Raw genomic sequence first — 144,179 nt, forward strand, 5'->3', positions numbered from 1 at the left:
TACCAGAAATAAGGGTGGCATTTTTCAGGTGAATTTTTTATTAAGACAGAAAGAGGAGACAAAAGCAAGGAGACTCGGATGCTTAGAACTGGACAGGATTCTTCGTTCTTTGACAATGATTCTCAAAGTGGGCTTCCAAGGTCAGGGAACTCATTAGAATTGCCAGTTCTCAGGCCCCATCCTCAACTTTTGAATCAGACACTCTGGGAATAAGACCCAGCCCTCTGTCGTTTAACAAGTCCCTCAGGTAATTCTAGTACAGGCTCAAGCTTGAGAACCACTGTTCTAAGGAAACTGCAACCTAGTCCTAGGCAGCCTTGACTAGGCTTCTCTTTCTTTCCTTGTGTCAACTATGTTTGGTTCTGTTTGCCTACAGCCTCCTTACGAGCAGCTGACTCTACTTTTGGGCCAGTGGACTTCATGTGGTGGGCTAGCACATGTACTAAGTATTACTACCACTCATCATTCCAGAAGATTCCAGATTTTTTTGCTTGTTTCTCGTGTGCTCTGCACTATACAAAGCACAGTATACTCAGTGTTTCACTTAATCCTCACAATATCTCCTTAAGGGAAGAATCTGAATCTTCCAAATGAGGAAATGTAGACTCAGAGAGGGTGACCTGCTGCAGGGATGCCAGGTAAAGTGAGGCAGGGCCAAGGTTTCATACCTATGTGTCTATGACTCCAAAGCCCATATGTACAACCTTGATTTCATACTGCCTCCGCACAGCTATGTGGCTCCTGTACCAGGCACCACAGTCTGGGCAGCTTCTGTCATCACAAATCAATTCACTGTCTTGGCTAGCTGGCTCCTCTCCTTCCGCACTAGCCTTTTCATAAATTATACCAGGACAAGTTACTTCACCTCACTGAGCTTCAGTTTCCTTGTCTGTAGGCTGGAGAGATAACCCTTACCTCAGAGAGTGGCTTTGAGAACCAAACAGGTAAATGTGTGTGAGAGTGTTGTCAAAGGTAATAGAAATGAAGGGTATTATTAGCTCCATTCTACAGATGAGGAAATGTAAGGTCACTGTGGTTACCTGATTTAGATAAAAACTGTTGGCTTTCCACCAGATATTTGAGGGTGTGAGGTGGCCTCTGCTCCCAAAATATCTCTACTTGCAACTCCAAGTAGAGAGACAGCCACATTTCATAAATATTCTTTTTAAGATGAATAAGATGAAAATATTCTCAGGTCAGGATATCAAACAGGCAGATATCAAACAGATATTAAGCAGGTCAGGGTATCAAACAGATACATTTTGACCAAGAGAGATGAGAATGGCCTAGAACTGAGGCATTGTGAGGAAGTACTGGCTTAGCCACTAGCTGTTGAAATAAGCTTTGGGCAGCCAGAGGACACAGGGTCAGAGTGAGGGGAATGAAGAGAGCATAAAGTCTCTGCTATGAGAAGTAGGACAGCTTGAAGGATTGGGCAGGTTCGCCATTTTGCTGATGGCACAATTATCCATTTTACTATTTAGATCCACATTTAGCAATGAGCCTGCAATTAAAAATAAATAATTTTTTTTAAAGAAGGAAAACAAATTTTGAAGAGATTTTTAATTTTTATTATTTTCGTTGTTGGCCGCACTGCACTTGTGCAATATCAGTCCCCTGACCAGGGAGTGAACCTGGGTCACAATGCTGAAAGCCCAGAATCCTAACCACAAGGCTACCAAGAAAGTCCCTAAACAAGTTTTCATTGTTGTATAATATACTTCAGAACAATCTTCTCTCTTCATTTGTCCCTTTCCCCTTCCTCTGTATGTCAGCTTTCCAAGTTTTTTCATTTTTATCTTTTCATACTTCCTTCCGACAGATAAGGTTAGTTCTCTGTAACTAGACATTCATACTCCAAGACTTTCTACTCTCTTTCTTTTTCATGGTGTGGGTAGAGCACGTACAATGTTTCAAAAAGGTAGAGGTCAGCAAGCCAAGGGAGGAAGTTGGTGCATTCTGTGGAATCCAGCAGTGTTATACCAACAAGACCCAAGAAGCCCTCAGCAATACTAGATGGTCTGTGCTTGAGTTCCATAAAGATTCATCTGACAGAGAAGATATCATGTAAGTTTTCATGTGATGGTTTTTACACAGGAGTATTATTTTAAGCTATGTCTTTTTCCTTGTATGAAATTTATTTTCTTTCTTTCTTTATTATGAAATAACCCCAAATAAATACTGACTAGAGGCTGGATATTAAAGCAAACCCCCTCTACCTGCTCTCTGTGTGGCAATTCACTCTTCTGCAAGTAATGTTTGGAAAAAGATCCATTTCTACAGGGCTAAGCTTTGCTTAAAATAGGATTCTGTGTATCAATGAAGACATTCAAGTATAGCATAAATTACAACCATCTTGAAATGCCCACAGGGAATTCATGTACCATTCCCTACTTATGTCATAATTAAAAGGAAAAGCCACACTTGGCCAAATTTCTGGCCCATCCAGCCCAGAATTTGTACAGGGGGACTCAGAGACATTTTGGCAGTAGGAGTGGAAAGGGTGTGGTGGTCCTCATTAATGACAGCCTCAAAGATTACGGATATTTCACAGGATTCTCTTCACAAGCTATTTTGGTTTTATAGTCTACCAATATAGTCTAAATCCTTCTTGGAATCTCTTTTCAGCTCAACATGTACTTTTGCTTGGGGTGGTGAGCTCCCTAGGTTTTTCTGCCTACTGTGTAAAGTCTCACTTCCTTTTGTTTGCCTTGGATTTGACTCTTTTGACTTTTTTTTTTTTCTTTTTTTAAAGATTTTTTTATTTTTTATTTATTATTATTATTTTTTACTTTACAATATTGCATTAGATTTGCTATACATCAACATGCATCCACCATGGGTGTACATGTGTTCCCCATCCTGAACCGCCCTCCCACCTCCCTCCCCATACCATCCCTCTGGGTCATCCCAGTGCACCAGCCCCAAGCTTCCTGAATCCTGCATCGAACTTGGACTGGCGATTTGTTTCTTATATGATATTATACATGTTTTAATGCCATTCTCCCAAATTATTCCCCCCTCCCTCTCCCACAGAGTCCAAAAGACTGTTCTATACATCTGTGTCTCTTTTGCTGTCTCGCATACGGTTATCGTTATCATCTTTTAAACTCCATATATATGCGTTAGTATACTGTATTGGTGTTTTTCTTTCTGGCTTACTTCACTCTGTATAATAGGCTCCAGTTTCATCCACCTCATTAGAACTGATTCACATGTATTCTTTTTAATGGCTGAGTAATATTCCATTGTGTATATGTACCACAGCTTTCTTATCCATTCATCTGCTGATGGACATCTAGGTTGCTTCCATGTCCTGGCTATTGTAAACAGTGCTGTGATGAACATTTGGGTACACGTGTCTCTTTCAATTCTGGTTTCCTCGGTGTGTATGCCCAGCAGTGGGATTGCTGGGTCATATGGCAGTTCTATTCCCAGTTTTTTAAGGAATCTCCACACTGTTCTCCATAGTGGCTGTACTAGTTTGCATTCCCACCAACGACTCTTTTGACTTTTAAGGTCTATTCCGAGCTCCGGCCAGTGAATAGTTCCGATTACTATTTACTCTGTACATACCCTATATGATGCTTTCATAAAGAGGATACGAGTGGGACCTACCTTATAGGGATAATAGGTATTGAAAGATTCAATACACATCAAGTGTTTACACCAGGCACGGAGTGAGTACTAAATTAGCACTGTTAGTGAACTTTGGCCATTGCCTCTATCTTCATCTTCCTGGGTTAAAGAATCCTAACACTTTGAGGCTGTCTCAGAATAGCACCTTCTCACTCCATTCTTGAGGTACATTTTCCCTTTCTTAAATTAAAACCCCCAGAATTAAATATTCTGTTCCAGACAAGGCTGTACGAGGTTTAATTGTTTTTTCAAAAATAGGATAGTATGGTATTGTTTCTAGTCTGTTTTCTATTGACACACAGCATCTTGTTGACCTCACCAGCCAAAATGGCACAGTCAGCTGAAATTGTTCTAGAAATATCTACAACTCCTAGGTCTCTTTCCAGAGCCATAAGTAACAACAGATCTTATTATAGGTATTGTATAGTTAGGATTTTTTAAATAAATGTTTTACCTTGCTGAGGTAATGTATTGTACCTTTTCCCTACTCCCTCAATTTTGAGAGGTTTGCTTGCAATTTATCCTGTGCCAGGTTACCACTTCACTACTGAGAAGAGCTTAGTGCCAGCTACAATCACAGAAACACCACTGTGTATATCCTACTTTACACGACTCATAACATTTAAGTAAGGCAGGGACCATGTGAATCTTAATGCTGACACCTCTCCATCCAGAGAAGCACCCACTTTTTCCAATCCTCCATTTCATTATGTAAGTTAGCTCACCTTTCATGGCAAAATGTTTCCCCAAGTCCCGTAACAACTCATTTAAGAGCAACAAAAATGTCAACCGTATGGAAGCTTGTCAAAAGCTTTTTTAAAAGTCTATGTAAACTCTATCTCCTGGTTTCTCTTTGTCAATATGTTATTTACTAATAGATTAGTCAGACATGATTTTTCTCTTACAGAAACCCTGCTGTCTTTCTTCTGAAAGGTCATGTTTGTCTGTGACTCTAGATTTATTATTTGGCTATAAAACAATGACTCAGAGATTTCCAGATTTTGCTTTTTAAGAAAATTTTTTAATATAATCATTAAATGTCAGTGCTGGAAGGAACCTTAGAGATGGACCAAGTCTCTCCATTTTACAACGAGGAAATTGAGGCCTGAAAAGGCTCCTGCCAAACTCATTTTTCATTTATCAGTCTTTTAACAATTTGAATAAAATGCTTATTCTAGATTGTGTTAAAATATTTGGGCATATGTTTTCTCTGATGTCTCAAATGGAATGTATTTTCTTACCAGGGAATATACAATAAATATAATTTATAGAAACAAAATGTTCTCAAGAACTCTAACATTTTTAAGAGAAGCTTAATATCCCTGGTGGCTCAGAGGTTAAAGCATCTGCCTGCAATGCGAGAGACCTGTGTTCCGATCCCTGGGTCAGGAAGATCCCTTGGAGAAGGAAATGGCAACCCACTCCAGTATTCTTGCCTGGAGAATCCAATGGACGGAGAAGCCTGGTAGGCTACAGTCCACGGGGTCGCAAAGAGTCAGACACAACTGAGCGACTTCACTTTCACTTTCAATATCTCATATTTAACTGTTGGCACTTCCTTTAGCTCACAGATTTGCTTTCGATTGCGTTATTCCTATTAAGAATTCTACTCCCCAAACATACCTTCTTTCTTGTTATGGTTAAAATCACTTTGGAAAGCTTATATTGTGTTACTGTGTGCCAGGGCTTCCTTCCCAGGTGGTGTTAGTGGTAAAGAATTCACCTGCCAATGTAGCAGACATAAGAGACGTGGGTTCGATCCCTGGGTCAGGAAGATCCCCTGGAGAAAGAAATGGCAACCCACTCCCATATTCTTGCCTGGAAAACCCCATGGACAGACAGCCTGGTGGGCTACAGTCCATGGGGTCGCAAGAGTTGAACACGACTGAAAGTGACTAAGCACCAGCACTAGGCACTGTTCTAAGCATATCACATAGGTCTTCATTTAAAGTTCAAAGGTAGACAATAGGAATCCACAATGTTTGAAGACAAGAAGTGGATACGTTTGGGCTGAAGGAGGTAATGACTCGATGAGGGCATCAAGAAGACTTCTGGGGTGCAAGCAGTGTTCTGTTTCTTGATCGGGGTGACATACAGGAATGTGCTAATCTTGTGAAATTCACTGAGCTGTTTGGCACATGATCTGTGTAACTTTCTGTATGTATGGCATACTTCAATAAAATTTAAAGGAAAAAATAACACACATTATGGACCTTAAGTCAACTCAATTAGATAGGTATTATTATTATTACCCACATTTGACAGATGAGGAAACTGAAATACAGAGAATGAAAGAACTTCCTGACGATCACGGAGCTAGTGTGTAAACAAGACCGGAATTTGAACTTAAGTAGTCTGACTCCACAGTCCATGTTCTTACTTAGTACACTATATAGCACTTGCCTGGATTGATTTTTTTTTTCAATAGCAAAGTGATTTGCTTTCTAATATTATAATGACTTTGTATTTGATCATAACTGTATTTTATTTTATTATAGTAACTTTTGTGTTTTCCCTCATCATATATCACCACCTCTTGCTTCAACAACATACATGCACGTGCACACACATATACACAGGAAAATGCTTTAATGACATAATTTCCCTGCTCTTACCGTTTCTTTTTGTGCCTTTCTGTGTCCCTCAGAAATATCCATGGTGACTTTCCCCATGAAACTGAAGTATATAAACCCCTACTTGAAATTCTAAGAACATTCTCAATGTAGGGGGAACAAAACACCTCCCAAATCCTCACAACTAATCTCTAAGAGCAGAAATCACACTGTAGTTTTCTGTTTTAACCTAAACATTTTAGAGATTCCCCCAAAAAAATCACAAAAGAAAGAAAAACATCTTAAGCACTCTGGATTCCAACTGACTCTACCTCTGATTGCTATGTAACCTCTGGACAAGTCAAAAAGCTTTCATAAATAAGCGGAAGATTTTCAAAGATTCACGAGGGTTGCTGAAGAGTACTGGAGGTCCGGGGAAGGGGCAAATGTACAGGAGGAAGGAACTACCGCTGTTTGTGCAAGTGTCAGTTCTGTATTGGATCACATTAGAGAAGTTTATGTTCATCAGCTCAGTTAATCTTCATCATCACCATTTGGAAAAGGCATTCATAATCGCCATTTTGTAGATGAGGAAAACGAGGCTCAGACCAGTTCACACAACTAATAAGCTCTGCCTGGCTCCAAAGCTCATGTTATTTCCATTACATTGCATTACCTTTCAAAAAGCTGATGTCCCTTTGCCTGTTGTCAAGTAAAACTATCAAAGAAAGAGAGGAGAAAATGGTGTGAGTAAATATACGACATATTTTTCTTTTAAAAAGCACTTACTGAGAGAATGCTCTTACTCTTTATACACAACACAAAAGCTGCTTTTTGAAGGACGAGAAAGGTGTTTGGAACAATAATACTGATCAGTTAATTCCACTCATCACATTGAATCACACTTTTTCTTTAGTCTCTTTCCTTAGAGAGCACTGAAGAAAGAAATTAGTTCAAAAATGTTATGGGTCTTATCAGTTTCAAAACAAAAATTCTCACTATAAATACTGTGTCCAAACAATAGTACAAATTAGAGTAAATTAAATAAATTCAAATTTATAAATCTATGATCCTGTCCATGAGGTATTCACGAGTCATATTTTTCAATATTCCATATATAGGTAATAAAGCACTCTACCCTTCATTCCTTATAATCAGTAAAAGCAGAGTGGTTACAAGCATGAATTCTTTTTTATATCTTTTTATTTATTTTTTAATTGGAGGAAAATTACAGTGTTGTGTTGGTTTCTGCTATACAACAATGCAAATCAGCCATAATTACACATATATCAGCTCCCTCTTGAGCCTCCCTCCCCTCAACCCATCCCACCCCTCAAGGTCATCACAGAGCACCAGGCTGGACTCCTTGTGTGACATAGCAACTTCTCACCAGCTATCTATTTTACATATGATAGTGTACATATGTCAATACAGGCATGAATTCTCATGTCACACTCCCTGGGTTCATTCTGGCTCCACTTCTAAATAACTATATGACCTTTGCTTGTAGGGTTGTCAGATTTAGCAAATAAAAATGCCGGACAGTCAGTCGAATCTGAATTTCAGAAAATAATATTTTAAAAGTATATGTCTCATCCAGAATTATTCATTGCTTATTGAAATTTAAATTCAATTGGGCATCCTGTAATTTATCTGGCAACCCTACCTTGGATGAGATACTTAGTCTCTCTGTGCCTCAGTTTCATCAACCGTAAAATGGGAACGATATTATGATAGTAGTACCTAGCTCATGGATTGTGGTGAGGATAAATAATTGCAACCATGCCTGACACAGAGTAAGCACTATATAAATAATAGCTTTGATTCCTCTATTTACATTAATACAAGTTTGACTTGAGCTTCTTGCTTTAAAAAGGACAATGAAAGAACTACTTTATACATAATTTACTATGTGCAGAACCAAAGTAGAAGAGTGATCCTGAAGTGTATTGTTATGCATACTCACACTGAATACCTTACTCTTTTCTTAACTAGGAAACATATTCAATAAATAGCCCAGCATTTTACAACCCAGACACAGTTTCTTCTGTTATTGTTCATACTAATGACCTTTCCATACAGCATGAACCTTTTATGTTTTGAGAGTCTGGTAAAAAAAGAAAAAAATAATCTCTTTTTAGCATATGTTTCATGAAGTAAATCCATCCTTCACAACATACTAAGCACTCATTTCTCTGTATTTGCATAGAAGGATTCTGTATACTGTTGATGCAAAAGTTACTTTAAAATTTAAGAGCTGGTATATTTCAGTTTCTTGTAACACCTGAGAAAAACCCAAACACATAATAAAATGCATTGTACAAAATATTTAAAATGCAATCTATTTGTATCTGCTTTCATGATCTCAGATTGTAAATGTCTACCACTATTTTCACAATTTATACGAAAAGCATGATTTATCTGTGTTAATTTCAAGTTGGCATTTGGCCACTTGAATGCTTACCTTCACATATGGTAAACTATAGGGATGTGTGAAGTTTCATAAAAGGTCAATAGCTCAGAAAAAATGGAAGAACCAGAATGGTATGAATGATTCTGAAAAATTGAAGAAATATTAACTAAAGTTGCTGTGCACTTTCACAGCAGGCAAACATCATGATTTTGCCAGTAATCTGTGCTTTAGATTGCAATAAATTGTTCCTGTTTTTCTTTTCATTGTAGAAGACACTAACTTGGCTCCATGAAACCAGGCATGCATGTCATCTCCCACCTCATTTTCTTTTGAGTGTAGGAGGGGAAATATAATACAAACTGTTCTGGCGCACAATAATCTATTTTACAGTTGCATGCGAGAAAACCATCCCAGAAAACTTGGCAACATAGCATTCAGATCTCTTCACATCATTTCTGTCCTTTGCTCATTCCTTTCTTTATTGTCACTATCATGCATTCAAAGGGTAATCTATGTATGCAGGGACACAGCAGAAGTATTTAGTAATATCATCTTATGGACATGAGATTAACTATCATTACTTTGAAGAAAAATGTATAGTTTTTGCAGATAGATATTATGTCTGTAGGCATGACAGCATTTGACTGGACCAAAACATAGAATAATTATTCAAGAAGTGATTTTCTATATAGGAAGTGAACGGTCCCAACTTGATTTCTATTTTTTATGCCCTGTATTGACTTCTTGCCATGAGGTTACAAAGCATTTCTCTTTGCAATTCTCAGATGTGTATTTGCAATCTGACCTCTTGTTATTTTCAACTGCCTTCTAAACATCTCCACTTAGACATCATACAGGCACCTTAAATTCAGTGTCCCCAAACTAAACTCCTTATCTTTCCTTCAAACCTGGTCTTCCTGCTGGATGCCCTGGCTCAGTTCCAGGCATCAACATTTACCCATTTCCCTAAGCTTGATGTCTCTGGCATTTTAAAATTCTCCCTCTGGTCTTGTCTACATCCAATCAACCAAATGCTGTTGGTGTCACCTCCAAATTGCTTCTGGAATCTATCCCCTCCTCTTCACTCTCACAGCCATTAATTTAGTTTAATCCTTCTCCTGTATTTTTACAATGGCTTCCTAATAGACTAATAGGTCCCTCTGCTTCCAGTGTCTCCTATATCCAATTCATCCTATATATACTAAATAAAGCGTGGTTATTTTTTTTCTTGAAAATACAAATCTGGAGCAAATTCCCCTCTTCCTTGAAACCACTCAGTGCTCCTAGGAGCCTACGGGATCAAGTCTAAAGTTTTGGGCATGGCAGACGAGGCTCACAGTCTGCCCCTCACTCTTCTTCCAACCTCACTGCTGGGCTGTCTCATTTAACAGGCCTCTGCTTGTTAAACCAAACTACCAGATCATCCTCAAAGAGAGCTTGTCATTCCTTTGAGCTAGTGGTTTATAACCAAGAGGACATATCATAATCTTACCTGGGGAGTATTTTTTTTTAATAAAATACAAATACCCTTTGTTCATCCCAGACCTACAAAGTCAGAATCTATACAAATGGAGCACAGTATCTGTAATGTAACTAGGTCACCAGGTGAAGGGAACACACACCTCGCTCTGGCATTTGCTCACGCTGTTCCTTCTATCTGGAATGCTCTTTGTTCTCCACTCCCTTTCCCCATTTCTCTACCTAGCTACCTCCTATCCATTTTTCAAGGCAAAGTGCAAATATCACCTTTTTTGAGAAGCCTTCCAGGATCCACACAAATAAAATGAATTGCCCTCTGGTGCCTGTTGCTGTAACCTTTTTGAAATTACTTGCTACTATCATTCTGTATCACTCTGAGTGCTCCTTGTTTTTTTTTAATTTTATTTTTAAAGTACTTTTCACATTTTTTAAAGGTTACTGAGTGTTCCTTGTCTTTTGTGTGTGCGTGTGTGGTATGTCTTGAAAGAAAGCAAACTCTGCATTTCTTTCTAGTCCAAGCACTTAGCACAGTTACTGGCACTGTGCTCAGGAAGTATGTGAGAAAGCAAAGAAGGGAAGAGAAGAGAGGAGAAAGGGAAAGGTGGTGTAGCCTAGACTGGCTCTAGGGCCCAAGTGAAAGTATATAAAAAACAATTTCCATCTCCTATTTCTCAGTGAAAATCCCCTGTTGCACTCTATAGTTGCACTCTTGTAATGTGCCTCATGGTGGAACATACTAAATTCTAACTAATCTTAAAATATCGATTTGGTACAGAAAAACAAATGAGTAGAGTGGGAGCTTTGCTTGTCTACAATGCTGAGTTTCTGCCCCAGAAATTACTGGTAGTCCCTGATAACGGTCCTGTAAAGACTGCCTGCTATGCTCCAGTTCTGTTCATGTTCTCTGAGTACAGAAGCAATAAAACCATGGCAGCTTCTACCGCAGGGTGACAGAACCTCAGTGAGCAAGTTGAAGGGTAATTTTTACACAGCTGCCTTTCTTAGAGGTCCTGGCGACAACTTCCTTTTCCTCAGCGTGAGCTGATGGCATAGTCACTTCCTATTCGGTCTCAACTGCCAGTTTTTTTTTCCTGTTTTTAACTGCCACCTTTGACTAGAACTGTTTTCTCAAGAAGCCTACAAATTAAAGAACAAGTGGTCAATTCATTTCAAAAAAAGTTAATTCCAAGGGGGAAGGTATCACCCAATTGGTTGTCTAGCATCGTTTCATGGTAACCCATGAATGGTTCCCCTGTGGCTAAAATATGCACTCTGGAGAGTACAAAGAAGCTACCTGACTTCATTACAAAGAGCCTAGTCTCCCAAAGAATCTCTTCTAAGAAAGTCCCTAGTCTCCTCTTGTACCCTATAGCCATACAAAACACAATTTTAGGATGAGTGGTACAGCAAGCAGCGGTCTGTCGTCATTGAGGAGACCGTGAGTGAAGGCTGGCAAACTTCTGAGGCCTTTCACCTTGGATCCAAGGCCTCTGATGATCAACAGTGAGACCGTGTGAGTTTAGGCAGGCAGCCAAACTGGAACCAGGAAGTTATTTCTTATCCTTCTATCTTTCGACTTCTATCTCTACATGTGAATAAAATGTTCAGGCCAGGTCTACCTCTCAGTTTTGGAACCAATTGGTAAAGGCAAGAAGTAATGAGCTCAATTCTTTTCATATCTAAATGCAAATATTTCGAAGCGTATATGTAAAGAAATGTTCTAAGCAGGAAACCGCTTAAACAGCAATCTGCTTCCACCCACCTCCTCTGTTGCTCTACTCCCCTCAGCAGCATCAGGAAGTAAAGCTAGCAAGAAAAGTCAGCTGTGCTAGTACTATGGCAGAGTACTGTGTGAGCCCCCAAAAGTGCAAGGTTATTCAGGAGAATTAAGCAATTACACAGGTTTAATTCTCCTTGACCAAGAATTGATTCAATATGTTTTTCATTGGGATGCTTTGCTGGAACAATAGCTAGGCTGCAACATCTGCAAGAACTATTATTATTTTGTGGTTTCCAATTTGATACCCACAGAGAGTAAAGAGAGTTACAGTGTCACGTACACAAAAAGAAAAAGAAAAAGAACCGGTGAATGGTATATTTCCAAATATTAATAAAGTCTAGTAGCTTACATCAAAATATTCCTATCACTGGATGGCGAGGTTCTAGAATTACCCGGATAATTTCCTGTAGTTTCAAATACTCAGATAATTGAAAGAAATTCAGATACTTGTATCAACTTCTCTTCACTTCAGACACATACGAACTTTATCCATTTTAATGTAGTCATTAGTCTCAAAATGTGATAGTCCACAATATGAAACCCTACCTTTAAATTTGATAAAGTGGTATAAGAGGTCAAATTTATCTCAATGAGGTAATATATTTGAAGGCTCCCAGGTAATGCCTTGTACATTAGAACATACCCATGATAAAATTCTTAAAACACAAATCATTAAATTTTTCCTAAAGTTATCTTCTGTTCAATAGTAGTTTTCATTAAGTAGTAGTCACTCGTTGGTGGCAGATGATCTATAGTTTATACAAAGGTAGCTTAAAAATACTGCTTTGTTTCCAGTACTCCCTTGATGTGGCCCAGTATCCCATGGGATTGTTTGTTTGTTTTAACCCCACCCACCACACTGAACTGAAATATTTAGGAAACAGGGATTCTTAGGTCTGTTACCTGGTTAGTAACCCCTAATGCAAAGAGTATAGAGCATGGTGTTTCAAACGCAGGCACCACTGACATTTGCTGCTGCTGCTGCTGCTGCTAAGTCACTTCAGTCGTGTCAGACTCTGTGCGACCCCATGGACGGCAGCCCACCAGGCTCTGCCGTCCCTGAGATTCTCCAGGCAAGAACACTGGAGTGGGTTGCCATTTCCTTCTCCAGTGCATAAAAGTGAAAAGTGAAAGTGAAGTGGCTCAGTCGTGTCTGACTCTTAGCGACCCCATGGACTGCAGCCCACCAGGCTCCTCCATCCATGGGATCCTCCAGGCAAGAGTACTGGAGTGGGTTGCCATTGCCTTCTCCACCACTGACGTTTAGGGCTGGCTAATCCTGAGTTGTAAGGGCAGCCCTGTGCATCAGACTGGGCTTCCCTTGTAGCTCAGTCAGTAAAGAATCTGCCTGCAGTGCAGGAGACCTGGGTTTGATCCCTGGGTTGGAAAGATCCACTAGAGAAGGAAATGGCAGCCCATTCCAGTATCCTTGCCTGGAAAATCTCATGGACAGAGGAGCCTGGTGGGCTGCAGTCCATGGCGTCGCAATGAGTCGGGCACGACTGTCTCTGACCTCTACCTGCTACCAGTAGCGTCCTTGCCACCCCCTAATTTCTGACAACCAAAAATGTCTCCAGGAAGCAAATCTTCCCCTGGTTGAGAACCATGGTCCTAATGCATGACCCCATTATTGCCTACATTACAGTTTGGCCACTTTTGTCTATCTGCACTTTAGCTATGGGCCCAATCCACTCAGTAAATATTTATAAACATAGGAAAAGTCAAATATTTAATATTGGGGGCATGACAAATGTCAAGAAACTGAGGCCACAGATTGTTAATTTTAATTATTAACTTCTGTTGGGCTCAAGGACACAGTGTAACTTGGAATTCACTGACTTTGCTTAATATATAATTAAGCATATAATTAGTATATAATTTTACTTTATTTATATGGCTATTAAGTATTCATAGCCACTCAGGTCACATCAATCAAGCAAGTACCAAATCTGATCTCAGACACTATGTCACACCCTCTGGGGCTACTCAGAACATAAGATATGGTATCTCCCTTCAAGCTGTGGGAACACATTGTAATATATTATCAGACTCTAGGCTGACATTTTGGAGTAAAAATATTCAAGTGCCCTTTTGTGTGGGGGATAACAAAAGCATCCTTGAGTTTCTTGTCATTTTGTTTAAATTAAGAAATAGACACATGAAAAAGCATAAGCAAATTACAAGTTCAGTTCAGTCACTCAGTCGTGTCCGACTCTTTGCGACCCCATGAATCGCAGCACGCCAGGCCTCCCTGTCCATCACCAACTCCCGGAGTTCACTCAGACTCACGTCCATCGAGTCAGTGATGCCATCCAGCCATCTCATCCTCTGTCACCCCCTTCTCCTCCTGCCCCCAATCTCTCCCAGCATCAGGGTCTTTTCCAATGAGTCAACTCTTCGCATGAGGTGGCCAAAGTAATTACAAGTAACTCCATGTAAAAACCCAAGAGATCTCTATCAATAATAATAACAGCACATAGTTTATTTAATAGCACAAAAGCTAGAGAAAGGTAGAAAGTTCAGCAAGATCTCAAACGCAGTGTTTTTAAGGAAATGCCTCGATAGTTCAGGTCTCAAAAGGTAGCATTCAGTCTTCCACATGTTTACATAACTCTAGCACAAAATCGTGTCAGGAAAAGTCACTTCTTAGATATGTTTACCTTATTTATTAAAATTATACAACTTGCCCTTTTAAGTAGTTGTGAAATTAAAGTAACAGAAAAGAATTTAGGAGACAGAAAAATGAAAGAGTTGAACCAGGCTATCAATAAAACCCTATACCAACTAGCACTATACCAAACTCAGTGAAGAACTGAAAGGAAATCCATCCATTCATTCATTCAATAAATATCTACTGAGGGTTTCCTGTGTGCCATACATTGTTCTAGGCTCTGAGGATACAGCAGTGAACATAACCAACAAAAATCTTGCCCTCAAAAAGCTGACATTCTATCCAAAGAATTCTTATGTAAGAGAAGCAAATGAAATGCATAAGAGAAAAGAACTACAATGTGAGTGCTGCTCCCACCAACATGCAATAGGAAGAGTCTGAAGGAAGGCTTGCAGCAATGCGGAAGAATCAGTGGGGATGGGACAGGAGATGAGCCTTAAATGATGGAGCTTGATTCAAACCCTTGCTACTCAAGATGTGCTCTAAGAATCAGCATTATCGTACCACCCAGGGACCGGTTAGCAATGCAGAATCTTGGACGCACTACAAGCTTGCTAAATCAAAATCTGCACTTTAAAAAGAATCCCAGGGAACTGCTATGGACACTGAAGTTTACATGGCACTGTGGGTTTCTGGTCAGGCTGGCATTAAGTGTGAACCGGGCTGGTGGGAAATCCAGACTGGATTGAGGCCTATCATCAGGTTGGAAGTACTGAGGGCCTGGAATTGAGGATATCCTTTATCATCTGAATGGATAAAGACAGTGTGCTGTATATACATGCAAAGGAATATTATTTGGCTACAAAAGGAAATTCTGCCATTTGTGACAGTGTGGATGGACTTTGAGGGAGTTATGCTAAGTGAAATGTCAGACAGAGAAAGACAACTACGGTATGAGCTCACTTATACAGGGAATCTAAAAAAATACCAAACTTACAAAAACAGAGGGTAGATTGGTGGTTGCCAGGGGAGGGTGATGTGGGAAACAGGTGAAGGTGGTCAAAGGGATTAAATTTCCAGTTAAAAGATTGTTACATTCTGGGGATGTGATGTATGGCATTGTGACTTATAGTTAACGATACTGTTTTGTATACTTGACAGTTGTTAAGAGAGCAGATCTTAAAAGTCAAAAGGACCTGAGTGTGAATTCCCAGCCCTCCCACTTCTTAATTATGTGATATTTGGGTCAAATTATTCAAACTCACTGAGCCTTTTTTTGCATTTCAGTAAAATGGAAGAAAGGTAATATGACCTCAGAGGGCCCTTGTAAAGATTCAGTAAGGTAAGACACACACACACACACACACACACACATATATATATATAGCACTTAGCGGTCCCTGACAGAAAGAAAATGGAATTCATTAATGATAGCTAAATATATTGATAACAATGATATGCTATCTTTTGAGACAGATTCAAAAGGAACAAGACAAACATTTCTCGTCTGCCAGAGCCCCAACACCATGGTGGGTACAGCCCTACAATAACCTGCAAGTTAGGGAACTCCATCCTCATTTTAAACTGGCACTTGTGGTTTCCCAAAGGTGCCTTCCTAATGAGATGACTGCAATTGTTATTATTATTATTATTATTTTCAATCTCGTTACTGTTAGGTTACTCTCCGAAGAGTCTGCCTCCCTGCTGGAGTGGAACTTCAAATGGGGTGGAGGCAGGGACTTGCCCAAACCACTGCTCTGTATGCTGAATTCAATAATATGTCCTGCGAATGACCCAATCTCATTTCCCAGGCCTCTATTTCCTCATTCATTTTTCTGCCGAGGTGCCATCTGTTTTCCAACTTCCGTCTCTTACACGTGCTTGTGATGAGGAGAAGCCCCAGTCTGGTCGCCCTCCCCCACAACCGCCCAACCGGTAGCCCAAGAGGTAGGGGTAACCCCAGTTCTAAAGCACCTGAAGCCTGACGGGGGGCGGGGAATCCGGAAAGAGGAGAGCGGCCACCGACCCCGCCCAGCGGCGCGGCCCCAGCTGGGGACACCGGACCGCGGGAGACAGCAGGGGTCCGCCGACTCGGACTCGGCGGCTGTCTGTGCCCCCGCCCTCGACCACGTCGAGGACTCGAGAAGAAATTCCGACACCCGCCAAGTTTCAACTCAACACTTCTCCGAGGCTGCGCCGCCCGTGCCCTCGCAAGCCTGCCTGCAACGTGGCCGCGTCCGGGACGCTCTCGGACCCCGCGGGTCACCCGAACTCATCCCTTCTCTCTCTCCAGGCCGAGGCGTGCTCCACGCCCCCCAGTCCCCGAGCTCTCCTCTCAGTGGGCCAAGAAAGCCTCCCTCTTCTCGGGCTCCAGGAGCCCCAGCCGAGCCCCTTCCCAGCGCAGTCCTAGCTCTCCTGACACCGCCCGGCGGCGGGGCGGGGGCAGGGCCAGCGGCGGAACCGCCCCCAACCGCCTCCCGGGCCCGGCGAGCGGGCGGGTGGCTGGGGCGCCTCCACCTCCTCTTCCTAAAGCGGCGAGGCGCAGACGAGCGGCATCACTGGAGCCCAGGTCCCGGCCACTGCCACACACGGCGTCCGGCCCTCAGGAGCAACAGCAGCGGCAGCGGAGGCGGCGGCCAGAGCGGCGGGCGGGCGCCAGAAAGGTAGACTGAGTCCCGGGGAGCCTCGCGGCGGACCGCCCACCTCCCGGCCCCGGGCCGCGCGCGCCCCCCGCCCCGTCACCCAACTCGTGTGTGTCCTTCCAGGCCCGGGTCGAAAAGCCTGAGAGGGCCGCCGACCTACCCCCGGAGGAGGAGCCAGTCGGAGCCCGAGGCGCCGCCGCCGCCGAAGCCGCGCGGAGCCGCTTTCGCCTTCATGGCCCACTCACCGGTGGCGGTCCAAGTGCCCGGGATGCAGGTGAGGACGCCCGGGCCGCCCCCGCCGTCCACGTGACTGCCGGGGAGCTCGGGGCGCGCTCCGCGCTGGGCGCCGGCGACGAGAAGCGGCCCGGGGCTTCCCCGACCGAAGCCGGGCCAGGCGCTCCGGCCAGGTGACCCGGACAGAGAGCTCTCGGTGTTTCCCGGCGTGTAAGCTAGGCGGTGCAGTGCGCCGGCCGGGCGAGGAGGGACTGGGGCGCGCGGCTCGTTGGGGATGCCGGGGGCTGAGGGGGGGCGTTAAAATAGGCAGGGGCGGGACACCTGCGCCGGCTGAGCTGGTGCGCTTGTGGGGGTGGGAATGGAAGCACTTCACTTGGGAGAGATGGAGGTGTCTCGGAATTCGTGGGGTAAAACGCAAGTGGTGCTTACACACACACACACACACACACACACACACACACACACACACGACACAAGTTGGGGCAGAGCAAGGCAAGGGGGTGTCGGTGGTGGCGGCTTTGAATTGGGCTCTTCCTGTGTGCGTAGAGCAAAGAGCGAGGTGACTTTTTTCCCCTTTTGGGGCTGCTGCTTTGGGGCCAAGTTATGTCTCGCTCCCCACACTGGGCCCAGCCCGTAGTGGGGTGTGAGAAACGCAGGGTCCTAAGTTAGAGCAGCCGAGGTGATGACTCTCCCGCCCCCGCCCCCTGCCTTTCCCACCGGAGGGCTATGGCAGTGTGGTCGTTGCAAAGCTTTTTGTCCGGGACGACAAGATATTACGGCCTGGGACCTAACTGTTTATCTTTTACATCTTACCAGCCCTCCCCCCTTACATTTTCATTTTACTAAAGAAGAAACAAGCTATGTCCACAAACTTTCTGCATTGTTGGGTTTTTAAATCGGTGCATTTCAAGCTATCTACTAAATGTTATCCAAGTTGAGTAGCTTTTAAGCAGTCACGTTTTATTTTTTTTCCTTTGCTAGACAGCCTAAACACCCCCACTTATGAATAGGTAAAAGACTAGAAACACTTAAGCCTCATTATCTTCTAAAAATGTGAAAGCAAACGTTTTCTAAGTTTAGAAAAAATGTTTAGTAAATAGCTTATGTTGCTAGTAGAAATCAAAGCTCCATGGATTGGGGCCTCAATTTACTAAATAATGCATGGAATTCATCTTTTAAAAAAAACAGTTGGTCATATTTGATGCATGATCACACGAAAAAAGTGATTTTTAAAATGCTTTCCCCCAAAAGGACTGTTTGTATCGGACATATATCTAACCTAGGACTCCTGTGTGTCCTAAGTACCAGGCCTTTCAGCTAAATATAGGACAAGTCTGGGTTGAGTCCCAGGAAATCGATGTGTAGTTAATTTAAAAAAAAGAAAAGAAAAGGAAGCAAAAGGGAAATGCGAGACATTAGGGCCTTTTAAAAGGTTAATCCATTCAAGCTTTACAAAATGCCTCAAACTTCCTTCTTCTCACGCCACCCTCTCCTTCCCTCTCTCCTTCTCCCCAGCCACTGCCCCTCACCCCATTCATTCAGTTCTGCCTTCTATTATATCCAGAGAATTAGTAGTTTGCCTTATCAACTACAGTTTTGCTCTGTCTGATGTGGAAGAAAGTGGGAAAACTTTCCCACCGTGCTCTCCTTTCCTTCGGGGAGTGGAACAGTCCGCATGTGAAGTTCGTCTCTGTCTCAGTACTGCTCGCTCGCTCCATTGTGTGCACGCGCTGCCTGCGTGCGTGCGTCAGCAGAGTGAGCACCTCCCGATCAAGTTTGGTTCTGGGGAACCCTGCGTGCTGCGGAGAAAATGGTTTCTGGTCTTTATTGCATTTGTCTTGACTTTATTTGATTTATATGGTTTCTGGTCCTTATTTGATTTGTCTTTATTTGATTTACATGGTTTAGGGTTTAGGAACTCCTTACTGTTCAGTATTTTTTATGGCTCCTTGCTTTGTTTCATTATCTGATTTCCCTATCTTTTGAATTTTTAAATTTTTAAAATTCTTCATTAAGGTGGGTTAGAATGTGAGTCTCATATTTTAAATGATAAATTCTGCCTTTCATTTTATTCCTACCCAAAGTTGTGATGGCTTTGGGAAGGGCAGTGATCTCAACATTTGCAAAGAAGAAAGGAATACTTGTCACTGTCTCTGTCTGAATGAAATGGTAAATTCTTACCTTCTTATTTCCATGCTCTCTGTAGATGTGGTTCTTAGGCATTTGGTGCAACAAAAAAGTTTTCCACAGTTAAAATGGTGGGGTATCCTAAAAACAAATTTGATGATTTGCAGTGTGACTCTTGTGCCTAGACTACTGTGACTATTCTTTTGTTTAAAAGTAGTGAAGATGAGATGCAGGAATATATCACGAGCTTGTAAAATTTTCCTTGAGTTTTCTGCAAGAGTTAGGAGCAACTTTTAGATCTTCACAGTAGTGAGAAAACTTGAGTTAGCCATGTGTTCCTGAAATTAATGTATAGTCTTTCCACAAATCAGGGTGAAGTGGTCGACCGGCCAGTAACTTTTTAACAGTTTATTTTAGGGAATTATGAAGATTGATGGAAAAATGATTTTTCCAGAAATAAAAACAAAATTACTTTATCCGCAGTGTTTTTCTCCCCCTGAGGAGAGACGTGAAGTCGAGCTACCTGTTCTATCACTTAAGACTTCCAGCATTCCTTACGTTCAAACAAAGAAATTTCTGTTGCCTCTAGTTTAAAATAGAAAAGAAACTTGGAGTGACGAAAGAAAACCCAGGATTTGGTCCAGTTAAAACCCTTCCTTATGAATTAGTTATTCAGACTCATATTGTTAATATTTCTTAATATTGTGGAAATGAAATGTTTGCCATATTACACCAATGTGAAGGATATGAATTTTTTGATGCTTAATTTGTGCTTGCTTTTGTAGTATATCGCTAAAGGAATTTTCCATACCAGGAGCTGAACTCTTGAAAAATATTTAAAGCACAACTTAAACAAAATAACCAACAAACCTGTTTCTTTCCACTCAAATATTTACTCTCTAATGATTTAAAACATGTTTTTTCTTTGAAGTTCACAGTTGTAAATCATACTTAAGTTTAAGATATTTCCCCTTAGAAACTGCATGAGTATTTATGAACACAGTGTTCTAAATTGGGTGTTAAATCTTTCATAAAGTGTGGGTGAGAGAATGAAGTTAAATGTTGAATTAGAGTACTGTTATTATGTTATGCCTCTTGTGAAAGAATTTTTTTAAACTTCCTGCTAAAGAATTTAAACATTAGCTTCCATATATCTTTAAATATGATCAAGGTGGTACAGTTTTTAAACGTTTGTTATTTGAGATGTGAGATGGAAATGAAGGTTAAGGCTTAATGAACACATTATTGAAGACTTTTATCTAAGAGGTGGAAAATCTTTCCTTGCATTGGTGAACCTAGTTACTGGGTTCTGGGAAGGATACAGAAGTATACTACATAATGTCTGCCCTTAAAGATCTTAAAATGTTGTTGGGGAATTAAATCTAGTACATGAAACATGAAATAATGCAAAATCTAGGATACTTACTCTGTAATAGAGGGTTTTGACTGGAACAGTTGAAGTCTTGCCCCCAAAAGATTGTTAGGGTCCATATTGGAAGGGTATTTCCAAGCAGGGAAATAGCCTGAGCAAGTGTGTGTATGCACACAGTCTTGGTCATGGGATAAAAATCACTTGGACTATGATGAAGAATTGCAATAGAGAAATAGTAGGAGGTAAGATTAGAAGACTTGATTGGGTCCAGATTGTGGCAGTTCTTGAATGCTGGGGAAGGGTTTGGCCTTCGGACTAGCCGCTATTGTTAAGTAAGGAAGGCTTAATGAACAAAGTTATATATAGGAAGAGAAATCTTAAGATTGGATGAATAGATGACGTGGAGGATTGAGAGACTTCAGGTAGTTTGATCAACTGAGGCTACGTCAATGAGGCAGTCATATCTGTACAGATGCAACGGACCTTACATTGATTGCCTTCCATATGCCTTGTACTATGAGGTAGAAAATATAATTACTAGACTTAAAATTAGCCAGTTACAGAAGAAAGCATCGAAGCCATTGTGATGTCGAATATGGGGAACTGGGACAATTATGGTACATCCAAAAAAAGCTGGAAAGTCAGGGAGAGGAGCCAGATCTGGTAGAATATTAATGATTTCTGTTGTAGGCTTGTGAAGTTTGAGGTAACAGCAGGATGACAAAAATGTAGAGCTGTATGTCTGTTACCTTGACTGTGGAGATGGTTTCAAAGGTGCATGTATATGTGCAAACCCATCAAATTGTATACATTAAATAGGTACAGTTTTTTGTATATCAACATGCCTCAGTAAAGCCAGTTTTAAAAATGTCCAGCGAATGCTTGTAGATATAGATCTGGAGCCTTAGTCATTCATCAGACATTTACTGAGCATTTACTTTTGGCTGGTTTCTTTAATTGAAGCAGAAGGATGGGGGCCACGAAGGAGGGAGAGGTCATAATGTCAGAGAGCATGTTGAAGTAAGGGCCCTCATGAGGCAGGAAGCTAAGGTGGAGGATTGTAAGAAAAGGAATGGTGACTTAAGATGCATTCGGGGATGAGAAAATGCATCAGGATCAGGAAGGAGTTAACTGGGGGTGGGGGAGGAATTCTTTATTTTACTCTTATCATGAAACCTAAATTGGAGAAGGAATTCAGCTTGGTGTCAGAATCTAGTATGCAGGTTTCTTACCTTCCTTCCACCTTCTGAAGGGACTAATCAGCTTTGTAATTTGAGATAGAAAGCAGTGCTTGCACTAATACATAAACCCAAACCATTGTCTTGGTTGGTAGGTGATTGATACAGAGATGTTGAATATGTTGCTGATGATGGGAGAAGACCAGCTGAATCAGAATGATCAAAGACAGTTCTTAGCTGGGAAAGTTGGAGGCAGTTGCAAAGTATGGGGTAAGCAGGCTGGGGCTGAACAGAGAGTAAACAGGAATTGCTCATGGTAGGATATGTGCCTTGAACACTAAGGAGGGTCTAAAAAGGGCACCAGAGGACAAAGGTCCATCATGTACCTCCATTGCCTGAGTCATAGCAAATAAGAGAATATAATTTAGCTGGTACCTAGGAACCGTTGAATATTGTGATACTGTGGGTTTTTTTATTCTGCCTTTCATTTATTCAGTGACCTTGAGCACATCATCTACAAAATGGGGAATAATAAAAGCTGTGTTTCCTTTGCCTCAATGAGATGTTATTAGGATGAATTAACTACCATCTGTGGAGTATATTTTGAACTCCTTCATCAAGGGTGTTATGATGTATATATGGGCAGTTCATTCTGCAAAACAGTGCTAGGCTAATCACATGAAAACACTGTCATTATCTCTTCTCACTCCTGCTTGGTAACCTACAGTTTTCCTATTGAAATCCAGCCTCCCACCCCCACCCCAAAACACCCACACAGATACCACCACCACCAGACCTGAAGTCTTCTGCTCAGCTTTCCAGACTTCCTATCATCTGGCTCCTCTCTACAGATCTATACTTAGTTATTTCTACTCCCCAACAAGAAAGCTGTTTTGTTCTACCATGCCAGTTACAATCCAGTAATCACTAAATGGCCAGACCCTACCTGATTTTCAAGGTCTCCATCTTACTTTCTCCATGAACTTTCTCTGAACATTCCAGACTACAGTAATCACTCCTATTTCCCAGCATCTATTATATCCCTTGTCAGTAGCAGACAGTCCAGTCCTTGGTTTATATCCTGCCTTAGATTTTTCCTAATTATATATGTTATACTTGTCTCTCAAACTAGGTTGTAAATTTCTTATAGGCAGGGACCATCTATTTTACTTCTCTTTTCCATTAGGTATGAATTATGTGTAAAAGTGTAGGTGAGTACAGTACATATAGACTAGAAGTTTCTGACTTTTCCATTCTTGTTTTTGTAAATATATTGTGTTCTGCATGAATTCTTGTAGATCGTGAAGGCTAATTTATGTGTGCACACTGAAGACATTTTCTACTTACTAAAAATGCATTATATGTGATAGGTCTAACAAAATATACTGGTAACTAATCAGCTGTCCACACACTGAAACTCTTATTCTCGTCTTCCAGGACCTTTGAGAGAAAGAGGAGCCCTCATTGCTCTCCTAGTAACTAGGGCTGATTTCAGACAAATTTATGTCTTTGAGAAAAATAACCTTTTGTCCCTTGCCTGTGTCCTCCCCCCCAAAAAAAAATACAAACAAGTAAATAAAACCTCTTTACTTCTCTGTCTCAGCCGTCATATTAGAAAGAATCTGATAAATTTCACGGATATTGAGGTGTCTTTGATTAATGGCTCACTATGTGACCTCTCCCATGGGTGTTGTCCCTCCCCCAAATCCATATAACTCAAGCAGGTCTTCTGAAATGCACATTCAGAGAAACCAGGAGACCTAGTGCCAAGCAGATCCCATCCTTCTCCTCTGTTCCTGCTTGCCTCTCCCCATCACCTCTCACCGAGAATAGAACTTACTCCCTGTCAGCTTCTTCTGGACTTGTTGCAGCATACCTCTGACAGCAACCCACTGAGCTTTCTTTTCCCTTCATTTATCATATGGTCATGGATTAGAATGACCCGCATCCTAAAATACCAGATTAGCCATTGGTACAACAGCTTTGGATATTCTAGCAAAATGTGAACAAAACCATGGTTCACCCTTCCTGGGGACTAGAGTAAACAAGATTGTAGACAGCTTAGGTCTACAAGTTAAAAATATTCTAATTATCTTTTTTTAAATGTCCACTCTCCTCCTCTGTGATCAAGTAATTTCATGAATGCACTGCTGAGGAAATCCAAGGCAGTGTGTGTTTATCTTTTTCTCAGGAAAACATTTACAGAAAAAACCTTTTCAATGTTTCGTTAAGATCCTTGTAACAAGAGATAGTGTTCTTAGTGGTATTTTTTTAAGTGAGGAAAAAATCTGTAAAACCCTATCAATTTAAAATGCGAAGGATGAAAAAAGTAGGGTTTAAATCACCCATCATTGAATTTTTCAATTTATTTATTACAGAACAATAGTGTGTCTAGCTGAAGAATAACAGTTGCTTTGAATCATAGAAATTGCTTCCCAGTATCAATTTAATGAAGTTTTACTGGATTTGAAATCCATACCACAGTAGATATGTTAGGGAATTTCTAAGCACACTAGTGAATTACTCTACCAGATTTCAGTAGAGCCTGGTAACACAATCCAAGGAGTGAATTTTTGGCAGGTGGAGGAAAGACTTCAAGGACATGTAGATGCATCCAGATTTTTCTTTGAAAATGCATTTTTGCGTAGCTCTGTGAGTGCCTTTTTATCCCCCTCCCCCAGCTTTCCTTTAAACCACTGGCTTTGGGACATATCACTTTACAGTATGTTATATTAAGCTAGGATTTAACTGCTTGCTGCACTATAGTATAAATAACACAGCAGTGGGTGGTGGGGAAGGGATGGGCAACATAGATAATCAGGTGGGGCATAAGTTGGTTTTAATGCAAGAAAAGTTGGGGTAGCTGAGCCAGTAGAAACTAAGAGGTCAGAATTTCTTCCCAGAACCTAGGTTCATCATTATTGTTGCCCCCTAGAACTGGAAACGGAGAAGGCAATGGCACCCCACTGTAGTACTCTTGCCTGGAAAATCCCATGGATGGAGGAGCCTGGAAGGCTGCAGTCCATGGGGTCGCTGAGGGTCGCACACGACTGAGCGACTTCACTTTCACTTTTCAGTTTCATGCATTGGAGAAGGAAATGGCAACCCACTCCAGTGTTCTTGCCTGGAGAATCCCAAGGACGGGGGAACCTAGTGGTCTGTCATCTATGGGGTCGCACAGAGTCGGACATGACTGAAGCAACTTAGCAACAGCAGCAGCAGCAGCAGAGCAGGAAAAGTTTCTGGACCCCTGGTCACAATTTCCTGCTGCCTGTCTTAACTTTAAGTAGAAGCATAAAAGAAACCAATCAGCAAAGCATGCACACATGCTACGAAGTATACGGATAGAAAATAGAACTTTGACCTCTTGTGGTTAAGGAGGCTATAGTCAGTGTGTCTAGCAGCCTCAGGGAAAGAAACAGACTTCAACTGTGTGCTTTTTAAGTGCTTCTGACATTATGAGAAGAACAGTTAGCGAGTTCATTGTTGAGGGTCCTGTTTGCTTCTGTAGTTTTATTTCAGATCCTCTGTCTGAACTTTGCTCTGAGCCTTACGACGTGCTCCTTCTGTCAGTTAATGGTAATATAGTAGACTTCCCAAGTTGGATACTGGTGATCCAGGTTTAATGTTCTTACACTTTTAGTCTTCCGCACATCTAACAATGCAGAGCAATAGTCCATCATATAGTCATAGTGTTAGTCCCTCGGTCATGTCCAACTCTTTGCAACCCCATGCCAGGCTTCTCTGTCCTTAGAATTCTCCAGGCAATAGTAATGAATCCCAAATGAGATAGAAATGGACATAGTAGCATTCCAAGGCGGAGAAGGCAGTGGTACCCCACTCCAGTACTCTTGCCTAGAAAATCCCATGGACGGAGGAGCCTGGTGGGCTGCAGTCCATGGGGTTGCTAAGAGTCAGACATGACTGAGCAACTTCACTTTCACTTTTCACTTTCATGCGTTGGAGAAGGAAATGGCAACCCACTCCAGTTCTTGCCTGGAGACTCCCAGGGACGGGGGAGCCTGGTGGGCTGCCGTCTATGGGGTCGCACAGAGTCTGACACGACTGAAGCGACTTAGCAGCAGCAGCAGCATTCCAAGGAAGATCAAATTAAGGAAGGGAACTATCATTTATACAACACCTTTATGCTAGACACATGTGTTTTTGCCACTGCCCTACATTGCTTCTAGGCAAAGCAGCCCTGAACAGACCCTTAAAGCAGAGTGGGAGACTGGCAGGAGAACAGGCATAAAGGGGCACATACAAAGTTCCTTCTATAACAGAGGTTGCCATGAACTATGTCAAGATCAAATTATGAAAGGCTTTGAATGCCAGAGGGCTTCCCTGGTGACTCAACTGGTAAAGAATCCACCTGCAGTGTAGGAGACCTGGGTTCGATCCCTGGGCTGGGAAGATACCCTGGAGAAGGGAAGGGCTACCCACTCCAATATTCTGGCCTGGAGAATTCCATGGACTGTATAGTACATGGGGTTGCAAAGAATTGGACACGACTGAGCAATTTTCACTTTCTTTGAATGCCTGACTGAGCCAGTTATTTTTAACTCAATCTACAACAAGATGTGTTCTTTTTTTAAACAAAAATCAAGAAAGTGAACTGATCAAAGCAGTGGTTTATGGTTTGGTTTTGGAAGATTAGGCTTGTAACCTAACAGGCTGGATTGGAGAAAGGCTAGATATAGTAAGTGGATATTGTAATAGCCCAGGCTTTAGTTGTTAAGGGTGTGATCTAGGGCAGTGATGGTCAAGCTTGAGCATGTATCAGAACTACCTGGAGGCTTTTGAAAACACAGATTGCCAGGCCCCAGCTCCAGTGTTTCTGATTCAAGTAGGTCTGCAGTGGCCATGAGCTTGCATTTCTAATGAGTTCCCAACTGCTCTGCTGGTCTGGGGACCACTCTGAGTACCACTCAAGGAAGACTGCGAGACCTTGATGATTGATTGGACATGGGAAGGGGAAAAACATGACAGTAAAGACTCAGAGATATGGCTGAGTTTGGGAGAAAATGGTTTTGTTTTTTTTTTAAACTGTTGAATTTGTAGCACTGGCCACACAACCAAGCAGAAGCAAGTAGTAACAGGTTAGTTCAGGAATGAAGAGGATGATGGGAAGTGCTACCTGGAGAGAAAGAGAGAGTAGACGAAATTGTGACAGATCAAAATAACATGATTTTCAGTCATCCTTCCAAGAAAGTGGACTCAATTTTGTATTAATTTTTATAGCTTCCAAAATCTCGCTGTCAACCATCACTTCTGTGTCCCTTGATCCAGGTAGGTTTGACAGTTCAGTAAATGCTCTTACCTTCAAATGTAAACACTTCTCTTAAGTTCATGAAATCTGTTTATGTTTATACTTGTGAAAATGCAAATTGGCTAAAGAGAAATAAAATGCCACTTTCCTAAATGCCAGTAAGTGGCACTATTTACCCCAAAGATAGACATTTTAAAAACTTTTTCCAATTTTTATACAGCTCATCATTTTTTTTGTACAGAACTCCTTTCCCTCACTCTGTATTATCCAACCCCCACCCCCCCCAAAAAAAACCTAGAAGTATTAACTCTGAGCTGCTATTATGTCAAAAATACCCATTCGGTCATCACATTCCAAAGCCAACTTGTGTTTACATATGGAAATTCTTGGAGGGGAGAGGAAGTTGCTTCAGAATCATTAAGGAAATATCAAACCACTTCCTAAATGGCCTTTCTGACTCCATCTTCTGCCCTCTAAAATATTCTCTATACCTGTCAGATTAATCTATTACCATCTGCCAACAGGTATCCTGTAGGAAAGCCTAGAGTTCAGTTTAAACAAAGGATTAAGTAAGTAAGTAAGTATTAGTAGCTCAGTCGTGCCAGACTCTTTGTAACTCTTTGTGACCTGGTGGACTGCAGCCCATCAGACTCCTCTGTCCATGAGATTTTCCAGGCAAGGATACTGGAGTAGGTTGCCATTTCCTTCTCTAGGGGATCTTCCCAACCCAGGGATTGAACCCTGGTCTCCTGCACTGCAGGCAGATTTTTTACTGACTGAGCTACAAACAAAGGATTAGAACTGAAAATAAGAGAAGCAAATGAGCCTATTTAATGAGTTTGCCAACACCAAACAATGTGAGCAAACTTGATCCCCCACTTCATTCACCAGCTTTGGACCTAAGTCACTTTTCAATATCAAAATGAACACACAACCAACCAAACCAAAATTATCCTTAAGAATCAAAGATTTGCCACCAATGAGGATGTTCAAAAACGTGTAGAAATGAGCCTTTAAACAAACGCATTTCAGGTGATGTTTAGTTACCATTAAAATAAGTTTCTTGAGGGCTTTCTCCCCCTTTAGGGAATATAATTTGAGTTTAAAATTCTAAGTTTACCTTATTCGTCACATCTCTTACAGGGTAGCTGTCTCTTTTCCAGGATACTTAATTACTTTTGTGATCCATTTTTCATTACTCTGTATGGTAAATTATATTTTTATGGGGAAAACTTCGTGGGGGCCATGTGTATATGCACATGGAATGTATATCATACGTGGAGTATATTTTGTGTTTGAAAAACCTTCAAAATCTGTTCAAGAAAATAAGGTTCAACTTTGGCCAGTATTTAGTCATCTGTACCAATTTTAGACATAACTATTTAAAATAGAAAAGTGCATTGTCAAAATAAAAATGAGTAAAAGATAGGATGGTCACTAAGTTCAAGAAGCAGAAAATTATGACTTGGCAATGTCATACAAGACGGTCTGCATATAAAAGAATTTCAGTAAAATTGATGTAAAAAGTATGTACTTAGTAGAAATTACAGTATCCATGGATTTGCTGAGTATTTTTATTATATAGAAAATATATAGAATTCTTTATCACCTTTAAAAAGATTTATAAAAATCCTTAAATATGTATTTATGAAAGATAAATACATATGTCTTTATGTACCTATGTCTACACACTTTACAGGGTTACCAGGATTTTACACATGTTGCAGTTTTATCATGACTAGTTCTTTTTGCTGTATTTAATATTTAAACTATTACTGTTCTTAAAGAAAATGGACTCACAGCGGTCAGTTCCATACAGGAAACAAATCATGGTAAACAACTTTTAATGAAGTTTAGTACCAATGTTCATCTATTTTAGTGAATTAGAATTGAATTGAACATTACGTAGAATGGTATTATCAAGATTCTCAATTCTCTGCTTGATTTCTCCCATAGAATAGTCTTACAAAGAATCATTGCATCAAAGGAACTGCTTTTGATAAGTATAAATCTGTTTGCCTATTAGCAAAATCAGAGGCATGTGAGGAGTATACAAATGACTTCTGGTTAACAGGAACTTGTGATCATTGTCTAAGCTTTTATTTTGAAGTTATAGTTGTTATAGGTACTTTACACTAGACTTTAGGGTGATAGGGAATGGAGGGGATAGGGCATTGGATTCTGTTTCAATGACAAAATCTTGTATAGGAGAGCTGCTTTTTCAAAAAAAAATGTATCTCTTCATGAAAAATGGTGACTGTCACTGAAAGATCTTTTTTTGGGGGGGTTCTCTGTCACAGGCTTTCCAAAGGGCACATAAAATGAAAACGTAGGATTTAACTAGTTAAATAATGAATCAAATTTGAGGTTTTAGCATAGGTGACACCTCTATCGTCGTCTTTTTGGACTGTGATTTCTGGTAATAGCAAGTGAAAAAAACTATTACCGCTGTTGCTATGGATCTTCTATCTGCTGAGGTTCAGGCATCGTTTGGGAGGCTGCAGTGTAAACCCTGCTTAGGGAAGGTAGAATTTCATAATACCAGAGGATTACTGCTGCCTCATGAGCAAACAGAAAATGTAGGTGAGGGAAAAGGTGTTGGATTCTGGAAGAAGAGAAACAGTATTTCCCAGAAAGGGAAAAAGTAGTCTTTTGCTTTAAAGATTGAGAATTCTCTATATATTTTTTTTAGAATGGGAAATTTGTATACTTTCTGCAGAGAGGAGAAAAAGCTAACAGAAAAGGAAATTGGGGAGGTAATAGTAATTCATTTCTTTCTTGTTGCTTATGAGTTCTGTGATAAAAGTTACATTTACATAATTGATTTGTTATGGCAAGAAATGTAAAGAGTCTTTTGGTTGGGAGAAAGCTTGTGAAAGATCAGGGGAAAGAGCTGACATCATAGGGATGGTGGTTTCAGCTGCTTTTCTGTTTAAGATGTGCAATTTTGGTGACGTGCATACTGGGCCAATAAATTGTTTCTAGACACTTGGAGTCATTTGGGGTGGCCTTTTCCCGCTTCTGAAGGCAAAATGAATATTTTTCATTAACAAGGAAAAGTGCTAGATTATCATTGGATTCTATTTGACTAATTTGGGCTGTTATTTGGGGGAGGGGAGGCTGAAGAGAAGAAACCTTTCTTTCCAATGACTGGAATTGATGTTATTGTTACTTCTCCAGTGGGTTCTGACCTTAAAAATCTCCCTTAGGGAATGATTAAAACAGTTTTTTTGGGAGCATTTCAAGGCTGTGTAGCATCTCAGATTTACTTTAAAATAAGTTTGCCTAATAACTTTTTAGCACCAGTTGATTTATGTCTTGACTGAGAGAAGACTTCTAGAGAAGCATGTAGTCCATTACTTTTTTCTAAGAAGGCCTATGGGTACCAAATACTGCATCATTGTTGCTTTTTAACTCTCCAGTAATTTAAAAGGTATAAATGTCTTCATATTAAACAACAACAACAAAAATTCTATTCTGCCCAGGGATTGCAGGCCCCTCCCCACGTTCAGGTTAGAGACAGCTTTCTCTTGTTGGCCATCCATGTGCCTAGGTGTTTTGGGAGAATCCATCTGTATGACCAGAAGCATTTTGATATGATTACTTTTAGGTGTTATTTTTAAATAGTGCATTGTACCGTCATAGTGTAGGTACGATCCTGATTGAAAGAGCAAGCACAGTTGTAGATGATTTTTTTAAAACCCCTTTAGCTCAAAAGATGATCCATATATTGTGAAAGGATATTCTTATTTAATATGGCCACGTGATTCCAGAGCTTGAGAATTTAATTCCTTTTTTTCCTAGTAGGACACTAAATTGTTTTCTCCTAACTACTAGAATGAAGAGTATGGTATGTTCTGTTCCTTTAATGCATGAAACAATGCCTGTGTGCATCTCCTCAAATGTAAAACTGAGCCTTGGGGATTCTGCTCAGGAGTCTGGACTAGGTTATTATTTATAAAAGATATGCGATCATATATTCATTCCAAGCAAATTCTGAATTGGATGTAATTAATTTTCTACTGAGGCAATTAATGTGTAGTTACTTTTGTACTATGTGTAATTAAATTTCTAAGAGATAGCGAGCAGGGCTATAATGTTTGACTTCTGTTTTGTACAAAATGAAGTTTCCTTGAAATTGTGGATTTTTCATTCTCCCTTGTAAATATTTTTGAATGCCTGTATTTTTTAAACAATAATAATGATCACCTTCTTCCAGTCGTGTTTTCAGAGTTTTTTTTAATCTAATGCAACCTTTCTCCATTGGGACTGTCATTCTGAACCATAAAACAGAGACAATGATATGAGTGAATGTTTTCTCAATTCTGCCCAAAAGGACACAACTAAAACCATCCTAGACGCACTAGAGAGGAGTTTATTTATTACACACAGTAGATTTGGTGGAGCAACAGTTGCAAGCTACAGCCAAGGGCCAAATCCCAAGTGCAGTCTGTTTGTGTATAGGCTAAAAGCTAAAAAAAAATTCTTTTTTTTTTTTTTTTTTTTTTTACAATTTTAAAGAGTTCTTTAAAAAGAATATGTGACAGAGATCACAGATTGTACCTAGCCCACAAAACCTTAAGATATTTACGACATGGTCCTTCATAGAAAAAGTTTGCCAAACGCTGTCTTAGGGCATGGAACCTCATTGAGAATTGCTGGAAGGAAGCAATTTATAGTACTTTCTCTGGGATTAGGGATACAGTAAGATATTAGGAAAGTTTCTCTTCGTTAAGGTAACTGACTTGTGTATTGGTCCCATTATTATAATGCTTAATTCAAGCAAAGACTCCAGATCATAGTAAATAGGGAGATGTGTTCTTGTTTTCTAGACAAAAACTATATTTAATAGTTGAATGATGTGGAAAGTTGTGTTGGAAACAATAATGAATAACAAATTATGTATATGTATATACAAATATATTTTAGTGTTTTTCTTAGTTTCTACAACAAGAAATATAAGTAAATTTTAAAGGACTATAAGGGAAGGCATTGATTGCTTTTATCACTATTTTAAGTTAAGGGCCTATATCTATTAGAGAAGGAAAGTGAATACAGAGTGTTAAGTGTCAGATATAATCACATTTGTTTCCTCCTTGTACTGAAAAAGTGTCTTCACCCTACAATTAACATCTCAGGTACCTTGTCAGCAGTAAGAAGAATAGTACTTAATCAAAAATGCATTCAAATTATTAGATCATAGCATATGAAATAATCAGGCTGCACCAAATGCTACTTAACTACTTGATTTAGTGGGGGAGGTGCCATCAGCCATAAAACATATATTGGTAAATCACAAAATTACCAAGGGAGAAAAAGACCAGCAGGCATTCTTTGTAATTTGCTGCTAATTTCCTTTATCCCCATATTCAGTTAATCGTGAAGTTCTAAGCAGTGTTTTTTTTCTTGGAAAATGTCAGACATCATCCCTTCTTTTATCAAGCCATTCTGGCCTCTTGCCACTAAGTACACTTGAGGCAATGTGCAGACATAATGTAACTACCTGAAACAGACTTTTTTACTCATTTGCTGAATGCGTTCGATAGCTCACTGCTAACCTGCTCAGAAATTTCTAGGATGGGTGAGTCAAATGAGGCTGCTGGGATGGTCAGGAACGGCTTCACTGGCTGGCTGAGCTTGCTTTAAGACTGGATGGCAAGAAGGGAAAGAAAGGAAGGAAATGAAATTAGACAAGACAAGAAAAGACAAAGGAACTTGTAAGGTTGTGTTTTTCAAAATCTTTTATGGGTCCTTTTGGGGTGGGCGGTGAAGATTTGTTTGATGAATGGTACTTTATCTCTGGTTAAGGTTGTAAAATGATAGGGTACAAGTCAGCTCAAGTTGTAGATCACAGATCTTTTCGGGTAGTGTACTGTTCAAAGCATTTTAATTACTTTGAATTGCTCATCAAGCTTATTTTGGCTATGGCAGTTCAAAAACTAATTAAGGAACGTTGCCATTTGTCTCCATCCTGAGGTTACTTGTTTGTCATTGCCCTCCGCACCCCATCCCCAGCTAGAAAACTCTCATTATAAAATAAAAAAGACAAGTATTTTATAAAGATCACTTTCAGTTCTAAAATCCTGTGATCCTCTAAAGTTCCTAAAAAGATCACATAGTGTATTTTTTTGGAGGAAAAAAAAATCTGATTTTGTTCATGTATGCAGATTTCATACTGGATGTTGATTATCTTTGTTGGAGAATTACAGTTTTGTTGATTGCAAAATGAACAGGACTATATGTTTCAACTAATAAAATATATTATCCTAGCCGTAGTGGTATGGAGAATATGTAAACAGCCTTATGTTTATAGTAGTATTTCTTAAAAGTTAAAAAATTCAACTCATATTAGTAGATATCTCATAATTTCAGTAGCATTTACCCCTTTATTTGAAAATTATTTTTTCTAATATTATGCTCTGGTAACATGAATAGATTTCAGTAATGTCAACACAGATCAATGGGGATTAAAAGCTGGTGAATGTGCACCTTTAGGGGTAGGGACTAGAACATTCACAAATGCTGTTGACAGTGGGGCAGGATGGAGGTTGGTTTGAGAAACCTTCGTTCAGGGAAAGCTGATGAACTTTGAGAAGACGCTAATTTATAACAAAAAGAAGATGAGTTCTCTAAGCTGAAATTCTTTGGGTAAATGGAAATATGGCAATATGTAGGGCTTTATTTTTTGTTTTTTTCCAAATGAGCTGGTACTTCCTGTACAGAGGAAAGGGAATAATGATAATAAAATCATCATCAGTGAGGATGTTGAAATCCAGCCCCTGTTTTGTTAACGTAACAAATTTGGTGATGCAAGCTCATTTTTTATATATGTTAAGTGTATCTTGGTGCGAGGCACAGGGCTCACTTTTATGCTCATTTATGGTAGTTTGGGCTTCTCTGGTGGCTCAGATGGTAAAGAATCTGCCTGCAATGCAAGAGAAAGTGAAAGTGTTAGTCACTCAGTCATGTCTGACTCTTTGCAATCCCATGGACTGTAGCCCACCAGGCTCTTCTGTCCCTGAAATTCTCCAGGCAAGAACACTGGAGTGGGTTGCCATGCGTTCCACCAGGGGATCTTCCTGACCCAGGGAGCGGATCTGTATCTCCTGCATTGCACGCAAATTCTTTACCCTCTGAGCCCCCAGGGAGCAATGCAGGATACCCAGGTTCAGTCCCTGGATTGGGATGATCTCCTGGAGAAGGGAATGGCTACATACTCCAGTATTCTTGCATGGAGCATTTCCACGGACAGAAGGGCTTGGCAGGCTAACAGTCCATGGATCGCAAAGAGTCAGACATGACTGAGTGAATGTCACTTTTTTCTTAGCTTAGATTTTCAGGTATAACTGTTACACCCACACATTCACATTTACTTGGTTTCTGAGTGTATTCCTATTTATTAATACACTGCTACAATTATTTTAAAGAAGTAGATGGGACATTAAAAACAATAAACATTATTCTTTTAGCCATGCACCCACCCCACACACACATAAACACACACCGTGATATTTTTCACTTTGGGGAAATGAAAAGTGGGAAATGAATTGTTGAAAAACTGGAGACCATTCTTTTAGAGTATTCTATAATATCCTCTCTGGTCCATTCATAGGGTTTGACAAGATTAAGATTGCTATTGACACCAGCATGCCATTGGTATCATTTTCTTGGGATCAAAGAATATTAAAGCCAGTAGGACCCAAGAGATAAATTTCCTTACCCCTAAGATTCCACTGGGTAACTCCTTGCAAATACTATTTGATTAAATTCATTCAAAGTATAGATTTGATTAAAGAGAGAAATGTTGGAGGGAAATTATACTGCAGCCACTTTCTCATTAAGAATGAAAAGGTAAGTCTATGTAAAATTACACTTTTTCAATCAGTGTTAATTTTCTAAAAGAACTCATGGTATTAATAATTTAGTGCTGTGCTTACAAGATTCAAACCTATTGATTTTAATTGGAGTTCTGCATCAAGAAGGAAGATAGACAGTGAGCAAATCAATTTTATTTTAATCCAATGCATTTTAATAAGTGTGTTGAAGATTCACCATAACATTATCCATGATAGTTCGATATTTGCTCTAAGGGGCCTCTACCTTAGATTCTATCCCAAAGTGTTTATTTCTGAAAGTGCTAGAATGACATTCTTTAATTTTGCCTCCAGTATGGATAGCATAAAATGAGGCTGTCAGTGTTCATCATGTTGAAGTGCCCTGAGCGGATTTGATTAAATAATTCCCTGTTTTATCATTTATATATTAGCAGAATCTTTGTCTTCTTTTCACTGTATGGCCTTGTCCCCCTTTCCAAATGAATATTTTATAGTTAAAGTTTGTTATCAATCCAGAGCATATTTATGTAACATACTGTCTATTCAGTAATAATCTCTTTAGTTTTAATCTTAATGCTTATGGTTAAACCTGATCCTTGATTGAATTGCACATTTCTTTCTATATGTGTTCAGCCCAACTAAATTAAAAGCAATGTTCAGCAGAATGAGACACAGACTGTGGCTCTTTGAGGCCTCTAATCTTTACATTAGTGTATGATATCATGCGAGACTGTCCAGGACAGACAGTAGTCCTGTGACTCTGTTTGATAGTGATTATAGATGTGCTTCCAGAATCAGATTTGCATATGCCACTGGTATGCATGCTTTTGTGTATGGTTCCTGACAACTTTCCTTTGAGTACAGCTCCATATTATTTTAAGAACTGCTTTTTTGCTACTCAAAGAGCTCCCCAGTAGAAAGGAAAAATTCTGAATTTCCTATTGGAACAATGGGATAGTATGTACTTTTCACTTGAGTATACAACTGAATTCTGAAATTCTGAAAATTCTGAATTTCCTATTGGAGCAATGGGATAGTATGTACTTTTCGCTTGAGTATACAACTGTAGAATTGACCATGTGGCCAGTGCCAGTTTATCCCTTACTTTAGTGATTGCTTCAAAAGTAGAGTTGGGAGACTTGCCTGGTGTTCCAGTGGTAAAGAACCTGCCTGCTAGTACAGGGGACATAGGTTTGATCCCTTGTCGGGGAACTAAAATTCCACATGCCAGGGGGCAACTAAGCCTGTATGCCACACCTACAGATCCCACACTCTAGAGCCCACGTGCCGCAACTGCTGAAGCCCACGTGCCCAGAGCCCATGCTCCATAACGAGAGAGGATACTGCAGTGAGAAGCCCAGGCACCACAACTAGGGAGTATCCCCTGCTGTCTGCAACTAGAGAAAGCCTTCATACAGCAACGAAGACCCAGCACAGCCGAGAATAACATAGTAAATAAATACAATTAAAATTTATTTTAAAAAATTAGAATTGGGAACTGCTAGTGATAGAAGAGGGGAACAAAGGGATCTGGCTTCTAGAATATCACTAATTCAGTGTCAGAACAATAGGGACTTAACCAATCACTGGGCCCACCTCTCTCTCTCATTATACAGATGGTGAAGCTGACATTTAATTGTTGATTTCTTGTAATTTCTGGGGTAAGCACAATTATGCCAATTTTGCCTGACCTCTCTGCTCTTTACCTCTGTAATACTTCTAAGAAACTAGATCATTTTTCCCTTAGAATGGCTGTAACGTCAGAGAGAAATGAGCTAAATGATGCAGTGGAATCTGCAGCCAGCATTTGTTATGAGGACAGCCTTGACTTTTGGTTATTGAAAGAAGAATGTGATTGTTTGCAGGATGTTTCCTTCCCTTTACCTATGAATACAGTTAAAGATTTAGGGAACTTCCCCTCCCACAGAGTTAGTAAAGAAAGACAAGATTATTTCCTTTAATTTAAGAGGTCTTAGATCCAAAGATGATTTACCTGGCTGAACAAAACAATCTGACATTTCCACTCTCAATTAAAATAATAAGAATGTAAAGGTCTGGGAAATGGAGCTAATAAATGTGCTGCTTGTCATGACTTTGTTTCTTACTTGAGAATTTCTAAGATGGGGGAAATTGAATTTCTTCTCATCCTTTCTGTAGTTCAGTTTTCTTAAGAAAAATGTGGCATGTGGTAAAGTGACAATAGAATCAAAGAAATGTCTCATTCTCCTTTACTCAGTATAAATTGAACTGTCTTACAAACAGATGTAAAGAACTGCATTCTTCAAATCCCAGAATGTGTCCCGCTTCCTTCGTTGTTCTTTTCCTCTGATCTGAGCTTGGGTGAAAAGAAGAATGCAAGTTAGGAGGCAGAGGAAGCTCTTCTTATCCTCTCCTGAGTAGGAGGAATTCAGATGAAGAATATTATCAATTATGCTTTTGTTCTTAAAGATGAAGTAGACTCAAAATTATTAATCAGAAGAAACTCCTCAAACTGCTATGTTATTCATACAGTTGTGTCAAAATCTTTTGTAATAGTTTTAACTAAGTTATCCTTTACTAAAATATTTGCATTCCAAGTATTTTCACTAATGAGGTACACTTAAAAGTAAGAATAATAAAGGGCAGATGAAAAAGTACTTATAAATTTATTTCTGCCTTATGAATATATTTTTCTTGTTGCTGTACACAGTATGGCTGAAAGTTTATAAATTGTTGCCTTAGAAGTACAAAATAATACTGTGTGAGACTTTTGACTTTTTGCTTTGCTATTAAGACCAGGACTGCCTTATTGCTACCTCATCCATCTCAAAACTGCCTTTTAAGTGGGTGAGTAAAGACGGGAACTCAACTGTGAGTTTATAAAATGTGGTCTAATGACCACAAGGAAGCCCAGGGTTGTTTTAACTATATCTCTAACTACATTTCAATTGTCATTGTATATACATAAAATTGAACAATTTGACTTCTAGTTTATGTTGCAAAAGCAGGTTATAATTACCTTTGAGAGATGTGAGTATTCCATAAAAATAGGTAAACTAAAAACATTCTCTTTTATGCACTTACATATTTTGAGCTCTCACAAATATGGAAATGCAAACTCAAATGACTGACCACCTCAAGAGGTTTGACTTCAAGCCCAGTTCTTCACGTTCAATTTGAAACACATACAGACATACTTAATTTTTTATCTTAGTTCTTATTCCATTATATGCAAAATGTAGTAAGCTAAATATTTTACTTCAGAAATATAAATCACAGAGGTCTCAAGAATTCCATAAAATTTATCAGGTACTTGTAATATGAACCTGAGATAAGATAGAAAAGTACTCTGCTAACATCACATTCTTCAGAAATTAAGAAAAATTTATGAGGAGCTTGTTTTATCCTTCTCATTATTAAAATAATCTGAGTACTCACATGGTCATTTAAACAATTCTATGCCTGTATAAAACCTAGCACAAAAGTATTGTCTTTATTCTTAGATAATTTAACCAATTTGAGGGTCTCACACACTGAACAGAGCTGAAAACTGTAGTGTTAATGGTTACTGAAGTCTACAATAAATCACTGATAAAGCTGGAATTTGAGCTGTTGGCTTCCAGACATTGGGTCCTCTGGGAATCATGGTATGGAATACCATCGCTACCTTGCCTCCCACACTTTAAAGGCTAGTTACTGACTTGGAAAAAAATGAGCCAGAAAGTAAAGATTACATATGAGACACATCTCTGTAAGATTGTAATATGAACTGTTTGGTAATTGTGCATATATAGAGAGATCAATCAGTTGCACAATGGTTCAAAAATTTTAAGAAATCATGTCTCAAAGAATAGGAAAGTCCTATTTTAAGATTTTCAAATTCTTTTAAGTTTAAAATGTTGGTTTTTTCCAAATTCTTTGAATGTAGGGAAATTACTACGCAGATATTGGATAGTTGTGTGATCTGTGCATGATGGAAAAACAATTTGGTTTTATAGCCAAAGAATATAGTTTAGGTTACAAATTAATCCAAGCTGTAGTGAAAGAACCTTATACTTAAGAATCAGGGGACTTGACTTCAAGTTTGAGCTTTGCCACTAGTTAATTGCCTTATGTCATTGAACAATATATAACCTCTCTAGACTACAGTTTTTCTCCCTGTAAAAATACATTTTGGATCACTCTAAATTCCTTTTATCTTGCTAAATTCTTTCCTTGCCAAATTCCTGTTCATCCCAGAGACTCTATAATTCTTTTAATTCCAGGATTTGCTTCCTTTTTTAACCTCTCCCTAGGTCTACCATCGTGAGTTCCCAGGTGCTGCTAGTGGTAAGGAACCCGTCTGCCAGTGCAGGAGACGTAAGAGACGCGGGTTCAATCCCTGTGTCGGGAAGATCCCCTGGAGAAGGAATGGCAACCCACTCCAGTATTCTTGCCTGGAATCCTATGGACAGACAGAGCCTGGTGGGCTACAGTCCGTGGGGTTACAAAGAGTCAGACAGACCGAAAGCGACTTAACACAGCACGTGTCTACCATCATTTTGACATAAATGGCCTTAAATTTCACATCTTGTGTTTGGTGGTATTAACCTAGGACACAGAAGGCATACAATAAATGCTTGTTGCTGATAGTGGTGATAAGGAGTTGCATTAAATGACCATTTCCTTCCAGCTCTAAAAGCCTGTGACTGTTTCAGTTCTATCCAAAGAGAAGTCTATTGCGCTTAGATCATTATAGCACTTAAAACAAATAATGTCCTGTGGTATTGAACTCAAGCAGTGCTAAGGGGTAGATGGCTGTGGACTTTTAATCTTTATTTTTTTTCCTTCTGGCAATATCTTTTTTATTAAAACATTTTTTAATAGACGTATCATTGATTAACAATTTTGTGCCAATTTCTGCTGTACAGCAAAGTAACCCAGTCATACATATACATACATTCTTTATTTGTATTCTTTTCCATTATAATTTATCACAAAATATTGAATATATTGAATAGTTCCCTGTTCTATACATTAGGAATTTATTGTTTATCCATTTTAAATATAACAGTGACAATTTTTATTTTTTTAATTTTATTTTATTTTTAAACTTTACAATATTGTATTAGTTTTGCCAAATATCGAAATGAATCCGCCACAGGTATACCTGTGTTCCCCATCCTGAACCCTCCTCCCTCCTCCCTCTCCATACCCTCCCTAAATGTGGTCAAAATAAACAAATTCTTGGTTAGGAAGCATACGACAAACTTTTGAAGCAGTGTTCGTAGGGCAGTTGAAAAATCTTAACATAATCATAATAAAACAAATTGAATTTGAGGCTTTTGGAACCACTTGAGAAAGATTTCTGTGCATTTTATATTGTTAAACGATATGTAGTAGTATAGACGTGAAAGTAATCTTGAAAAATATTTCCTCTTTAGCTTAGGAGAACTAATCTGAGTAATTTAAAGAGTGTTATCTCCAGTTTTTAGTACATTGTTAATGTTTTTAGTTACTCTCTGTGGTTCATTGCCCATTCCTTCTGGTGGTTAACACTTGAGAAGTTGAAGAGAGTAAGAGATACTCGTTTCTAAGCCTGGATAGCATTAGCACATTCTTTGCTCATAATTTCCTGTGTACTCCTCCTCATTAGTGAGTCACTGATAGGCCTACACACAGATCTTACTTTGTAAAGTGCAAGAAGTATCTTATAGCCAACAATACTCATAGTATGGATTTTACTAAGGTTGGGAGGCAAGTGCAAAACGTAGTTTGAAGTCAGCCTTGCTTACTTCTTGGTTTCTGAAGGTTCGTTCACCTTAACTCAACCCTTCCTGGTCAAAACTTCGGAGAAATGTGTCTTCATCTTCCTAAATCTATTGTTTTCACTTTCAGTTCCAGACTAGAGGGCTCACGTAGATACATCAGATTTAAAGAAACTAGATTCTTCAGCGTTGGTTCTTTCCCACCTTTGGCTTTCCAGATCTTCATACTGCTAGAACTCCAAGACAAATTTTAATTCTGCCTGAAATTTTCTTGTTTCTTCTAATCACCTAATGTCCCTGATGGCGTTCAGGGCACAGTAACCTTAACATATAGCACCTTGACATGTTGAATATTTTAACTTGAAGGAGTTGGATAAAGACTCACCCCTCCCCTGCTGCCTTAAAGTAGGTCATTAAACTGTCATGTGAGAGGTCCTCTCCCTATACCCAGATGGAAGGGGCATCTTTATCTCCAGAGACAATGGGATGCCAAAAATCATTGGAACAAACAGGTGTTGCTAAGTTTCCCACAGTGTGTTGTGTTCGGCACATACCCTTTGCCCAGTCACTCTTTCCATGATGTTCCACTCTGCGCTCTTCATCAAACTTAGTATAAAAACACACAGTTTTAGCCATTTCTTTCAATCTTTGTTTCCTCATGGAGGTTAAAACTTTTATAAAATTACATTCATTTCTTCTGTTCATCTGTCTTAGTTTAATTTTCAAACCTAGCCAGAGAGCCTAACAGGATTGAGAGAAAATGTTGTTTTTTTTTGTTGGTGGTTTTTTTTTTTGCCCCTGCATCCCACTGCACAGTTTGTACCCATTTTCTATAAGCGCCGAGAACTAAACTTTTACTCTTTGTCAGTGATGACTGTTGATTCAAAACGGTCATCAATTAAATCTTAACTTATTATGTATCCTGCTATTATATAGACTGTACTGGGTACAAATTGTTCAAGAATACACACATAAGGAATGTGGGATATGTTGCATGTGTTTTGCTGAATATTACATTTATAGTCTTATTTGAAGTGTCCTTCCTTAGAAGTATAACAGACTCAATTTTTTAAATATAGGTATGTATATATAAATACTAAAGATCTCGTGGTTTTATTTTAATCTCCAAGTTGTCCACTTTGAGTGTGCAGAGTTAGAAGAGTGCTATATGCTTGCCTGGGAAAAATAGGGGACATGAGTTCCCTATAATGAAGGATACCATTTTCAGATCTGTTTGCTCAGTGGTTCCTGAATGCTCATTTTAAGATTGGTGGCAAAATAACTACATACGTAATAGTTTGGAATGGTTTTTTTTAAAATACTGATTCCTGGGCCCCTGTCTCAGAGATTCTGAATCAGTAATTTTGGGATGAGGCCTGTGTATCTGCTTTTTAAAAGTTGTACTCGTGATTCTAATGTGTAGCGAGGACTGGAGATCACTTAGAAAAGACTTTAAGAGAGTTCTTCCAGCCCTCTTAATTCTGTGATTTAAGTATGTAAGAAACCTTTCATCTGCCCCTGACTTGCCTTTTTTACTTCACTTAAATTATAGTTGATTACAATAGTATATTAGTTTCAGATATACAACATGGTGACCCAATATTTTTATAGACTATGCTCCATTTAAAGTTAATACAAAATAATGGCTATAATTCCCTGCACTATACTGTATATCTTGTTGCTTAAGCATAGTAGTTTGTACTTATTAATCCCCTACCCTTATCTTGCCCGTCCCAAGCCCGTCTCCTCACTGTTTGTTCTCTATATCTTTGAGTCTGTTTCTGTTTTGTTATATATGTTGATTTGTTTTATATTTTAGATTCCACATATAAGTGATAACTTTAATACACTATTTATCTTTCTCTGACTTATTTCACTAAGCATTATACCTTCCCGGTTCATCCATGTTGCTGCAAATGGAAAAGCTTCACTCTTTTTGATGGCTGAGTAATATTCCATTGTATACATATACCACTTCTTCTTTATCTATTGATGGACACGGGTTGTTTCCATATTTTGGCTATTTTAAATAAAGCTGCTGTGAACTATGGGGTACACATATCTTTTTTCAGTTGATGTTTTCATTATCTTTGGATATATACTCAAGAGTGGGATTGCTGGATCATATGGTAGTTCTAGTTTTAGTTTTTTGAAGAACCTCCATACTGTTTACACAATGGCTACACCAGTTTACATTCCCATCACCATTGTACAGGGGTTCCATTTTCTCAACATCCTGCCCAACATTTGTTATTTGTGGGTTTTTTGATGGTAGCCATTCTGACAGGTGTGAGGTAATATCTCATTGTGGTTTTGATTTGCATTTCTCAGATGATTAGTGATGCTGAGCATCTTTTCATGTACCTGTTGGCCATCTGTATGTCTTCTTTGGAAAAATGTATATTCAGATCCTCTCCCCATTTTTAAATTAAATTGTTTGCTTCTTTTATATCGAGTTGATGAGCTGTTGATATATTTTGGATACCAACCCCTTATCAGGTATATCATTTACAGATATTTTCTCCCACTTAGTAGATCGCCTTTTTGTTTTGTCAGTGGTTTCCCTTGCTGTGCTAAAGCTTTAAATTTAATTATGTCCTGTTTGTTTATTTTTTTGCTTTTATTGTCTTTGCCTGAGGAGACAGATCTAAAAACAACTATTGCTACATTTGTGTGAAAGAGTTATCTGCTATATTTTCTTCTGCAAGTTTTATAGTTTCCAGTCTTATATTTAGGTACTTAATACATTTTGAGGTTTTTTTTGTGTGTGGTATGAGAAAATGTTCTAATTTCATTCTTTTTTTTAAATTTATTTATTTATTAAGAGAAAGATAATTGCTTTACAGAATTTTGTTGTTTTCTGTCAAACCTCAACATCAATCAGCCATAGGTATACATATATTCCTTCCCTTTTGAACCTCCTTCCCATCTCCCTCCCCACCCCACCCCTATAGGTTAATACAGAACCCCTATTTGAGTTTCCTGAGACATACAACAAATTCCCATTGGCTATCTATTTTACATATGGTAATATAATTTCCATGTTACTCTCTCCGTGCATCTCACCCTCTCCTCCCCTCTCCCCATGTCCATAAAGTCTATTTTCTATGTCTGTTTCTACATTGCTGCCCTGCAAATAAATTCTTCAGTACCATTTTTCTGGGCTTCCCTAATAGCTCAGTTGGTAAAGAATCCACCTGCAGGAGACCCTGGTTCAATTCCTGGGTTGGGAAGATCCACTGGAGAAGGGATAGGCTACCACCCACTCTATTATTCTTGGGCTTCCCTTGTGGCTCAGCTGGTAAAGAATCCACCTGCAATGCAGGAGACCTGGGTTTGATCCCTGGGTTGGGAAGATCCCCAGAGAAGGGAAAAGCTACCCACTCCAGTATTCTGGCCTGGAGAATTCCATGGACTGTAAAGTCCATGGGGTCGCAAAGAGTCAGACATGACTAAGTGACTTTCACTTTCACTTTCATCGTTTTTCTAGATTCCATATATATACGTTGCTGCTACTGCTAAGTCACTTCAATCGTGTCCGACTCTGTGCGACCCCATAGACGGACTCCCACCAGGCTCCCCCGTCCCTGGGATTCTCCAGGCAAGAACACTGGAGTGGGTTGCCATTTCCTTCACCAATGCGTGAAAGTGAAGTCACTCAGTCGTGTCCGACTCTTAGCGACCTTATGGACGGCAGCCTACCAGGCTCCTCCGGTCCATGGGATTTTCCAGGCAAGAGTACTGGAGTGGGGTACCATTGCCTTCTCCAATATATGTGTTAGTATATGATATTTATCTTTCTCTCTCTGACTGACTTCATTCTGTGTAATAGGCTCTAGGTTCATCCACCTCAATAGAACTGACTTAAATGCGTTCCTTTTTATGGCTGAGTAATATTCCATTGTGTATATGTACCACAACTTCTTTATCCATTCATCTGTAAATGGGCATCTAGGTTGCTTCCATGTTCTGCTGCTGCTGCTGCTAAGTCGCTTCAGTCATGTCCGACTCTGTGCGACCCCATAGACGGCAGCCCACCAGGCTCCTCTGTCCCTGGGATTCTCCAGGCAAGAACGCTGGAGTGGGTTGACTATGCCTTCTCCAGCTTCCATGTTCTAGCTATTGTAAATAGTGCTGCAGTTAACAATGGGGTACATGTATCTTCTTCAATTTTGGTTTCCTCAGGGTATATGCCTAGGAGTGGGATTGCTGGGTCATATGGTGGGTTTTGTGGTCATGTATGGGTGTGAGAGTTGGACTGTGAAGAAGGCTGAGCGCTGAAGAATTGATGCTTTTGAACTGTGGTGTTGGAGAAGACTCTTGAGAGTCCTTGGACTGAAAGGAGATCCAACCAGTCCATTCTGAAGGAGATCAGCCCTGGGATTTCTTTGGAAGAATGATGCTAAAGCTGAAACTCCAGTACTTTGGCCACCTCATGTGAAGAGTTGACTCATTGGAAAAGACTCTGATGCTGGGAGGGATTGGGGGCAGGAGGAGAAGGGGATGACAGAGGATGAGATGGCTGGATGGCATCACTGACTCGATGGACATGAGTCTGAGTGAACTCCGGGAATTGGTGATGGACAGGGAGGCCTGGCGTGCTGCGATTCATGGGGTCGCAAAGAGTCAGACACGACTGAGCGACTGAACTGAACTGAACTGATGGTGGGTTTCCTCCTAGTTTTTTAAGGAATCTCCCTACATACCATCTTCTATAGTGGCTGTATCAATTTACATTCCCACCAACAGTGTAAGAGCGTTCCCTTTTCACCACACCCTCTCTAGCATTTATTGTTTGTAGACTTTTTAATGATGCCCATTCTAACTGGTGTGAGATGATATCTCACTGTAGTTTTGATTTGCATTTCTCTAATAATGAGCGATGTGAGCATCTTTTCATATGTTTGTTAGCCATCTGTATGTCTTCTTTGGAGAAATGTCTGTTTAGGTCTTTTTCCCACTTTTTGATTGGGTTGTTTGTTTTTCTGGTATTGAGTTGTATGAGCTGCTTGTATATTTTGGAAATTAATCCTTTGTAAGTTGTTTCATTTGCTATTATTTTCTCCCATTCTGAGGGTTTTCTTTTCACCTTGCTTATAGTTTCCTTTGCTGTGTAAAAGCTTTCAAGTTTAATTGGGTCCCACTTGTTTACTTTTGTTTTTATTTCCATTACACTAGGAGATGGGTCATAGAGGATTTGATTTATGTCATCAAGTGCTCAGCCTATGTTTTCCTCTAATGAGCATTTTATAGTTTCTGTTCTTACATTTAGGTCTTTAATCCATTTTGAGTTTATCTTTGTGTATGGTGTTAGGAAGTGTTTTAATTTCATTCTTTTACATGTAGCTGTTCAATTTTCCCAGCACCATTTATTGAAGAGGCTGTCTTTGCCCATTGTATATTCTTACCTCCTTTGTCAAAAATAAGGTACGTGTAGGTGCATGGGTTTATTTCTGGGCTTTCTATCTTGTTCCATTGGTCTGTATTTCTGTTTTTGTGCCAGTACCATACTGTCTTGATGACTGTAGCTTTGCAGTATAATCTGAAGTCAGGAAGGTTGATTCCTCCAGCTCCATTCTTCTTTTTCAAGACTGCTTTGGCTATTCAGTGTCTTTTGTGTTTCCATATGAATTGTGAAATTTTTTCTTCTAGTTCTGTGAAAAGTGCCATTGGTAATTTGATGGGGATCACATTAAGTCTGTAGATTTCATTTGGTAGTATAGTTATTTTCACAGTATTGATTCTTCCTACCCAGGAACATGGAATCTCTCTCCATCTGTTTATGTCATCTTTGATTTCTTTCATTAGTGTCTTATAATTTTCTGTGTACAGATCTTTCATCTCCTTAGGTAAGTTTATTCCTAGATATTTAATTCTTTTTGTTCCAGTGGTGAATGGGATTAATTCCTTAATTTCTCTTTCTGATTTTTCATTGTTAGTATATAGAAATGCAAGTGATTTCTGTGTGTTGATTTTGTATCCTGCAACTTTGCTAAATTCACTGATTAGCTCTAGTAATTTTCTGATAGTTATCTTTAGGGTTTTCTATGTACAATATCATGTCATCTGCAAACAGTGAGAGCTTTACTTCTTCTTCTCCAAACTGGAGTCCTTTAATTTATTTTTCTTCTCTTATTGCTGTAGCTAGGACTTCCAAAACTATGTTGAGTAATAGTAGTGAAAATGGACACCCTTGTCTTGTTCCTGATCTTAGGGGAAATGCTTTCTGTTTTTCACCATTGAGAATAATGTTTGCTGTAGGCTTATCATATGTGGGTTTTACTATGTTGAGGTAGGTTCCTTCTATGCCCATTTTCTGAAGAGTTTTAATCATAAATGGGTGCTGAATTTTGTCAAAGACTTTTTTTTTTACATCTATTGAGATTATCATATGTTTTTATCTCAATTTGTTAATATAGTGTATCACATTGATTCATTTCCATATATTGAAGAATCCTTGCATTCCTGGGATAAACCCAACTTGATCATGGTGTATGAGCTTTTTAATGTGTTGTTGAATTCTGTTTGCTAAAATTTTGTTGAAGATTTTTGCATCTGTGTTTATCAGTGATATTGGCTTGTAGTTCTATTTTTTTGTGTTGTCTTTGTATGGTTTTGGTATCAGGATCATGGTGGCCTCATAGAATGACTCTGGAAGTGTTCCTTCCTCTGCAATTTTGGAAAGAGTTTTAGAAAGATAGGCATTAGCTCTTCTCTAAATGTTTGATAGAATTCTCCTGTGAAGCCATCTAGTCCTGGGCTTTTGTTTTTTGGGAGATTTTTGATCACAGCTTCAATTTCAGTGCTTGTAATTGGGTCGTTCATAATTTCTATTTCTTCCTGGTTCAGTCTTGGAAGATTGAACTAAGAATCTGTTCATTTCTTCCAGGTTATCCATTTTATGGCCATATAGTTGTTCATAATAGTCTTATATAATCCTTTGTATTTCTGCATTGTCTGTTGTAACCTCTCCTTTTTCATTTCTAATTTTGTTGCTTTGATTATTCTCTTTTTTTCTTGATGAATCTGGCTAAAGGCTTGTCAATTTTGTTTATTGTCTCAAAGAACCAGCTTTTAGTTTTATTAATCTTTACTATTGTTTCTTTCATTTCTTTTTCATTTATTTCTGCTTGGATCTTTATGATTTCTTTCCATCCACTAATTTTGTTTTTTTTGTTTTGTTTTGTTTTTCTTTTTCCAGTTGTTTTAGGTGTAAAGTTAGTTTATTTGATGTTTCTCTTGTTTCTTGAGGTAGGATTGTATTGCTATAAACTTCCCTCTTACAACTGCTTTTACTGCATCCCATAGGTTTTGGGTTGTCATGTTTTCATTGTCATTTGTTTATAAAATTTTTTTATTTCCCTTTTGATTTTTCAGTAACCTGTTGGTTATTTAGAAATGTATTATTTAATCTACATGTGCTTGTGTTTCTTACAGTTTTTTTTTTTTTTCTTGTAATTGATATCTAGTCTCATAGTGTTATGGTCGAAGAAGATGCTTGATATAATTTCAATTTTCTTAAATTTACTGAAGTTTGATTTGTGACCCAAGATGTGGTCTAGCCTGAAGAATGTTCCATGTGCACTTGAGAAGATGTATTCTTCTGCATTTGGATGGAATGTCCTGAAGATATCAGTGAAATCCTTCTCATGTACCATTTAAGACTTGTGTTTCCGTATTAATTTTCTGTTTTGATGATCTGTCCATTGGTGTGAGTGGGGTGTTAAAATCTCATACTATTATTTTATTACTGTCAGTTTGTCCTTTTATGTCTGATAGTGTTTGTCTTATGTATTGAGGTGCTCCTATGTTGGATGCATATATATCTATAATTGTTATGTCTTCCTCTTGGATTGATCCCTTGATCATTATGTAGTGTCCTTCCTTATCTATTGTAATATTCTTTATTTTAAGGTCTATTTTGTCTGATATGAGGATCGATACTCCAGGTTTCTTTTGCTTCCCATTTGCATGGAATATATTTTTCCATGCTCTCACTTTCAGTCTGTATGTGTCTTGGGGTCCTGAAGTGGGTTTCTTGTAGACAGCATATATATGGGTCTTGTTTTTGTATCCATTCAGCCAGTTTGTGTCTTTTGGCACATTTAATCCATTTACATTTAAAGTAATTATTGGTATATATGTTCCTATTGCCATTTTCTTAATTGTTTGGGGTTTGATTTTGTAGATCTTTTTCTTCGGTTGTATTTCTTGACTATATAAGTCTTGATAACATTTATTGTAAAGCTGGTTTGGTGGTACTGAATTCTCTTAACTTTGGCTTGTCTGAAAAGCTTTTGATTTCTCTATCAATTTTGAATGAGATCCTTGCTGGGTATAGTAATCTTTGTTGTAGATTTTCCCCTTTCATTACTTTAAATATATCCTGCTCTTCCCTTCTGGCCTGTAGAGTTTCTGCTGAAAGATCAGCTATTAGCTATTAAACGTATGGTCTTTCCCTTGTATGTTACTTGTTGCTTTTTCCTTGCTACTTTTAATATTTTTTCTTTGTGTTTAATCTTTGTTAGTTTGAATAGTATGTGTCTTGGTGTGTTTCTCCTTTGGTTTATCCTATATAGGACTCTTTTCACTTCTTGGACTTGATTGACTATTTCCTTTTCCATGTTGGGGAAATTTGCAACTATAATCTCTTCAAAAATTTTCTCATACCCTTTCTTTTTCTCCTCTTCTTCTGGGACCCCTATAATTCGAATGTTGGTGTGTTTGATATGGTCCCAGAGGTCTCTGAGACTATCCTCAGTTCTTTTAATTCTTTTTACTTTATTCTGCTCTTCAGAAATTATTTCCACCATTTTATCTTCCAGCTCACTGATTTGTTCTTCTGCTTCAGATATTCTGCTATTGATTCCTTCTAGAGTATTTTTAATTTCAGTAATTGTGTTGTTTTTCTCTGTATGTTTATTCTTTAATTCTTTTAGGTCTTTGTTAATTGATTCTTGCATTTTCTCCATTCTGTTTTCAAGGTTTTTGATCATCTTTACTATCATTATTCTGAATTCTTTTTCAGGTAGTTTGCCTATTTCCTCTTCATTTATTTGGACTTCTGTGTTTCTAGTTTGTTCCTTCATTTGTGCAGTATTTCTCTGCTTTTTCATTATTTATTTTTAAACTTCTTGTGTTTGAGGTCTCCTTTTTCCAGGCTTCAAGGCTGAATTCTTTCATTTTGGTTTCTGCCCTCCTAAGACTGGTGCAGTGGTTTGTGTAAGCTTCATATAGGGTGAGATTTGTGCTGAGTTTTCTTTTGCTTTTTCCTCTAATGGGCAAGCCTGAGTGAGGTGGTAATCCTGTCTTCTGATGATTTGGTTTGTATTTTTGTTTTGTTTTTGTTTGGATGAGGCATCCTGCTACTGGTGCTACTGGTGGTGCTACTGGTGGCGAGGTCTTGTATTCAGGTGGTTTCCTTAGTGTGAGTTCTCACTATTTGATACTCCCTAGGGTTAGTTCTATGGTAGTATAGGGTCTTGGAGTCAGTGCTCCCACTCCAAAGGCTTGATCTCTGGTCAAAAACAAAGGTTCCACAAGTGGTTTGTTATGGAATTAAGTGAGATTAAAACCAATACCCAAAAATGAACAACCAAAGACAAACCCCAAACAAATGGCAGTTACAAAATCAGGCAAATAATAATTAAAATAATGGAGTATACACATATACACCAATGAGCAAAGTCAAAACAGTCCAACAAAAATAAAGTAAAATAGATTGACCTGGTGAACAAAGGAAACCAAAAATTATATCTGCCAGTTAAGAACAAAAGTAACTACAGCACAAACTGAAAAACAAAACTAAAGCAAGATGCCCAGTAGGGAATAAAGCAATGAAAGCAAAACTAACAAATATGTTGAGAGGAAAGGAAAGAAAGGAAGAATAGATATTCAAAGTTAAATAGAGGTGGGTAAAGAAGATTTATATACACTAAAGATTAACTGGAAGGGGAAAAGAACAATAGGAAAAGCAAACAAAGGAATAAATATAAAAATAATAATAGGTTTAAAAAAATTAAAATTAAAAAAAGAAAAGAGGCAGAGGTTTGTAACAACAATAAAAAGTGTGATTAAAAAAAACTCAAAAGCTTAATTAGATTTCATAGTGCCAATAAAATCAACAACTACAACAGAGGGAGGAAAAAAGAAAAAATATCCAAAAGAAACTAGAGAACAGGTAAAAAAACATAAGAATAATAAATATTTTTCTTGAGTCACTGCTGTCAGGGTCCTTTCCCTCACTGGGAGTCACAGTCCACCTCACCTCCCTAGAATGCCCTCCAACACTGTGCTGGTCTCTGGACTTGCTGTGGGGGCAGCTCAGATTCTAGTCTGGTCCAACTCCTGTGTGTTCGTGCCTCCAATGTCCACAGCTATCAGCACTAATGCATTTTCTTTTGGGGGAGCTCTGTGTCTTTTTATATATTCTGTAGACACAGAGTCTGCCTAGTTGATCGTGTGGATTTAATCTGCAGCTTGTACAGCTGGTGGGAAGGTTTTGGGTCTTCTTCCTTAGCCACACTGCCCCTGGGTTTCAATTGTGGTTTTATTTCCTCCTGTGCATGTGAGTCATCCACTGGGGTTTGCTCCTGAGGCTGCCCTGGAGGACTTCGGTCTGCCCCAATGAGGGCCAGTTGCAGAGGTGGTGCAGCTGCTTGGGTCTCAGGAATCTGGCAGCACTGGGTACTCAGGGGAGTTGGCAGCTAGGGCAGCAGGAAATCTAGTGCTCTAGAAGAGTATGGCAACCAGTATTGGCCGGTACACTCCAGTCTTCTTGCCTGGAGAACCCCCCTGACAGAGAAGCCTGGCAGGCCACAGTCCACAGGGTCACAAAAAGCTGGACACGACAAAAGTGACCCTGCGTGCATAGATGCAAGACTTTTTTTCCCTGTGGCAGCTCTTCCCCAGTGAAGGTTGAGTGTGAATGTGGCTCAGCTGCTTGGGTTGTGGGGACCCTGGTGGCACCAAGTGTGCAGGGACACAGACTGCCTCAGCCACAGGAGTTATGGCCCTATTAGAGTCTTTTTTGAGCTTCTGATAGCTGGTGTTCAGAAGGCCTCTTTGGCTAGTCTTTCTCTGTAGCTCTGCCGCTTCAGGCATTTAGAGGGCTCCCTTGCCTGGGGTCCTTCTCTGTTGTTTGGCCTGTCAGGCACATAGAGGGGCCCCCCTGGCTGGGGCCCGACTCTGTAGATCAGTGCATCAGGCACTTAAAGGGGCACCCTGGGTGGGGTCCTACTCTGTACTTGCGCGCATCAGTCACTTAAAGGGGCACTCTGCGTGGGGTCCTACTCTGTAGTTCTGTGTATCAGATGCTTGATGGGCCAGCCTCTCTATTGTTAAGCCGCCGATGCTGGCATGTGGGGAAAGAGAGGCTATGGTGATGGCTCCACCCCCTACATGTGACTCAGCAGTATCACCTTGTTTCCATGGCTGCCTGGCTTTCCTCCATAGGCATTTCCCACCACAGTCTCCTCCCTCATATCCCATCAGTCCGTCTCTCCACAGTCAGCAGGAGCCCTCACCCTGGGATTGTTCCACAGTCCCTAAGCTCCAGCTCCCAGCCGCTGCGGCTTCTAGGAGACCTGCATCCCTGTCCAGGGTGCAGGGTACGTGTGGCTGCAGCAAGGACTGTCTAATTCTCATTCCATTTAGGCTGACAAAGATCAGCTGTTTCACTCTCAGCCTTAAGTGTTTCTCCTCTGACTCAGACAATTTCCCTGATGTGGGGATTGGACTTCTGCTGCAGTTCCTACACCCGCCAAGGGTAGGTCCAGTCTTACTAACACTCCTGTTTCCCCCCCTAGTTCCTTCATCCTACAGAGTTTTGCGTGGTTCTATATATTCTTTTCCACTGGTCAGGTACTCCTGTCTGCTCTCAGCTGGTGTTCTGCATGCACTTCGGTGTCTGAAGATATATTCCTGATGTATCAGTGGAGAGACATGTACTCCACATCCACCTACTTCTCTGCCATCTTGTCCTCCTAATTTCATTGTTTTACATGTAACTGTCCAATTTCCCCAGCACCACTTATTGAAGGGACTGTCTTTTCTCCATTGTATATTTTTGCCTCTTTTGGCATAGATTAATTGACCATAAATGTGGAAGCCTATTTCTGAGCCCTCTATTCTGTTCCATTGGTCTGTGTGTCTGATTTTGTGCCAGGACCAAACTGGTTTGATTACTATAGACTTGTAGTAGTTTGAAGTCAGGTAGCATACCTCCAGCTTTGTTATTTTTTCTCAAGATTGCCTTGGCTATTCAGGGTCTTTCATGGTTCCAAGTAAAGTTTACAATATTTGTTTTAGTTCTATAAAAAAAAGTCATGGATATTTTGATAGGGATTGTATTAAATCTGTAGATTGCTTTTGGTACTATAGACATTTTTAATAATATCAATTCTTCCATCACACAAACATGAAAGATAACTTTCCATTTGTTTGTATCATCTTCAGTTTCCTTTGTCAGTGTTCTATAGTTTTAAGAGTATAGAAGTTTCACCTCCTTGGTTAAATTTATTCTGGGATATTTTATTCTTTTGCTGCAACTGTAAATGGTATTTTAAAATTTCTTTTTTGATAGTTCATCAGTAGTGTAATATAATTATGACAGATTTACATTGTTGTACAGCAGAAACCAAGACAATATTGTAAAGCAATTTTCCACCAATTAAAAAATATAATCAGTTAAAAAATGAAAACAACAGTCTCTGGAAAAAAAGAAAAAAATGAAATCAACAGATTTCTGTATATAATCTTGTATCCTGTAACTTTACTGTGTTATTCTCTTTTTTTTGGTGGAGACTTTAGCGTTTTCTATATAAAGTATCATGTCATTTGCAAATAGTAACAGTTTTACTTCTTTCCTTCCAGTTTAGATGTCTTTTATTTCTTTTTCTTATTTGATTGCTGTGGCTAGGATGTCCAATATGATGTTAGATAGAAGTGGTGAGAGTGAATATCCTAGCTAGTTGGATGGCATCACTGACTTGATGGACATGAGTTTGAGCAAGCTCTAGGAGTTGCTGATGGACAGGGAAGCCTGGCGTGCTGCAGTCTATGGGGGTTGCAAAGAATAGGACACGACTGAGCAACTGAACTGAATTGATTGCTGATTCTGGAGGAAAAATTTTGAACCTTTTATCATTGAGTATGATTTTAGCCATGAGCTTGTCATAAATAACCCTTATTATGTTGATATATGTTCCCTCTGTACCACCTTTGATGAGAGTTTTTATCGTGAATGGATGTTGAACTTTGTCAAAAGCTTTCTCTGCATCTGTTGAGATGATCATGTGATTTTTATCATTCCTACTGTTAATGTGGTATATTAAGTGATGGATTTGTGACTGTTGAACCAATCTTGCATCACTGGAATAAATCCTACTTGATCGTGGTGTATGAAATTTGCTAATATTTTGTTGAGGATTTTTAAATCTATATTCATCAAAGATATTGGCCTGAAATTTTATTTTCTTACAGTGTATTTGTCTGATTTTGGTATTACAATAGTGGTGACCTTACAGAATGAATTTAGGGGTGTTCCATTCTCTTCAGATTTTTGGAATAGTTTGAGGACAGGCATTAGCTCTTCTTTATGTTTGGTTGAATTCCCCTGTGAAGCCATCCAGTCCTGGATTTTTGTTTGCTGGGAGTTTTTATTATTATTACAAATTCAGTTTCACTAGTGGTAATCAGTCTATTATCTATTTCTTCTTAATTCAGTCTTTGCAGGTTTCGTATTTCTAGAAATTTGTCCATTTCTTCTAGGTATCCAATTTATTGGCATATAATTGTTTGTAGTACTCTCTTCAAGATTTTTTTGTACCTTTGTGATATTGATTGTAATTTCTCCTCTTTCATTTCTTATTTGTTCTTTTGGATCCTCTTTCTTCTTGGTGAGCCAGTTTAGAGGTTTTCAGTTTTGTTTATGCTTTCAAAAAACAAGTCCTGGTTTCATTGATTTTTTTTCTATTGTTCTTTAGTCTCTATTTATTTCTTCTCTGATCTTTATTATTTCCTTCCTTCTAGTGACTCTTGGCTTTATTCTTTTTCTGTTTCTTTAGACAGTAGGTTAGTCTGTTTGAGATTTTTTTCTTGAGGGAGGCCTGTATCACTGTAAACTTCCCTCTTAGATCTGCATTTGCTGCTTCCCATAGATTTTTGAAAGTTGCGTTTCCATTTTCATTTATCTTGAAGTATTTTCTGATTTCCTTTTTGATTTCTTCATTGATCCATTGGTCTTTTAATAGTTTATTGTTTAGTCTCCACCTGTTTGTGCTTTCCCCATTTTTCTTTTGTAGGTCATTCCTAGTTTTATACCACTGTAATTGGGAAAAAATGCTTGATGTAATTTCTCTTAAATTTGTTGAGAGACTTGCTTGTGGCCTTGTGAGCTATCCTGGAGAATGTTTCCTGTACACTTGAAAAGAATGTGTTTTCTGCTGTTTGAGGATGGAATGTCCTATAAGTCTCAATACCTATTAAATCCAGCTTGTCTATTGTGTCATTTAAGAGCATTGTTGCCTTATTGATTTTTTGTCTGGGTGATATGTTCATTGATGTAAGTGTGGTGTCAGAAGTTCCCTACTATTGTTGTATTATTGTCAGTTTCTCCTTTTAAGTCTTAATATTTGCTTTATATTATTTAAGTTCCCCTGTATTGGTTACATATATCTAAATGAATATAATATCTTCTTGTATTGATCTATTTATCATTATGTAATGCCCTTCTTTGTCTTTTGTTATAGGCTTTGTTTTAAAGTTGATTTTTCTGATATGAGTATTGCTATCCTTCCTTTCTTGTCATTTCCGTTTGCATGAAATATCTTTTTCTACTCTCTCACTTTCAATCTGTGTGTGTCTTTAGCTCTGAGGTGAGTCTCTTGTATAGCATATATATGGGTCTCATTATCTTATCCAGTCAGCTACTCTGTGTCTTTTTGTTTTTACTGGCGTATGGTTGATTTACAGTGTTGTATTAGTTTCTGCTGTACAGCAAAGTGAATTAGTTATATATAAATATATACCCACTCTAGATTTTTTCCTATATAGGTCATTACAGAGTATTGAGAAGAGTTCCCTGTGCTATACAGTAGGCACCCTATGTGATTGGAGCATTTATTCCATTGGCATTTAAAGTAATTATTTATAGGTATGTCGTTATTGCCATTTTATTACTTCTTTTCCAGTTGTTTTTGTAGTTATCTGTTCATTTCTTCTGTTTCTTCCCTTGTTGATTGATGATGTTCTTTAGTGGTATGGTCCTTTCTTTTTAGTTTTTTTTTTTTTTTTTTAATCTGTGGCAGATTTTTGATAGGCGGTTACCATCAGGTTCCTATATGTTGACCTATAATGTACTTGTTTTAAACTGGTAGTCATATAAGTTCAACCACATTTTAAAAATCTACATTTTAAAATCCTATTCCCCTAACATCTCTGTCTCTATAAAGTTGCTTCTGTGAGAGCATCCCTATGCAGTCTACGTGTACCCAGTGGCTTTGGTGGGAGAGATGAATCTGACGTGAGCGGGAGTCACACCTTCGCCCAGGGTGTGCTGGCAGCTATCACCATGGTAGAAGGTGGGGCTAGAGATGGAATGGCTAGAGCCAGGGCTTCTCCTGTGCTCAATGGCCATCACCACCCCATTGGGGGCAGTTGGTGCCCAAGGTACTGGAGCAGAAGCCCTGAGGATCAGGTCCTAGCTGGTTCCATTTCAAGTGTGTGCATCCCCCCGGGCAGTGGCACCTCTGCCCTAGTGGAGAGCAGCGCTGAACAACAGGGACTAGCAGAGGACTGCGGGACAGGCCAGGGTAAGTGCTGAGACCGTCCTAGCAAGTTAGTCAGAGCCCCAGGCAATCTTCAGGCTGTTTCCTCGTGTGCATGCTGGTAATAGCTTCCTTCTCCCTGTTCAGAGGCAGGGATGTGTCCAAGGCAGCTTCCTTTTCTCTAAGAGTGAACACTCTTCTTGGCGGTGGCAGCCTTTGCAGCAGTGCACTGCACTGGAGCAAGAGAAGCTGGAGTGGGAACCCGGCCAGTCTGGGGAACAGGCTGTGGCAGTTGCGGGAAACCAGTCAGAACCCCAGGTAGTTTTCAGTCTGTTTCCTCTGCCTGGTTCCATGAGAGTAAGCAAGTGTGTGCATGTGCTTCATGAGCAGAGTGTTGGTTTGGTTTCTTACAGCCCTCTGCTAAGTCCCAGTGGTTTTCAAACCAGCTAAGGGGGCTGTCTTCCCAGAGTCATGCCCAACAGGTATCTTTAACCCATCATTCCCCAGGGAGGATCCCTGAGACTGTGAAATCCCCCTCCTCTTGTGTGTCCCGTACTAGAGGCACTTGTCCTGGCCAGATTGCATTTCCTCCCTTCCTACCCAACTCTGTGCATTCTTTGTTTGTAACCTTGGTTATAGAAGAGCCGTAAAGGTTCCAGATTGTTTTCAGCACGAGTTGTTTCACGTGTAGATATCTTTCGATGTGTTGGTGGAAGAAGGTGAACTCAGAATCCTCATACTCTGCCATCTTGATCTCCCACCCATCTGCCCCTGACTTTCCATGAGAGACAAGATGATGATCCTCCATTTTTTCCCTTTGGACTTTCTAAGAATATTTCCATAGTAAAAGGCTGTTGTTATCATTGTTGTTTTAGTGGTGATCATACCCTCTAAGACTTTAGTTTGCAAAAATGTACCTATAGCTGAAGAGTTCAAATCCAAGCAAAGGACGGGTGATAAAGGTCAGGAATAACGAGAATGTCCTGAGGCGGATCTCTGAGGTTTTCATTTTCACAGACCCATTTTTGTGCAGCATGTATAAATCATCTAACATTAGTTGTTGAGTAAATGTGACATAAATTTAGCCATTCATCCTTTTTGCTGTTGCAGAACTTAGAGCTTCTTCCTGGGCTATGGCTTTGAGAAGCCAATGCAAACACAGATATTTCAATAATTCATTTGCAATAGAGATAGATTTAAACATTTTAATATTCTTAAAAGAATATTTGATTTGGGTTGAGAGGGAGCTGACTTGATTTTCTTAGAAGAGTGATGTGAATGATTGGGCAAACCAGCGTCTTTATAAGGTGGTTTTTAAATTACATTGCTTGGAGTGTTTACTATTTATTTACTTGACTTTTGCCCTTGCATGAAAAGCCGGAAGGAAATATGTCTTAATAAAGACTTAGTATACTTTGGTTTAAGAACCTGGTGACGTGGTGAATGGGGAATTAGGACTTAGGTATTTTCTATCCCAGATTTAGGAAGTCAGGGAGGTGAGGTTATAACTAGTGAAAACTTGTTTTCAAGATTCCCTTCACTCTGAAAGTTGGGGTTTTGCATGAGAAAACCCCCAAACAATAATATTTTAGTCCCCCAATGAAAGATTGGGAAATGCAAATGTTGTATGAATGATAGATCTTTCTATTTTTCCAATTTTGTATTTCTTGATTTAAAATCTTAAATTACACTGATGAGTTAGGATTCACTTCAGAGCATGTTTAAAATTCAAAATGTGACTTGATTTTTAAGTCTTTGATTTACATACTTTCAGGAACCCATTTATTATAGAAAGCAAGAACAGCTGTGTTCTCCCTCGGGGTGGTTGTTTCAGTCAAATCCTTTTAAAACATGAATTAGGAAGATTAGGATTTAATCTTTGTTTCTTCCAACAACAAAAAAAATCTTATTATACAGTTAATATACCTCCTAGTCCAGAATGTGTTATCAGAAAGTACATATTGTCTACTTTTTCATCAACGGTATATTTATAACTTTTAGAGTATTTTGTAGTTACATCAGGAAACCTGAAAGATTTGCTCTATTTATTTTTCCAAATTCACTGAATTTAGGAAACTGTAAGGTGATGAACCTATCACTGAGCTATTTGATGAGTATTTTTGCCACAAGCTACTAGAAAGAAAAGAACCATTACCAAAAGTAGGAAGAAGTAACTTGTGGGTTAGCTATTATGTGATAGTAATCACAATGTCTTGGTAAGAAATTAAGCACCAAGTTAATCAATAATGATGGTACTCAAGTTTTGTAGAAGGTATTATAACAAAATGTTGGCATTAAAGAAACACTTGCAATTTACGGAAGTCTAAACTATTTTTTAAGGCCCGTATGGGCAGCTGAAGAGGTATTTGTCCCACGTGCGTACTGGAGGTGGGTGGAGATAACAAGTAGCTTGCCATACCAGAGAGACTATGGCATACATGGAAAGTTGTCTTTTAAAAATGGAAAAAGTCCAATCAAGGAGAATGGGGAAGCTTGTAAATTAAGCAGGTCATGTGTAAACTGTCTTTTAGGCAGGTCGAAAAGAGAAAAATTGGTGAAATTCTTTAAAATCAGTCATAAGTTTTTCAGTTACTCAAAAGCGGGCAGTTTACTGGGTCTATTTGGTGATGATGGTACAATGAACTTGAGAGGAAAATAATGTTAATGATCTGTTTGTCTAATAAAAAAGATATTAGGGGATGATGCTAATAACTCTATAATTTGCCTTCTGAAATTGATGACCAGGTTAAATTGTAATAAATGAACAAATAATCTAGGTGCAATTAACAAATTAAATATAGACAAGTTAGAACTATATAACATTCTTCTATATTTTGAAGGAATTCAAAGTAAAGTTTTAGATGTAGACTAATAAGGCAGTTAAGTATAAATTAGATTGACATGTACACACTACTATTATATTTAAAATAAAATGCCCTTCCATGAAAAAGTAAAATTAATTAATAACATGCCCTTTGGTTTGGAAATAAGGTTTGGAAATCCTTATTTCTACTTGATCAGCAGTATATATTCAGCAATATGAATTTAAGTAAGGTTAAGGGTTACCCATTGGAAAAGACTCTGATGCTGGGAGGGATTGGGGGCAGGAGGAAAAGGGGACGACAGAGGATGAGATGGTTGGATGGCATCACAGACTCGATGGACGTGAGTCTGAGTGAACTCCAGGAGTTGGTGATGGACAGGGAGGCCTGGCGTGCTGCGATTCATGGGATCGCAAAGAGTTGGACACGACTGAGCGACTGAACTGAACTGAACTGACTGAAGGGTTATCCTGTGGGAGTCAAATTTGAAATAAAAATTGTGCACTATTAGATGTCGGATATTTCTGAGTCAGGGAAGGACAGTGAAGTTATAAAATCTAAGTCTTGCCAATATATTTGTTAACCTGAAGACTTATGCTTAATTCAGATTTTGCTGTAGAAAAATATTGACTTATTCTGGAATTTTATTTTCAGCCATTGATGAGAGCATTACATACAGATGAAAGTTGAAAGTGTTAGTTGCTCGGTCATATAGCCTACTCTGTATGACCCCATGGACCATAGCCCACCAGGCTTCTCTGTCCATGGGATGCTCCAGGCAAGAACGCTGAAGTAGGTAGCCATTCCCTTCTCCAGGGGATCTTCCCGAACCAGGAATTAAACCCAGGTCTCCTGTGTTGCAGGCAGATTCTTTACCAGCTGAGCCACACATATAGATAGGATCCCAAATGAAGAAGAAGGAGGAAAAAAAAGACTTGTAGATTCTTGGGTCTTTTGTGTTCTGTGTTGTTTACATGGTGGTTTTCAAGTACAGGTGCTGTGATTGGGTTGTCCAAGTCGGAGAGTTTAAAGGTAATATTTTGCTGGTGGAATGTAAGAATTTTAATGACGCCCCTACCTACAGTAGGTTAGGTATTCTCTCACTATCACTACCATTGCACTAATGTGCAAATTGTATATAGTCAGCTGCTTTATTCTAAAAAGAGTCTGGCCCTTTGGCATGCGCCAGAGACAACATTTGCTGTATGAGATTGTTTCTGATAGCAGGATCAGCTAAGCCCATTTAATGTGGGTGATCCAATAGAATACGGACTACCCGTTTGGGTTACAGTTGTTCTAACAAAGCACATGTGGAGAGTCAAGGGAATTTGTATGCTTTCTTTTAGATAAATGTGGTACTATCTTACATGATTTATTTTCCTTCATTTAAAACTTTGATACTAAATGTTTGTGTTCTTCCCTTTCTTTTCTCCCTGCCCCGTCAGAATAATATAGCCGATCCAGAAGAGCTCTTCACAAAATTAGAACGCATTGGAAAAGGCTCCTTTGGAGAAGTTTTCAAAGGAATTGATAACCGTAGCCAGCAAGTGGTTGCTATTAAAATCATAGACCTCGAGGAAGCCGAGGATGAAATTGAAGACATTCAGCAAGAAATAACGGTTTTGAGTCAGTGTGACAGCTCATATGTAACGAAATACTATGGATCATATTTAAAGGTAATGTGTGCACTGGATCATTTAGGTCATGAGGTACTTTGATTATGAGTCTTTCTTTTTTTAATTCTGTTTTTTGAAAGGCAGTGTCTTAAATTAGGATTTGGCAGCCTTCGGCCTTCAGGCAGAATCCAGCTCCATTTGTAGGGCCAAAATAGATTTAGATTTAGCAGCTGTGTCCTGAATGCATCCAGTATTCAGCTGCACCATTTTTCCACACCTGAACTTTTGGGTTGATGGGGGAGCAGAAAGGCAGCTGAGCCTTGACACATAACCTTTGTCAGGAAAGAGCTTTCTTCCTGGACTTTCACACATTATTCTCAATGGCCCAGTCTGTCTCAACCTCAGAATTGATGGCATATGTACTGTAAGTATGTCACTTGTTCCACTGAGTTATGGTGGTTATTTACACATCCTCCCTGTAGACTATGAGCTTCTTAATGTCAGGCAGTTTAGTTCAACCTGTTATGTTTTCACATCACATAGCACAGGGCATGGCACATCTTAAGCACATGATAAATACTTGTTGAAATATAATTAAATAGAATAATATCTAACCCCACCACCAAAAAAGTTGGATTTTTAGTTTCCAGGATTATAGAATTAACAGACACCTAAAGTTCCAGCAGATGGAGGTATTTCTGCATCACAGAAAACTCTTTGATGAGTTCTTGGGTTCCAGAGTTAGAGTCAAGATTTGTATCTATTGAAATATAAACAATAAATAATTAGAAAAATCTAGCTTAGATTAGAGTTTAAATTATTTTAAAATTTAAAACTATATCCCCATTTTGATATTTTTCAAAGGAAGGCAGTATTAGTTAGATCTTTGATTTTCAGGGCTTATAAGAGGGAAGGGTTTTTTGTTTATTTGCTTGTCTATCTCTAGGCCAGAAGGGTGTGTTTATAACCTATTAGGCTCTTGGCCTGCAGAAAAGTTAATGCTGTCTTTTTATCCTTTTATATTCTGCTGATCAAATATACCCTGGGATAAACTGTATTAGTTAATACTCATATAGATATTCATTATCAATTTCCCTGGCTTTTTTTTTCTTTTTTTTTTTTCTTTTTTGACTTTACAACATTGTATTGGTTTTGCCATATATCAACACGAATCTGCCACAGGTATACACGTGTTCCCCATCCTGAACCCTCCTCCTTCCTCCCTCCCCATAGAGCCTAATTTTTTTTTGTTTTTGGCCAAGCTGTGTGGCTTACAGGATTGCACCCCAGCCCCTGTCAGTAGGAGTGCAGAGTCCTAACCACTGAACCGCCAGGGAATTCCCAACAGAGGCTAATGTAGTCTAAGAGTATGTGAATTAGGTGACTGTGGAATTAACGCGTAGTAGAATAAATCATTAAATAACCAGTCACTGTGTGTCACACTGTACTAGATTATGGAGATGTAAAAGGGAACAGCTCCTGCCTTTGAAGAGCTTACAATCCCATTTTCCACTACAGTGGTGTAGATTTTGTGATTGAATGCATACAAGGTACAAGGTACCATTTGCATAAATAAGCAAATGGTCACTTCTATCATTTTTTCCCATTATGGTATGAAGGAAAGACTCACAGGAGGAAGTAATACTGCTAGTAACTCATATCCAATATACTTTGGAGTGTTAGCCATTACTCTGTTTTACTGTATACATAATTACTTGATTCTTTGTGGTATATTTTGCTTTCATATTCTTTCCTAAAAAGCTTATTTAGCAGGTCAGATTCCCTTTTTCAGTATCCTATTGGCCTCCAGTCTCAGTAGTTTTAGGTCCCCCTTCTAATTCCCGTGGTTGTAGGCAGCCCGGGAAATTTGGTGGTGGTAGTGGTGATGGTGGTGTGTGTGTGTGCATGCGCATGCTCATTCTGGTTTACTCTTTCTGGATTGAATCCTTATAATTTCAGATCCACTCTGGAGCAAATCTGAACACTTGGTATTTTTAGGCGTCTGTACCAGATAAGCTACTTTTGGTAACTGACTCAAAATATTAAGTAAGCCCTATTTAAAATGTGTACTGATATGGTATTGACTTTTACTGGTTGCTTTTGCTGTGCTGTGCTTAGTCACTCAGTCGTGTCTGACTCTTTGTTTCCTCATGGATTGATTATAGCACATCAGACTCCTCTGCCCATGGGATTTTCCAGGCAAGAATACTGGAGTGAGTTGCCATGCCCTTCTCCAGGGGATCTTTCCAACCCAGAAATCGAACCAGGGTCTCCTGCATTGCAGGCGGATTTATTACAAGCTGAGCTACCAGGGAAGCCCCACTGGTTGCTTACAACCTTTATTTGTATTCAATACTACCATGGAAAATGAATTGTAACTCTGTTTGCACTATTTATTCCTAATATTTCACATTTTAAAAAATTTCCCTCATAGTATACACGTACCAGTCATCCCCCAGATACTTAATCTTTTAACAAATATAACTGATAGTCTGTTTTCTCCAAATCTTGATTGCAGAATATTTTTAGGCCAGTAAAGGATACAGAACTCTTATCCAAGATGTCTTCTTAAATAATTAAACTGCATTATTTTTATCTCTTTAACCGATCATTAAAGTACATTATAAGAAAGACTACTTTGAAGAACGTGTTACTTCATGATAAAATTGTAGAAATTCAGATGGCTGATATTGATTATTTGTATCTAGATTATTTGTACACATACACACATATTGTCTCATTATGGGTATACGTATATACACAGAGAGAAAAAGAATTATAATTTTATAACTCTTTAATACTGTTTATTTAAATTACTTTCTTAAATCAACCCCTTGTTTATTTTCCATTTATATTAAGACGTAGTGTGACTTTTCAGGCTTGCTTTTTTAAACTAAAATCACATCAAATATAACAGGGTTTGGCTTGGTGCAGTCAGTGTAACTCAAGGCTGCATCCTCTAAGTACCATCAGAGAACTGCATCATCAATTGACTTCTGTTCTTATTGTGGCCCATCCTTGGATTTCAGATAACATGGGGGATTTTGTGAGTCAAGCTAATTGAGTAAAATAGGATACTGAGTTCTTCTCAGGTTGTCCTAATACAGGATATAACCAGGACCTCACTGTAAGCTGGAGGAAAAGTTATTACATTTGAGAGAAAATTATATGCTCTCTGAAACTGTATATAGTTGTAGTGCTTTTCTTGAGACTTGCAAAAATGTACTGGGTATTCATTTTGACTGAGCTCACTGTATAACTTTGTTTTTAAAAACAAGAGTAAAAACCAGATAAACACATCAGTATGACCACAGTATTTTCCTTTAATTTTAGTTCAGTGCAGATTTTCTTGACAGACAAAGTTAGTCTTTATGAAGAGTGCTAAAATAAGCAAACCCTTCCCTTCTGATCTCATAATATTGGAAGAATCTTTTATAATCTTTAAATATTTTTCTAGTTCGATGTAAATCTTAAAATGAAGGTCACTCAGGCATTGAATAGAATTTGAATCATGCCTTTATGTGCTGCTGAAAATTGCTTTTAGATTTCTGTTTATGTTGAGGATATATGCCCCCCTCCATATACCACAACTCCTGATATTTATTTTTTAAAAAAGAATTGAGTGATTGAAGTAAAATATTCCAGAACAGGATATGTACACAGCTTTCTCATTATTTTTCCTGAGACTTTTGTGTGTGCTTATTCCCAATGTATGGTGAATGTTTCTGGAATATTTCTGGAATTTTCTTTAAATAAAAAAATTTAGTTTTCTTGTGCAACTTGAAGGAAATTGAGAGGGAAATATTTCCTCCTTTTTCAGTGTTTTTTTTTTTTTTTTTCCACTCAAAATCAGAATCACTTTAAATTTCCTATAATACACCTATAAGAAGCCTCATATTAGACTCAATGCAGCAGATATTTATTAATTGGGTACCTCCTCTGTGTCTTCCTCTCACTCTGCATGTTCACCCTCATCTTTCTCATCTACTTTATTCTGACAGTTTTTAAATTCCTGTCTCTGGTTTCAGCTTCTCTCCTTAGCTCCAGATAGGTGGATCTAACTTCCCTCATATCTCCCACTTATCTGTGAGTAGGTTTGTCAAGTACACTAACCCCCAGACTGGGGAGTAGCATTTAAAATGGGTCTTGAATATGATTTTGATAGGGGTTGGGATATCAGAATATAATCAATCTGATTTCGGTATTGACCATCTGGTGATGTCCATGTGTAGAGTCCTCTCTTGTGTTGTTGGAAGAGGGTGTTTGCTATGATCAGTGCGTTCTCTTGGTAAAACTCTATTAGCCTTTGCCCTGCTACATTCTGTACTCCAAGGCCAAATTTCCTGTTACTCCAGGTATTTCTTGATTTGCTACATTTGCATTCCAGTCCCCTATAATGAAAAGGACATCTTTTTTGGGTGTTAGTTCTAGAAGGTTTTGTAGGTCTTCAGAGAACCGTCCAACTTCTTCAGCGTTACTGGTCGGGGCATAGACTTGGATTACTGTGATAGTGAATGGTTTGCCTTGGAAATGAACAGAGATCATTCTGTCCTTTTTGAGATTGCATCCAAGTGCTTCATTCCGGACTCTTTTTGTTGACTATGATGGCTACTCCATTTCTTCTAAGGGATTCTTGCCCACAGTAGTAGATGTAATAGTCATCTGAGTTAAATTCACCCATTCCAGTCCATTTTAGTTCACTGATTCCTAAAATGTTGACATTCACTCTTACCATCTCCTGTTTGACCACTTCCAATTTACCTTGATTCATGGACCTAACATTGCAGGTTCCTATGCAATATTGCTCTTTACAGCATTGGACTTTACTTCCATCACCAGTCACATCTACAACTCGGCCTTGTTTTTGCTTTGGCTCCGTCTCTTCATTCTTTCTGGAGTTATTTCTCCACTGATCTCCAGTAGCATATTGGGCACCTACTGACCTGGGGAGTTCATCTTTCATTGTCCTGTGTTTTCGCCATTTCATACTGTTCATGGGGTTCTCAAGGCAAGAATACTGAAGTGATTTGCCATTCCCATCTCACACGCTAGTGAAGTAATACTCAAAATTCTCTAAGCCAGGCTTCAACAGTATGTGAACCATGAACTTCCAGATGTTCAAGCTGGATTTAGAAAAGGCAGAGGAACCAGAGATCAAATTGCCAACATCTGTTGGATCATCAAAGAAGTGAGAGAGTTCCAGAAAAACATCTACTTCTGCTTTATTAACTATGCCAAAGCCTTTGACTATGTGGATCACAATAAACTGTGGAAAATTCTGAAAGAGATGGGAATACCAGACCACCTGACCTGCTTCCTGAGAAATCTGTATGCAGAAGCAACACTTAGAACTGGACATGGAACAACAGACTGGTGCCAGATTGGAAAAGGAGTATGTCAAGGCTGTATATTGTCACCCTGCTTATTTAACTTATATGCAGAGTACATCATGAGAAATGCTGGGCTGGAGGAAGCACAAGCTGAAATCAAGATTGCTGGGAGAAATATCAATAACCTCAGATATGCAGATGACACCACACTTATGGCAGAAAGTGAAGAGGAACTAAAAAGCCTCTTAATGAAAGTGAAAGAGGAGAGTGAAAAAGTTGGCTTAAAACTCAGCATGCAGAAAACTTAAGATCATGGCATCCGGTCCCATCACTTCATGGCAAATAGATGAGGAAACAGTGGAAACAGTGACAGACTTTATTTTTTGGGCTCCAAAATCACTGCAGATGGTGATTGCAGCCATGAAATTAGAAGATGCTTGCTCCTTGGAAGAAAAGTTATGATCAACCTAGACAGCATTTTAAAAAGCAGAGACATTACTTTTCCAACAAAGGTCCATCTAGTCAAAGCTTTGGTTTGTCCACTATCACGTATGGATGTGAGAGTTGGAGTAGAAAGAAAGCTGAGCATCAAAGAATTGATGCTTTTGAACTGTGGTGTTGGAGAAGACTCTTGAGAGTCCCTTGGACTGCAAGGAGATCCCACCAGTCTATCCTAAAGGGAATTAGTCCTGATTATTTATTGGAAGGACTGATGCTGAAGCTGAAACTCCAGTACTTTGGCCACCTGATGCAAAGAACTGACTCATTGGGAAAGACCCCGATGCTGGGAAAGATAGAAGGCGGGAGGAGAAGGGGACAGCAGAAGATGAGATGGTTGGATGGCATCACTGACTCAAAGGACATGAGTTTTAGTGGGCTCTAAGAGTTGGTGATGTACAGGGAAGCCTGGTGTGCTGCAGTCCATGGGGTTGCAAAGAGTCGGACATGACTGAGCAACTGAACTGAAGTGAACTGAGATGTGAGACTGGGGTATAGACAAGGCATTCTTGACTGGAAAAAAAAATCTCAGGTAGTAAAGTTCTGGCAAGGTGATCTCTACTATTCCTTGCGGTTCTGTAAAATTTTACATTCTGTCTATTTTTTTTTTTTTTTTACTGTAGTGGAATATGCATCACAAAAGTTATCATTTTAACCCTTTTAAATGTACAGTTCTGTGTCATTTCATACACTCCAGTGACTGTGTGGCCATCTCTACCATTCATCTCCAGAATGCTTTCACCTTCCTCAACCGAAACTCTGTACCCATTAATCTATAACTCCCCATTCTCCCCTCACCATAGTCCTTGGTAACCAGCATTCTAATTTCTGTCTTTAGTTTCCCTACCCTAGACTCCTCAGATCAGTGGGATCATATAACATTTGCCCAGTGGTGACTTGTTTGTCTTACTTGCATATGCTGGTTTATGTGGTCAGTGTTATATTTGGCTATTTGCTTCATAGACCGACCTGCTTAATTCAACATATACTTGATCTATGTTCATGTATATGAACTTGATCTATGATCTGTTATCTTGAAAATACATATCATGGGTATTTTACATGTTCTTTTCTTTTAAATGTTTGTTTTTCTGTGAACAAATGAATCCCAAGGTCCACAGTAGCGTTTCTGCCCACTTTGGCCAAATGTCTGCTTTAGTGGCACACAGTGGCATTCAAAGGCCCCATGGGGTTGATGGAGTTGATACTCCAGACACCAGTGATTTGTTAAAACTAGACTCCAACTTCTCCCTGGTAAACAGTATAACTCTGAAATACTTACTCTTTAGGTTTTCTGCATTTTGGAACAGAGAGCCATTTCCTGACCCCTAACTTACCACCCCGGAGAAGGCAATGGCACCCCACTCCAGTACTCTTGCCTGGAAAATCCCATGGATGGAGGAGCCTGGTAGGCTGCAGTCCATGGGGTCGCTAAGAGTCGGACACGGCTGAGCAACTTCACTTTCACTTTTCACTTTCCTGCATTGGAGAAGGAAATGGCAACCCACTCCAGTGTTCTTGCCTGGAGAATCCCAGGGATGGGGGAGCCTGGTGGCTGCCGTCTATGGGGTCACACAGAGTTGGACACGACTGAAGTGACTTAGCAGCAGCAGCAGCAGCAGCAGCAACTTACCACCCATGTTGATGCAGGACTTTACACTTACTCTTTCCAACCCATTGCTAAAACGTGTGGGTCGTTTTATAATTGGAAAAGTGGCATTTTCCCTGCAGGGACTTCTATGCTTAAATGTGCCGGATATATGGTTATGGTTTAGAGCAACTTGGCTCTTTTAGATTTGTAAACCACTATGTAGATATCATCTTAGGTTTTTAAATTATTTAAGAATAAACCAAATATTTGCATTCTCAAACGCAAACATCTTTTACCAGAAATCAAAGGTAATAGTTGTAGTTCCCCAAAAGAATACAAACACAGGATCTGGGAGTTTTGGTCAGGTTTGGTTTGTGATTGGTGTTTTCATTAAGACCCACTGTGGACAAGGAACGAGTTAAGAGCCTGTGTGGATTAAGCATCCGTGAGTAGGCAGGAGCTCCACCAGCTTGCCATTCCTGCCTGTGCCCAGTCGCACTTTGCTTCAGTTCCTCTGCCTGCCTCACAGTCATCTGAATGTCCAGACATATAACCATCCTCCAGCAACACTTGTCTGCAGAAGTGACGGTCAGAAGGAAGCACCCAGAAAACCTATCAGACAGCTCTGGTTCCCTGCCTGTTTCGAAAGAGTCCTAGTTCCACTGAATAGCTCGCTTGCAAAGAGGAAGCATTTTCAGACCTGGAAGTTGCTTAGTCATAAGGTTAATGACATTTTTAAGCTTTCTATGAATACTTTTTAGTGACGAACAGACAGTTGGTAAGTCTCTGTTTTCAATTGGTACCAAAAAAAAAAAAAAAAAAGCCACACATTGTTTTTAACTTGGAAAACAGGTGCTCTCATTCACACAGAACTGCAAAACAGATAAACATGTTTTGTAAGATCTTTCCATTTTTCTCTGAAATGTCACGTGCATGGGAAGCATTCTGAATTCATGAGGTAGAATGTAGTACTTATTAGAAACAAACAGTGGCAAAAGACAAGCTTCTCCGGCTATATGGCATTGTGAGGAACAGTTCACAGGTATCATGTTCTGAGTGTCTAATTTCTATACTTAAAACAAGTTGCATGAACCCCTCCTGGAACTCTTCTGCCCTCTCACTGTTATGGGGATTCATTTTGTCTCGTTCCTACTATAGATGCTATTCTCTCTCCTAAGCTCAAGCGAGCTTGTTGTGACAGGAGAGAGCGGGTGTCAAGATGGGTGGAGGGCATTGTTCCTCTCTCTCTTAGACATCCTACATAGTGTCAACATCTTAATTTAACTGAACCTTCCCTCCCCAGTCCCTAACTCTCGGCCACAGACTGTTCCCCCCACTACAGTGTCCCCTAAACACCCATCATCATTTTTCTGGAGTCCATTCTCTGCCATCATAAAGCCCTAGCCTCACAGAGACACTTGGAAATTTTGAATGGAACTCCTATTTCCCAAGGATTTTAGAGTTTCAGAACTACCAGCAATAGCTTGAGAATCTTTATCTTGCAGCTGGGACTGTAAAGGTGAGAAATGTGTTCCCGGAATCCCAACATGAAGCAAGACACTGAATCCACTTTTCCCCTAGAAACATTGTTATGGTATAAACAGTTTCTCTGGTGTTCTTTCAGGTATACTATGGATACCTTTGTGTTAAATTGTCTTTTGGAGGGGACTTCTCCAGGAACCTATGCATTATTTTTATGGCAAAATGCTTGCTTTCCAAATCCCAAACATCTTTCTTTAAAAAAGTGGACTTTTGGAATACAATCCATTCACAGCTTGGCTATTTGCCAGTATAATAAAACCAACCATTCTGCTTCCAGTCAGTTCTGTGGTCCTAAAAAAATTCAGAGAATACCACTCATGAAGTGTTATGGAGAGAGAGAGAGATGTCTCCAGTATTTCAAACTGTAGCTGAAAGAAAATTTAATGATTTCCAAATTTTGTCTGATACAGCTGAATAGTGTGTGTACACACACCTGTTTTGTAATTCAAATGTGTGTTCCCTCTATGGAGCTCCATTTCCTATTGTACAACTGACAGTGAAGTTAATTTTACCTGGATTAATCATCATGCTCTTCAAGCTACACATTTCCTTTCTCTTATCCATTTACCTTGGGGGAGAGGGGGCTATAGTGTTCTTACTAGTTTCTACATTTGTACAAAAAAATGCCCATTAATCATGGCTGATAAAAGTTGTAAAATAGATTAAAACAAAAACTAAAATAAGGTAGAGTACCCAGTGTCCTCAGACTCTCAGATCACATGGGAAGTACTCAGAAGCCCCATTCAAAATTTCTAACGTCTCCATTTACTTCCTCATTCATTTCCTTTCAGTATCATCATTCAAAATAATAATTTAAAGCTATGGTTTTTTCCTAACTTTTATTAAAGTTGCTAATAGTTTGACAATAAGCAACAATAATGTGTCATCTATAATATTTAGCTATATCATACATTCAGTAGGTTTCAGGGAGAGTCAAGACTTAGGACTTGACTCTCATTTGTAATATTCTATGGAAATATATATTGAGTTCCAAACAACTAATTTTAAACCTATATTTTAAAGCCAGTACATTAGTATGTCAGATTGAACATTTATGCTAGTATGTTGTTTGGCTCCAGTTTATAATTATTAAGCTATTTCATGGTTTTCACAGGGTTCAAAATTATGGATAATAATGGAATACCTGGGTGGCGGTTCAGCACTGGATCTTGTAAGTATTTTTAAACTATTACACACACACATCCATACTTTCACTTTTTCTTTTAATTGGAGTAAGCATTGGCTTTTGGGCAAGCTAAGTGGTTGCTTTAGTTAATATGTTCACTCTGCCTTCAGGACTGCTACTCTTAACATATATTCAGCTGTATTGCAGGTTCTGCACATTGCTGGCATTCTTAAAGTATATAAGAAATGCAAACAGCTTAATAAAATTCCCTCCAAATTAGGAATGAGTGTGTGAGAGTTGCCATCAGTTTCATGTTTTACTTTACATGCTTATCCCTGAGAAGACTGAGTGTTCTTAGATTTTTGAAGAGATCTCATCCAGATAACTGTTTCTAAATGTGGTTCTTGGGTTTTGACCAAGAAGCCCTACAGACCCAGCTCTCTGCAGAGTTCTCTCTGCCTTTCTGTAGGTGATGTGGAAATGTGATGGCATTTTTGTCACAATGACTTGGAAATGCCACAGCCATTTTAGCAGACCAGGCTGCTAAAATCCTGCAGTGTGAGGGAAAAGTTCTAATAAATGAAGATGTGTTGTGCACAGAATATTATTGAGAAACACTGGTTGTTTTCCCCCAAGTGGTGTCATTCTATCAGTGTTGTCCCTCCCCCTTTAAAATTGTTATTAATATGACATTGTATTTAAAATGCAATATGAATGACTAGAGACAACTTTGTGTGATAGAATGACTACTGGGCTGGCCTATGCGAGTTTGAGTTTCTAGGGCTGCCTCTGTTTATAACTAAGTCTGTGACTGTGAGCCAGACACATAAATTCCTTGGGCTTGACGTCCTATAAAACGAAGTTGCACTAAGTTGTCTTCCATCTTTAATATTACACAACTTTTATATAATATGCTCTGCCTTTGAAATTGGAGTCTGCTGTTTCTAAAAGTAAAGTGTTTTGATGATTAAGATCACCGAGTAATGTTTTAATTCTTATTTTTTTTAAGTAGAGATGAATTTCTCTGACTGAAAGTGATCAAATATTTCTTAAAGGCTTTAATATTGACTCCCAGTACCTCCAAAGTTTCAAATAATCCTATGAACAGAAATGACCATAAGCGATTTTTCCTTCCTTTAGACAGAACCATATTTAAACCATTCAAAAGAAATGGTAATTAAACTTGATGGAGAGCCTCATCTTCTAGGAATTCATCTCAGTTTAATCAGTTGCTGAGTTAGGCCATCCTTCCTTGTTTCTAATCTAATTCTTACATCCTAAAGCTCCATTTCATTTTTTTTTTCTTTCTCGCTCCTGTCTAGTGAGAGAACATAACTGGTATTTCTTTAGCTAATAGTCCTTCATGCATATGGAGTCAGGTCTCATTCTCACCATTAAATGATCTCAGCTCTATTTGTCTTGTCATGTAGTTTGATTAAACAATAGTTTATTCATTAGCTCCACAAGAAGCCTCACAATTGCTCTAGGAGCCTCCTCCTACTTTTTAAATATTAAGAATCCTTTCCAAATTTATCACAGTTACCTTAACTGGCCCCCCAAAATGTTTACCATGTCACTTCCCTGTTTTGTAGGCATTGGCAAGACAAAGTGCACTGCTTTCATCAGGATCTCTGATAGCAACGGGAAGCACTGGACGGTGCCCCAGCCCTAACTAATACAATCTGTATCCCCCAAGAGTAGTTGGGGCAGTTTTATGAAACCTCTGAATGAAATGATTGTGAGATCTTAATCTCATTCTGAGCTCTGCCTAAGTCCAAAAATAACAATTAGCATAAATTCAATGAACTTAAACTGTTTTTAGCTGTGTAGTGGCTAAAAATCAAGACACCTAGATCCTGTCCCCAGTTCTGCCATTGACTAGCTGGCTAATATTGGGCAGACTATTTAACCTGTGACTCAGATGTTCAAATAAGAAATTAGATGAGTAATCTCTCTAGTTTTCTTTTTCTAGCTTTAATACTTAATACTATTATGATTTAATTATAAACCTCATTGACTCGACTTTGTAGGGAGAACAAATGCTGAGAACATACTATTCTTCATTTAGGAGAATGCTGTCGTTTGGAGGAATCTAAGAAAGGATCAGGGTTAGAGGAGGGCACTGCTACCAGGGACAAGAGAAATTAAAAGGAATGCTGGGCAAAAGTGTTCATCCCGTTAAACTGGTGCCTGACTATTGTAATATGATTATGACCAGTAATTAAGTTCAACACTATATAGTATATGGACCTTCCCCAAAGGCTCAGCTGGTAAAGAACCAGCCTGCCAATGTAGAAGATACAAGAGATGTGGGTTCAGTCCCTGGGTTGGGAAGATCCCCTGGCGAATGAAATGGCAACCTACTCCAATATTCTTCCCTGGAGAATCCCATGGACAGAGGAGTCTGGCGGGCTGCAGTCCATGGGGTTGCAAAGAATAAGACACACCTTAGCAACTGAAAACAACAACTATATACCTCAAGATTTCCTCCCATTCTTACAAAAAAAATCAGTTGTGTGTGAACAGACTTTGAGCATACTGTACATTATTTTATTGAATTGATTATACCTCACTTGTTTCCAATAAAAATTGCAGTGGCTTACAACAAAAACACATATAATAAGGTTAAGATGATAAAACATGAGCACCAGGGGAAAAAGTTGGAAACAATATGCTAACCATAAGAGAAAGCATAGCAAAACATGCTGCATTAGGGACTGGCTGGAAGTCAAAGCAGTGTGGGAGAACACCCCCAAGCCTGCAAATGTCCCTCTCTTGAATATCCTCAGTTGACAACAAAGGCAAATCATACAAAGCCAGCACCCTGCCCTGGGGTAGACGTGTTAGCTATTAGAGACATGGTAAAATCTTCAGTCTTTGGAGAGAAGCTCCATTGTGCGCTCCAAGGACAGTGGACCAGGATCTTGGCATCATCTCTCCCAAGATTGCATTGGAAATTTTTAAAAAGCAACCTCTATTCCATCTATTTACTTTCCTTCTCTTTCCAGCTCCTTTTTTTCTCCTTTTCTGATCATTATCATCATGCCTAAGGAAACATTTTAACCACAAGGTTTGGGATAGTTTTCTGTCTGACATGAACAAGAAAAACCCAACTCTGCCACCACCCCACTCCCATTTCCCTGCCACGGAAGTGCCCTTCCCATCCTCCTCCAGTACCCAGTTAAGTGAGATTGCGTTGAATTTTAAACTGGACCTGAGTATACCAGATAAGCTAATGTGTCTTTAGGACCACTTTTCTGTTGGTTTTTACTAAAGTATATTTTTAAAATGCTGTATTATTCAGACCACTTTTAGAAATCCTTCAGAATGATAGCTAGTACCTTTTATATGGACCTTGCCCAATTTTCTGAGTGACTGAGAATATACCTCCTCTGGCCCTGTCAACATTTTATAATCAATGATACTAAAGTACTAGTCTTAAGTAGTATTACTTGACATTTATCTTTAAGTTGCTTGGTAGTACCTCAGAATTTCATTACCAGCAATCAATAAAATAATATACCATTTTCACCTTTTAGATGACTTTAATCACTGGTGTTTAAATAGATACTTTGGGGTGGAAGTTGATACATTTGAAAGTAAATAGATACTGTTACCTAGGAAAGGCACCTACTGAACTATAAACATCCCTGAAGTATACTATATATCCAGAGCATAGTTAATATTAAATAGTGAGACCGAAGTATGGGTTCTATTTTAAGCTGTTAAATTTCAACATGAAAGTGCCCTTTATTCAGAATAAATATGGCATTCATGAAAGATGAAATACAGAAGGTGCCAAAGAGCTGTGAATCCCTCCCAGTGTGAGGCAGAGTGGGCAATATTTGATTTTCACCACCTCTTCCCTCCTTCCAGCAAACAGAACTCTACCTCAGCTCTGACTTTAGATTCCCACCCTTTCCTGTAATAATATTATACAGTCCACTGTTTGTGCTTTATGAGGTACCAGAATTTTTAAATAACCATTTATTTTAAAGAGAGATTTTCAGATATTCCATTACAAATTCTCCTGAAACTTAATCATTGCTTTCCTTGTATTGCAGTTGAAACCACTGGCTTTAGTACAGGGATGGGGAAAGAAAGGGAAATGTGTTATGTTTATTTGAAAAACTGCATCGCTCCATGATTTGAATTTCTTTTTACAATGAAAGTTTGAATAGTTTAATTATTATATTCCTAGCTAAAACTTAAATCTGAGTCTCCAAAAAGTCTCTATGCTTTATAATGTTTTTGAAATACGTAAATGTTAAGAACGGTGCTACAGCAGACCCATATGATCAGATTGGGTTGCTGCAGAAATCTTATGGACCATCTGATCTAAAAATCAGTTCAGTGTAAATATTTAATGTTTTAAACAGCAAATGCCAAAATTTAAGTAGTTGATATATTTTTTCCTATCTGTCATGACTTAAGCATGTTCCTTAGATCTTTAATGTAAATATTTAAGAACCTCAAGATTTGAAGCTAATATATAGTTATATTATCTTTCAAGATTAAATCTAATCATTAAAATCTAATCATTGAAAACCCTTTTAGCCCTTTGACTTAACTCTCTTCACCCTTAAGAATTTTCTCATTTGTTTAAATACTGGCTCAATAAACAGAACTGCTTCATTATATATAAGCAATTCCCTTATTTCAAAGATAATGTTAAGTTTGAACTTTATTGTTCCAAACTTTTACATGTATATGTGTGTCTTTCCCCCTAAGCTGCGAGCTGGTCCATTTGATGAGTTCCAGATCGCTACCATGCTAAAGGAAATTTTGAAAGGTCTGGACTACCTGCATTCTGAAAAGAAAATTCACCGAGACATAAAAGGTATACAGAAGTCTAATATGAACCTGAGAAAAATAGATGCATTCTGAGGAAGCTGAGTTTTTTTTTCATTTCCTTTTCCCTCCTAGCTGCCAACGTCTTGCTCTCAGAGCAAGGAGATGTGAAACTCGCTGACTTTGGAGTGGCTGGCCAGCTGACGGATACACAAATTAAAAGAAATACCTTTGTGGGAACACCATTTTGGATGGCTCCTGAAGTTATCCAGCAGTCAGCTTATGACTCAAAAGTGAAGTGTTACCTATAAACTATTTTGTTTTTAATATTGTTTTACATAGCATCCTATCCTATTTAATAAACTGCCTTAATTCTCCTTCCTCTTAGAGTATTTCTAAAACTAGAGTCATGTCAAATTTTGCCGCTAAATCATAAGTTCCCTAGATGCTGGTAATACTGAATATTTGGATCTTCTTCCCTTCAGTGGCCTTCCATCCTACTTGGAATAAATCCAAAGTCCTTACTATCACATACATGGCTCTCTACTGTCTGGCCCTTGTCCACCTCTGCCTCATCTCCCACCACTCTCCTCCATTTTCTACCCATTTCAGCCACAGTGGCCTCTTTACTGGTCCATAAACACAGCAAGTCCCCTCCAGCCTCAGGACCTTTGCACTTGCCTCTCCCTCTTACTGGAATAACTTTCCTCTCAATCAGATCTCTGCTTAAACATTACTGACACAGAATAGTCTTCCCTAGCCATCCCATGTAAATTTGCAGCCCTTTTACCTTATCATTCATTACTCCATTATCCTGATTTTGTATTTTCTTCACAGAACTTAATACCATCTGACATCCTATTGTTTATTCATTTATCTTTCTCTTCTACTAGAACATCAGCCTCTTGAGAGCAGGAATTTTTGTCTGGTTTAGTCACCACCCGAATTCTTTGTGTTTGGAATGCAGTGCCTGGCACAAAGTAGGGAATTTGATACTTTTCTAAAAAAATGAATTGTATCAAAAAGTTATTAACACCACATTTCTTGAGACATTTTAATATTGTATGACCATTAGACTCCACAGGTTATTTTGTGGCAGAATGTTAGAATGGAATTTCAAGGTAATTGTTCTTTGCTCCTTACCTTAGGCTGACATTTGGTCACTGGGAATCACTGCTATTGAACTAGCCAAGGGAGAGCCACCTAACTCCGATATGCATCCAATGAGAGTTCTGTTTCTTATTCCAAAAAACAATCCTCCAACTCTTGTCGGAGACTTCACTAAATCCTTTAAGGAGTTTATTGATGCTTGCCTGAACAAAGATCCATCATTTGTGAGTATATGTGCTATGACCGTTGTTTTCTGTGGTCAGATATACATAGAGCCAATGTGGTTTGTTCAACAGTAAGGAATACAGTGCCTGTGGAAACTGTCTACAGACCATCCAGGAACCTGACTGTCCCGTCTGTGTTGCTAATTTTGTTCGGTTGTTGACAAGATCCGTAGTTCTTCTCTCCTTCCCCTGCATCTTCTTTTTTTGCTATGTTCCCTAGCACCTTCCTCATTCTGTTGATCGTTTCCTATTTCAAGGGGAAATAAAGTTCATTTTCTAGGATGTCATTAAGAAAGTATAACTATGCACAATGATTTTTATTCAGCTGTTTTCATTTTTCATGAAAAGTTGTTGGTGTTTCATGATTTTTTATTTAATGTTCAGAAATTCCAACATGAAGTTGTATACTTTTCCTGAGTCTAGTGAGCTCCGTTCATTTAGTTGGCAAATTTGATTACAGTTGTTTTTTTGTTTTTAAAATAAAGTTGCCTAAAATATACAAGAACTATCTAAATTGGATGTAACTATCATAGGTTGCTAATGAATATTCTGATATTAATAAAATATTAGGGAGGAAATATCCCCCACAGCACATGGTGTTTTTATTTAGATGCAATATGAATTAATGTGTGATGGAGAAGGGATTACTGTGGGGGTCATATGATGTGTGCAGATAATAAGAAAGTTATAGCCTTGCTAGTTCTCATGCTTTTTTCCCAATTTACAGTAAATATAATAAAAGTATTTTCATGTACAATCTTGTTTTAAAATTTTTACTTAATTATTGAAGTCCTGTCATGTGTTTCTCTGCTTTGAAGAAAGCCCTGCCTGCCTGTTTGCTGCTACATAGGCCACCTTTTGCCACTGGATTTTAGCAAGTTGATACCAAAGTAGTGAATTTAATTTGGTTGCCTTGAGCCACTTCGGAAATAGAATTAGCTATTGTCTTATGGCATTTTAGTTATCCTCATATTTATAGACAAACTTTTATACCTTTCAGCTTAATAATTGATAATGATTTCATATCACTCTTTGCAATCATAAAAAGCCTAGAAATACTGGTATCCTTCCTTTTTTGTTCCTTAGCGTCCTACAGCTAAAGAACTTCTGAAACATAAATTCATTGTAAAAAATTCAAAGAAGACTTCTTATCTGACTGAACTGATAGATCGATTTAAGAGATGGAAGGCAGAAGGACACAGCGATGATGAATCTGATTCTGACGGGTCTGATTCGTACGTACCAATTGTTTACTTTTTATGTAGATAGCCCATTTCAGTATTTCATATCTTTTACTGTGAGCTGATACGCTTTCTCTAGCATAAAATATAAACCTTATTCTAAAGTGTGACTTTAGAAATTGTGAAAATCTTTTAAAATTGTGGTCTGTGAAGTACAATGAATTTGGAAACACTTTTTTTTTTTTTTTTTTTCTTCTTAGAAGTGAATTTCTTTAGTTTCAAATGGTCTCAGTCTAACCCCTAGTGGATACTTGAGTATATTACAAAATTTTGGAACAAGATTGCATTTAAGGTGTTTTATTAGCTTGCCCAAAGTGATAAAGAGCAATGTCTTCTCATACTTTCCTGGCAACCTGCAAAACCTCTCTGGAGAACTAACGTTTCTCACCTCTTGGCCATGTACCAAACTGTGATCAGACCGGTACATTGAAGTATTCATTTATATCTGATTTGTACCCCCTAAAAAGTTGCATTATTTTTTAACTACAGCATTTATACTAACATTTGAGCCTCTAACTCCTTAACTTAATTTAGACTACAGAGTCTGTAGGCTACACCAGAATTAGCTCCTCTGCTAGTTGAATTGACACAAAGGCAACACCAAATCTCTTCAGGTAATATCTGCATTTATGAGAAATTGTCCAACTTTTGAAAGGTCTAAAAAGTACCAAGGTAGTTGTCTTTACTCTGTTCTAATGGTTGTTGGCCTTTGCTGCCCATTAGTCAGTCATGGAGCCTTTAAAAATGTAAATTAACTATACTCCAATATAAAATAAGATTAAAAAAAAAAACACAAGCCACACTACAGGAGATCTTGATCTAGTCATTGAAGGGATTGGGCCAGGACATTATATATAGTAAGAGACCTTCACATGTGATTCTGATATACACTTAGAGCTGGGTACCATTGCTACTCTTTGGCAGAAAGCAGTGTGTATTTGAAACTGAGATCAAATGATTTTTTTTATACATTGGGACAGTTATCCATTCAGAATCTGTCTGCACTGATTTGATATTTTCCCCAAGCTGTGTCATTTGGGAACTTATAGAAATATCTTTGGCAATCTCTTTAGGGAGTCCACCAGCAGGGAAAATAATACTCATCCTGAATGGAGCTTTACCACTGTGCGAAAGAAGCCTGATCCTAAGAAACTACAGAATGGGGCAGTATGTATACAGAGATGATCACTTCCTTTTGGTAGACTTTTTCGAACTATAAAATGAGACAGTGTGATGGCCAGAAATTGTTAGAATTTAATACCCCTAAATGCTTGTCTACCTCACTGTGGTCCACAGTATGTTTCATTTGCCATTCATTTCAAACTAATTAAGAAAAGGTCATAGAAGTCATTTAAGTGGCCATTGGTATGTTTTAAAACAGAATTGTGCATATTAATTGTAATCCTAGAAGTTAGAGGCCTCTGGACAATGGATGGGAATGAGTGATGTGAAGAAAGTATGGAGACTTGCCTTGTATTGGGTCTTTTTTGAGGAGGACGCCAATGAATGCACGAGTGATTATTTTAATTTCATGTGTATAATCTATAATATTTGTTCAAAGGAGCAAGATCTTGTACAAACCCTGAGCTGTTTGTCTATGATAATCACACCTGCATTTGCTGAAGTAAGTACAGACTCATAAGCTTTGGCTATCTATTTTAAGAAGTTTAGTAATTTTAAATGTTATAGCTATTGATCTTTCTCAGCTTAAACAGCAGGATGAGAATAATGCAAGCAGGAATCAGGCAATCGAAGAACTGGAGAAAAGTATTGCCGTGGCCGAAGCTGCCTGTCCTGGCATTACAGATAAAATGGTGAAGAAATTAATTGAAAAATTTCAAAAGTAAGCTTGAAATGTCATTTTTAAAAAACTATTTTGACATTTTCTGTTGGATGTTCATTTATGATGTGATAATATGATTACCTACTTATTTTGGTTATTCCTACAAAGTCAATTCTTAATAGTCATATAATTGAAAACTGTTTTGTGTGCCGCCCATCTGAAATATTAGCTTTTGGAATTATCTGCACACATTACAAGGTAGTTTTCCACTGAATGAAATGGCCTGGTTGTTTTTCTCTCTTTTTTTTTTTTTGTTAGTAGGAGTATAGACAAAAGGCCAGGGGGCATATTCTTATTTGGACCCTTGTAAATACCATTTAGGAATGCTTTCATTCTTGCTGCTGTTCTTATCACAGTGCTATTCACAGTTTCAGTGCTATAGTTCATTAAGTTTAACCCCCATAGGAAAAGTTAAGGAAAGGATTTTAGGTAGAGAAACTCAAATGAAGATTCTGAAAAGTTCTTTTGGTTGATTTCAGTTTCTATACTGTCTCTTGAACTGTTGCTTTAACTTTGTTCACACTCAGTAAAGTTCTTACATTTAATTGTTAAATTCCCTTTTAAAATGCATATACAAACACAACTTCTTAGCTCAAGCAAGTTATAAAGCAATACTAATCTTAGCCTTAATCTCATTAGATGGCTTCTCAGTGTATCTTTATATTTCTTTGTATTTGTAATGCCGCTGGGATCAAGTTGGAACAAACTATACAGCTGTAAAACATACTCTGCTAGATCTTTTTAGCTGATAAAGCCTATTTATATTCATCAGCTAAAACCCCTCTTAAAATCCCTTAGTTTTTCTTAAATTAATTTATTTATTTTAATTGGAGGCTAATTAAAATCCCTTAATTTTTAATGAAAACCTCTCTTCTCTTTTCCAATTTGCAAACAAATCAATTGGAAGTTGTAAAGTCAGACACAGAAGGGATTTTTTTTAACTTCCTTATATTTTAGCATCCGTATGATGAGACCCAATACAGTTGTGTCTGCTGAATCACTTCCTTCACTGGAGAGTTTATACAGATATAAGATAGACACACGCATACTTATACATCATTTAAATTTTTCCTAATTTTATAGGTGTTCGACAGATGAATCCCCCTAAGAAACTTCTCGTTATTGGCTTCTATTTCATATGGACCCAGAGAAACCCACCAAAGTTACTTCAAGCTTACCAATGCTTAACTCATGAGCTCCATGTGCCTTTTGGATCTTTGTGACATTGAAGATTTGGAAGAAGCTATTCAACTATTTTGTGATGGTGTTTATCATTTTCTATTTTAAAGAGATTATTTTGTAAGGAGTAACTTTTAATACTATAGTTTCACCTGTATTCTAGTAAATGTTGAGACAGTTTTGCTTTTAGGTATCATTATTGCTTAAGTTACTAGGATGAATACTTTTCATGTTTTGATCTTAACTGTACACTTATGAAACATACAGGTTGTTCAAAGTCATCGTAAATATTCAACTTTTATAATCATCAAACTTCAAAAAGCTTTTTTTAAACACAGCATATTCTAAAAATGACTATTGGTGGGGAAGCAGAAACAAGTCACACATTCTTAAGATAGAAGTTTTTGATACGCTCTTAGAAATGAAACCTGGAAAAGTATTGATGTTTCTACGAAGTGGGTATGATATTCCAGGCAGCTCAATAATGATTACATTTGAGAGCCCTGCGTCTGTAGTGTTTAGAGGCAACATGTAGCAACAGAAGTACCTCTTGTGTGCAGTATTTACTTTCTCTTATGGAAGAGATGGTTGATCCTTATTTAACATGGTTGGGAAGTTAAAGCAATACCAATTAGCCAAGGATGAATTTTCAGTAATACTGGAAGAATAAGGATTCGTTTTAAAAACCAACTCAAATCGCATATTATATGAGTGGATTTGGGGAGCTTAAAAGAAGGTGATTATCATGTGATTATAAATACCTGGTCAACAGGTATGAATATAATTTAAACCAGCATATTTTTGTCATGGTCTTAAAATGTCCTATAAACTATTTATACATTTTTGTTCTTCATAACTATCCAATACATAAGCATCATTTGTTCATTTTTGAGAGGGTATTTAAATAAGCATTTTCTAATTCATATGAAAATAACCATAGTACTGGATGATTTCTGTCCGTACAAAGGTAAGTTAGACTGTACAGTTAATTTTCAGTTATATTTATGGTACTGTTACATGGGTAATACCCTTTTCTTTTAAACCCAGTATACATATTATGCCTGCCTAAGTTCTGAAGTGGGGCTGTATTTCAGTAGTTGTAGAATTATTGATATTAATTAGTTTTGATAGTTTGTTTTATTGTTTGGATCTGCACAATTTGGGTTTTGCACAAAAGTCATTTTAATAAAGCTCAATAATTGCCAAATATTAGAAGATGTTCTTCAAGTGAAGAATAAGTTTTTAGTCAAAGTGGCCATTACCTCCTCCTCTTTTGTAATAATACAGACACTTGAATAAGTTGTTGTTGTGTCATATGCCAAGAAAATGTTTTCATTGGTGCCTATACTGTAATAATTACTTTTAACACATTTTATTTTGAAGTAATAGTTGAGTGAAAATTTTCACCTGCTAACTAACTGAAACTCCATCACAGTTTATAATTTGTAGAGGCCTGGTAATAATTTTGCAACTCATGTATTAAATGAATATTTTTATAAAAGTAAAAGCAACAAATTTTTAAATTGATTATTTGAAACTTTCAGCACAGCTGCATTATGAATAGAAAATTGTATTGCTTATTCATTTTAGTTATTAGTCCTGTAAACTGTTTCTGGGTAAGCATACTTCAATGTTTTGGGGGGATTTAAAAATAAATATTTAAATTTCATGGTCCTTAATGTTTGTTTTCTTGAGGGGTATGGTATTTTACTTATTTCAAATTATTTCTCCTTTCCCCTTTCATTTATTGTTGGAACTTTAACATCAGAGTTTCCATTGGAAACTAGAAGATATTCTTCACAATTTTATTATGCATTGATTATAGCTCCAATGGACTATAATTTGAATATCTGATTTCTGTCCTGCTTGAATATCTGTCATGATTTCTGCCTCCTGTCCCGACAAAATTATTAACAGAGTCCTCTTTCACTCAAAAATGTCCTTATTAGGTTAGACAGTAAATTATATGGTCACCCTAATATAGTTTTATAGAAAATCTTATACAGATTTGAACCCTGTATTTCTCTTGGAGAAACAAATTTTGCAAAGATTTCTGGAAATTGAGATGAGAAACAGCATATAATCATAAAGGAGTTTGGGTTTTTCCTATAGAAAAGGTCAGAGATTAACTTAATGTAGCTTTGAGTATCTATATGATTAATACATAAGTGATTGGGCTTCATATATTCTTATTATGAAATAGCTATTGTAGACTTGTGAGTTATTGGATTTGGTTCCAGGAGCAGGAAGGAAAGTGCTGGAATTTTAAAAAGCAGTAGAGTGAGGTTTATTAAAAGGGATTTTTCTGGTGTAAGGACTAGGAGAGTAAGAAAACTATTCCATCTATCTTTTATCCATTCAGTCATATATAAAAATAACTTGCTTATATAATTGCATCATTTCTTTGATGTAATTACCTAACATTATCTTGTAAATATGTTGTACTTACAATTAAAATAAAAAAAGAAGATAAAGTTCTCAAATAGAATGCTATATACCTTTCAAGGGGGAATAATAGAGAAATCCTGAAAGGGTCAAGAATAGAATTTTGGTTCATTAACTCAGTGTGGAGTATTATCCTTTTTCTTTTCAGCTACCCCATTTCTGCCACTTCTCCATCCCTGACTATACATTTTCACCTGCTTCCCTCCTTTTCCTTGTTCTCTAACTATGCCTTCCCTTAATTATAGGCTAGAGACAATCACTTCTGAAATTGATTAAAACAAAAGGAAGTTCATACTTACAACTTGTTTTTTAAGTAAATGGGTTTCCATCACTCTTTATTAAAATGCTATTCATCTCATTTCCTTGCCTACATGCATGCAACAAGATATGGCAAAAAATTAATTCTTGCAGAAGAAATTAGATAAACAGACCAACATGTTAAGTTTTATCTTTCACTACATATTATAGCTAGTTAAGAATAGAGAATAAGTCAAACATCATATTGTCCTCATCAGCAGATGTCTGATTTTAGAAACTGACCAGTTCATGAATTTCCAAGGTTTAGCATTCTGCCACGTCCTAGATTAATTATAAACTTGTATTCTGTTGAAAGGATCTATGTTCCTTCTGTTCCTGAAGTACAAGAGGGCCATGCTCCCCCTAATATATGTTATAAAAATTGAAGTATTTTAACATAAAACAGGACCATTTTTACTGGGCCCCACACAAATAATGAGGACTGAAACCTTTAGTTGCAGTGTTGTTAAAATGACCAACACAGTCACAGTCTCTTATCACTAAATGATATCAGAAGCCAGTTTTGTATGCCAGTCCATACTGTCACTGTTCTTACTGTTCTTCAGTGTTGAGGAGCCTGGCCTTCATTTATAATGTCTCTATGGGGAAATGTATAATAGAGATGACAAATACCCACCTCACTCTGCCTCAGTGCTGGTGAGGAAAGGGCATGTTCCAGAATGATTCAGAGGGAATAGAAGAGAGGCTTGAGGAATGAGGCAGTAGCTGGATCTTTCATAAGCTAGATGCCCAAGCTTAGAAGAGTCCCTTAATACTAGTGAATAGTAACAGAAAATGGTTTTTGCAGAAAGTGCCTTATGTTTCACCTAAGTGAGTAACATGGAATTGGTCTCGACATGTTCATAGGGTTCACATTTTAGGCTAAAAAGTAATTACATGGTTTTTGCAAAGTCCTATCTTCAGCAGTTGATGTATTGAAAGAAACATCTTCATCTTCTTCATCTAGCTGTAGACTACCAGAAGACAAGCGGATTCTGGCCATGGGCGACCTTATTCCTTTGTCATACAAAGAGTAGTAGTCTGGTTTAAGAATCTCTGACTCAGAATCACTGGATTCACTAGGTACATACCTTTCTGTAGCTCCCTGATCCATTAAAACTGTTGGAAACTCCTGCTCTGCAAACATATATGTTAACAGGTCAGCTTTACGACTGAGAGCAGGACAAGGCCCTAAAGGTCTAAATTCTGACCCAAAAGGAAATCGGATCGTTTTCATGTCTGATTGGCTCTGGGAACGTTTAGGGGTTGGCTCTTGAATGTTATATGCAAATGTATCTTCTATAGTTGGATCTTGCTCTTCTAGATCTACATTCACATTGCTCCTACCAGTAGTCCTGGCCATAGCTTCTTGGAGTTCTTGAAAGTCTTGCTGAAAGCTCTTCATTCTGATGTTCCTTGGGCTTCTTTTGGCTGACTTCACTGCAGTAGACTGTAGACAGCTGTCTGGTCTTTCCCTTTCCTCTGCCATGATTGGAGACCGTCTGGGCACCTGGGGTGGTCTGTCCACATAAAAGAAGACTTGGGGGGGCATAATATCAACCTGCTGACCAGTACAAGGAATATAGGGCACATCTGTGTAAGTAAGCTGCCTTGCTGGACTCACTTTGCTTGTAAGGCCAGAAGATGTGCTCATGGGATTGTCAGCAAACTTAGAGCTTGTTTGGAAGGAGCTTAGAGGACTCCTTTCCTCAAAGTAGTCTCTGGGATCAGTGTCAGGATCAGGGTCAGTGATAAAGACTGGGTCTGTATAAATAAAAGGGAAGGAGGAACTGCTTTGGGACTGATGTAATGATGTGGGATCTGCCTCTGGTTTGGAATGCTCCAACTCAGCTGCAAACGTCACCTCCACTGCAGAATTTCTCCTCCTGCCATCCAGCACAGGCTCAGAGGCGTGCACTCCATTCACAGTTCTGTAGTACCCACTGCCATAGCCTAGTCTCAGATCTTCCACCTTGAGAGAAAGGACAGGCGAGTGAAAGAAGGAAAAAGCCATCTGGTTGGGGTGGGGACAGGCATCTAAATCAGCCTTTGATTTCGCAAAGGTAGTTTTTCACAAAGTCATTTCTACCCATGTTCTCTGCCAGGGTTGATAAATACGTACATAAAAGGTTCTAACTTGGACCGCATCCCAATATATGTGCTTAAAAATAGACGTAACACTACCCTTTCTCAACACCATCACACTCCCGGCCTCCACATTCTCTATCTACTTGAGCCCCAGCCTTGGACTTCAAGCAGTATGGCTGAGTAGCTATATTCACGAGCCGGGAGTTCTGCCTTTTGGTCTTGGCTTGGCTCTGTCTTTACTTGCTGTGTGACCTCAAGTAAGTCTCCTAACCTCACTGTTCCAGCCTCCTCCCTCCCTTCTGTAAAATGGTGGGGAGGAACGCTGTGAATGGCAGGAGACGATTAAACATTTGATGATACCTTCCAGCATTATAACTCTGTGATTCCTTTCAGATAAAAACTGCCTCTGACTTGAATGAAGACAGAGTTTATGAGACCTCTAATTAGATTTTTTTAAGGGAGAGCAAAAGAAAAATGAACATGGTTCATACTATAGAACTCAAATGAAGCTATCATCTCACAGTTCCAAGATAATAGCACTTTGTTCTTAAATTAACAAAATTACATAGCAAAAGTACTTTAAAATATTAACCCAAGATCTCATAGCTTCCAATAAGACTTAAGATTTTCATGGGTAAAAAGGCGAAGCTTTTAGTTTCAAAAATACAGAGCCATAGAAATTCATTTGGATCTACATTTTGCAAGATGTTAGCAATACAGGTTGCAGTTTGAAGTTGTACCAGATCTTGTCAGTCCATACAGTACACACAGCAGTGTACCCAGCAGTCTTCTATTGGCTGGAGATACTGAGTTGACAGACCCCAGGAAGTTAGCCTATTTGATCACAGTAACCTTTTTACACCTTTTTACATACTGGGAGATTCTGGCACAATCAATTCTTGGAAGCATTTGAAATGTGGATGCATTACACTTACGTAAACAAGAAGAAATTTTCAAAAACCTTACTTGTTTTGACACATCAGAGAGGAGGTCTGGGGAGGACCTGCACTGTCGTTCATGGTACTGAGATGGGTAATGTTTCCTGAAATCCCCAAACAGAGAAGGAATTGAAATAGTCTTCATGTGAATACAGGATCCCTCTAACACTCTAAATTCATCTTAAAAAATTACCATCACAGAGAGAAACAAAACCAGGTTACCTTTCAAATGGCAAGCTCTTCAACCTCCCCTTTTTTCCATATTCCAAAAGTTGCCTTTGGGTTCTTCCACTGTGAGAAAAATGAGATAAACTATTTTATGAATGCTCTTCATAAGCCAGTAGGCTACTAAAACTCAAAAGCATCATTTATTGTTGAAATCAAAAGAGTCTGGATGAGTGACATATGTCATGAATCTGTGACCACGTCGCTGTGCTGTGCTTAGTGGCTCAGTCATGTACGACTCTTTGCGACCCTGTGAACTGTAGCGCACCAAACCAGCATGTTAATAATACTCATTTATCCAAGAATCGGGCAGAGCAACCTCAACTACTCAGAACCCAGAAAACTTTTTAAAGCATCTGAACAGGGCTATTTAACAGGTACAAACTCTGGCCATGAAAACTAATATACTTTCCTTTAAAGGCCTTTCCCCTTCCTCCAAATTTACACATAGTTTCTATTGAGGCTATGTGTCTGGTTTCCCAACCCATGACAGGAGAAAAACACCCAACTAAACAGTAGAAGAAAGTTGCTCCAGTCAGACATACACTAGCAAAGAAAACCAGCTGACTGCTGGGAGAAACACAAGAACCAAAAAAGAAATCATGAGCATAATAAAACCCCAAAAGTCAGGGCCATTTATCACTATGGTGCAGGCTCTGACATGCTACCCCCGCCCTGAGGTTGTCGCTGTACCACAGCTGCTGGCAGAGGATAATAAGCACTGTTTATAATAACTCAGGTCATTAAGAAAAGGGCAAAACATGCTTAGTATCATCTGTTTAAGAAGACAGAGATTTGTAGAATACATTTTGGAACGATTCCATAAAAATATGTACACTGTAAAAATCCCACTTTTTACTGAGGCAGGCTTCTACTACTTGAAAAATCCTTTACAGGAAGCATTGAATTAGAATTTTTATCTTAGCTAAGAGTTTGAAAGTCTTTCAGAGAATTCCTAGGCTGGTGCGTTCAAGTAAAAACAAGTTCTTATTTCGACCTCGCTTCCTTTTCTCCAAGGTGTTAACGTGTAGTATGGAGCCTCTACTACCATATTGTTCAACCTCTTTAATCCCTTAGCCCCTACAAAGCTTTCTCACCCTATCTTTTGCCTAACCATAACCAAAACGATGTTGTTGAACTAGCCCTCCCATGGCTAGCATGTAAGTTGCACATAAGGAAAACAATAGGTTCATTGACTACATTTTCTCCACAGTATATGCCCCTCTGTCCTTGCAGAAATTCTGATCTAACCCCTTAAGTGGGGTGTACTCCTTCCCCTGCCTCTCTGTTAGAAAATATTGACTTAATGAGTTACACAGAGAATGACCAGTTAAGGATATCGTCCTTTATGTGATTGAAATGGATTCTTTATTGCTTCTAGAATTCAAGCTGTTCCTACTGCCTTCCCTGTTATTGAAAAGAAATTGTGTGTTTAGTTTGCTTATGTGCAAGATTTAATTACCTGTAGCGGAAACTGGAACCCTTGCTGCAGAGCAGGGTTTTGGGCTTTGATTTGGGCTCTTCAGAAAGTCTGAAGAAAGCGTGGTACTCCACACAGGTTTTCCAGAAAGCTTTGCAGGCATCTCGGCTGGCCATGGTGAACTCCAAAGTATCTTTGCACAACACCTGTATAAACCAATTTCTATCAAGCAAAACATCCTTCAAGAATATCAAAAACCTTCAAAGCCCAACGCCTGCTAAACTATTGGTCCAGGGTCCACATCCGGCTTCTGATTTTCCACTTGGCTCCCTTTAGGCTTCACACCTACTGAAATCAAATGATTGGCAACCTTCCGAGGAACAGACAGGGCTACTGCTCAAAAACAGAGCCTTCTCTATGAAGCAAGTCTTACTCTGCACACCCTCCTCACCTCACACCCCCTTTTACCCCCTCTTCTCTGCCAGGAACATTTTATGAAGTTGTAAATTAGGTTAAAATGAACATCAAAGGGCACCCTTTCAAGGTGACAAGAAGTTATAAACGACCAACAGGAAAGGGGGAGGGAGGAGATTTTTCTTACAAATGGTAGGCTTTATAGGATGACTGCGTATACACGAGTCTTTGTAACACACCAGCTAGAACATTTCTCCCTCTTTATGCTGCCTTGTTCTATGGTGCTGTGTGATGCTCATTTAGCTTCTCCTAATCTGCTGCAGAGGAGCTTGGTCTTACAGACCTAAAGTACAAGTTTGCCCCATCCCCTGACTCACTATATACCCCCAATACACTTTGCTCCTCCCCTTCTCCCATTCCTCTCCAGGTCTCTGGATACAGCCCTGGGATTCTCCACAAGCTTCACACTAGATTCAGTCTTCTGAACTGCTCACATGAATATTTTTATCTAAGGCTAAGATCTGTAGTATGAATTATCTTTAGGCCAAAAAAGTAGCTGATACATATCTTCCATTTCCTTTATAGTCATAAAAATTCTTTCTAGCCCCTTTGTCTCACCCTGTACAATGCAGCCTTGCCCAATAATTGCTTCTTTGGCTTAAAATGTACCCAATCCCCACATCCTGCTTTGGGAAAGAGTAGGTGTTCAGTTATTTGGCACATAGTAGGTGTTCAATTTTTTTTTTTTTTGCTTCAGGAAAGATGAAAATACTTTATAAAATCAAGCAAATAACTTTGAATTAATATGGACACAATCTTAGATCTGGGCTCCCTCATTTGACTTATCAAATCCCTGAAAAATGATGTCTAAGGAGACTTGTCTTTCATCCCAGCCACCCCATTTTCCTATCACTTTACTCATTCTGAACTGCCAATAGGATTTCTTAGTGTTTTGCCTTTAGTGAAAATCTGACCAAAGCCCTGGTTTATTTATATAGAGGCAAAAAAGGAAGCACATCACTGGTTGGGGCCAGCCAGCTTTCACCACTCACAATCCAATCATTTGCAGAACCAACCAAGAAATCTCAAGTGAGTAGAAAGTAAAAGAATTTATTCAGAAGCTACTTACCAAGATGTTGGCATGAAGTTTGATGAGAAAATGCTTTCTCTTAAAACTTAATTTTCGGATTTTAGCCCAGTTGAAAGTGTTGATCTTTGTATTTCCCTATAACAAAACACATGGCAGATTTCAGGATGAATATCAGCACAGGCTGGTTTGTAAGACAATGTGAACCTGTTGGAAAATGCATCACATGAACAGGGCTGTCCTTGATCTATCTCTTGTATAGACTGATCCAGTTGTATTAGGTAAAGCGTCTGCCCACAATGCGGGAGACCCTGGTTCGATCCATGGGTCGGGAAGATCCCCTGGAGAAGGAAATGGCAACCCACTCCAGTACTCTTGCCTAGAAAATTCCATGGATGGAGGAGCCTGTTGGGCTACAGTCCACGAGATCACAAAGAGTCGGACACGACTGAGTGACTTCACTTGACTATGGCCAGAGAAGGCATTCTAGGTGGGACACAAACCTGCTCTGAAATGCAAGTAAGAAGGGAAAGGTTTCTAACCAGGATAGGGAGGTCACAGAAAAAACTACTTTGGCAACTAAGATCCATCTAGTCAAAGCTATGGTTTTTCCAGTGGTCATGTATGGATGTAAGAGTTGGACTACAAAGAAACTGAGTGCTGAAGAATTGATGCTTTTGAAGTGTGGTGTTGGAGAAGACTCTTGAGAGTCCCTTGGACTGCAACGAGATCCAACCAGTCCATCCTAAAGGAAATCAGTCCTGAATATTCATTGGAACGACTGATGCTGAAGCTGAAGCTCCAATACTTTGGCCACCTAATGCGAAGAACTGACTCATTGGAAAAGACCCCAATGCTGGGAAAGATTGAGGGCAGGAGGAGGAGGGGACGACAGAGGATGAGATGGCTGGATGGCATCACTGACTCGATGGACATGAGTTTGAGTAAGCTCTGGGAGTTGGTGATGGACAGGGAGGCCCAGTGTGCTGCAGTCCACGGGGTCACAAAGAGTCAGACACGATGGAGGGACTGAACTGAACTGAGGGGTCCTCTGCTTTTCAAAAGTTTGCTTTATGCCACTTTGCTTTTATTACATGAAAAACCCACATTATTACCTGTTTTCACTAACTCAAAGAAATCCAAAGAGGAATTTTGCTCTTACAAAAAAAGGGGGGGAGCAAAAATAAAAATCAGCATTTGTTTTGCATCAAGGTGTTATAAAGTAGTGCACATGCCAAGCAGTACGAGTGGCATCTCTATGCTCCTTCCCCAGGAACTACACTCCACTCAGCAGCTCAGCATCCAGCCAGTACTTTATCTCGATTTATCTTGTACATCCATTAGGAAGATGTGTCCTCAGGTTAATGCTTCTTCACTTTACACCATGTCAGCTAGGAAAGGTTTCATAGGAACGCTCTACTTTTGAAGCAGGGGAAACCTGCACTTCAATAGCTTCTCATTAGAAAGACCCTAATGTTGGGAAGGGGACAACAGAGTATGAAATGGCTGGATGGCATCACCGACTCGATGGACATGAGTTTGAGCAAGCTCCAGGAGTTGGTGATAGACAGGGAAGCCTGGCATGCTACAGTCCATGTGGTCACAAAGAGTCGGACACGACTGAGTGACTGGACTGAACTGAACTGAACTGAATAGCTTCTCTAATCTCACCCCTTCCTATATTTCCAGATTGAACTGCTTAAAAAAATCCCATTTATCCTGCCACCTCATTTACTCTAAGACCTTCAATAGCTCCTCACTCACTGCCTGAATCAACTTGAAACTCTTTTGGCTGGATTTTCTTGCCCTTATATTGACTATAACTTTGATCCCATTACTCCCAGAAAACACCTTTCCATCCAACTCTGTACCTTTCCCACTGCCCCCACAGGTCTCCTCATTCTCCTACCAGAATGACTTCCCCATGGTCAAGCCTTCTTGCCAGCTCTGATGGCACCTCGTCTAGGATATTCTATAGTACTGTCCCAGCCCACACACGTTTCCAACTCCTCTGCACTCCTTTAGCTCTCCTGGACTACCCGAACAGATCAGCTCTTTTGGTTTTTATTCACATGGTCCAAAATCAAAGGGGGTACAAAAATAAATATATTGAGAAGTCTCACTCCCACCACTGCCACTCCTATCTCTGTCCCCATCTAACCATTCTCTACAGGTAACCACATTTTTCTGTTGTGTATACTCCTTGTGCAACTAAAGTAAATATGATAGATTAGCTTTTGATTATTTATTGTCTGATATTGACCATTCTTTCTCTGGTCTTTCAAAATAAATTGTGACTATCTTAATGACAGGAGCCATGTGTCATGCTTAATGTTAGCTTCTTAATTATGTCATCCTTTATCCTTTTCAGGGCCTTCGCCCATGTGCCCTTTCCCTGGAACACTCTCCTTCATCTGCCAACCTTATCCCTTTGGTGTTGCTTAAATGTTAAGTCCCTTTCACATGTGTTACTGTATCATCCTGTTTCTTCTAGCACAAAGCATATCACATTTTTTTATAATTACTTGCTTAACTGTCTTCCTCCTATTAGCATTTAAGTTCCATGAAGTCAGGATCATTCCTGTTTACCTCTGTACCTCTAGTGCCTGGCGCAGAGTGGATGTACAATAAATATACTGATAGAAAGATGAATGGATTGCTTCCCAACTATAAATATACTCAAACTCATTGAATTGTACCATTAAAACAGATGAATTTCATGGTATGCAAATTACAGCTCAATAAAACTTTTTTAAGAAAATAATACAATGAAGAACATATAGAAGGCACTCAATACATGAATATTCTTTGACTAGATTTCATGTAGGACAAAATAGACCATCTGTATTGTTCCCAACTGTCCGCAGAAGTAGTCACACTGAAAGAGATCACAGCTAACATGATGATCTTGCCCCCCTACCCTCACCAACTTCTCTCATGCAACAGGAAATAGCAAGAATCAGGATCAGCAAGAATGATCCATGTATATGTAAAACTGAATCCCTTTGCTGTATACCTGAAACTAACACAACATTGTTGATCAACTATACTTCAATATTAAATAAAAAGCTTAAATAGTTATTACAGGATAGTGGTTATATTTCTCATAGCTGTATAATATATCCTTGTTGCTTATCTTAAAAAAAAAAAAATGAATCAGAGTTAGAGTGGCCTGGGTAAAAATTCCCTCCTGGGTGAACAGGTATGCCTGTGATCCATTGGGTCTTCTGGCCATCAATGTGAGTCTCATGCTGTAAAGTTTACAGCCAAATAAATTAAAAAGTGAAGATTTTTGTAGCCAAGTCTGTACCTGACCTGCTTTGTGACTTATTTCAGTGCTATAATTCGGTCCTGGAGGTCAGTGGGTCCAAAGCCATCCCTTGCTTTCTCACAAGGGGTTCACTCCCAAACGTGTCCAGGTATCTGCCTATCATTCTGAAGGTTCTTAAACTTTAACTTGGATCTGAATTCACTGAATATTCACAGATATAGAAGTCTAAACAGACTGAAAAACTGTTGAAAATAGCCTCTGGCCACATTCCTAGGCGTGAGGATTAATGATGATGGAGGACCAGAGAGCCCTGAGTTGGTTTCTAACCTGGAAAACAGAACCTTGGGGAAAGGATGAGTCTCTTAACAGTAAAGATTTCTTGCAGGGTTGGGTGCTAATGCCCTATTTGTGGGCACTGGGCACCTCCAACTTAACTAGTAACTGAATGAGAAACTCTTTGGTTTTTTTCTGGCAGATTTGGACAGGCTGAATGCACTTTATGTCACAGCCTGGGCTTTTAGGATGCCAAAATCTGTATTCTTTAGGGTCTAAAAGTTCTGAAGAGCCTCTTGACTTCATCTCTCCACCATGCTGGCTTGATCTAACATGTGAGCTTCTGAGAAAACAGTCAGTTCTAGGTTGCAAAAGGAAACAGAGCGCATCAAGGGGAGGGAACTTACCTCAAACTCTTCCAAGCACTGCCTCCCTTTCTGGCTGGTAGTAAAACTGAGGGGAGGGGTCACCTTGAGAATGGACACTCAAGTTTGAGCCAAGATAACCCCAAAAGCTGAGGACTTTAAAGGAAAGGAGCTGTTACCCGTAACACCAGTACACCCATGTGAGCAACAGCCAGGTGGATCTGCATCCCTTCACCATCACTGGCGGGGTGTGGCCTGATGCCATACATGTCCAGCTTCCTCGCTATGTCCAGTAGCAGAATGTCAGATTCAGCTGGGCTCCTGCCACTGCAAGGAGAAAGAATTTATGAGCCTAATAAATGCAGCAAGAATGACACCTCCACCCCGAGAGTTCCAAGAGGAACTCAATGTTTTCTTGAGCCTGTGGTGTTACAGAAGACTCTTGAGAGTCCCTTGGACTGCAAGGAGATCCAACCAGTCCATCCCAAAGGAAATCAGTCCTGGATATTCAATGGAAGGACTGATGCTGAAGCTGAAGCTCCAATACGCTGGCCACCTGATGCAAAGAACTGACTCATTGGAAAAGACCCCGATGCTGGGAAAGATTGAAGGCAGGAAGAGAAGGGGAAACAGAGGATGAGATGGTTGGATGGCATTACCGACTCAATGGACATGAGTTTGAGCAAGCTCTGGAAGTTGGTGATGGACAGGGAAGTTTGGCGTGCTGCAGTCCTTGGGGTGGCAGAGTTGGGCACGACTGAGCGGCTGAACTGAACTAAACTGAAGCTTCTCTGACTTAAAAGCTTGCTTTTAAGTGTCTGTCCCTGGCTTCAGTCTTTCCTGCCAGTGGAATAGGTGGAAACAGGTGCCAGTGAAAGAACTTACATGTGCTTCTGATGAAAGTGCACGATCTTGCTCTCTAAATCATCTTGGTTCGGTAAATACCGGGTTTGTGCCAAGTGTTTCCTATCTGTTTCTTCATGAAAGTCTCCCAGTTCTGCTGCATGACAGAAAAGTGACATATTTCACATTACCGTTGATGAGTTAAGCAACGGAGCACCCAACAGACCCTCTGAGTGCCCCCAAACAGCCCTTTCTTGGAGGCCAGTGCAGCCCTAAACCTCCCACCACACACTTGATGTGTATTTGTTTTGTTTTAGGTTATGAGTAGTGGGGGAAGAACTAACTGGTTCTTCTTCAAATCAGAAGCAGTGGGCTTTTATAAAGTCTCAACAGAGGAAGTCACAGACACGGTGTAGGTCTTAGAGGCTCCAGGATCATAGATAAATGTTATTTTCTTCTCCCACATTCTGTTTATGATCTCTTCTGTTCCTGATCAGTCCCTGTTGTGAGTTGAATTGTGTCCTCCCTCTCAAAGTTGTATGTTGAAGTCCTAAACCCCCAGTACCTCAGAATATGACTGTGTTTAAAGACAGGGCATATAAAGGAATTATTATGCTAAAATGGGGCAGTAGAGTGGGCCCTAATCCAATTTGACTGGTGTTCTTCTGAGAAGAGGAAATTTGGACACACAGCCAGACACCAAGAATGCAGGTACAAGAGGAAAGACTGCGTGAGGATGCGTCAGGAAGGCAGCCATCTGCAAGCCAAGGTGGGAGGCCTCGAAAGAAACTGAAAGTGCTGACTCTTCAGTCTTTGATGTCTAGCCTCCAGAGCGGTGAGAAAATAAATGTCTGTCATTTAAGTCGCCTAGTCTGTTGTTGTTCGTTATGGTAACCCTAGCAAACTAAGACAGCCCCCTAACCTCACTCTGCACTGATCAGACATTATTCAGAAAGGAGACTATAAATGCCAACTACAATGTAAGCCAGCCACAGCCGTTCATCACTCTGTACATTGGAAACCTAGTAAAACCCCGCTATATGGAATCCCCAGTAGGTGAATCATTCTGGAAATCATTCTTGCTTTTCCAAATCACTGGAAGTTTATTCCTGGTCATAACATTCTGTTCTAAATGTATCCAATTTATTGCTATAAATGTCTATTATAACACTGTGCCTACAAATGCAATTGAGGTAGATATTTACTGCCCCTACAGTAAATGGCTTGACATTGTTATTTATTTATTTACTGGCTGCACCATGCAGCATGTGGGATCTTAGTTCCCTGATCAGGGATTGAACCCATGCCCCCTGCATTGGAAGCCCAGAGTCTTAACCACAGGACCTCCAGAGAAGTCTCCTGTTTTGGTTTTTGAATTCTTACATGTTCTTTATAATTTTTAGGCCTTTTCACTCTCTGTCAGTGTCATAAGAATCACTTCCTTGTCATTGACTTCCCCTGAAGAAGTCTCTACTTGGTTCCAAATAATGACTTCTAATCTACCATAAAATGGGAACCCAAAACAGTTTTTACAATTAAAATTCACATTTTAAATGAAAAAAAAAAAAAGCTAATCCAGATATACAAACCTATTAGGATTTTATGAAATATAAGAGTAAATAGACTCTCCATGGAATAATGTGGTGCTCTGCTATTGAGTAAAATTCATGGACATGGGGCATCAATTTTGAGTACTACAAAGTTATTTTTCTTTTGTCTTGGTTTTCTATTGTGTTTTAGACAGATGGCATGCTCATTTTTAGACAGATGAGGCATGCTTGTATATTTAAAAAACCACATTAGAATGAAAATCTCTATATAACAAGCTTTTTAAAAAATACCAAATCAATGGCTCTTCTACCTATTTCTGTTTTGCCCACATTGGTCATGGGGTTTTTGTTGGCTCCAAGGCTGCAGCATTGATAATGAATTTACTTCAGGTTGTGCACGACCACTGGGTACATATACTTGTCCCTATGGAATTTGTCTTTGGATGTTATCTAGATAAAAATAATGGTGAAAATCTAACTTGCCTTCCAGAACAGGAGTCTGTTATATAAAAAGACATTGAAACCCAATGAAGAAGTCACCTGGGAGTAAAGGCTATGGCTGAATCACAAAAGGTTCACATTTTTTAAGAAGACATACAGATGGCTAACAAACACATGAAAAGATGCTCAACATCACTCATTATCAGAGAAATGCAAATCAAAACCACTATGAGGTACCATTTCACGCCAGTCAGAATGGCTGTGATCCAAAAGTCTACAAGCAATAAATGCTGGAGAGGGTATGGAGAAAAGGGAACCCTCTTACACTGTTGGTGGGAATGCAAACTAGTACAGCCACTATGGAGAACAGTGTGGAGATTCCTTAAAAAACTGGAAATAGAACTGCCTTATGATCCAGCAATCCCACTGCTGGGCATACACACCGAGGAAACCAGAAGGGAAAGAGACACGTATACCCCAATGTTCATCGCAGCACTGTTTATAATAGCCAGGACATGGAAGCAACCTAGATGTCCATCAGCAGATGAATGGATAAGAAAGCTGTGGTACATATACACAATGGAGTATTACTCAGCCATTAAAAAGAATACATTAGAATCAGTTCTAATGAGATGGATGAAACTGGAACCTATTATACAGAGTGAAGTAAGCCAGAAAGAAAAACACCAATACAGTATACTAACACATATATATGGAATTTAGAAAGATGGTAACAATAACCCTGTGTACAAGACTGCAAAAGAGACACCGATGTATAGATCAGTCTTATGGACTCTGTGGGAGAGGGAGAGGGTGGGAAGATTTGGGAGAATAGCATTGAAACATGTATAATATCATGTATGAAATGAGTCGCCAGTCCAGGTTCGATGCACGGTACTGGATGCTTGGGGCTGGTGCACTGGGACGACCCAGAGGGAGGGGAGGGGAGGGAGGAGGGAGGAGGGTTCAGAATGGGGAACGCGGGTATACCTGTGGCGGATTCATTTTGATATTTGGCAAAACTAATACAATATTGTAAAGTTTAAAAATAAAATAAAATTAAAAAAAAAAAGAATATATAAAAATCTCTTAAAGTCCAATAAGACAACATATTTTAAAATTGGCAAAAGATTTGAATAGGTAATGGACTGTAGCCTATCAGGCTCCTCCGTCCATGGGATTTTCCAGGCAAGAGTGCTGGAGTGGATTGCCATTTCCTTCTCCAGGGGATCTTCCTGATCCAGGAATCGAACCCAGGTCTCCCGCATTGCAGGCAGACGCTTTACCGTCTGAGCCACCAGGGAAGCCCAGAGAAAACATAGGCATGCCTAACAAAACAGATGAGAAGGTACTCAATATCAACAGTCATTGTGCACGCATGCTCAGGTATTAAGTCATGTCTGCCTCTTTGCGACTCCATGGACTGTAGCACACCAGGCTCCTCTGACCATGCATGGGATTCTCAGGGAAGAGTACTGGAGTGGGTTGCCATGCCTTCCTCCAGAGGATATTCCCTATCCAGGGATCAAACCCACGTCTCTTATGTCTCCTGCATTGGCAGGTGGATTCTTTACCACTAGCGCCACCTGGCGGAGAAGGCAGTGGCACCCCACTCCAGTACTCTTGCCTGGAAAATCCCATGGACGGAGGAGCCTGGTCGGCTGCAGTCCATGGGGTCGCGAGGAGTCGGACACGACTGAGCGACTTCACTTTCACTTTTCACTTTCATGCATTGGAGAAGGAAATGGCAACCCGCTCCAGTGTTCTTGCCTGGAGAATCCCAGGGACAGGGGAGCCTGGTGGGCTGCCGTCTGTGGGGTCGCACAGAGTCAGACACGACTGAAGCGACTTAGCAGCAGCAGCGCCACCTGGGAAGCCCTAAATTTACCTTGAGTGAGTGAAGTCACTCAGTCGTGTCCGACTCTGCGACCCCGTGGACTGTAGCCCACCAGGCTCCTCCATCCATGGGATTCTCCAGGCAAGAATACTGGAGTCGGTTGCCATTTCCTGCTCCAGGGGATCTTCCCAACCCAGGGATCGTACCCAGGTCTCCTGCATTGCAGGCAGACGCTTTAACCTCTGAGCCACCAGGGAAGCCCAAAAAAATTTACCTTAAGACGAGACAATTACATTCTTAGGAGTCTGCCCAAGAGAAATGAACACACGTGTCCACACAAAGACTTGTACATGAATATTCATAATATTATTCATAATAGCTAAACTGGAAACAGTCCAGACATCCCTCACCAGGTAAATAAACAAAATGTGGTATACCCATAAAATGGAATACTACTCAGCAGTAGAAAGGAACAGACGGCTGTGATTCATGTTAGAACATGCATGAATTTCAAAAACATTACGCTTGTTAAGAAAAGCCCAATGCTAAAGACCACATATTTTGTCATTGTGATTCCATGAAATGTCCAGAAAAGGCAAATCCACAGAAACAGAAAATAAATTAGTGGTTGCTGGGCTGAGCATGGGCAAATGGTCATGAGAGATCTCTTTTGGCATGATGGAAATGTTTGAAAACTGGGTTGTGGTAAAGGTTGCACAACTCTGTAAATTTACAAAAAACCGTTGAGTTACAGGCTTACAAATGAGTGAATTTTATCGTATGCAAATTATACCACAACTGAGCTGTTTTAAAAAAATAAATTAGACACACACACACATCACACACCAATCTTTCTGTATATTAAGCACAAGCCCTATGCTGACTCTAAGGAAAACATAGGAACACATAAGACCATGCTTGTTTTTCTCTTGACAATCTAGGAAGAGACCTATGACATACAAATAGGTAAATATCATTAATGACAGAAGGCAGCGCAGAGCATCTGCACCTTCACTGTGAGCCCACTGGTCCAAACTACCACCCTCTCTCTCTCCTGCCATCACCTGTTATCTGGTCTCCCCACTTCCACCATCCCCCATAAGGTCTGTTTTCTCTCTTTTTTCAATTGAATAAATTTGACTATAACATTGGGTTACTTTGATACACTTATAGGTGGCAATGATTGCTGTTGTAGCAATATTCATCACATTACATAATTATAATACAATATTACAGTCTACATTCATTATACTTTACATTAGATCACTATGGCTTATTTATGACTTGCTACAAGTTTCTGTTTTCACCACTGCAGCCAGCATGATGTAGTTCAAACCTAATTCAGATCATTTCACTCCTCTGCTTCAAATGCTATAATGGCTTCCCATCACATTTAGAGTAATATCCTATGTCTTGAATATGCTTTTTAAAATATTTTATTTTTATATATTTATTTGCCTGCACTGAGTCTCAGTTGCAGCACGCAGGATCTTTAGTTGCAGCATGTGGGATCTAGTTTCCTGACCAGGGATCGAACCCGGGCCCCCTGCATTGGGAGCCACTGGACTGCCAGGGAAGTCGATTTTAATACAGTTTTAAGACTCTCCATGATTAGTCTCCCTTTTTGCCTCAGTTCCAGCCAGCCATAAAGCCTACTTAATATTTCTTGTATATTCCCAGCATGTTCCCATCTCAGGCCCTTTGTACTGGATACTCTCTGACTGAAACTCTCTTCCACCCAATTTCTGCATGGCTTGGTCTTTTACTTCCTCCAAGTCTTTGTTCAGCTGTTACCTTCACAGTGAAGCCTACCCTGACCACCTTTTTAAAAAATTCAATACCTGCCCCTTGAATTTCCTTCTCTCCCTTCCATATTTAAAGGCCTCTGGTGCACTCATCACCTACAATCATATTAATACATTATATATTTCCTTATTTTGGTCTGATTGTCTTCCACTGCCAAATGTGAGCTACATGAGAGCAAGGATTTTTGTCGTTTATTTCACTGCTATGTTCCCAGTGCCTATAGTAGTACCTGGCATGTGGTAGGTACTCAATACATTTTTGCTGAATGAATGACAAAGAAGAGTTACTAAGGGTATTCATAAATGTTTGGAATGTACAAATTGTGTTTGGGAGGAAATCTGGCTAGAGCCAGAGGGGTGTGTAAGAGAGATTTAAGCAGATGACAAGGTCAGAATGTGGAGGCCCTTGAATGCCTGCAACATAAATATTAAATGAATAAATAAATGAGCAAATGAATGAGCAGCCTGGTTGGGTTCTGCACACTGTCTTAGCATCCAGTGAAATAATCTGACCTGCATGGATTGTGAAGAGCTGACTCCTTGAAACTTCAGCTTTTTTCTGTGGAAAGAGCTTCTATTGGCAAACAAAATACCCTCTAGAAAACCTGAAGTGTTCTGTGCTATGCCTCAAATGGCCACTAGGGAATGCTCAAATCCATAATGCTGAACCATTAAGAATGAAATTGGGCTCCCCCATCAAAGGCTGTCTGGGGAGCCCCAATCAGAATGACTGCTGATTTAGCAGGCGGATAAAGTGGAGAAGGATAAGTCTTCCAATACGGTTATCTCCATTTGCCTTACCCCATTTCCCGACCCCACCGCAAGCACAATACTGGACGTGTAGTTAGTGTCCTTGGCATTCAAGGCCCTTCAAAATGATGCTTAGTTTTTGGCCACCTCCCTTAAACAGACCCTATGCTCAAGCTGTACTTAAGCTGTATCCTCTGTGTATACTTCCTTCTTGTACCATCACTGCCCCTCCCTTTTTTTCTTGCTTTTTTCTCTGCTTATCATTACATATCCAATTCCTGTGCATCCCTTTAAAGCGCAGCACGAAAGCCACCTCCTCCATAAGCCTTCTCTGGTAACTATCGCTCTCACTGCTCACTGCCTTCCTGAGATCCTGGGCTGTCACTCTGCCTCAGTTACAAGTCACTTGGTAAACAATGACTCAGATACTGTCTCTATCCAAGCCCTTCATCCTGGAGTTCCCACTGAAATAAAAAATCGACCATTTCTGGACTGTCAGTGAGGCAATGGATAGAGGTCAAAAAATGAAACCAGAAAAATGAAGTTATGATCCTGCAGGAATAGGAACAGCCTATTCTCCTTTGAACAAATATTATAGATTATACACATGGAATTAAAATAATCATAATGATTATTTCCAGCTGCCTCAACCCTACCCTTGGGGATGAGGAGAAGGCTGACCTGCCCAGCTTCACCCCCTCCCAGGCAAGGCCCCACTGTTCCCTGGGTCTCCTTTTCCCTTCCTTACTCAGCCTCGTCCACCGGCTTGGCTGCTAGAATATGGGGAACTCTAATAGACGCCTGGGGCCTTTTTCCCTTTTAGCCTCTCTCCACCTGCTGGACTCTGTGCTTTGTTCTCTGGAATCATGATAAACAGCAACACGGAAATCACATTAAATGTGACAATGTGCCGCAGAAAGCACGTACCACAAATGGCTTCTGGGGGAAGCAGAAGGAGTAGGGGGCCTGCCTAGCCAAGTCCGTGCCTGGATTAGTCCAGACCAGCTCCTGGTGAGCAAGCTGGGGGCAGTGGGAGGGCAAGGTTAAAAGGAGATAGAAGGAAATCAGCATTTACTTTTAATCTACATAAGCACTCTGTGAGAAGGCATTCTTGTCACTATTTTAAAGACTAGGGAAAAACAGGCACAGACAGAGACAAACAGGGGACTTCACCCCAGGCTACAACAGTTAGAATGCAGAGATAGGATTTGTATCCAAATCTCAGTGACTACAGTGACCAGCCCCTTTCTACTGGACCATGTCATTCCCATCTATCTCATCCCTGCTTTCTCTCCTCCACAGAAAGGTCCCAGCACAATGGTGGGGACGTTGAGGGTGCTCAGCTCCTTTGCTGGGTTCTCTAGCTAATTGATGGGCCCCAAAGCCGACATTTGCTACTTACATTGTAAGATGTGGGATACCATCAACGCTGTACAGTTGTCACTGCATGGCAGCCTTCCCAGAGCCAAATCCTTCTTTATTTGAAGAGTAAAAAGGTACCTGCAAAGAAGTGGGGGGAAATCTCTTGAGAAAGAAACAGGAACAAGACAGAAGCATTTCCCTTCGCCCAGACCCAAGATGTTTCAAGAAAGACACGGTGCCCCCAGTCAGGGAGATGCCTATTGGGGGTGGTGAGTAATGCATAGGCTTCGCTTCAGCCCCTAACCAACAGCTAGACCACGACTCGGCTGAGCCAGCGCTTTGGCAGGCCTCACAGCCGTTAGGAATCACCCTGGCCAAATCCTCCCGCCAACTCAAGGGAGTTGGCCAGCCATCCTCTGGTGGTTTCTGCCACGTAGCAAGGCCACGTACCCCGCCAGAGAGAAAGAGAGATTCAGCAAGAATAAGACTGTGCAGGAGGCCAGGGCTGCTCTGTTCACAAAATGCTCTCAAGTCCTCGCTATGGTAACAACTTAGAAAGTTGGCACCATCACCCCATGTTCCAATTATGGAAAGACAGAGGTTAGGTGATCTTGGCAAAGTCCTATCACCCCGACAGAGTGAAATTGTGGCCAGATCTCAGGTCTGCCATCCAGTTTAGGCTGGCTCCTACCCAAAAGACGGTGTTTCAGAAATCAAGAACCTGAGGACATGCTTCTTCCCCTTCACGTGGACCCCCGTCTCTGTATCACCAGGGCCCAGCCCAGCCCTTTGCACACAGCAGGTATGGAATTACTGTGTCCCGAATGGAATGAAGCCAGACTGCCCTTTTCCCCAGCTGTAATCATTCGCGCTAAGTCTCTTCAGTCGTGTCTGACTCTTTGCGACCCCATGGACTGTAACCCGCCAAGCTCCTCTGTCCATGGGATTTCCCAGAAAGAATACTGGAATGGGTTACCGTGCCCTCCTCCAGGGGATCTTCCTGACCCAGGGATTGAACCTGTGTCCCTTGCATCTCATGCATTGGCACTCTTTACCACTAGCGCCACCTGGGAAGCCCTCCACCGATAATCAGGGACCCATAAAGTGCATGTTGGCATCCAGAGCTTTGCCGAACAGGCAAAGAGCGTTTGTTCCATACTTTTAAGCCCTTATCAAAGGCAATCAACTTTCAAAAAGATGTGTATAATTAAGATTCTACTGCTGACTGTGTCCCTTCTTGATCCAAAACTGTTTCCAATATTTTATTTTAGACATTAAAACATTCATTGAGTATCTACTGTGTGCATTTCCCTATATAAGATGTAATTGATAAATTTCTAAGTAACATTCTATCTAGATGTTTTAAAACCAGTTAAGACTTGAAGGTAATGTGGTGAATCAAAATTAACTGCAGGTGATAAATGAAAATACAGAGTGGGAGAAAACAGATAAATTAGTAGATGATTATTCACTTTACAAAAGGGTTCATTATGAAAGTGAAAAGTGATACTCCCCTAAAGGATTAGAAATGATTCAATTAGAAAAGTTATATTTGAATGCCACTCTGAGAAACTCAGGTATTGGCCTCAAACAACGCTTCCTTGTAAAGTCAACTACAGTTAAGTATTCTCAAATGGACCAATGGGGAAAAAATAAAGGAAGTCTAAACTTTGCCATTGCCTGCTTTCAAATATAAATGTAAATGAGAATAATCAGCCTCAATTGCTAAAGGGGAGGTGAATTTCATTTTACTCCTAACAAGAAAGAAAGTAAACTTCTCATTTGACACATTCCTTGCTGTTAAGGAGGCAGCTGCCTGCTGCAAATACCAAATCCTTCCTCTGAACAGCTGATGAATCATTTATCATCACATTGATTCTCTCATTCTTTTTTTTTTTCCCAAGAAAAAGTTTATCTCCATCAGAATTGGTTACAATTTGAGACTGGACTGAAATGGGTAAGCAAAGGCAAACTAATAGAGATACCAAGTTATGTGGGAAAGCGGCCTAAAACTCACAAATTTGGAGAGGATTTAGAGAGAGAGACTGATATGTGAAAAGACTGACTTCTACAAAGACCTCTCAGAAAAGAAGCTTCCTGTACAAGAGAGGTAAAGAAAAACTGGCCATGAATGATGTTGGGGCATATGTCAGGTGAAATATTCTCTAACATCCCAAGACCTTGGTCAAGTCACTCTAGTTCCCAGGACCCGTTTCCTTATATTCCTTTTATGTGTAGAAGTCTGGAGTCTAAAGTCTAGAAAGCAAAGGTTTATGAGACTGTTTCCCTGGTGGCTCAGATGGTAAAGAATCTGCCCGCAATGCAGGAGACCCAGGTTTGATCCCTGGGTCAGGAAGGTCCTTTGGAGAAGGACATGGCAACCCATTCCAGTATTTTTTTCCTGGAGAATTCCACAGACAGAGGAGCCTGGGGGGCTCCATGGGGTCGCAAAAAGCTGGACACAACCTAGCAAATGACACTTTCATTTTTTTTTCTATGTTGACAAGGTGTTTTCAAAGAAGTAAGTTTACATTGTCATTTTAAAGGGAATTTTTACAAATATAAAAATACTTCAACATTTCATACTTTATACCTTTTACATTTTTACAAGTATACAAATATTTTACTTGTATAATATTAATAATAGCAATTATTAATATTATACTTAAATGTCAATCATTTATAATTGTGCAAAATAAATAATTTATTACAATTTAGTTTTATATTTTTTACTTTTCTACTTTAGAAAGGTTTTATGAGTCATTATCACTTCCTACCTATGGGATACACACACACACACACACACACACACACAACCATTTTCAACATGCAGGGAACTTAGCTGGCATCATACTTGTGCTGTCAAGCTGCCCTATGATGGGAACACAGACGCAGTGGAGGCAAACATTCTTACTGTTGTAGCAGGTAATGGCATATCCCCCAAGTGGGCACCCAGGCTGGTTACCACTTTTAGAACACCACCCCTCCTTGTCCCTCAAGTCCCTATCCTTTGAAAGAGTAACATTTCGGGGACCAGCCAGGCCCTCCTGCTCACCAACTCCTCACCATCTCCCAGAAAGAGACTATGATCCAAGCCTTCCAAAGAAGGCTAGAAGCTTGTTCCCTGATAAAAGGATAATGATTAAATAACATCATGCATCATACAAGTACTATACCTTGTAAGCTCTTCTCGCAGATGTCCAGGGTCCACTGGGAAAAATTTCACCATAAATTTGAAAACAACTTCCTTAGGATCTTAAAACACAATATCTCCATAAGTCTTATTTCAACAGTTACATGTCTTCAGAAACACACACACACGCACACACACGCACACGCGCGCGCGCACACACTCCTCTCTCCCTTCCCCTCCTCTCCTCATCACTCCTTCCCATGGACTTTTCATTGAAATTTCAATTTTTCACATTTGTGAAATGCTGCTATTTCTGGACTGTGCCTCTATGTGGACAGCAATTGGGAAAGTCCTCGTGCCCCTCTTCCTACCTTCTCTCTCTCTCTGACTTTCTTTTTGTGAAGATGTGCCCCGTTTGGGGCCTACTGTGTCCTCTCTTGGAGAAGGCAATGGCACCCCACTCCAGTACTCTTGCCTGGAAAATCCCATGGATGGAGGAGCCTGGTGGGCTGCAGTCCAAGGGGTCGCAAGGAGTCGGACACGACTGAGAGACTTCACTTTCACTTTTCACTTTCATGCATTGGAGAAGGAAATGGCAACCCACTCCAGTGTTCTTGCCTGGAGAATCCCAGGGACGGGGGAGCCTGGTGGGCTTCCATCTATGGGGTCGCACAGAGTCGGACACGACTGAAGCGACTTAGCAGCAGCAGCAGCAGTGTCCTCTCTTAAGAAGTGTTGCATTTAGAAAAATATACCACTTGCTACTTGTGATTCTGCATTCCTGGCTGAGAGAAGGACCCCACTGTAGAGGCAGGTGAATTTCAGCTGGCTCAAAATTCTTAAAGGGAACTAGTAGTAGGGACTGAGACCTCCGTGTATCATAAAATCTACATTAAGAAAACATCTTGGGGAATTGGGATTGACAAGTACATACTGCTATATGTAAAACAGATAAGCAACAAGGACCTACTGCAAAATTAATTACTTTAAAAATCCGTATCTACTTGCCTTCACTCCTACTTGCATTTGAAAATAAGAAACTTTTTGCATCAAAAGCCAGTGTACACATGCAGCACTAACACCATTCATTCAGTAAATATTTGTTGAGTGTCTGTTGTATGCTAAGCATTGTACTAGCAGGTCCTGGAAATAAAAATACAATTAAGCATTCAAAGGCTGGTAGAAGAGGCAGACTTCTAGACTGACGAGTACAGCACCACAAAGTGGTGCTTTATAACACTTTAAGCCCAAGAGGGAGAAAAGAGTTTGGAGGAAGTCAAGGAAGGCTTCCTGGAGGAGCTGACACCTCAGTAGGGCCACCAGATTTAGCAGATAAAAAGACAGGATTCTCAGTTAAATTTGAATTTCAGATAAAAAATGATTGCATGGGACATACTTACACTAAGAAAATTAGTCTTCATTGGTCTGAAATTCTAATTTAGTTGGGCATCTTCTATTTTATCTGAGAAGCCTACACCTGAGGCTAGTTTTGTTCAAGTCAGGAGAGGTAGGAGTATGAAGTGGTCAGAGGCAGAGGTAAAGGCTAAAAAGCCAGTCAGAATTCAGTGCTTTGTGGGTCATGCAAAGGGGTTTGGACTTTATTCCGAGGGCCATAGGGAGTCATGGAAACACTTTAAGCAGGAGAGTGATGCGGTAAGGTTTCTATTTGCAATAGTTCCTTTGGGAGTAGTGCACAAGATGGATTGTAGGGGTGAGGTGAGGGAGTCAGTTGGGAAGCTGCTACAATCATGTGACAGAGTATCATCATCCAGTGCTAAGTCACTTCAGTCATGTCTGATCCTTTGCGACCCCATGGACTGTATAGCCCACCATGCTCCTCTCTTCATGGAATTCTCAAAGCACAAATACTGGAGTGGGTTGCCACTTCTCCAGGGGATCTTCCTGACTCAGGGATTGAACCCACGTCTCTTACATCCCCTGCATTGGCAGGCGTGTTCTTTACTACTAGCGCCGCCTGGGAAGACCCACATCATACAGTGGGAAGCAGCAACATGCAGAGAGCAGGTGGGGGAAGACACACAAAGACAGCTTTCCTCAAAGTGTGGCCTGAAATCAACCTGCAAGCAGAAACACTTATGGAGGTTGTTAAAAATGCAGATTGCTGGCCCCTAACGTGGGGGTGAGGCCCAGGAATCTACATTTTAATAAGACCCTGCCTGCCCCACCTCACAGTGATCCTAATACACACTGAAATTTGAGAACCACCACATAGATTGTAACATATGGGGTAGGTGGATTATTTCATACATACAGGCACTCAAATGTGAACTGAAATGAATGGACAATGTCTGTGATAGAATGAAACTAAAACACCTTCTGGAAGACTGCGAATGGCATGGCTGATTGACATCAGGGATGCTCAAAGATTTTCAGGGCTAGAGTCAGAGATGTGGAGAAGGCAATGGCACCCCACTCCACTACTCTTGCCTGGAAAATCCCATGGACAAAGGAGCCTGGTAGGCTGCAGTCCATGGGGTCGCTAAGAGTCCGATACGACTGAGTGACTTCACTTTCACTGTTCACTTTCATGCATTGGAGAAGGAAATGGCAACCCACTCCAGTGTTCTTGCCTGGAGAATCCCAGGGACGGGGGAGCCTGTTGGGCTGCCATCTATGGGATCGCACAGAGTCGGACACGACTGAAGCGACTTAGCAGCAGCAGCAGTCAGAGATGTAGTCCTAGGGCCAATCCACAGAGTTCTCTAAATTTACTCAAAAACCTAGCAGCCTGATTTTCTTCATCTCAGGCAAAGTTAAAACGATTTTTCAAAATTGGTAAATTTATTGGATGATGAAGGATTAAAATAATACATCAAAGCCCTTTTCTCAGCTTATATTAAGGTGTGGAATAGTGCGGTATTGTTGAAATATTTTCAAGTTATAACTAGGAATTCTATTCCTTAAGTGATTTTCCATACTTACTTTTTACCTGCTTTGTAATGGGCTTCAGCAGTTCCAACCAGACCTGTAATAACATTAATGAAAGAATTGGTAGAACATGGCACTGAGTACACTTTTTTTTTTTAACATATTAAAGTCAACATGAAGCAAACAAAAATCAAGACTCTTCAGACTTCTAAAGATAATAAGGAACAGCAACGTTAAAGAGATGCCGTGCCTGCCCCACACTCAGTCTGCCCCCTTGTATTTTCCCAATGACAGTGCAGATTGTTGATCTATAAACCCTTGGCTGTTGACATTTGAATTACTGCTCCCCTGCCACAGAGGGATGACGGAGGTGTCATATGCCAGGCTTATTAGTGGCCACAAAGACTAATGAAGGCGTTTGGCTCCATATTTGAATCCTACAGCCTCCAAATGCCAGCTTAGTAGTCATAATGAGCCTTTCTGGGAAGGGGCCAGATAAGAGATCTGCCAAGGCAGGACACAGCAGGGAGAACATTGGGAGTGGTAGGACATGAGAGAGGGCCAAGGAGAGTGCCTTGAACACTCATTGGTGAGGTTAGCAGTCTTCATTCTGGAGGCTGAGTTCCAGCCTCTAGAAAATCAGAACCAAGCACAGAGAGCTCTTCACACAGTGAAGACACAAAAGAGGAGCAGCGGGTGGAAGAGTTTGTGTTTGGCAAACTGAAGTGACTTTTAATAGCCAAGGAGGGGAAATAGTGATTAAATCCTGTCATTTTGCAAGGGTTTAAATGGTTTTTCATTTTGCAATCAGGGGTTTGAGCCCTACATACCTAGCTGCAAGCTGCATTTAGAAGCAATTCTAGACACAAAGAACCCTATAATGAAAGCAACTTACATTATTTCCAGAATGGCTACAGAATTCTAATCCAAAATACTCCTTTTCAGCAAGATTTAGATGGCTGCAGCTCAAGTTAAACAGCGCCTTCCCGGATGACTTTTGCTAAACAAAGCAAAGAGATCATAGCAGTTTTCCATTCTAGGCTAATACTATTACTGCAGTGCGGGGGTGGGGCAGGTTGCGTGGGGAAAGGGAGAAGCACCTAGACTTTATTCAAACAGTTTCCTTTAAGCACAGTTTTCTGGTACCCTCCCAAATGAGGTTGAATCTTACATACATATACAGGCATCTATCTGTAGATTGTTTTAGAGGTACCTTTTAAAAAGCCTCAGATGAATGAGAAACCCTCTTGGAAAAGACAGCCTCACCCTTAACTACTTAGGCTGGATCTACAAATCCACGCTTTCAATGGAATTCTTTCATCAGTTCATTCCACAGGCAATTTTAAGGATTTCCCCCAATTGACAGATAGTTTAATCAAGATGCAATTCTGACCTGTTTAAAATCCTTCAGTGACTCCCTTCAGGATAAAGTCTGTACTCCCTAGCAGGGAGGCTGGGCCCTCCTCCCTCTCTGGCGGCCCGCCTGCCCCTCCAGCTTCATCTCTTGCCCTTCCCCGGCCCGCCACTTTCTACTAATCGCAGCCTGCTCCTGGCTCCCCACACAGGTCAAGTAGCTTCATGCCTCCATGCCTCTGCTTCTGTCATTCCTTCTACACAGAACGCCCTTCCCATCTTTCTTGGCTTTGGCTTCCTCCTACTCAGCTCAGATGCCATCTCCCCAGGAGAGCATTCTCTGATCCCTACAGGAGCAGGTGGAGCCAAGGGCACACTCCGTGCTCCCAGACACTCTTGCTTACCTCAAACATGACATTTCTCACATGGGATGTCTATCTTCCCTGTTAGACTGAATTCCTTCATACCAGGGACCTTGCTTTAATTTTCTTGTTACTCACCGGATCTAACTCAGAGCCTGGCACATACTAGGGGCTCTTGAATGTGGGTTATTCCAACATGAAACTGACCAACTTCCTCCTCTGAGTTCTGCCAGGAGATTTGATTTTGCAGCTTTTTCCACCAAATCTGCGTCTAACATATTCATTTCATGCAAGGCCACACGTATTATTTCTTTCTTCATAAAGTCCCCTCACACTGTGAGCACAAAACAGTCCCTTTCTCAGGCTTCTCTGAGAACGGGAGCTGTATAGAGCTGAAAACCTGAGCGGAGTGGGGCTGGGGCTGATCTTCAGCCACCATCGCTGAAGCTGAGGGTTGCAGTGGCGGGGAGGACAGTGATGGGAAAATTGGGCCCTGGCTGATAGGCACAAAGACACGCTGTTGAAAACCCCTAGTTAAAGCCAAGTCACGAGGTGCCTCTAGTGCTGCGAAGGAAGCCGGGCTCAGGGAATATAGTTGGAAATCACCGACCCATAGAATTAATGCCAACCTTGAGAGGTCAGAGAGTCCAGACAACCTCCCCCACCCACCAACACTCTCCCTCAAGGCAGTCTCACACTGAACAGAACTCACATCTGGGATTTAATAGCTTCCAGGAAGGCAACTTCCCCCACTCCCTTCCCCCAAGGACTCAAAACACTCCCCTCTTGCTTGGACCTCTCTCTGCTCGGTTACACGGTCCAAATCTCCACCAACTTGAGATTCATGAGGGTTAAGCAGGGTCCTGGTTTTAAATGCAAATAGGCCGCAAAGGGTGAAAGTTACTGCCTCCTTAGCACCTGGAGAGAGAGCTGAAGACAAGGAGGTTTGATTTTATGTGGGAGGTCTCATTGGAGCTGTGGTCCGGGAAAAGGGGGCCAGCCCACAGAGGGGAGGTGGTTTGGGGGCTTGAAAGGCATTGGGGGGCAGTGGGGGAGGGGTGTCTGGGAGGGGGCAGGGAGGGGGTGTTTTTGCCTCTGTGGCAACCTTGCCTAGGGCAAGTGCTGACACAGACCATTCCAGACAGATGAAATCGCTCCTATTTTTAAAGTCCTCCAGACAAGGAGCTGCCACAAGATTTTTATTATGAATTAAAAAAAAATTCTAAAGAGAGAGAGAGATGACAGCAAGACTTTTTCCAACACCAAAGAAACATTTCAGTCATGGGGACCAAATTCCGTCATAGACTCCAGTTTCTTTGCAAACAATTTAAGAAACTCAAGACTTTCCTTTTTCCTTCTCATTTTTTTTTCTTCTTTCTTTTTCCATTGGGGTGCTTAATCCTCCGCATCAATGCTGCCACATTCCATGCGTTTGTATACTTGAATGTTTCTGCAGTCACAAAGAGTATATAGCCGTTCCTGTAAGGTTTCCAATCCAGGCTGCCTTTTTGCTCCCTTCTGTAAGATTCCATACCATGTTTACAAGAATAAGCCCCTGACTCGTCCACCCCTGTATATCTTGCCAACTGGCTCTAAAAGGCTTTGGCATGTGTGCACTCAGAGGTCAGGGGCTCACGTGGCTCGAGTTCTCCACCCCCATCTCTGGGAGAGGCATTTCCCTTCAACCCTCCATAGTGTACATTGAAATTGGCCAGCCTAGTGGAATGTGTTGCACAATAGGTAAGGTCTTGGTTCTGTCTTAACATGCAGCCTTTACTTTTTTTCAACCAATTCTTCAATCTTTATTATTTTCTCATAATATCTCTGTTTACAACTTTCCTATTTTTTCTGGACTTCTGATTCTCTTTTCCATTGCTTGCTCTTGTTTAAGCTCCTTAGGATCTAAATGCTTTATCACCGGCCCTCCCACTCAAGAAATAGAAACTCCAATTTTGAACTCTGCCTTGGATTACAGTAGAGCAGTATTTGCCTTAAGAAAAATCATACACACACACACATATAATATAATTTAAAACTTTTCAGAACATGTATTTATAATCTCCAGTCTACAAACTTGGCCTTAAGCATTGGACACTGATTTCTTGGGGATCCAAACTCAATTTCTCATGCAAACGATACTTATTCAAGCGGTGTTGTCTCTCTCCAAAAAAACAGTCTACCAAAGCTTCTTTGCACATAGGGCAAAGAACAGGTGGTTAAACAAGCCTGGACTCTAATCCTGCTCTACCTATTGACTAGGTTTTTGAATTGGGGCAAATCATTTAGCTCACAGATTGATCTCCCTTATTCAGGCGTGTGTCTGAGTAGCTGGCATTCTATACAGTCACTGGCAAAGAGTGGGCATTAAATAAATGCTTACTGAATAAATAGATGAATAGATCCAAACATTTAACTTGATTCGTGTGCATTAGCACAACAGTCCTCTCAAGAGGAAGAACAAATTAGTCACTATGAGACTTAGGGCTAATTACTGAACCTTCCTGAGCCTCGGTTTACTCATCTGTAAAATGGAGACAATAATAGTATTATTTTATAGAATTGTTGTGTGGATTAATCAAGATAATTCACATCAAGGGCTTAGTATAGTGCCTGGCACATAGCAAGCAGTAAGTAGTGTACATAGATAGATAGACAGAAGAGTCTGGAAGAATACATACCAAACTGTTAACAGCATTATTTCTGGAGAGGGGATTAGATTAAAGGGAACTTTACCTTTTTAGTTTGCATATATTTAGATTTTTCTTAAGTAATCAGGGACAGTAGAAACTCTCTTGTTGCTGTTCAGTCTTTAAGTTGTGTCCAAATCTGCAACCCCCTGGACTGCAGCACACCAGGCTTCCCTGTCCTTCACTATCTCCTGGAGTTTGCTCAGACTCATGTTCATTGAGTCAATGATGCCATCCAACCATCTTAAATACTTCTGTTGTTCCTTTCTCTTCCTGCCCTCCATCTTTCCCAGCATCAAGTTCTTTTTCAATGAGTTGGCTCTTCGCATCAGGTGGCCAAAGTATTGGAATTTCAGCTTCAGCATCAGTCCTTCCAATGAATATTCAGGGTTGATTTCCTTTAGGTTTGATCTCCTTGCTGTCCAAGAGACTCTCAATAGTCTTCTCCAGCACCACAATTGGCATGCCTTAATTCTTCAGTGCTCGGCCTTCTTTATGGTCCAACTCCCACATCCATACGTGACTACTGGGGAAACCATAGCTTTGACTATATAGATTTTTGTCAGCAAAGTGATGTCTTTTCTTTTTAATATGCTGTCTAGGTTGGTCATAGCTTTCCTTGCAAGGAGAACATGTCTTTTAATTTCATGGCTGCAGTCACTGTCCACAGTGATTTTGGAGTCCATAAAAATAAAATCTGTCACTGCTCCCACTTTTTCCCCTTTTATTTGCCATAAAGTGATGGCACTGGATGCCATGATCTTAGTTTTTTGAATGCTGACTTTTAAGCCAGCTTTTTCACTCTGTTTCACCTTCTTCAAGAGGCTCTTTAGTTTCTCTTCACTTTCTGCTATTAGTGTTATCAACCTCTGCATATCTGAGGTTGTTGATATTTTTCCCAGCAATCTTGATTCCAGCTTTTAATTCACCCAGCCTGGCATTTCACATGATGTACTCTGCATATATGTTAAATAAGCAGGGTGACAACATACAGCCTTGTCGTACTCCTTTCCCAATTTTGAACCAGTCCTTTGCTCCATGTAAGGTTCTAGCTGTTGCTTCTTGACCTGCATACAGATTTCTCAGGAGACAGATAAGGAGGTCTGGTATTTCCATCTCTAAGAATTTTCCACAGTTTGTTGTGATCCACACAGTCAAAGGCTTTTAATGAAGCAGTTGTTTTTCTGGAATTCCCTTCCTTTCTCTATGATCCAACAAATGTTGGCAATTTGATCTCTGGTTCCTCTGCCTTTTCTAAACCCAGCTTGTACATTTGGAAGTTCTCAGTTCACATACTGTTGAAGCCTAGCTTGAAGGATTTTGACCATAACTTTACTAGCATGTGAAATGAGCACAAATGTTGGGTAAGTTTGAACACTCTTTGGTACTGTCATGCTTTAGGATTGAAGAAACTATCTTAATCAACTTTAACTCAACAATGCACAGAAGATGCTTTCTGTTCCCCCTTTAAAACATTGACAAATGCTTATGTCATGATGAAAGATCATGGCTAGTAGGCTACTCTGATATGACTTTGCACTTCTATATCCATTGACTGAGTCTCAGGCTTACTAATAATTATTTTCTTGAATATATTTTTGACAATTCTACTTATATTATAATTACACAATTTCATTAAATTATATGTATATCACAAGAATTAGGATCACAATAACAAAAGGGGTTTCTATGAAAACTAAGTTGATCACTTTGCAAAAAAAAAAAAAAAATCAATAAGGGGGGAATCCCCCCAAATATGCTGTCAAATTAGTTTGGGGTATGACAGCAGTAAAATATTGGGGGATAAAAATCTGGAAGGATTCTGTACTCAAATTTTTCTATGTTAAATGAGCAAATACTGGCAATCATAGATGATGCATTATGAGTGGGTGTCAGAGAAGAAAAATGGAAACACCAATCAGAAGCCCTTACTCAAAAACCCTTGACCCTGCATCAAAAACTTCACATATAAATATATGTTTTATGTCAAACTAAAAAGTTTAAGGTGTTTGAGTGCAAATATACATACTTATTGTGATTCCTGCTTTGACGTATTTTATCAGTTAACTGACCAACAACCACCTTTGACCACATTAGATAACAGATTCTATCTAATGTACCCGCATATTGATTGTTTACTTCAAAAGAACATAGGCTATACAATTAAGGCTTCAGAGAAGGACAAACTGGAACAAAATACAGCATATTATTAACAGTAGCATAATAGGACATTTTAACTTTTCCTTATACTTGTTACAATTTCCAGAGAAATACAATACACATTATACACAATGCCATACAAAGAGATGCTTCTCCTGTTTCCAATGCTGATTCCCACATTCAAAATACTTCTCATGCTCCCCTCAGGAAATTGCTCTTGAAGTCACAGAGAATAATCACTCACTCTTCTGACTTTATGGTTATGCCTCATTTTTTAATCCCAAAATATGACCATACTAGTTCCAGCGGCTATAACAGCACAGTCTGGGGGGCTTAGACAATGGGAATTTATTTCTCACAGTTCTAGAGGCTGAAGGTCTGAGATTAGGATGCCAGCATGGTCAGGTTGTGGTGAGACCTCTTTTTCTGATTTGCAGATGGTTGCCTTCTCTCTGTGTCCTCACTTGACAGAGACAGGGACAGAGACAGAGAGAGACCTGTCTCTTCCTCTTTCTATAAAGCCATCAATCTTATATTAGGGCCCCACCCTTATGACTTCATTTAACCTTAATTACTTCCTAAAAGCTCCATCTCAAAATACAGTCACCTGAGTCACGTTGGGATCAGGGTTAGCCGTTCAACATATGAATCAAGATTGCTGGGAGAAATATCAATAACCTCAGATATGCAGATGACACCACCCTTATGGCAGAAAGTGGAGAGGAACTAAACAGCCTCCTGATGAAAGTGAAAGAGGAGAGTGAAAAAGCTGGCTTAAAACTCAACATTCAAAAAACAAAGATCATGGCACCTGGTCCCATCACTTCATGGTAAATAGATGGGGAAACAATGGAAACAGTGCCAGACTTTATTTTCTTGGGCTCCAAAATCACTGCAGATGGTGACTGCAGCCATGCAATTAAAAGATGCTTGCTCCTTGGAAGAAAAGCTATGACAAACCTAGACAGCATACTAAAAAGCAGAGACACTGCCAACAAAGATCCATCTAGTCAAAGCTGTGGTTTTTCCAGTAGTCATGTATGGATGTGAGAGTTGCACCATAAAGAAAGTTGAGCGCCAAAGAACTGATACTTTTGAACTGTGGTGTTGGAGAAGACTCTTGAGTTGAGAAGACTCCTTGGACTGCAAGGAAGTCAAACCAATCAATCTTAAAGGAAATCAGTCCTGAATGTTCATTGGAAGGACTGATGCTGAAGCTAAAGCTTCAATATTTTGGCCACCTGATGTGAAGAACTGACTCACTAGAAAAGACCCGGATGCTGGGAAAAATGGAAGGCAGAAGGAGAAGGGGACAACAGAGGATGAGATGGTTGGATGGCATCACCAACTTGATGGACATGTGTTTGAGCAAGCGCTGGGAGTTGGTGATGGACAGGGAAGCCTGGCATGCTGCAGTCCATGGGATTGCAAAGAGTCGGACACAACTGAGCGACTGAACTGAACTGAAAGTGAAAGTGTTACTGCTCTTTGCAATCCCATGGTCAGTCCATGGAATTCTCCAGGCAAGAATACTGGAGTGGGCTGACATTTTCTTCTCCAGGAGATCTTCCCAATTCAGGGATCGAACCTGGATCTCCCACATTGCAGGCAGATACTTTACCATCTGAGCTACCAGGGAAGCCCTGAACTGAACTGAACTGATATGAATCTGGTGGGGGGTGGGACATATTTCAGTCCATAACAATCACCCAACTTGATAACCCACTTTCGTTACCATACTTGCTCTTTAAGACTTTGTACTCTTTCCAAACAATAAATCCACTCTCAACTTATGAAGATCTGTGAGTCATTTTGGAAAGAAGGCTAGAAAGAAGTTCCAAAAATGTCCTGAAAACCTGCATATAGGAGGAGGCAGCACGCCATGGTGGGCAGCACAAGAATGTGGACCCTGAAGCCAGACACACCTGGATCTAGGTCTGACCCTCTTCCTGTTAGAGGGGTGACCTTGGGCAGACTATTTAATCTCTCTGAGCCTTCACTTCCTCAGTTGCAAAACAGTACTGCCAGAAATCAAACACAAAAGGGCCACATATTATATGATTCTATTTCTATGAAATGTCTAGAACAGGCAAATCCATAGAGACAGATTGGTGGTTGCCAAGGACTGGGGAGAGGGGAAGAGGGAGTGACTACTAATTAGTTTGGGGTTTTCTTTTGGGAAGGATGATAATATTCTGGAATTAGATAGTTGTGATGGTTGTACAACACAGTGAATATATTAAAAACCACTGAATTTTACAGGGTGAATTTTCTGGCCTGTGCATTGCATCTTCATGTTAAAGAAGGATCATAACAATTATCTATTAATGATGAAACTATTCATGTCAAATACCTTATACAATATCTGGTCCAAAGGAAGAGCTCAAGAAATGTTGATGGTATACAGGTTGACTATATAATTTATCATCCAAATTGGGACACTTTTGAGGGTTGATGGGGCATTAGTAATTATTATATTGTCACAACAGGTGTAAACCAGGACTGGACAAACACCATCCTGCATTTGGACAGCTCTGGGTCTGTTTGGACGAGGGCAGCATTTATTTGAATATTCAAGATCAGGAATATTAAGAATCACAGAAATGACTATTAGTTTACCCACAAAGACACCCATGTCTGATGATCATTTCTCCAGTAGCAAGTGAATGAGTTGCCTTTCAGTCATTTTCACCCTGATTCCACATTTTAATAGGTACAGCTCAACCATAACAACCACACAAAAAGCCAGGGACGGAGAGAACTGCCTCACCATTCTTAACCTTTTCACTACTAAACACTTGAAAAGTCAATCCCTCACCTCTCCTTGAGCTTGTTTTCTCCATTCTTTATTGTCTGTTTTTGCTCCTTTTGTTTTCCTGTTGTAATTTCCCCCAGCCGAGACTCCAGGCATTCGCCCTTTTCCTGCTCCATATGCCTTTACTCTTTGTGACCCTTTTCTACTACTCTTTCAGTTCAACACACCTTATTGAGTGCCTGTTCGGTGCCAGGTACTTTCCTGGACTCCAGGGATACTGAGGTGAACAAGACTCAGGCATTACCACCGAGGAATACATAGGCTGGCGGGCAAGGCAGGCGCATCAGCAGGTGATCACTGTGATTGGGGCTCATCAAGGATGTATGCAGGGGGTAATGTGACATCACACCTGCTGCTGCTGCTGCTAAGTCGATTCAGTCGTGTCCGACTCTGTGCGACCCCATAGATGGAAGCCCACCAGGCTCCCCCGTCCCTGGGATTCTCCAGGCAAGAACACTGGAGTGGGTTGCCATTTCCTTCTCCAATGCATGAAAGTGAAAAGTGAAAGGGAAGTTGCTCAGTCGTGTCCGACTCTTAGCAACCCCATGGACTGCAGCCTACCAGGCTCCTCTGTCCATGGGATTTTCCAGGCAAGAGTACTGGAGTGGGGTGCCATTGCCTTCTCCAGACATCACACCTAGAAGGTAGCTAACCCAGAGCGGCAGGTGAGGGGGTAGCATAATGGATTCTTCACAGAGGGGACACTTCATCCAAAGCAGGAAGCAAGAGTTGGAGGTAACCAGATGAAGAAGAGGGTGAGAGAAGGCTGTCAGAGGCAGAAGAGATTAGTTAACCTGCTGTGAACAATGAGGCTGTTAGCAGTGTGGCATTCCTAAAGGAGTAAGGGAGGTTACAGGGACTGGGGAAGTGAGCAGGAACCTCACCAAGATGGCTCCTTGGGTCAGGCAAAGCCGTATACCTGAAGGCAGGGCTCGGGTGGAGTAGCTGAATGAATTTCAGCAGGGGATTGATAGGGTCAGAGTTCTGTTTTGGAAACACCATCCTGGCAGTAGTTAGGGCAGAGCGTCCCAAACAGGAAAGTGCATATGAATCACCTCCACCTCTTGTTAAAAACGCAGATTCAGATTCAGTAAGTGTGGGGTGGGGCCTGAGAAACTACGTTTCTCACAAGCTCCCAGGGGAGACCAGTGCTGCAGGTGTGAGGACTATCCTTGGAGGAACAAGTGGAAGGAGTGGATGGAGGAGGGGGCAAAACCAGTGACGAGCCAACCAGGCCGGGCTACTGCAGCAGTTCAGGTGGAGAAGATGGTCGCATGGACGAGGGCAGTGATTGTGAGATGAGAAAGAGGCGGGATGGGGGACATGTGTCCAGGGTAATAGGTGCAGTTGAAAGGTCACAGAGAGGGAGAGGCCTGCATATCCAGGTGCTCTCGCTGGCTCCCCTTTTGCCTTTAGGCGGAGTCATGGTTTACATATTTGTTTGTTTACTAATTGGCTCACCAACCACATATACAGCAAGGACAGCATGAGAAGGCTCAACTGGCAGTGAGATGCATCCTTACAACATGATAACTTTACATAACGTGACATGATAAGCTGGGCTCCGCTTGCCTCACTCCCTTTCCACCATCCCTTGTTACCGCATTCTTCCCTTACCCACCTCTTTGAGAGGGGGGATGCTGGGAACATTCCTCACCCATGACGACATGCTTGAGCCTCTCCTTTGACACTTCCTACCCTTTGGAAAGAAAACCACAGCTTGTCAGATCAAGAGCTTTCTGCTGACATAAACATATAAATTATCTTTTTGACACCCCATCTCTGATGTGTTCCTGGATTCCTTTTAGAGTCACCTACCTGGAAATTACTTTCAGTCTTTTATGGTGCAGCTGAGAGCTTTGCCATGTATTATCCCATTGGCAACTTACCCCAATCACCCCCCCAACCCCTGGCGCTGGCCCAGAGTCAGTTCATCCAGAAGCCTAAGCACATTGCCACCCAGCATCTTTATGGAGACAATAGTGAACTAGTCCCTTCCAGCCACCCTGATGGCTAATTTCCATCTCTCCTTTTGCTCTTCACATTCTGAATCCTGAATGGCATTTTGGAGCTCAGAATCAAGTGGAGTTGTCCAGTGAGAAGATCTCGTTTGTGCTGAGCAGAATAGTAAATTTGGCAACATTTTTGCATTTTGGTATTATTTAGTGAATTCCCAGGCAAAATCTGTTTTCAGTGATCCTGATTTAATTTCAGCAATATAAAGAAATCGTGTTCTGCATCTTGGTCTACATTCCCTCACCTCCATCCAGCTCTCTCTTTATAAGCAACAATAGGCACGCACCTCCTTTGCAGAGTTTGGACCCTTCGGTCCTTCCTTCTCCTTTCTTATTATCTGCAGGCTACATCCATAAACCTCAGAACCCTTTAGGGGTTAAACCCTGGGACTATTCCTTTCAAAGGGCTGTTTCACTTTTCATTTAAAATGCAAATATTCTGACATTGCAACAAGCAACAGAAAAATGAAACCTATATCATATACATCTACCAATACAGTCAGACGCAACCAGTTTTCTAAAAATGAAGTTGAACAGATTTTCCAAACTTACACTGTGTAAACCACCCGGGGAACTAGGAAACAGAGCTCCTTCGGGGCAGGGCAGAAGAAATTATTGGCCAAGCTATAACCTTCCTGGAGGGTTGAACTCCTGGTAAAAAGAGAACTGCTGAGAGTGGTGAGAGGCTAATTACCAGGTAGCTGTAGTTCATTCTAAAATGGAGCCCTCTCTGCAGGCAGTCTAGTTTTTCAGCATCTGGTGGAGAGCAAGGTGCAGTCAGACACATCAAAGAACAAAGAATAAGTTGGAAGTCAACGGAGGCCCCTTCCCCAGAGCCCAGAGGACTCAGCAATAAACCCTGGAGGGAAGCACAGTTTAAATGGGTACTTAAGATTTCCTGATGGTGGTAAGCAGAGAGAACAAGCCTTGTAGTTGTGTGTGCACGTGTGAAATTCACACCAAATTACAACCGGTTTTTATTTTATTTCTGAAAACATAAAGCAGTTCAAAGTACTGCCTGTGTGATCGATGGAAGGTTTAAAGTTGCTTGAGATTAACTGCTCAGAAAGATTTCCGGCCCACGTGGCTATCCTAGGGGGGTCCTGGAAGTATCAACCTGAGCAGCTGCCTGACCACTACTCTCTTTTTTTCTATTGAAGTGTAGCTGATTTACGATGTTGTGTTAATTTCTGCAGTTCTGTGAAATGATTCAGTTATACCTGTATACCACCCTCTTTACCTGCAGCCGTGTTGATACTGACTAAACTATGTTCAGAAGGGAACTCTGGAATCAGAAAGCTCATCTAGGCCCTGATAGATGATACTACCTGGCAGACACCCTTTTCAAGCTCTAAGGGAATGATATGTCACTGCCTGAGGCCTTAGGTTGGCCTGCCAGTGACCTGGACATGTTGCATCTGATTCATACTCTTTGCTGGATGGTGTCTAAGAGACTCTCATTGCTCAGGATTACTCTTCATACAAAGAAAAGGGGGAAAAAAACACAAGATTACCTCCCTAATAGCAATCTTGCCCCCACTCCTGGGACATTGAAATTACTGTGCCTACATTGGAAAGGCTGTTCAAAAGTGACAGGGTAATAATAGCATTCTCAAGACAGTGCTTCCAAGTCCTGTCGAAATTACTAGCTACTTGGATAATTAAAACAATTATAATTGTTTGTTTCCACGTAATGCTTTAGCACTAAATCCACGTGCTGTGCGTGATGCACAACTGGATTCCAAATGGTAGTTTGAATTTTCCTTTAAACTTGAGTTGATAAAACATTCTGTGCATATCTAACAATCTGAGACATTCGGGACACAACAGAGATCATTTGATGTCACATAATCCGGGCCCTTCATTTTAGTAAGTGGGGAAACTGAGATCCAGAGAAGGGAAGAGACTTGTCCAAAGGTCTTCCAGCAGGTAATAGCAGATCTGGGATTGGAACCCAGGTCTTCTGGCCTCCAGTAATGGGCTCATTTCATTACACCAGATGTCTTTACTTAAATATAAAGGGAAAACTAATGTCTAGGTGTATGAAGGACAAGAAAGAGATGAACACCTAAACTTGTTCCTTTAAGTCCCTCTTTCATGTTTGCTGTTTTTTTCTTTATCATCTTTTCTCACCTTCTAACTGTAGTGCTAATTCACTTCTCTCTCCTTCTGCTTATTACTCCAATGTTTCTCCCTCTTTAGTTTCCCTTTCCTTGATTGTTCTACATTCCTGCCTCTTCTTTCTAGAATCAGTTTTGCTTCATTTAGAAAGTGTTCACTATGTTGCCCAGCAAGACTGTGAGCACATTGGAGGCCATTCTGTTCTGACAGGTTGTGAATTTCACAGAAACTCTATAAAGAACCCATTAAAGAATAATAATGCCTTTTAAAAGGGCTACTTAATAGGAGGCCATGAAACCCAATGTATCAGGGTTACTGTAGTGAATCTGTGTTGGCTGAACAGAAAATCTTTGAGAAAAATATTTCAGAAACTATCCCAAGTTAAATTGAATCAAGAGACACATGTGGAGCTTAGGCTTCTATAACAAAGTAGTATTTCAATGTATAAAATATACACCAAAATGTTAAAAGTCTGGATGATGAGATTATCCTTGCATTTTGCTGCTGCTAAGTCACTTCAGTCATGTCCGACTCTGTGTGACCCCATAGACAGTAGCCCACCAGGCTCTGCCGTCCCTGGGATTCTCCAGGCAACAACACTGGAGTGGATTGCCATTTCTTTCTCCAATGCGTGAAAATGAAAAGTGAAAGCAAAGTCGCTCAGTCGTGTCAGACTCTTTGTGACCCCATGGACCGCAGTCCACCAGGCTCCTCCATCCATGGGATTTTCCAGGCAAGAGTACTGGAGTGGGGTACCATTGCCTTCTCCGATCCTTGCATTTTATTTTCTTCTTTTTGCTTACCAGAATATTCTAATGAATTTATATTCCTCATATAATGGAAGCTGGATTTGAAAATTGGAAAAAAAACTTGAGAAAGACAAATACCATATGATATCACTGATTGTGGAATCTAAACTATGACACAAACAAACCTATCTGTGCAACAGAAACAGACTCTAGGATGTGGAAAACAGACTCGTGGTTGCCAAGGGGAAGGGGGTTGGGGGAGGGAGGGAGTGGGAGGTTGGAGTTAGCAGATGTAAGCTTTTATATATAGAATGGATAAACCACAAGGTCCTACTGTATAGCACAGGGAACTGTATTCAGTATCTTATGATAAACCATAATGGAAAAGAATATTAAAGAGTATATGTATAACTGAATCACTTTGCTTGCTATACAGTGGTAATTAATACGACATTGTAAATCAACTACAATTTTAAAAAAGAACCTAAGCATCAAATTTTGAAAAACAAAATGCACCTCTAAAGGACTTTTGAGTAGCAAAATGAGTGGTCATGTGAGCCATCACTCAGGCTAATCTGCCTGTCTGAAGTGTCTCATTCCCCCACCCTTTCAACACCCCCATGGTTAGCCAGGTGTGCGTGCTTGTCAACACCTGTGGACTAGGTTTGGGGACCAGCTCTGCCCCGCAGCAAGAAGTCTATAAGAGGCTGACACTCAATTTGGCTTCTTGCCAAGCTCCACTCTTGCAGAAGTCACTTAGGACCTGTGATTTCATTCCTCCTTCCCTACGCAGACATCTGCCTGAGTTCTTGACCCTGTTCACATAGTCTCTATTTGGGTTCCCACTATTTGGTGCTGACTTGGAGCAACAAAGGCCACAGGCTAGACTCCACTCAGCTCTGTTCTCCCCTTAACTGGTCACTACCTCTGCTGTGCACATCATAGGTGCTTCATGAACTGTGGTTTAGCAATATAACTTAATTCCTGGGTGTGCATGGAGCCTTTTACCCCTTTCTTCTCAGATACCCTGGCATACAGTCATGCAAGTCCTGAGTACTAACTCACTCCTGTGGGCCTTAGGGTAACCTGGGCTCTATAACCCAAAGCCTAAGAGTCACATACATCTCTCAGCCTGGCTTAGTCTGGGGCTGATCGATCCCAGGTTTACAGAACTCTGACATCCTCCCGCCCTCCACAAGGCTATTTCAATATAGCTGATCTTTGGTTAGGGTGTGTAACTCAGTTGTCTGCGATTCTCTAGCTGTACTGAGGGACAAGGATAACCGAGCCCAGAGAAATTTTAACTCATATGTTTTACTAAATACTGCATATCAAAAATTCTAATGTAGAAAAAGAAACAGAAGGCCGGGTATAATGTGCAAAATGTAGAATTGTGGGCACTGGAGAAGGGCGGAGTGGCAGGAATTGTGACTTACCAGCCATCTTCAGTGGGAAACTGGTTCCAAGAGATACTAACCTTTGTGTCTTAAAATTAGTTGCACATTCCCAGTGCAAATTTTCCAATACCTTTCTCCTCTAATTGCTTAGGGGGAATTATTTGTGCAGAAGGATCTGGTTAAACTGACTCATTGCTATTTATAAATCAAAACCAAAGATATTCCTCTTTTCTGAATGTTTAATTTGATATTTGCTTGTCCCAGCTTACAAGGCTCTAATCCACATTCCTCCAAATACAAAAATGAACAAACATGTTTATGGTGGCACCCACAGACAGACTTGGGGAGCCTTTGTAGGCTATTAGGGGTGGAGTAAACCTCTCCTTTGTTGAACCTTGGGAGAGCCTGATCAGAACATTTCTCATCTCTGGCAACCCCATCTCAGTCAGTGAGGGCTTACTGTGACCACACAGTTTTACTTGGGTGTAGGGCTGGTCCAGGGAGACTGTTACAGTAATACATGCATTGTTTGTGCCACATCCCCTTTGACTTAAGACTTTACTTCCTAGAATGTCTTATTAGCTAACTGATATTTTATTAGCTAACTCATTGGAGCAAGGTTTAGCTGCCTGGTGCTGTAAATAAGAGAATTCATTCTTCATAGTTATTGAGCATCTACTATGTATTAGGTTAACTGTACTACAGACCACATAGACTGTCACTGATGTCACTGAATTAGAAGAACCTATTGTGTCCTTTTGGGTGCATATCTCCCACTCCACACTGAGCCCCAAAGAGTGACCTATCTTTTTTGGCCTCATGCAATTCGCAGATGCTCTATACCTTATCTTTCTAACCCCATCCATGTCTCTGAACCGTTTCCATTGTTCATCTGTCCCCTGAAAGCTCCCCAACAGCTCTCACAAATCCTTTTCACCCAAAGTCAGTTTTTCCCTGAAACAGCCAATCCTGTTGTCTGCATTACCACTCCCAACACACACCAGAGATAACTGATAAGATGTGAAATGCCGAGATGACTCCAAAACAGTGGCTTTTGAAAAACAAGCCTTAAAGAGCTTACAGTGGTCGAGTGCATGGGCTCTTAACTCACAGCGCCCCATTCAAATCCTGTTTCTACCACTTACTACTCTGTGACTTTGGGCAAGTTACTTCATTTCTCTGCCCAGTTTGCTAATCCGTCAAATGGGGATGGTGATGGCATCTACTTCATTGAGGGTTTCAATCAATTAGTACATGTGAAGTTTATATTAGTGCCTGTGTGCTAAGTCACTCAGTCATGTCCAACTCTTTGCGACCCCATGGACTGTAACCCACCAGGCTCCTCTGTCCATTGAATTTCCCAGGCAAGAATCCTGGAATGAGTTGCCATGCACTCCTCCAGGGGATCTTCCCAACCCAAGGATCAAACTCACATCTCCGGCACCTCCTGCACTGCAGGCAGATTCTTTACTGCTGAGCCATGGGCGAAGCCCCATATTAGTGCCTAGTAAATGATAAACATTCTTTTGATATATGTAGCTATTATCATTGCTGTTTAGGTTGGAAAGGAATTGAGTAGTAATTGTGGGATAGTGGGCAATGGAGCTGATATTTGAGAACAGGCACCATTTTGAGAGAAGCCTCTATTTTGACTACTTATATGGCAGCCATTTTTAAGTGAAATTTCTTTCACTGTTTTGTTTCTGAGCTTTTACCCTCATTCAGAAAGTTAGTATGCTCATTGAAAAATCAGGGTAAAAAAGAAACAGAAAAGCAAAAAGAATTAAAGTGCTTATAATCCCATCCATTAAGAGACAGACAGTATTAGGACCTTAAGATAAAGCTTTATTGAGGTAAAGAATTATTGAGATAATTCTCAATGCACAGCCACATTTTGGGTGACCAATTTTTTTTAAAAAAACTTAGTATTTTATTATTTACATTATCATTTGTTAGTGTATGGGAAACTACCTTATGGGACATGTAAATTGTTTTCTCCTTTGAGCTACTGCAAACAACACTAAGATAAAGAGCTTAGTACACAAAGATGTATATCCATCTTTGTACACAACCTTAATCATTTCCTTAGGATAAGTTTTTCCCTAAATTGAACCACTTAGCTTATTTAGGTTGTACTGCCAGTTGTTTGAGACTTTTAATTAAATACCAAGATGTTTTATTTCTGTGTAAAATCTGAATTAAATACTGAAATAGAGACAAATATCGTGGAAAAGATTCACGACAGTGATGGGCCTTGCTTGGGAAAGCAGTGAGAGGTTTTTCCTACTGGATATCAGAAGCCTGGAGGCAGCAGGCTGCAGGGGAAAGAGCTGGGGCTCTCCTGACGCAAGTACTTGCTTGCAGTTGCATGACCATGGACTCATAGTTAACCTTGCTGAACCTTCATTTCTTCATGAGGAAAAATTCCTTTTATGTCTTGGCCCATGCTTATCTCTCCCATCTCGTGGCTCAGTCTCTCAACTCGCTCATAGCACTCTCTGTCCTCAGTTTTAAGATCTGAGCAGACCGAGCATCTCCACAGACCTTTCCCTATAACTCTACCTTTGTCTGGACCAACCTTCAACTTTGCTCCCTTCCATTCCCCTAACATGTCTAAATAATTAGTACCTGTCACTAGGGCTCAGGTTAGACATCATCTCCCTCAAAAAAAGCTGTCCATCTATTCCCTCATCACACTTCAGTCTGGCTTATGTGCCCCTCTCCTGTTATGCCATTAAAACACTCTTTGCCACTGTCATTGTATACATAGCGCTGTAGTGTACATGATTTTATGTTCTGTTTCTTCCACTAGACTATGAGGTCGGGTAGTATTTCTTACTTTTCTTTGCATCCTCATTAGCCAACCTGGTGTATGGAAGCAGTGAGGGCTCATAGGAACTTGTTAAATGAGTGACAAATGAATGAAGCAGGGTAGTCATACCTATTTAACACACTTATTAACTAATGATTGTATGAAATGATGTAACTGGAAATTCCTGGAGTGGAGGTCAGAAAATGGTATCTCATAGCAATAAAGGTAATTGACAGTAACTTTGAGACCCATCTTTTGAAATCATTTAAAATATTCTGAGTGTGAATTTCTGGAGAACTTTTGTCTTTGCTTAAGTCTGTTGAAAGGTGAATTTCGTCATCATAGAAGGAATCTCAGAGGACAAAGGACCTCTTGTTTAAGACAGCTAAGCCCAGCGATTAGTGGTAAGGCGCCATGCCTAAGTGCTTCCAGGGCCTGGGGTCAGCTCGCCCAGACAGACCTCCCCTCTCTGGCCCCACACCTTGGACCCAGAAGTCAAGGAGGAATTGGGTAAGGAGAAACACAGGGAATAAAGAAAAGAAGGCTGCAATAAGATTCTGTGGGGGTAATAATTGTAGCTTTTGCACAGCAGCTGTGTTTAGAACAGACAAGCTATACAACAGAGTTCAACAGCCCCCAGACTGGCGCTGCCCTGGACGCCTGTCACTTTCCATTCTTCCTAAGCTCTGCAACCTTCAGCAGATCTTTCCTGTGGTGCCTTGTCCTGGTGCCTCATTGGCCAATTCCTCCCTACCTCCTGTGGTGCCAGTGATCTGTTCAGGGTGGATCTCTCCGCAGTAGAACTGGTCTAACCAAATGTTTTCCCACTTCTGACAGTTTGGCCCACAATTGCTTAGTGGCACCCAGAATCACAAAGGCCAGCCTTGCTCTCTGCTGCTGGGATAACATGCTCCAGGTCCTTTTAGGAAATTGCTGGGTCAGTCCGGCCATCTCCTGGGTGGTTCTGCCCCTCAAGTCAAGCCCTTTTGACCCCAAGACACTGGACTCAGCTCAGCCAGTTTAAAGAATCTCTCAGTCTCTAGGTTGCAATCGGACTTCACTGTCTTAAACCACAAGCTCTGGCTAAGCTCTTATTACTGTAATATATTGTATTTGTGACAGGTCAAATAAGAGTGCAAATACAGAGTAACTGACATTTAATAAAAAGAGAGAAACTCGTTTGGGGATGGACATATACACACTGCTATATTTAAAATGGATAACCAGCAGGAACCTACTGTATAGCACGGGGAACTCTGCCTCATGTTATGTGGCAGCCTGGATGGGAGGGGGGTTTGAAGGAGAATGGATACGTGTATATGTATGGCTGAGTCTCTTCACTGTTCACCTGAAACTATCACAATATTGTTAATTGGCTGTACCCCAATACAAAATAAAAAATTTAAATTAAAAAAAAAGAGAGAGAGAAACTCCCACACAAGCCAGAAGAATCTTGCCCTCAAGCAAGTTTCACTCTGAGAGAAGCTCTGCAGAGTGCTCTAGCTCCAGGGTAGGGAGCCTCAGCTGAAGGGGTGGCAAGGCCCCAGCTACCTGAAACTCTTCACAGAGATTCCCGCGAGTGCAGACTTGAACTAAGACCCAACTGCCTCCCACCCAGCTCCAAAGACAGTTCCCCAGTCCCCACCTCCAGCACCTCGAATGTTCTTGGCTTCAGACTCCTTCTTCCTGTCAGCTGTGGGGCTGGGAAGAGAAAGGGAATGACAGGGGTGGAGTAAAGGAAGGCTTGAGTCCAGGCCTCTTCTCTGAGCTCAAGCATCAGGAGGGCAGCCTGGCAGCCAGATGACCATGGAAGGTATAAGGCCCCTAGAAGGGTATGACAGGCGACACCTAAACCACATTTGGCCCACTGCTCCATCTGGCCACTGGCCAGACAAAGAACAAGCACTTTCTTTCTTTCTCAGTTCAATTTATTCTCTGAATCAACAAACCTTAGGCTATGAGGGGCAAAGCAAACTCAGAAATTTAAACAAAGGCATTCATCAGACAAGGGGGCCCCCCTGCAATGACAAATAAATCCCTGGCAAAGAAATGGCCAACATTGGCTAGCCTTGGACATTATGATTCCAGGGTGTTTCTTTTCTGATGTGGTTCAGAAGCTCCCTTGCTTGGAGTACTTTGTGCAGGCAGAGGGTGGGGATGAGTTGATATGGTCAGTCTGTTGGTCAGTCTGTCATCCCACAGTGATTGAGCACCTAATGTGGGGCAGACTGCTTGGAACTGGAGGATATGTTATCATGTCCTAGAAAACCAGGAAGCCTCACAACACATTAGAGCAATCCCTCAAGTCACCAGCCCACTACCAAACCAGTGACCACTCAGGGTTTTTAATTTTTTTGCAAAGTGTGAATTTATTTCATAAATGTGTGTTTTATATACATGTTATAATTCACAATACAAACCTAAAGTTTTAAATGCATAATTTCAAACAATTCTTTTTTTATTTTTTCACAAATAAAAGTATAGTTGACTTACAATGTTATGTTAGTTTCAGGTATACAGCAAAGTGATTGAGTTTTATATATATATATATATATTCTTTTTCAGATTCTTTTTCATTATAGGTTATTACAAGATATTGAATATAGCTCCCTGTGCTTTACAGTAAGTCCTCATTGGTTATCTATTTTATATATAGTACTGTGTATATGTTAATCCCAAACTCCTAATTTATCCCTCCCCCCTCCTTTCCCCTTTGATGCAAGGAGATCAAACCAGAAAATCCTAAAGGAAATCAGTCCTGAATATTCACTGGAAGGACTGATGCTGAAGCTGAAACTCTAATACTTTGGCCACCTGATGCAAAGAACTGACTCACTGGAAAAGACCCTGATGCTGGGAAAGATTGAAGGCAGAAGGAGAAGGGGATGACAGAGGATAAGATGGTTGGATGGCATCACCAACTCAATGGACATGACTTTGAGCAAGCTCCTAGAGTTGGTGATGGACAGGGAAGTCTGGTGTGCTGCAGTCCATGGGGTCCACAGAGTTGGATGCAACTGAGCGACTGAACTGAACTGAACCATAAACTTGTTTTCTATGTGAATTTGTTTCTGTTCAGCTAGGTTTTGAAACTAGACAGACTAGGGCTTGAACCCCATTAATTCACTCATTAATTGAAACAGTAAAGTAACCTTGGATAACTCAACCTCTCTGGACCATGGTTTTACCACCTGTAAAATAAAGATAAAAACAATATTTTAGGCCTCATCAGCTTGGGATATTGCTGCTTGCACATAAGCATCAGGAATGTGTATTTACCACCTAAATTTGGAGCTAAATTCCACAAAGCATCAGAATAGCAAACACCCTTATAGCTCTTAGTAGCACTGTTCTAAGTGTTTTACATATTAATTCATTTAACCTTTCTAAAAATCTTATAGAGTGGATACTAATACTATTTCCATTTAACAGATGAGAAAGCCCAGGACACAGGTAATGGAACTACCCTAGATAGTGACACTCATTTGATTTTTTTCCCACTCAGTTGACTTGTGTGAACATTACATAAAATAGTGCATGAAAAATTCACCTAGAACATATGCTCTTGATAAATACTATCTATGATTATTAGTCAGTAGTATTATCACTACCATTATTATTAACTGTGTTAGTGTTACTATGAGTAGTTACCACAGAGTAATTAAAAATGTAGTTAAACAGACTGGCCTAGAGGCCAAGACGGTGGAGTAGAAAGACCTTGAGTTCACCTCCTCTCATAGGCACACCAAAATTACAACTATTTATAGAACAACTATCGATGAAAAAGACTGGAACCTACCAGAAAAGATCTTCTATAACTAAAGATATAAAGAAGGAACCATAGTGAAACAGATAGGAGGGGTAGAGTCACAGCATAGTCAAGACCAATACCCTTAAATGGGCAACCCGCAAACAGAAGGATAATTACAATTCAAGAGGTTCTCCCCAAGAAGCCAAGGGTCTGAGCCCCACTTCGGAGTCTCCAGCCCTGGGGTTCATTCCAGCCCAGAACATTTGGCTTTGAAGGCCAGCAGAACTTACTTTCAGGAGAGCCACAGGGCTTGGGGAAATAGGCTCCACTCTTAAAGGGTGCACACAAAATCTCACACGCTCTGAATCCTGGGGCAGAAGCAGTAAAGTGAAAGGAGCCTGGGTCAGACCCACCTGCTGATCTTGGAGAGCCTCCCAGAGAGGGAGGAGGCAACTGGACCTCACCCTGGGGACATAGATACTACCAGCACCCATGTTTTGGGAGGTCCTCCTACTACATGACACTGGTGCTGGCAAATGCCCTTTTGAAATCCTCCCTCTGGCTTGTTAGCCTCAGGACCCAGCCCTGCCCACTCCCACCAACCTATAGACACCAGTACTGGGATGCCTCACGCCAAGCATCTAGCTGGGCGGGGACACAGCCCCACCCACCAGCAAGCAAGCTGAGACCACAGCCACCCCTGGATATGGCCCTATCAACCAGAGAGCCCAGGACTCAGCCCCACACAGGTGCACAGGCACTAGACCTGAGACCCTCTGGGCCCTAGAGCCAGAGACCCTAAGACCCAGCTTCACCCACCAGTGGGCAGGCACCAACTCTAGGATCGTCAGCCCTGAGCAAGCCTGTTCTAGCCTTGGGGCCAGCGGCACCCACTAACAGCAGGCAGACAACCATAGCCCCACAGCCTGTCAACACAGCCCACCCACCAACAGACCAGCAGTGGCGATACAACCAAATGGGCCCAGGCCCCAATTACCAGTAGGCCAACACCATCTCTGGGACTCCTGGATGCTGCAGCTAGACCCCAGGACTCAGCTCTGCCTACCAGTGGGCCAGCACTAGCCCCAGAATCTGGCTGGGCAGGCACCAGCCCTAGGATCTCCTGGACCCTGACTCCAGTGAGCCAGCACTAGCTTTGGGGCCCCAGGGGTTCCATAGCCAGCCATCTCATGATCCGGCCCCACCAACTAGCAAACAGGAGCCTCCTCACAAGGCAAAGCTTGGCAACAAACCAGACTGAGGCCTAGCCACACCCACCAGACCATCCATCATAGTCAATCTGTCATAACAGAAAGATGCATGCAGCCACATGGGGGCGCCCCTAGAGCATATAGCTCTGGTGACTAGATAGGAGCACAGTGCTTGGATGCGTAGGATGTCTCCTATAAAAGGCCACTTCTCCAAGATCAGGAAACGTAACCAACCTATCAGATATGTATAAATACAGAGCAAGTTAGCAAAATTGAGATAACAGAGGAACATGTCTCAAGTGAAGGAACAAGACAAAATTCCAGAAGAAGCACTAATTGAAGTGGTGATGGACAATCTACCCAAGAAAAAGTTCAAGGTAATTGTAAAGATGATCAAAGAACTCAGGAGAAAAATGGACGAACATCAAGAAGTTAGGAGTTTTTAACAGAGTTAGAAAATATTAAGAACAACCAAATAGAGATGAAGAATACAATAACTGAAATAAAAATATAAACTGTGAGGAAATAATAGTAGATTAAATGATACAGAGCAATGGATCAATGAGCTGGAAGAAAGAGTAGTGAGAATCATTGAAGATGAAAAGAAAAAAGATGAAAAGAAATGAGGACAGTTTCAGAGACCTCTAAAACAACATCAAGTATACTAACATTCACATTATAAGGGTTCCAGAAGGAAAAGAGAGAAAGAAAGAGGCAGAGAACATATTTGAAGATATAATAGCTGCAAACTTCCCTAACACAGGAAAGGAAACAGATGTCCAAGGAAGCACAGAGCCCAAAACATGATCAATTCAAAGAGGCCATTAAGACACGTTGTGTGCAGATGACAGGATACTATACATAGAAAATCCTAAAGATGCCACCAAAAAACTATTAAAACTTGTCAATGAACTTTACCCATAAAGTTGCATTTCTATATAGTAACAACAAAATATTAGAAAGAAGAAGTAAGGAAACAATCCCATTTATGACTGCACCAAAACAACCTTACCTATGGGTAAAAGACCTATCCTTAGAAAACTATAAGACACTGATGAACAATACTGTTGACTGCAAAAATGGATGGAAAGATTTACCATGTTCTTGGATTGGAAAAGATAATATTGTTAAAATGACCATACTATCCAAGGCAACATACAGATGCAATGCAACCTCTGTCTACAGTACTAGAACAAATAATTTTAAAATTTTGCATGGAAACACAAAGGACCCCAAATAGCCAAAACGAGATTGAGTCAGAAGAGCAGAGCTGGAGGTATCATGCTCCCCTGGCTTCAGACTATACTACAAAGTCACAGTAATCAAAACAATATGGTACTAGCAAAAACAAACAAACAAACAAACAAAAAACAAAAACCAGACACACAGATTAATGGAACAGAATGCTGCTAAGTCACTTCAGTCACGTCTGACTCTGTGTGACCCCATAGACGGCAGCTACCAGGCTCCCCCGTCCCTGGGATTCTCCAGGCAAGAACACGGGAGTGGGTTGCCATTTCCTTCTCCAATGCATGAAAGTGAAAAGTGAAAGTGAGGTCGCTCATTTGTGTCTGACTCTTAGCGACCCCATGGACTGCAGCCTACCAGGCTCCTCCATCCATGATTCCAACTTGTGTTTCTTCCAGTCCAGTGCTTCTCATGATGTACTCTGCATATAAGTTAAATAAGCAGGGTGACAATATACAGCCTTGATGTACTCCTTTTCCTTTTTGGAACCAGTCTGTTGTTCCATGTCCAGTTCCAACTGTTGCTTCCTGACCTGCATATAGGTTTCTCAAGAGGCAGGTCAGGTGGTCTGGTATTCCCATCTCTTTCAGAATTTTCCACAGTTTATTGTGATCCACACAGTCAAAGGCTTTGGCATAGTCAAGAAAGCAGAAATAGATGTTTTTCTGGAACTCTCTTGCTTTTTTGATGATATAAAATAGGTAAACAACAAGGACCTACTTATAGAAAATGATATTCAATATCTTATAATAATCTATAATGGAAAAGAAGCCAAAAGAATATATGTGTGTATGTGTGTGTATAACTGAATCAGTTTGTTGTACACCTGAAAGTAACACAGCACTGTAAATTAACTATAATTCAATAAAAAAAATTTAAAAAACCAATAAAATCACTACAGATGGTGACTGCAGCCATGAAATTAAAAGATGTTTGCTCCTTAGAAGGAAAGGTATGACAAACCTAGACAGCATATTAAAAAGCAGAGACACTACTTTGCTAACAAAGGTCTGTCTAGCCAAAGCTATGGCTTTTCCAGTAGTCGTGTATGGATGTGAGAGTTGGTCCAGAAAGAAGGCTGGGTGCCAAAGAATTGGTGCTTTCCAACTATGGTGTTGGAGAAGACTCTTGAGAGTCCCCTGGACTGCAAGGAGATCAAACCAGTCCATCCTAAAGGAAATTAACCTTGAATGTTCATTGGAAGGACTGATGCTGAAGTTGAAGTTCCAATCCTTTGGTGACCTGATGCAAAGAGCCAACTCATTGGAAAAGACCCAGATCCTGGGAAAGATGGAAGGGAAAAGGACAAGAGGGCGGCAGAGGATGAGATGGTTGGATAGCATCACTGACTCAATGGACATGAATTTGAACAAACTCCGGGGGATAGTGAAGGACAGGGGCACCTGGCGTGCTACAGTCCGTGGGGTTGCAAAGAGTCAGACATGACTTAGCAATTGAACAACAAAAAATATATCACCTCATACCTGTCAGAATGGCTGTAATCAAAAAGAATAGAAATAGCAGATGTTGGCAAGGATACTGAGAAAAGGAAACAGTTGAACACTGTTGGCGGGAATGTAAATTGTTGCAACCACTATGAAAAACACCATTGAGGTTTCTCAAATAACTAAATATAGACCATGATCCATCAATTCCATTCCTGGGTATACACCCAAAGAAAACAAAAAATGCTAATTTGAAAAGACATATGCATTCCAATGTTCATAGGAGCATTATTTACAATACCCAAGAAATGGAAACAACCTAAGTGTCCATCAACAGATGGATAAAGAAGATGTGGTGTGTACACACACACACACACACAAATAGAATACCACTCAGGTATAAGAAAAAGAATGAAATTTTGCCATTTTCAACAACATGGACAGACCTGGAAGGTATTATTCTTAGTGAAATAAGTTAGAGAAAAACTAATACTATATGCTATCACTTTTATGTGGAATCTAAAAATGAAAGCAAACTAGTGAATATAACACAAGAGATACAGACTCACAATACAGAGAGCAAGCTAGTGGTTACCAGTGGGGAGAGGGAAAGGATGAGGGGCAAGATGGGGTAGGGGATTAAGAGGTACAAACTTCTGTGTCTAAAATAAGCAACAAGGGTATATTGTAAAGCACAGGGAATATAGCCAATATTTTATAATAACTCTAAATGGAGTATAATCTATAAAATTTGTGAATCACTGCTGTACACGTGAAACTAATATTGTAAATCAACTATGCCTTAATTTAAAAGTGGACCTCAAAAATTTTTTTTAAAGTATCAAATTAAAAAATGTTTATTAAATGTCATTAAAGATAAAGGATTTGGCTGTTTCCATCTGCTTCCTTAAAGGAAACCCACCATTATTTTAGGTAACTTTAGACAGTTTTCATGGACCCTCACAGGATTAATGACTCCAAGGGGGAAGAACAAATCTCCTGGGGATGCTGACTAAGAAAAGGGAAAACTGCTCAGAAAAGCAGGATAATAACCTCAGGAAGCCACAGAGGAAGAGCAAACCACGGGAAACACAGTTCTATTTTGCCTGGAGGTTGGCTGCAACATCAAGTTTTATCAAAAGAAACTTCAAGTTGAGAATGAAAGACTGTTCTCTATTGGTTTGCAAAGTATAGAAATGAAGAGGTCTGAAAGCAAGGGAGAGAGGAATTAACATGCTTTGAGCACATTACTTGTGTCAGGAACCTTACTTCTGGTATTTTATTCTTTACAATGCATTTATGAGGTACATGCTATGATTATTACAATTTTGGTGATAAGCATACAGACTTAGGGGGGTGAAGTGACTCACCTGATGTTCCACATCTTAAAACCGTTAGAGCTGGCAAGACATGCAAACAACCTAAATGTTCATCAACAGATGAATGCATAAAGGAGATGTGATATATACACAATGGAATACTACTCAGTCATAAAAAAAGAATGAAATAATACCATTTGTAACAATGTGACTGGACCTAGATATCGTCATACTAAGCAAAGTAAGTCACACTGAGAAAGACAAATATATGATGTCAGTTATATGTGGAATCTAAAATATGACACAAATGAACGTATCTATGAAACAGAAACAGACAGACATAGAAAACACACTTGGGGTTGCTTAGGGGGAGGGCAGGTTGGGGAGGGATGGACTGAGAGTTTGGGATTAGCAGATGCAAATTATTATATATAGGATGGATAAATAACAAAGTCCTACTGTATAGCACAGTGAACTATAATCAATATTCTGTAATAAGCCATAATGGAAAAGAAATGAAAAAGAATATATATGTGTATACATACATGCTGCAGCTGCTGCTAAGTCGCTTCAGTCGTGTCCGACTCTGTGCGACCCCATAGACGGCAGCCACCAGGCTCCCTCGTCCCTGGGATTCGCCAGGCAAGACCACTGGAGTGGGTTGCCATTTCCTTCTCCAATGCAGGAAAGTGAAAAGTGAAAGTGAAGTCACTCAGTCGTGTCCGACTCTTAGCGACCCCATGGACTGCAGCCTACCAGGCTCCTCTGTCCATGGGATTTTCCAGGCAAGAGTACTGGAGTGGGGTGCCATTGCCTTCTCCGTATACATACATAGATACATACATATATATATATATACCAATATAACTGAATCACTTCTGTACAGCAGAAATTAATACAACATTATAAATCAGCTGTACTTCAATAAAATAATCTTTTTTTTACAATTGTTAGAGCCAAGACTAGAACTCAGATCTGTGCAACTCCAGATATATTTCTCTTTCCACATTCCCATGAATAAATCCAAAACTCCTTGCCCATCCTAAACTTTCTCCTTTTATTCTGTTCTCTTTCTTGGTGAATGAGGGCCACTCATTGAAACCATTATCTAAGCCAGAAATTTAGATGTCATCTAGACTCCTCAATTCGTCTCCTATATCCAGGCTGACATCAAATGCTTCTAGTAATTCTACTTCATTAATATCTTTTGTATCCATCCTTTCTGTGTCCACTATTCCCTATCAGGTTGGAATTTTGATGTTTGGGCACATATTTTAGGACAGAGGTTGGCTATCTGAAATTGGAGCCACTGAACTTGAAATTATTATTACAATTCTACCTGGCATCTCCAACACTTAGAACATTTTTCATTAAATATTAGATGAGCAAGGGAATGCACAAATTAATGAGTTATCAGATGCTAATAGCCCCATTTTGAGTTTCTTAAACTCTTTACTGATTCTCTATCATCTTCAAGATAAAGCTCAAACTTCATATATATATATATATATATATATATAACTTGATACAAATGATCTAGCTGCTGACTACCTCTGCTTCAACTTGAATTCAAGCTACTCCCCATCTTTCTGTCCCCACTCCATTCTTTGCTCACAGTGACCTTTTTTTTTTTTTTTTTCTATGAAAGGGCCATGTTCTCTTTTGCACATTGGTCTTTAATCTTTCTTTTGTGTAAACACCATACAACCCCCTTCACCCTAGCTCACACTCTTCACCTCCTTAGTTCCTACTCAGCAACTTAAATGGTATATTCTTTGGAAAGTTTTTCCTGATACCCCAAGTCCAAGTTTTTAGAGTTGACAGAACTAAGTCTGAGATGCTAAGTGACTTGCCCAAGTTCACACAGCTTGTAAGCAGCAGAGTCAAAATTTGCCTTGCTATATCAGACTCCAGATATATATCATTTATATCACTCCTTACAACAACTCTGGGAGATAAGGGGTTAAGTGACTGTCCCGAGATCACACATCTAAAATGGGGCAGTTTCTCTAACCCCAAATCCAGGTACATTTTACTACACTAGAGCAATTCCATTCCATTCGTGTTAGACGAGCTTTGCTTTATGAAGGGGAGGGGTATCTAGTTTGTTATTGACAAAACTGCAAAAGATCCCTCATCATTACAAATTGAAAAAAACAGCTCCTGGACAAATATCTCAAGCTTAAATACCACTACCAATAAGAACAAATCAGTAGGCGATTCTTGGCTTGCTTATTTAACTTGAATAGTGCTCAGTCCTGGCAACGCTTCCCCTCTGCGTCTTTCAGAAAATGAGGCCTGGTGGCCTTTATGATGGGCTCCCAGCGGCATGGAGTAAGCTGACTCACTGTATTCTCTCACTGAGTAAGCCCCTAGGTACCCACTGTGCTGGCCAGTACAGTCACTTAACAATCAGGTAAATGTAAGACTTGAAATGTTTCAAATGTCTTATTTTGACTTCAGCTTCCAGAAATCATCAAAATAAAATGTACTTTTGGAAATTCACAAACAACAGCTGTTCTTCCCCTTCACTATGCTTTTACAAAGAGAGAACTGCAGCAAGCAGGGGGCATATCAGACAGAACTGTGTCAACTATGGTGACTGGATTATTGTTTTGAAAACTCTCTATCTAAACCTCATATAAGCAAACAGTTCAGGCTTAAAATGAGGTCACTCATTACTGCTACTGGTATGTGTGAGTATTAGGAGGGTTCCTAGTCAAGCTAGAAACCTGACCTTCTCTATTCTTTCTGAGAGCTCAAAAGCCTTAGCTTTGGTCTTATCCTCCCTTTTTCTATCCAGAAAAGTCCCAGTCCCCATGTTGAAGAGGCAAACTGAATTTATACTAAAATCTTCAATTATTTCTAAAATCATTACCTTATTCTGTTTATCCTCCTGTTTACCCGCTCCCATCATCATTCTGGACTAGAGATGCTGTTGCTGTTTAACAATGATCAGTTTTATCAAATACATTGACTAGAAAAGTAAAATGAGGTTTTTACTAAATACATTTTCTTCATTGGATTAAACTTTAATAGGCACATCCCAGCAATTCTGGAATCCCATATCTATCCTGCATCCCCTAAACACTCTTGGAAATTCAGAAAGGAAAATGTTGACTAATACTCTCACAGTGTTCATCTATAAATATCAACACCCAGTGTCTCAGATTACACATATGCAAAGAAAATTCAAAAAACCAGGACATTTCAGGGACCAGACACTCTTCCCAGTAATCTAATTGATTAGATTAGCAAATTACATTAGCAAATTAAGAACAGGTCAATCACAAAAGGAGTTTGTCAACCACGCAATGAAAGGAGGAGGAATCAGTGCAGCTAAGGTTGGCGGCTCCCAGCCAGCACTGCCCAGGCGAGCGTGTTCCCTTGCTCATATAGTAGAGTTGACTGTGCCCAGAACAGGGCCTGGAACATACTAGAACCTCAACAATAATTTGTTAATGAAATGACTAAACGAATGAATAAGTGACTAAAAGGTGTCAATGACAGGGCCTTTGTGGAGATGGATTCATTATCAAGCCATCAAACTAGATCATAAATCCAGTTCCTTTAAATCTGACTCTTCTGTCCTTCCGCATCTTATGTAATCGATGAGAGGATTAGCATTCCCAATCCTACCATAAATGGTAACACTGGCTTCCTGATTTTAAAATATCATTGTCTGACTTCGGATCTTGTGGAGTGCTGACAAATCAGGCTTCTGAGGCTATAGTTCAGAGCCAGATCCTAGACACCAGCAAACTCATATAGATGATGCTACTCGGAGTGGAATAAAGGCTTCTGGATGTCAGTTAGTCTAATCCAGGTGACCTTATTCTATCTGATCATGTGTGCTTTATATGTAATGCCCAAGATGCCATCATTTTCCCCCCATGCAGCCAATTATTTTCTTAAATTTTATCTTGAAGAACAATTGTCCCTGGGACTGACCCATGCCTCATGAGACTTCAGTCAATTTTTGTATCAAAAGCCCCTCCATGTGGCTCTCCTTACCTGCTAATGGTTCTCGTCACTATGGTTCCAAGCATTTTTTCATCCTAGGATACTCATAAAAGATAACAGGTTTAGGTTGCTTTGTGAACTTTTGAATCAATTAAAAGATTCATGCCATGGTCTCCTTGAGCTCTAGGAATCGTTTTCTCATGTAGTTCCTCATCGATGGGCAAAGAAATAAGTATCTACCAGTTGGTTCATAACAATCATCAAAGGCTCATTGTATGCCAAATTCTATGCCTTTTGAGGGCCATGGAAACTAACATGCAATGGCAATATTACAGGACTTGAGAACAACTGGGACTTCCTAGGTGGCTCAGTGGTAAAGAACCCACAGGAGATGCAGATTCGATCCGTGGGTCAGAAAGATCCCCTGGAGTAGGAAATGGCAACCTGCTCCAGGATTCTCGCCCAGGAAACCCCATAGACAGAGGAGCCTAGTGGGATACAGTCTGGGGGTCGCAAAGAGTCAGGCATGACTAAACAACAACAACAGAGAGCTACTGACAGATGAGTCTTTAGATACAACTGTACATGGGGTCATAGGAAGAGTCCTGAGTCGAAAGTCCCAGCTCTGCATTTCCGTGCTAATTCTGCCCAAGTCACTTAAGCTCCCTGAGCCCCTCTCTCTTAATTTGCAAAACTGGAAAAGATTCATCTTTTGACTACTTTCACTCACAGGGTGGAATGGAGGATCAAATTAACTAATGGATGTGAAATTGCTCTTTAAATTTGAAAGTGGTATTCATTGAGGACCCACTACTACTGCTACCATCATCATCATCATCATCATCAATTTCATTATCAGTCTACTATTGTTAAGGAGAGAAATCCTGTTGGATGGCTGGATGCTAACTGAAGGCTCCATTTTCCTCAAGACAAAGCTGCCCAAGGGACTGCCGTTAGTGCTACCGCCACTCTCGGTAACGGCACAATTGCTACTTACAGAGCAGCGCTCCACAGAGCAAACGGGATCAGATGCTGTGACACCCGAATTGCTGGGTATCAAATCTCTCCCATTATCTTCCCAAGGAACACAATGTGTTGCAGCTGGAAAGAGACAATCTGACTTCAAGCCAAATCATGCTGGCTTCCAGTTGCTAGAACCAGCTCCTCAGAAGGTGAATTTTGTGATGCTATAATACTGGGCTTCCCACCCCTCACCCCCATTTAATTGGATCTGTATTTGAACTGTACATTCAGAAAGCCCTTCTGTCACTTTTTGTCAAAGATTTCTCTTTGAGTCACTTGAAGTATCTATTAAAAACTTAGCCTAAAGCAGTGTCTTTTGAATCCCCAGCTCACTAATTCAGGTACCAGAGCACTGCGAGCATACACCACCAGCCTGTAAATGGATAAACTACTCAAAAGACATTTTCCACCCCTTAAATATAGTTCCAGGAAAGAATAGGAAATGCCTCATACCTCTAATGGAAGCTATTTGCTACAAAAACAAATCATTCAGGTCCATGGACCTAGAAATGCCTTTTGCAAATAAAAGTGAAAGGAAGAGACAGCCAAACAGCAGCTGAAACCATGCAACCATCACCCACAAAGCACATGATTCAAATAAAAATGAAATACTTATTTGAAAAATGGGTTACCCCCACACCCAACAGCAGTTGTCACGTAATGTATAAAAGAAAACAGCCAGCATTTTGTAGGAATTTCAAAGAAAATGAACTATTTGTTCCTTGTTAGTAGCTAATGTAAATATCAGAGCAAATAGCGGCTTTGATTCCAATAAAATTGTAGAACATTTCCAAATGCTCATACATAAATTCTGACACCAAAATGTACGTCTCTTAAGATACTGGAAGATGAGCCCCAAATGATGTGCTTAGTGCATTTGTTCTTCCTTGAAGAGATGAGGTATAATTGTACGCAATCATCATGTAGCTAGGAATTATATGAAGAACCCTGAACTTTAAGTACTAAATCAAACTAAATAGTCTCTTATCCTATCTTTCTCTTTTATACTTGTCATTACTTCCTGAAGTTCTCATTATAACTGCATAATTCTACCCCCACTCCCCACCCCCTGAAACCCCACAGGTTTTCTTCAGAAAAGGAGGATAGCTTTCCCCTTCTCCTTTCCCTCAGAACCACAGCTTTCTCCCCACAAATATTCATGGGGTGAGACTCACAGACAAATTATTTCAGTGAGCAATAACACCTTTTGGGGTAGGACAACTAAGTTATTGCTGCTTTATTTTTACAAATATTTAACATATCTTTAAGACTTGCTTTTGTTATTCCTTGAGAAAAGAGAACCTGTTCTAGAAGAAAGGTTAATGGGAAAGCATGAGCTACATTGTGATATTAAAAACAGATTTCTTTTTTCCAAAGCTAAAAACCACAGTCCTCCGTCATTCGGTCCTAAAGAAGACATAATATTGCCAGCTAATGGGCTGTCCACAAATGACCAGTATTGAATGAATAATAAAGGAATAATAGCAATGTGATTTCCACTTACATCAACCACAAAAATCTTCTGGGAATCATCCAAAAACTGCACTTTTAAATGTAGCATTCTCGGAGAGGCCGTTGGGCTGCAAGCAGGCTCAGAGCGCTGTGGGTGCTATGACAGGAAGGGGGCTTTCTCAAGGAATTTCACTCTCAGCTGGAGGCAGTGCGCTCAGGTCCCCCCACCCCCACCCCGGCACCCCCACTCTCAGCAGGGCACACTTCTGCTTGCTTGAAGTGATGCACACCAAAGGGTGTGTGTGCTGCTGAGTGCTGGTGATCAATAGCATCTGGGCGATCTCCTCTTCGGTCAACGTCAAATCCAACTGGACTCGCTCTAGCCCTCTTAAACTCGCTTCCTTTCTTCAAAGAAAAATAAAAAGAAAGCCTTTGCAACCCCTGGATATTTTCTGTATTTTACAAGAGCACGATTTGAAAACTCTAGATGTAGCTTTGATAAACTGAAAGTAGGTATTCTTAGAAGTGGAAAGATTAATTAGAGTCAGTCTCATATTGTACTAGAAATTTCATGGCTGAACTAGAAAACTTTATATATAACAATTGTAACTTTTGAATTTATGTGATTTAGAAATGGAAACTATATAAAAAGGAATGTATGGAAAAACTCACTTCCACTTCTGTCCCTTCTATTCTGAGTACCCATGACGTCCCTATCAATAACCAATTGTATTAGTTTGTTGTTGTTGTCGTTTTGCCTTCAGTGTTTCTTTACGCAAATCTGTACAAGTAAATACAAATGTATTTCTCATACGTGGGTAGCATGCTATTGTTTTGTGCCTTCCTTTTCTTACTTCATATATCATTGTTGATTTCTCCTTAGCTGTGCATCAGCTAAAATCAGGAGAGCTTCCTGATTTTTTTTTACAGCTGTATAATTTTGCACAGTGTAGATGAAACATAGTTTACTCAGTCACCTATTGGTGGACATGGGTCATTTCAAACTTTTTGCTATTATAAATAAACAAGTTTGAAATGAATAATCTCATATGTATGCCACTTTATGTCATTTGTATCTGTAGGATAAATTTCCAGAAGTGGAATTGCTGGAGAAAGGTAATATATTGGTAATCTTTATAGCTACTTCTGTTTCTTGCCATAATGGTTGCTATGATTTGATTTGTGTCCCTGCAAATTCAAGTGTTTAATTCCTAACCCCCAGTTACTCAGAATGTGACTGTATTTGCAAATAGGGTTTATAAAGAGGTGATTAAGTTGAAATGAGGTCATTAGAGTGGCTCTAATCCAACACGACTAGTGTCCTTG

General features: G+C 40.1%; 2 protein-coding genes and 1 pseudogene across 2 annotated transcripts; 2 read left to right on the plus strand and 1 right to left on the minus strand.

Moving 5' to 3' along the window:
* Positions 1-17,543: 17,543 nt before the first annotated feature.
* On the plus strand, positions 17,544-83,211 carry STK26 (serine/threonine kinase 26). Its single transcript, XM_070784360.1, has 11 exons — positions 17,544-17,560; positions 60,892-61,122; positions 71,138-71,194; positions 75,881-75,989; positions 76,076-76,233; positions 77,089-77,274; positions 78,361-78,509; positions 79,589-79,682; positions 80,077-80,139; positions 80,222-80,358; positions 81,442-83,211. The coding sequence occupies exons 3-11, from the start codon at positions 71,159-71,161 to the stop codon at positions 81,464-81,466; spliced, it is 957 nt and encodes a 318-aa protein (XP_070640461.1). The 5' UTR covers positions 17,544-17,560; positions 60,892-61,122; positions 71,138-71,158; the 3' UTR covers positions 81,467-83,211.
* A 221-nt stretch (positions 83,212-83,432) lies between these two features.
* Positions 83,433-118,463, minus strand: FRMD7 (FERM domain containing 7). Its single transcript, XM_070784171.1, has 13 exons — positions 118,351-118,463; positions 111,476-111,548; positions 109,866-109,970; positions 109,025-109,067; positions 106,125-106,203; positions 102,989-103,086; positions 95,246-95,360; positions 94,540-94,687; positions 90,494-90,589; positions 88,993-89,156; positions 87,528-87,596; positions 87,334-87,409; positions 83,433-86,251 (listed from the first exon to the last, which is right to left on the minus strand). Exons 1-13 carry the CDS (start codon positions 118,461-118,463, stop codon positions 85,157-85,159), a joined length of 2,274 nt encoding a protein of 757 aa, XP_070640272.1. The 3' UTR covers positions 83,433-85,156.
* LOC139181437 (NADH dehydrogenase [ubiquinone] 1 beta subcomplex subunit 1 pseudogene) lies at positions 97,072-97,595 on the plus strand (annotated as a pseudogene).
* Positions 118,464-144,179: the final 25,716 nt, after the last annotated feature.

The sequence above is a fragment of the Bos indicus genome, chromosome X (genome assembly GCF_029378745.1).
Source record: "Bos indicus isolate NIAB-ARS_2022 breed Sahiwal x Tharparkar chromosome X, NIAB-ARS_B.indTharparkar_mat_pri_1.0, whole genome shotgun sequence".
In the NCBI taxonomy this organism is placed as follows: Eukaryota; Metazoa; Chordata; class Mammalia; order Artiodactyla; family Bovidae; genus Bos; species Bos indicus.

Bases quoted from the DNA above. Each gene is read 5' to 3' on its own strand.
- FRMD7 (XM_070784171.1), bottom strand. From the start codon at position 118,463: ATGGAGCAGGAAAAGGGCGAATGCCTGGAGTCTCGGCTGGGGGAAATT. The intron at 94,688-95,245 runs GTAAGTTCTTTC...TTCTCCTTGCAG, and splicing joins CACTTTCATCAGAAGCACAT to TGGCAGGAGCCCAGCTGAAT. The intron at 89,157-90,493 runs GTAAGTAGCTTC...TGGTTTATACAG, and splicing joins AACTTCATGCCAACATCTTG to GTGTTGTGCAAAGATACTTT.
- STK26 (XM_070784360.1), top strand. From the start codon at position 71,159: ATGGAATACCTGGGTGGCGGTTCAGCACTGGATCTT. The intron at 79,683-80,076 runs GTATGTATACAG...ATTTGTTCAAAG, and splicing joins AGAAACTACAGAATGGGGCA to GAGCAAGATCTTGTACAAAC. The intron at 80,140-80,221 runs GTAAGTACAGAC...GATCTTTCTCAG, and splicing joins TCACACCTGCATTTGCTGAA to CTTAAACAGCAGGATGAGAA.